We start from the raw sequence: 126,400 nt of genomic DNA on the forward strand, positions 1-126,400 counted from the left end.
TTTCACTGACACTGACCGATGCCTTGACAATCTTCGTTAACTGATAAACTGATTTTGTTGTCTTGCTTTCATCGCATGAAATATAATGATGTGTTTTGACAGTTCACTTCCATGCAAAAAGCGGGTTTATGGATGCTTTTTTCACCTTCACTCAAGAGTGCCAAAAAATATAATATATATATATATATATATATATATATATATATATATATATATATATATATATATATATATATATATATATATATATATATATATATATATATATATATATATATATATATATATATATATATATATATATATATATATATATATATATATATATATATATATATATATATATATATATATATATATATATATATATATATATATATATATATATATATATATATATATATATATATATATATATATATATATATATATATATATATATATATATATATATATATATATATATATATATATATATATATATATATATATATATAGATATATATATACACCCAACGCAAACGGGGAACATTTTATTACTTTAGGGCAATTTTTATTACTTATTGTGTCTTATGACTGCGCATTATACACAAATAGTAATAACCGAAAAGTAACAAGAATTATGACGGGCACACGCTTGTATGTGTTTCTGCAGGAGAACATACAGCCAAGCACCGCAGTGCATGTGTTAGCAAGATTTCACTCGCTGCATTTGTATTGATGCAACGATCAGATTCATTTTTGCTTCCCTTCATCCCCACATAATGAGAATCTCACCCGTCAACCTCAAATGTCTAATTAGAAACACTTTCGTTTCGTCCCCCAGTGTTTACATGAAATGAAAATATGTTATACTGTCTGAACAGAGTTGCCGAAGTTGCGAATATTGTTCTGGATGGGCACGAGTTTTGTATTTTCAAACAGGTGCAAATGAGTTTCCATGAACCAATGAGTATGTGTTTTGAATAGCTTGCAAAAAAGCGAATGTTTTTGTTTTTCTCTAACGCAGTTTACAGATCGTGATGTCATTTAAAGACGCATTTCAAGTCTTTGAAATCATCAACGTTTGCACTCTCTATGACGGGGAAAATGCTGCTTGGCAGCTTTTGTCATATTCTTCCTCTACTCCGTATGCATACAACGAGCGAACTAATACACGCTCACCGGATGAATTGGAGATTGAAGAAACTTGTAACATGTGCAACATATGCGACGGTGTGTAATTTTTTTTTAAACTTGAGATGGAAAGAGAGCAGTTTATGACAGAAAAAATCTTGCATGTGGTTGCACGACCATTATTAGATGGTCGTACTCCCGTAACACGTGCTAAATATATGACAGTATGTGTTGTTACTTGACTGGGGAAGAATTTTATTGCCTTTTTAGTAATAGGTTTGTTACCTTAAAGGCAATTTTGCGCTATTGCTTCTAAGGTAATAAGGAAAAGTTTTGCGTGTATATATAAATATGTATATATAAATATGCCGTTGTTTCGGTCAGGGGGCTCCTGTGGCTGTCAAACTCCATACATTTTCCATCTACCACTCATTGATTCTGGTACCAACGTTTCTGGTACCCACTTTTTGGTTGGTTTGCCCTAAAACAAATGTAATAGAGTAAACGTTCCATTTTGTCGGTAGACTTATTCTCGAGTAAATGTCGTTTTAGATGGAAAAAAAACAAGAGCTCAACATTTGTCTTCAGTACAATGTGCACTTTCAATGAATAAGATAAGTTTTGTAAGCATTTGAAATGAAATATTACCGCCGTGATCAATTTATGATTAGTAGGCAAAATGTTGACGTTTATAGGCCCCTGGTTTCGGTTGCTGACGATTTTTAGGGATGCACGAGCCGTTGATACGCACCGGCTCGCGAAAGCAAAGAACGGTTTTTTGAGCGCCTCCAAACTGATCGTTCGCCCGGAGCCGAAGTTTACCGAGATATTACGATTTTTGTGTATATGATACACATTCTGATTTTGATCTCTGTCAATGTATTACTTGTACAACTTTTGCGTTATGCGTATCACGCATTGGTTGTGCGAAGTCAGAGCAAATTCTGTGCGAATTGAAAGGACGTATTGGATGATTAAGGTGAAATGGGACGGAATCCAAGCATCTTTGCATCATTGTTGACACCACTACATCTTTACACTCATATGTGGTTGTATTGGTGCAACACGGTAAAACAGTACATGGTTGGATATGCACAGGAACGTTAATAGATGATGAGGTTTCACCTTCGTCGGAACTTGTAAGTTTTTGTTTTTTCGATTTATCTAACTGGTTGCTCCACGGATTTTCATATGTCCATGCCGAGGGATCAACAAGATTTCTCTTAATTTTTTTGCGTTCTCGCGAGCAACCGCTGCTCTTCTTAGTTTAGTCAAACGCGGCATGATGATCCAAAAACCACTAAAATCACACTTCAAAAATGAAAACACTACTACTTTACACAACTCATTTCAAACTATATGCTCTAAAGGCTCGCGCAGTGTGCTGACTTTGCTGCCAACACGGGCGCACAGTTTGACAGGTACAAAAGAGTTGAAAATAGAAAAAAGCAAAAACGGTAATTTCGCGACGTGCTACATTTTAAAGGCAAGTTTTAGCCCATTTCGGTCGAGTTTTTGTGAAAATTAGATACGATCTCGATGATCATAAGTGTAAAGAGAAAAGTATACGTAGCTTGAGTGATTACGCGACTCGTACGTGCCGGTATTCGTGGAAAACATTCTAGTGGCTACCGGCGTGAATATAAACAAAACCGGGAGAGAAAAAACAGCGGCGTGAATAAAAGCAAGATTAGAACGTTTTAAGGGTTTCACGCTAAAACCAAATGTGCAAATTTATTGAACTAGGTGCTCCGGTGCTGGGTTAGCATTTCGACAATAAACAATTGCAGGTTAGTCGTATAATTTATGATATTTATTGAGGCACTCTCGAAATGCATTAGTATGCAGGAGGGAGCCATCGCTCCTCCCATGCTTGGATTCGGTCCCGATTCACCTTAAAGCTTGAACTTTTGCGTGTATAATTATTAGACAAGCGAATGGTCACGAGTTAAAAATCTTGGTAGAATCAAACCGGTCGTTGCCAGAGAGATTTTTACGGATGCAACTGCGAAGTGTGCGTTCATCAAGCTCAAACTCAAGCATAATGATCGTCATTTGCGGGAAGTGTTTTTTCTTCAATACATTCGTTGAAAACGGCGACTGAAGCGCCTCGAGTGTTAAAAAAATACGGATTGCTGCCTTAAGTAAAAAATGGTTATTTCGATGTCAACAACTGTCCGCGTAAAGTTAGACCAATTATGTGAGGATCCACGCCAAACGCAAAAACAGCTTGCTGCGGTATAAGGAATTACACGCCAAGCCTTTTCCAAGCGATAGCATGGTTCGAGAATGATACTGTACAACATTTTTTTGCTTTGACTATTCATGTATTTCGATGCAGAAACCTATTTCCCTGAGTTTGGACTGATGTTGCCACAAGTACAGATTTATCAGGAAAGGTAGAGATTCTGCATGGTGAGCAGTAGAGATGGTCGGGTATGGGAAATTTGTTACCCGTTCTCGACCCGTACCCGACTTATCGAGAATTTTCAAACCCGTACCCGACCCGAATCCGAAGTCGGGTTTGTTTAAAATACCCGTACCCGACCCGAACCCGAAAATTTTTTTCCAACCACCCGTACCCGACCCGTACCCGAAAGAAAAAATACCCCGAAATTGCCGGTACCCGACCCGTACCCGACCCGTCCTGGATTTTTTTAATTTTAGTTTTTTAAAATACCTGGTTACCTCGCACATTTTATGCACTGATTGTCATATGTGGTTCATCGAGATGATGGCCGGAGTTAAGCTAGAACCGATTGTTCATGTAAACGAATGTTAGAGAACCCAGAGTTCCAGGCGACATATTGGTTCTCCTTGAATCCAGCGTAGCACCTTTCATTGAAAACGTCCGCTCGTCTGATGTTGAAAAATTTGACCATATCACGCAGCAAAATATCTATTCATAACTGTGTACGGAGAATTTGGGTTCCATTTTCCGTGTTAGTTGCCTCATATTAAAATTGATCAAGGAATTTTTTATTTTGTTTTCGAGAGATCAATGAAAATTCAATAGAATTTTTTTGAAAGATTCCTAGTAACTTTATAATGAATCAGATCGAAACAACTAGAAGATCAGGACAAATAACCTATAGTGGACCCCTTCATTTTATTAATTTGTGTTTGTCATGCAGACTGGCAGGACAAGATGTTTCCAGATGGAAGTTTTCTGAAAATCGCTCGTGTTTTCACATACAATGAATTAATCTGGCGGGTGGTCCACTATATATTAATTTACCCTACTAGAACAACACGGAGAATGATGAGAAATGCATGTCTGATAGAGTTTTAAATAAACGACGAGGTTTATGTGCACATCGTAGCAACCTGGAATCTAAAATTCGGTATAACAGAGATATTTCTGTACATGCGGCATCCCTGATCATAGTGCAAACCAATACCTGGGAGAAAGCAACGAATACTACACTAAAAATCGGTCGAAACAGATGAAACGGACATTTGTCGTTTTTTTATAGCGTGTAAGTATCTTCCTGCTGTAACCTAGAACTAAGTTTTTAGTAACATCAGGAATACTAAATGTGCAAATTTGTCTGTAAAACACAGATTTTTCTAGTCAGTTTCTTCAGAATTTTAAGTTTATATATATTCACGCAGACTTTTTTTTTTGTTCACACATTCATTTGACACGATTTCGCAGACTTGCGCAGAGTTGCAATAATTTTATAATTTTATACCTCACTATTTTGTGAAACGAAAATCAACATTCAACCGTGCTGAAGTGTATAGTTCGAAATTGTTACCAAACGTCAGTTTTTTTGATACCCGAGTAATAATTACGGAGGAGGTATTCCACATATTACACGTTTTAACCACAAAAATGCCTTAAAACATCGGCAAACTTTCAAAACTCGTAGCTTACCAAAGAACAGAAATATTATGTTTCAGAAAATATTATTAATTTTATTGCGTGTATTGATGTTATCATGATAAGTATTTTTCGAATAAGTCCACGGTCAAGAAAAATGCAATCATCCTTCCACAGTGATGACGTTGCCGGTGCAACTACAAAATTGTCGCTATATAAAACAGAAGTTGGTTAAGCAATTCCTCAAATTTCAAAAGAAAGCCGGCTTGCACAGTAAATCCAGAAAGCGCAAGTTTAATAATCGAAATACGCTGGCAGGATTATTACTGAAAGTTTATGAAATTTATTATTTTACGTAAAAATAAACCAAAATATTTCGGGTAACCACACTGAATACAAAAAATGCTTGCTTCAAGTTATTACAATACCTGCTACTAAAAGATGCTTTTTTCTCCTGGTTCAAATTGATAACTCATTCTGATTCATTTGACTTTCCCACAGCTTCGTATCCGTTTCTCCCTCCCAGACCAAGACTATGCTAAAACACCTAGGCTTGAAAAGTTAATAATTAAATTCTCATAATGCACGAAAATCGAATTACCCGTACCCGATCCGAACCCGACCAGTTGAGAATTTTTCAAACCAGTACCCGACCCGAACCCGGAGCCTTGGTTTTTAAATTACCCTAACCCGACCCGAACCCGAAAAATATTTTTTGGCGTTACCCGAAACCCGACCCGAACCCGTCGGGTACGGGTCGGGTACGGGTATCGGGTAAAAATACCCGTACCCGACCATCTCTAGTGAGCAGCTCCACAAAAAATGTCCAAATTTTCATATATTTTCAATTGTCATTTTTGATTTGGCTGAAACTTTGCATAGACGTTTCTATAGACAAGAGATGCTAATGGTTTAATTTTTTAGAACACGATTCATTTTTGAGAAGCTATTGAAAAATGTTATTTTGGGAAGGTGTTGATATTTGCAGAGCCAAAACAGTTCTTGATCGATGTGACGTCATCGGCAAAGTTGTAGTATTTTTTTTCCCAAAAAAATATACACTCTGAAAAAATTCATTATTTTTTGAAACAAAGTTAAAAATAAATTATCTGAAAAAGCTCATTTTTTAAAATGCTGATTTTTTTATGAAAACCACAAAAGACTACAATGGAAACGGTACAATCTTGGAGAAAATAAAGGAAAAAGGTATGATTTTTTGAAAAAAAAATTTAATTTCTCCTACACAGGGTACGTTTTTTGATGGAAGAACAAAATTATTGTCTATGACTTTGCCGAAGACACTATGACAAACAAACCAACCGTTTTGACTGTAAAAATATTTTTAAATCCCCATAGAGTCATAATTTCATTTTTTTTTAACCCTGATTCCTCCATGATCGGACCCGGTTTCATTGTTTAGGTAATCTTTTGTAGTTTTTATAAAAAAAAAACCTTAATTAATCCACCTAGCGGTCAGACCCATCCTTTCTCATTCAATTTTTTATTTGTAAAAATAGATTTACATGAACGCTTCATTCCAATAAATGTATATTCACTCTTTAGGTTCTAAAATATTGATGTTGTAATCTATACATATAAAAATGCAGTCAAGTCTGTCTGTCTGTCTGATCCATATAGGCCCGAAACCGAACCGAACCGATCGACGTGAAAATTTGTATGTAGGGGTTTTTGGTGCCGATAAAGGTTCCTATGATAGTTTGAGACCCCTCCCTCATCTGGAAGGGAGGGGTCCCATACAAATGAAACATAAATTTCTGCACAACTCAAGAGCAAACCGAGCAAATGAAACCGAATTTGGCATGTGGATGTTTTAAGGGGTAACTAATATGTCCATAATAGTTGGATGAAACACAAATTTGTGCACATCTCGAGAACTAATCAACCAAATGGAAATGGCAGGTAAATGTTTTTAGTGGTAACAAATATGTTCCATAATCGACCTCAGACAACATTTTGGATTGTAAGGTGGCAACTTCCGGTTTCTGGAAAACAGCCGAAAATGGCCGATTTCCACCCAATATAATAATATCCGGATCTAGAATAATACACAGGAGCTAAAATCAACCACAGATAGCATTTTAAATTCTAGGATGGCGACTTCCGGTTTCTGGAAACAGCAGAAAATGACCAAATACCACCCAATATGAGTTTTTCGACTTCAGACAACATTTTGAATTGTAAGATGGCAACTTTCGGTTTCTGGAAAACAGCCTGAAATGGACGATTCCCATTAAATATTAGTATTTCTGGAACCAGAAAGATGCACAGAAGCTAAAAATTGATCACAGACACAATCTTGAATTTTAAGATGGTGACTTCCGGTGTATGGCAAACAGCCGGAAATGACCATACATCATTCAATATGAATGTTTTCGGAACCAGAATTACGCCCAGATGACAGAAATTGATTTCACAGGCAATTTTAAAGTCCAAAATGACGACTTTCGGTTTCTGAAAAACAGTCCAAAGTGACCAAATATCACCCAATATGAGTTTTTCTTTAACCAGTATCCTAAATACCATTTTGAAATCCAAGATGGCGACTACCGGTTTGTGAAAAACAGCCTAAAATAAACAAATACTATCCAATATGAGTATCTCTGGAACCAGAATGATGCAATGAGCTAACAATTGACCTCAGGCACCATTTTGAATTGCTAGATGGCAAATTATAGGCAACAGTCGGAAATGACCGAATAATACTCAATATGGATATTTCCGTAAATGTGATGATGCATAGAAACCAAACATTGACCCTAGACACTATTTTGAGTTTGAAGACGACCACTTTTAGTTTCTGGAAAACAACCAAAAATACCTCCCAATATGGGTATTTCCGGTGTCAAATTGATGCCAGAAAGTCTGCTGATAATGACAGAATACCACCCAATATGAATATATTCAGAATTAAGGCGATGTACAGAAGCCAAAAGACGAGGATGTTGTCATTTCGATAAAACCAATCATTTCAAACGATTTGTTATTTGACTTTGATCATATCCTATGGCCGATTCGTCGTGCATTTGCAGACTTCAAACAAACCGCAAGGAATCAATGAATTTGGAACGTTCAAATAGTACGACACCACATTCAAATTATGTTGAGGCCACATATATCGATCAAAGCAGGTATAGTTTTAAATAGTCTTTGAATTTCTCTTCTTTCCATAACTTTTGAGCCACATATCAAATTGTAATGAAGTTTGTTATTTGTAAGTTTGAGAGATGACTCGTTCGTATGACACTAGTTATGTTCAAATAAGTCATGTAATCTTTGAGATAATTGACTTTCGTTGTTTTATTAACAATTTAATACATAACGGTTGCTTAAGTTCGATTATAATCAAATGAAATGGGAACGGGTAGGGCAGCCAAAGTTTGAATCCACGTGTTCAATCATAATTCATCAGTTAACCCTTAACTAGCCCGCTCATCTGATAATAATAATCAAATCGGTTGTGTAGTTTCTGAGATAATGAAGTTTCGTGATTTTCACAAGTCGGCACATTACAAATGAAGTTACAGTTCGATTACAGTTAAATTCAATAGGGTCTTCCGAGGCAGCTAGACCATTCATTTGACACTAATTTTGTGGAAATCGGGTCAGCCATCTCTGAGCAAAGTGAGTGAGTCCAAGTAGTCTTCGGAATATGTTCTTTTTCATAGCTGGATTTCACATTTTTAAACATAGCAGGCAAACTAATAGTCCGATTGCAAAACAAATCAATAGGGTCTTATGGGGCAATAAGACCTTCCATTTGACACTAATTTTATGAAAATCGGTACAGCCATCTCTGAGAAACATGAGTGAGATTAAACAGTCTTCAGAACACGTTTCTTTTCATAACTTTCGAACCACAAGTTCAATCTTTATGAAATTCAAAACTTAAGGGTTTTCAAGGTAGCCCGTTCTTTTGAGACCAATTTTGTTCAAATCGGTTGTGTAGTTTCTGAGATATTGATGTTTCATGATTTTCACATTTGTAAACATAACCTCTAAACTAAAAATCCGATTACAATAAAATTCAATTGGGTCTTATGGGTCAACAAGAGAAAAGTGAGTGAGAATAAAAATCTGCACAAACACACACACATACACACACACAAACACACACACACACACACATACAGAAAATGCTCAGCTCGTCGAGCTGAATCGAGTGATATATGCCATTCGGCCCTTTGGAGCACTTTTATACTCTCGGTTTTGCAAGTGATTGCTATACCTTTCTAGGAGAAATGCAAAACCTATATTAATCCACCTAGCGGTCAGACCCAGCCTTTCTCATTCAAACGTTTATTTGTTTTTTTGTCTGTCTGATCCATATAGGCTCGAAAACTACCGAACCGATCGACGTGAAAATTTGTATGTAGGGGTTTTTGGTGCCGATGAAGGTTCCTATGATAGTTTGAGACCCCTTCCTCTTCTGGAAGGGAGGGGTCCCATACAAATTAACATGTATTTCTGCACAACTCAAGAACAAAGCAAGCAAGTGAAACCGAATTTGGCATGTGGATGTTTTAAGGGGTAACAAATATATTCATAATAGTTGAACGCCCCTCCTTTTTCAGGAGGTGGAAATGAAACACAAATTTCTGCACACCTCGAGAGCTAACCAACTAAATGGAACCATTTTTTTTTCTATGTGGGCTCATCACTGCGACCAGAGATTAGATCTTTTGTGATATTGCCCAAGTGTTTTCTGTACTCCGCACTTCATATTATTGACAGTATCACTATTGAAATAAGTGATACGCTTATCATTCATATCCGTGCTTGTGTGTAAGTTTTACCTTTCCGTTTCAAGCTTACTACTCTACTATACCGAGCCTCTGTCCCTCCCAACAATATCGCCTAATTACAATTCCCTGGAGAGAACTTTCATTCGTTACTCACACCAGTTTTATCATAACAGGGATTTATTTTTGTTAGAAGGAGTGTCAGCAGAGGTACTGTAGAATTCAAATTGAAGGAAAGGTACTTGGTGGGAAGCCTGAGAATAAACCCATGCTAAAGTCTTTTGGCAACCAAATGGCCTGATTCTACTAAGATTCGAACCCTCGACCACCCGCTTATCAAGGCGGACGCTGTAACCTTGCGGCTACAGAGCTCAACGGAACCATTTTTGGCAGGTGAATGTTTTTAGTAAAAAACAAATTTGTTCCATCATTGACCTCAGGCAACATTTTGGATTGTAAGATGGCAACTTCCGGTTTCTGGAAAATAGCCAAAAATGGCATATTTCCACCCAATATAATAATATCCGGATCTAGAATGATACACAGTAGCTAAAATCAATTGAATTGTCTTCAAATGCCATTATGAAATCCAAAATGGCAACTTCCGGTTTCGGGAAAATAGCGGCAAACGACCAAATATCACTCAATATGGGTATTTGCGGAACCGTAATGATGGACTGGAGCCAAAAATCGACTTCAGACAACAATTGTAAGATGGCAACTTCCGGTTTCTGGAAAACGGCCTGAAATGGACGATTTCCATTAAATATGAGTATCTCCGGAACCAGAGAGATGGACAGAAGCTAAAAATTAATCACAGACACAATCTTGAATTTCAAGATGGTGACTTCCGGTGTCTGGCAAACAGCCGGAAATGACCAAATACCATTGAATATGAATGTTTTCGGAACCAGAATTACGCCCAGATGACAGAAATTGATTTCACAGGCAATTTTGAAGTCCAAAATGACAACTTTTGGTTTCTGAAAAACAGCCCAAAGTGACCCAAAACCACCCAATATGAGTATTTCCGGCGCCAGAATGTTACATGAAGCTAAAAATTGACCTCAGACAGCATTATGTATTGTAGGATGGCAACTTCTCGTTTGTGGAAAACAGTCAAAGATGGCCGATTCCCGTCTAACATGAGTATCTCCGGATCTAGAATGATACACAGCAGCTGAAATCGACCATAGACACCATTTTGGATTCTAGGTTGGCGACTTCCGGTTCCTGGGAAACAGCCGAAAATGATCGAATAACACCCTATATGGGTGTTTCTTCAACAAGAATGACGCTCAGAGGCCAGAAATTATCTTAAATACCATTTTGAAATCCAAGATGGTGACTTCCGGTTTGTGAAAAACAGCCTAAAATGACCTCTTGCACCATTTTAAATTGCTAAATGGCAACTTCTAGGAAACAGTCGAAAATGATCGAATGATACTCAATATGGATATTTCCGTAATCGAGATAATGCATAGAAACCAAACGTTGACCCTGGACACCGTTTTGAATGTTAAGACGACCACTTTTAGTTTCTGGAAAACAACAATATGGGTATTTCCGGTGTCAGATTGATGCCAGAAAATCTGCTGAAAATGACCGAATACCACCAAATATGAATATATTCAGAATTAAGGCGATGTACAGAAGCCAAAAGTCGAGGATGTTGTCATTTCGATAAAACCAATCATTTTAAACAATTTGTCATTTGACTTTGATCATATCCTATGGCCAATTCGTCGTGCATTTGCAGTTTTTAAACAAACCGCAAGGAATCAATGAACTTGGAACGTTCAAATAGTACGATACCACATTTAAATTATGTTGAGGCCACATATATCGATCAAAGAAGGTATAGTTTTCAATAGTCTTTGAATTTCCTTTCTTTCCATAACTGTTGAGCTACATACAACAATATCGCACGCAAGCCTGGGAGGCTTATGCGGTCTCGATCTACAAGGTTAGTTGAGAGAATTCGTTTTTTTTTTTTTTTTTTTATTCTCGCTTATTTTCCGTCGGTCTAGTTCCGCCACTGTTGTGGCCAATCACCGACGCCCAGGGAGGCGACTCCACACCCAGGACCCTAACTCACGACCCGTTTATTAACGGACCGGCGCCAACGGCTTCACTTCCTCATGCGATGGAAGGCGTGATCCCAGAGATTTTCCGCCTCATAAAATCTCCCGGTGTCGGCTAGGATTGAATCTAGACCAGTTGGGTTGGTTGTGAGTGGATCACGCCACCTCACAACCATCGACACCTATGTCGGCGGTGGGATTCGAACCCAGGCGTCGAGCGTGGTTGGCGGAAACGTTACCAACCACACTAGGCCCCCGCAGAGAGAATTCGTTATCGATATTGTTTTTGGCACATTTAGCATGTGTATGATAAGTACAACGATACACCGTGCCCCAGTGCTGAGTCGAGAATATTTCCAGCTCGAAAAGATCCTCGACCTGATCGGGAATCGAACCCGATATCACAACCGTGTGCGAGAGCTAGCCGACCGACATCGCTAACCACAGAACCACGGGGACCACGTTGAGCTACATATCAAATTGTTATGAAGTTTGTTATTTGTAAGTTTGAGAGATTATTCGTTCGTATGACACTCGTTATGTTCAAATAAGTCATGTAATCTTTGAGATTATAGACTATCGTTGTTTTATAAACAATTTTATACGTAACGGTTGCGATTATAATCAAATGAAATAAAAAGGTATAGGGCAGCCAAAATTTGAAACCACGTGTTCATTCATAATTCATCAGTTAACCCTTAACTAGCCCGCTCATCTGATAATAATATTGATCATATCGATTGTGTAATTTCTGAGATAATGAAGTTTCGTGCTTTTCACACTTCGGTACATTACAGACGAAGTTACAGTTCGATTACAGTAAAATTCAATAGGGTGTTATGAGGCAGCTAGACCTTTCATTTGACATTAATTTTGTAGAAATCGGGTCAGCCATCTCTGAGCAAAGTGAGTCCAAGTAGTCTTCGGAATATGTTCCTTTGCATAGCTGGATTTCACATTTTTAAACATAACAGGCAAAGTAATAGTTCGATTGCAAAACAAATCGATAGGGTGTCATGGGGCAACTAGACCTTTCATTTGACACTGATTTTATGAAAATCGGTACAGCCATCTCTGAGAAACATGAGTGAGATTAAACAGTCTTCAGAACACGTTTCTTTTCATAACTTTTGAACCACAAGTTCAATCTTCATCAAATTTAAAAGTTTAAGGTATTTCAGGTAGCCCGTTCATTTGAGACTAATTTTGTTCAAATCGGATATGTAGTTTTTGAGATAATGATGTTTCATGATTTTTACATTTTGATACATAACCTCCAAACTAAAAATCCGATTACAATGAAATTTAATAGGGTCTTATGGGTCAACAAGACCTTTCATTTGCAATTAATGAAAATCGGTTCAGCCATCTCTGAGAAAAGTGAGTGAGAATAAAAATCTGCACATACACATACACATACATACATCATATCATATCATACCGATCAAACAAACAATTTTGGCTCTAAAAATATTTGTAATCATCAATACCTTCCTAAAATAACGTTTTTCAATAGTTTCTCAAAAATGAGTCCTGTTCCAAAAAATTATACCAATAGCACAAAATGTTTTTTTTGCCCATACAAACATCTATGTAAAATTTCAGCAAAATCAAAAATGGTCGATTAAATTGGTTGCCCGTTTTTTTTTGTGGAATTGCTCTGGTACAGATTACAGATTTTCGTCAAAAGGTACAGCGGTGTCGAACACTGACACTGGCACCGGTGTTTCAATCGCCACCTTGCGTGTCGTCGTTTTAGCACTAACACTGAGAGGCACGCTTTGTTTAAAGAGGATGTTTATAAAAAAGTGAGTGTACCTAAAACCCAAAACCCAAACCTGAACCTGAAAACTCAAACCAGACCCGAACCCGAGATTTCATAGATTTCATGGTCGGGTTTGAGGTTTTCAATTCTAAACCCGACCTGAACCCGACATTTTCAAACCCGAACCCGATCCGTACCCGAAACTTTCAAAATTTTAAAACCCGAACCCGACCCGAACCCGTCATCAAAATATGATTTCCTATATCTAAGGTGTGTAAATAGTTTTATTACAATCGAGAGTAATCGAGAAAGATCCAGATGAGTCATCCTCCTGACTATCGCAGGCTGACATTTCTCAAACTTCAAAGTTTTTCTAAGCCATGGTTTATAAAAATCTTAAAAGCATGCTCTGGTTCAATGTAATTAAAATTCAAAACCTTCAACCTCAGTCGATTCATCTCTGCAAACTAAATTGTTACCCCGCGGTATGCTGTTTCATTAACTGTCCGGTACATTATGCTCCGATAGCCTGCAGTACAATGTAGTCAAAATGTTACCAAGGATTGCGAGGGGCTACAGAAATAATGTGTCACCACTGACACTTGAGCGATGCCAGCTCCCTTGATCGAAAGTTGGCGAAAAGTCTAGTTTTGCAAAGACAATTCTTGTCAAGTTTGTGTCCGATTGCACAAAGTTCGTATCGCCAGCCATCGCTGTCGTCACCATTATCTAGTCTCTGCTCCGGCTGCAAACCGTGCCCACTATACAATCCGTAACGAAATTGCGAACCGACAGTCAGTCGACAATACGGTCTACAGTCTGGATGTTGAATGGTAGCCAGCTCAGCAAGGGCTGCGATAACCGGAGGACGCAACAATTTTACAATTAAAGTTTTTCCTCAGCGTGGGAATATTTAGCTTCGGGCTGCTGGTGTACTCTTTTGCTCGATCCGAAACAGTATCATCTAATAACCCCGGGACAGGAATGAGACTCCTGCTGGCAAAGGAACGGTAAGGCTGATGTTTTACCATCACCGACTGCTTAGTGCAACTTCGTACCCGTGGTGGATAGCAGTCCAATGGACGTCTGTCTGCCTTGCAACAGATTCGCACCTTGAGCGACGATGGTCGAGTGTTGAGAATAGTTGTTAGCAAACTGTCTCATTCCTTGTTCGGTAAAAATGTTGCTGAATAAAATAGATTGAAGCACTGTGTACACTGTAGCCCTGTTTGTTTTTACCAGTGAAGCTTGATGATTACGATAATTAACAATGTAAATGAGACCGTCACACACAATCGGGAATGTTTGGGGTTTTATCTTGACGCTTTATCTTGAAAGTCGTTAAAAATGTTTCAGATAATGTGATACTGTCATCATGAACATCACGTCCATCCTATTGCGAAGCAAAAAACCGTATGTGACTTAAGTCCGACATTAGTATGTACTTGTTGCGTCGACAGCTTTACCATTTGCTTTTATTATTGAAACGAAACAACCAAAAATCCTCATCACTGCTCAAATGAGCCATAAACTAATAACACTATTGGCTTTTGTTTGCACTGCTTGGTGGCTGCCGTATCACGATAAACCCTCATTTTCCGAAAGGTTTCGATTATCGGCACATTCGCTGTTGCCTCCCGTTCTGGAAATCCAATTGCTCTAATCGCTCCCGGTGCTCCCGCAATGTGACTTCACATCAGGCCTTTCAGAAATCGGAACCTACTTTTGCTAAATATCTCCCGAATCTAAATGACCTTTCTGCTATTGCCCGAAAATTTTCCCATAAACGAGCCCGGCGATAGTGCGTAATGCTATTGGACCTTTTTCGAGCCGGATTCGTTCCCAGAAGTGACATAATGGAGGTTCATGGAGGCAAACAATTTTTCTGTCGCCTGCTACCCGGAATCTGAAAAGCTAGATAAAGTGTGTCTCAGTAGCGGGCACTGCCGCCGGGTGAAGTGTCAGATGGAACCCATCGGAGAGCTGTCCCGAATAAATAGAGCTCAGTAGCAGCAGCAGTTGGGAGTTCCGAGCGCAGCACCGCCCAGTAGCGTTAGAGCGCGCCAATTTTATGCTAATGTTCATATGTTTGCTGGTAACAATCGGTTTCGACTGCTGGAGGTTTGTGATAACGGCGTCTTAGGCTTGGATGAAATTGATAAAAAAAAACAACTCTAACATAATCCTCTTCGGTTCTTTTTATTTTTTTTCATGAAATATAGACGATCACCTGAACCTTTTCGCAAGAAACCGCAAATTGTAGTTCGACGATATTTTGAAATTCCAGCTGATAATTTTTGTTACTTGAAATAAGAGAATATCAATTATGAACCCTATTTTCGGTATCTAGATAACGTCAAGAGACCCAATATCGGTTTTTGAATCCAAGAGGACAACTCTCGTTTTCTAGAAAGCAGGGTAGTATGCTTTGAATAAATATGGTTTCAATTTATTAGTTAAAAACTAGCTGACCCAGCAAACTTCGTCTCGCCCATTTTTGTGTTTAATTTAATAATTTTAAATATTCCAAATTCATTGATTCCTTGCGATTTGTTTATAGTCTGCAAATGCACGACGAATCGGGTCATAAGTTATAATCAAAGTCAAAAGGCAAATCGTTTGAAATGATTGGTTTTATCGGAATGACAACATCCTCAACTTTTGGCTTTTGTACATCACCTCTATTTTGAAAATATCCATATTGAGTGGTATTCGATCATTTTCAGCTGTTTTTCTGATATCAATCTGATTCAGGAAATACCCATATTGGGTGGTATTCAGTAATTTTTAGTTTTCCAGAAACTGAAAGTGGTCATCTTTGAATTCAAAATTGTGTCCAGGGTCAATGCCTGGCTTCTATGCATCATCTCGATTACGAAAATATCCATATTAAGTAATATTCGGTCTTTTTCGGCGGTTTTTCCGAAACCGGTAGTCGCCATCTTGGATATCAAAATGGCATTTGGAGACAATTTTTAGCCCCAGAGTGTAGCTCCGGTTGAAGAAACACCCATATTGGGTGTTAATTGGTCATTCGGTCGGCTGATTTCCAGAAACCAAAAATCGCCATCTTACAATTCATAATGGTGTATGTGGTAAATTTTTAGCTTCTGATTCTGATTGGTATTTGGTCATTTTTGGCTGTTTTCCAGAAACCGGAAGTCACCATCTTGGATTTCAAAATGACATTTGAAGAAAGATTCTGGCCTCTGAAACTCTCATATTGGGTGGTATTTGGTCATTTTCGGCTGTTTTCCAGACACCGAAAGTCGCCATCTTAGAATTCAAAATGGTGTTTGTGGTCGATTTTTAGCTTCTGGCCACCATTATGGTTCCGGAAGTACTCATATTAGATAGAAATCGGCCATTTTCGGCTGTTTTCCAGAAACCGGAAGTTGCCATCTCACAATTCTAATGTTGTCTGAGGTCGACTTGTGGCTTCAGTGCACCATTACGATTCCGAAAATACCCGTATTAGAAACCGGAAGCTCCCATCTTAAATTTAAAAATGGTGTCTGGAGTCGAGTTTTGGCTCCTGTGCATCGACCCGATCATTGTAGGCTTCCAGAGTACGGAGGAGTATCAAACCACCATAAAAATTTATATTTGATTTGTGTAAAAGCTCTCCCATCCAGAAGTGGGAGGGGTGTTGAACCACAATTAAAATATTTTTTGCCCCCAAAAACCTGCACATGCTAAATTTGGTTCCATTTACTCGATTAGTTCTGGAGTTGTGAAAAAATTTTAGTTTCATTTGTAGGACATCCCACCCTCCCAGAAGCAGGAGGGGTGTCAAACTATTATGGACATATTTATTACCCCTAAAAATATTCACCTGTCAAATTTGGTTCCGTTTACTTAGTTAGTTCTCGAGTTGTGCGAAATTTGTGTTTTATTTGTATGGGACCCCTCCCTTAGAAAAGAGGGAGGGGTGTTGAAAGGAACGGGTCTCGAACTATCTTAGTCACCTTTCTCGGCCCCTTAAACCCCTATATAGAAAATTTCACGCCGATCGGTTCAGTGGTTTCCAAGCCTCTATGGATCAGACAGACAGACAGACAGAGCTGTATTTTTATATGTTTGGATAGTTCAATTGATTACCGTGACGGCAGCCACCAATCGAGTGTACTCCTATTTAGATTTAATTTTCGGTGGTAGCTTTTAAAGGATGATTTCAAAATAACTGTCGAGAGTCACCTGTTTTAAATTGCTGTCATATTGTTGTTCATTGCGCCTTCTGCGATCTCATTTCTTCGTTGTGTGGAAATTTTATTTTCGTGAATTTTTCCATTTTCCTTTGAATTTTCTTAGTTTTCTCGCCGTAACAATGTGCCTTTAACAAAGACGAACACAACAAAACAAAGCCAGCTCAAATCAGACGCTCCGTTGTAATGTTATGAGCGGTCGCACATATGTAACTTTATTTTATATATAAGAATAAATGGTCGAAAACTCGGAAAATGATCTAGATCACCTCGTTTTTGTCGTGAATTCATCCAGGAACTAAGAAAAAAAAATTCACAATCAACTCCTGTCTCGTAACACCGCGCTGCGTTTGCTGCCAAAAATCATCATGCCGAGCTCGGAACCTTGATATTTGTGGCTGTTTGACGAAAAGAACGTGGGGTCTGCAACGGTCGAGAAATGGGTTCGAAAACTATAAACCTTTTAGGAGATAGTATGCTGATGAGCTAAAATGGGCTGCTCCTCCTCGGCAGTCCTCTACCAGCAGCTCTGCTGGTATCGTCGTATAGTCTCGTACTCACATTTAACAGCGCTTCTTGACTTGGTGGTGCTAAAAGAAAATGGATAGAAAAACGACAACTCACATCACATACGTTGTGAAATGGGATTCTTGGAAAAGGATACTTCTGCCACGTCGTCCGTTTACCCGACTATTTCTCTGGTGGGACATTTTTGCTACTCTTTTTTTTCTTTGCGAGCGGTTCTGCAGTAGTTTCACGTTCGCTCGTGTGGCGTCCCGGTTCGGTTTTGCTCCGTGACCGAGCGGAAAATTATCCGCTTGCGCGTCTTTTCGATATCGAATTTATGAAAGTGTAATCAATTTGTTTCAAGTGGCTGTAGCTGGGAAACGGCGGATATGGCAGGATGTGAAAAATTGGTTGACTCTTAGTGGTATCAGTTACTGTCGCGTGTATCGTGTTTTCTATTATATATTTTCTCGATCCTTGCAGTAGAAACTTTTGCTGCCTCTAATTTATTGTTATTTCACCAAAACAATGTAAGATAGCAATGCATGCATTCTGTCTCGTTTTTTTTCTGTGTTTCTCTCGCTTCGCCACGATAATACTGCGGCATCTGATATGTTTGTTAAACTAGCTCCATCATTCACTTTTGCGCATTGTTGGCGGGATATGAAAAGGGATGCAGTGTGCTAAAATAAAAGAGTTCTCGAATCGTTTGTCGGCTTTCGGCGTTTGTGTTCCGACCATCATTAGTAATTTGCATATATGAATGAGAAGCGAAAAAGTTGGTCAACGTAGTTTTAATGAAAATGTCAACCACATTTACATGGTGCATTTTCAAATGAAACCGAGAACACGAATGCTGTACTGTGAGTGGAAAGAGGCGAAATTAGCTCGGCCGGGCTGTGTGTTGGTGAGTTCCGAGAGGTTCGACTAGCGTTACACGATTTTGTGTATTCATGGAAACCAATTTCTGATGGTGACATTCCGGTAATTGATTATGGTGGTCACTATTCGAACGAAAAAAAACTGAATCGATTTCTTAAGCGGTAAAAACGGTAGTGATTAGAATTTTGCGAAAAAAAGTAAAAATGATATGGCCACAGGTGGAAACGTAAAAGCACACAGGTTTCAGCAATGATATTGTAATGCTATCTCAGAATGTAATATTGATAATTATAATAAATATGAAGCAAGGTTTGGAAGTTATTATGAAAGATCGCAAAACGAATTCACAGAGGAATTCGTTTAGTGGTAAATATGGGAATGTATATTAAACTTGACCTTATACATTTTTGATTTTCCGAAACTCTCTTCCCAAGGTTGAAGTGATTACGATGGAGGTGCAGCAAGTCAACTGAAATTGTAAAACTAAAACAGATCCAATAATTCAGGGTTATGCCGAGTTCGACTCGAAAGAAATATTTTTTAATTAAAAAAATGTGTTTTTTTCTGCCAGCCAGGTATTAAGGTACGATGCTAATAGGCGTCAGTCACAAATTGTGTAACGCCAAAGTCTCGATTTCAGGCCGTATTCCAGCATATGAAACGATGAGTAACGTTTCTTCTAACTTCCCCTTCCCAAATTACGTAACCTTAGACAGCCAACCCTTCTTCGATTTTGGAACAATATCACAGTTACGTAACTGTCTCAAATACCTCTGTCCCCCATATGTGAAAATAAGTAACACAAACTCAACCCCCTTCCCCCCTTCAAGCGTTACGCAATTTGAGTTCGACGCCTAATAAATTGTCGTATGTCTGAACCCCGGCTCGGGAGAGGCTTTATGCGTTAGTAAGATCATACACGCAAAAGTTCAAGCCCTAATCAACCTATGTGTCTTCTCAAAACGCACAATAATTGCTCTGACTTCGCATAATAAGTGTGTGAAATGCATAGCGCATTAGTTGTACAATGAATACATTGACAGAGATCGAAATAGAGTATGTATCAGACACCTAAAAACCGAGATGTCTCGGTAAACAACGCAAAACAGCAATCAACCAGCAACTCGGCAGTAAACTACCGGGATACGGCAGAAAATTCTAAGTGTGTTGAATTTCAAAATGGTGTATCGAGCCGATCTCCGGACTCTGAGCATCATTACCTATATTGGATGGTATTTGTTAAAGTTATACTATTTTCCAGAAATTTAAGGTTGGAACCATGGATTCTCAAATTGCGTACATCGTCCATCCGAAATTGGCATCTGGGCTTCCGCTCAATTCCGGAAGTACTCATATAATAAATTTGGTGATACATATATGGTTGTTTTTCAGAAGCCGAAAGTCACCATCTTGGAACTGAAAATAAAGTATGGGGTTGCTTGCAGGCCTCTGAATATTATTCCATTCCTTGTTTTCTGCCTTGATTAATCGAAGTCTGCACACCAAACTAGGTTCTTTATTTTTCATCATCGAATCACAATTTTCCGGATTATGGTGGACGTGTAGCTGATTTTCCAATCGGTTGCTGCAAGAATGATGAACCTCCTTGGAAAACTGACTGATTTAAAAGTATTTTAAGGTAGACAATTTTTGTGAATCTCGATTTTCATTTTACATCCAAGTCAAAAGAGAATACGAAAAATTGAAAAAATCAGAAAAATTGAGAAATCAGAAACAAAACAATACAGACAGATTAAGAGTGAGACTGAGAGACTCTAAGTAAGGCAAAGAAAGAAAACGGTGACAGTAAGTTTCAAGCAAATTCGGCTCTCATTGTAATGCACAGCTATCCCTGCTCCCCGTACGTTCGGTACATACAAAATGAATAAGCAAGGCTGTTATGTCCGAACGAACAAAATAGCTTTTTCATGAGGCTGTTAGGGTAAAAAAAGAAAAATTTCGTCACTATAGTGTCATAGCACAGTCTTTTCCCGAAGCCTGAAGTAAAGTATCTGACAGATAGTGAGTGAATTAGTGGGAACAAAAAGTGTGTAAGTGCATGACAGTGGAAGAGGGATGCAATATGTAAGTCTAGGATGGAAGATGCAAAAGGAAAAGTAAGAGCAAAAAGTATCAGAGAAATCGAAAAAGAAGATATGAAATAACAGGAGAGATTAAGGAATAAAAAAGAAAATTCTCAAAGAGAGAGAAGCTGAAAGAAGAAAGCGAAATAGAGAGAGATAGAAAAATAGAAAAAGAAAAAGAACGAGAACGACATAGAGAAAGGAAAAGAAAAAGAAAAAGAACAAGAAAAAGTAAAAGAAAAAGAAAAAGGAAAAGAAAACAAAATGAAAAGAAAAAGGAAAAGAAAAACGAAAAAGAAAAAGAAAAAGAAAAAGAAAAAAAAAGAAAGAGAAAGAGGAAGGAAAAAGAAAAGAAAAAGGAAAAGAAAAAGAAAAAAAAAAGAAAAAGAGACAAAGACAAAGACAAAGACAAAGACAAACACAAAGACAAAGACAAAGACAAAGACAAAGACAAAGACAAAGACAAAGACAAAGACAAAGACAAAGACAAAGACAAAGACAAAGACAAAGACAAAGACAAAGACAAAGACAAAGACAAAGACAAAGACAAAGACAAAGACAAAGACAAAGACAAAGACAAAGACAAAGACAAAGACAAAGACAAAGACAAAGACAAAGACAAAGACAAAGACAAAGACAAAGACAAAGACAAAGACAAAGACAAAGACAAAGACAAAGACAAAGACAAAGACAAAGACAAAGACAAAGACAAAGACAAAGACAAAGACAAAGACAAAGACAAAGACAAAGACAAAGACAAAGACAAAGACAAAGACAAAGACAAAGACAAAGACAAAGACAAAGACAAAGACAAAGACAAAGACAAAGACAAAGACAAAGACAAAGACAAAGACAAAGACAAAGACAAAGACAAAGACAAAGACAAAGACAAAGACAAAGACAAAGACAAAGACAAAGACAAAGACAAAGACAAAGACAAAGACAAAGACAAAGACAAAGACAAAGACAAAGACAAAGACAAAGACAAAGACAAAGACAAAGACAAAGACAAAGACAAAGACAAAGACAAAGACAAAGACAAAGACAAAGACAAAGACAAAGACAAAGACAAAGACAAAGACAAAGACAAAGACAAAGACAAAGACAAAGACAAAGACAAAGACAAAGACAAAGACAAAGACAAAGACAAAGACAAAGACAAAGACAAAGACAAAGACAAAGACAAAGACAAAGACAAAGACAAAGACAAAGACAAAGACAAAGACAAAGACAAAGACAAAGACAAAGACAAAGACAAAGACAAAGACAAAGACAAAGACAAAGACAAAGACAAAGACAAAGACAAAGACAAAGACAAAGACAAAGACAAAGACAAAGACAAAGACAAAGACAAAGACAAAGACAAAGACAAAGACAAAGACAAAGACAAAGACAAAGACAAAGACAAAGACAAAGACAAAGACAAAGACAAAGACAAAGACAAAGACAAAGACAAAGACAAAGACAAAGACAAAGACAAAGACAAAGACAAAGACAAAGACAAAGACAAAGACAAAGACAAAGACAAAGACAAAGACAAAGACAAAGACAAAGACAAAGACAAAGACAAAGACAAAGACAAAGACAAAGACAAAGACAAAGACAAAGACAAAGACAAAGACAAAGACAAAGACAAAGACAAAGACAAAGACAAAGACAAAGACAAAGACAAAGACAAAGACAAAGACAAAGACAAAGACAAAGACAAAGACAAAGACAAAGACAAAGACAAAGACAAAGACAAAGACAAAGACAAAGACAAAGACAAAGACAAAGACAAAGACAAAGACAAAGACAAAGACAAAGACAAAGACAAAGACAAAGACAAAGACAAAGACAAAGACAAAGACAAAGACAAAGACAAAGACAAAGACAAAGACAAAGACAAAGACAAAGACAAAGACAAAGACAAAGACAAAGACAAAGACAAAGACAAAGACAAAGACAAAGACAAAGACAAAGACAAAGACAAAGACAAAGACAAAGACAAAGACAAAGACAAAGACAAAGACAAAGACAAAGACAAAGACAAAGACAAAGACAAAGACAAAGACAAAGACAAAGACAAAGACAAAGACAAAGACAAAGACAAAGACAAAGACAAAGACAAAGACAAAGACAAAGACAAAGACAAAGACAAAGACAAAGACAAAGACAAAGACAAAGACAAAGACAAAGACAAAGACAAAGACAAAGACAAAGACAAAGACAAAGACAAAGACAAAGACAAAGACAAAGACAAAGACAAAGACAAAGACAAAGACAAAGACAAAGACAAAGACAAAGACAAAGACAAAGACAAAGACAAAGACAAAGACAAAGACAAAGACAAAGACAAAGACAAAGACAAAGACAAAGACAAAGACAAAGACAAAGACAAAGACAAAGACAAAGACAAAGACAAAGACAAAGACAAAGACAAAGACAAAGACAAAGACAAAGACAAAGACAAAGACAAAGACAAAGACAAAGACAAAGACAAAGACAAAGACAAAGACAAAGACAAAGACAAAGACAAAGACAAAGACAAAGACAAAGACAAAGACAAAGACAAAGACAAAGACAAAGACAAAGACAAAGACAAAGACAAAGACAAAGACAAAGACAAAGACAAAGACAAAGACAAAGACAAAGACAAAGACAAAGACAAAGACAAAGACAAAGACAAAGACAAAGACAAAGACAAAGACAAAGACAAAGACAAAGACAAAGACAAAGACAAAGACAAAGACAAAGACAAAGACAAAGACAAAGACAAAGACAAAGACAAAGACAAAGACAAAGACAAAGACAAAGACAAAGACAAAGACAAAGACAAAGACAAAGACAAAGACAAAGACAAAGACAAAGACAAAGACAAAGACAAAGACAAAGACAAAGACAAAGACAAAGACAAAGACAAAGACAAAGACAAAGACAAAGACAAAGACAAAGACAAAGACAAAGACAAAGACAAAGACAAAGACAAAGACAAAGACAAAGACAAAGACAAAGACAAAGACAAAGACAAAGACAAAGACAAAGACAAAGACAAAGACAAAGACAAAGACAAAGACAAAGACAAAGACAAAGACAAAGACAAAGACAAAGACAAAGACAAAGACAAAGACAAAGACAAAGACAAAGACAAAGACAAAGACAAAGACAAAGACAAAGACAAAGACAAAGACAAAGACAAAGACAAAGACAAAGACAAAGACAAAGACAAAGACAAAGACAAAGACAAAGACAAAGACAAAGACAAAGACAAAGACAAAGACAAAGACAAAGACAAAGACAAAGACAAAGACAAAGACAAAGACAAAGACAAAGACAAAGACAAAGACAAAGACAAAGACAAAGACAAAGACAAAGACAAAGACAAAGACAAAGACAAAGACAAAGACAAAGACAAAGACAAAGACAAAGACAAAGACAAAGACAAAGACAAAGACAAAGACAAAGACAAAGACAAAGACAAAGACAAAGACAAAGACAAAGACAAAGACAAAGACAAAGACAAAGACAAAGACAAAGACAAAGACAAAGACAAAGACAAAGACAAAGACAAAGACAAAGACAAAGACAAAGACAAAGACAAAGACAAAGACAAAGACAAAGACAAAGACAAAGACAAAGACAAAGACAAAGACAAAGACAAAGACAAAGACAAAGACAAAGACAAAGACAAAGACAAAGACAAAGACAAAGACAAAGACAAAGACAAAGACAAAGACAAAGACAAAGACAAAGACAAAGACAAAGACAAAGACAAAGACAAAGACAAAGACAAAGACAAAGACAAAGACAAAGACAAAGACAAAGACAAAGACGAAGACGAAGACGAAGACGAAGACGAAGACAAAGACAAAGACAAAGACAAAGACAAAGACAAAGACAAAGACAAAGACAAAGACAAAGACAAAGACAAAGACAAAGACAAAGACAAAGACAAAGACAAAGACGAAGACAAAGACAAAGACAAAGACAAAGACAAAGACAAAGACAAAGACAAAGACAAAGACAAAGACAAAGACAAAGACAAAGACAAAGACAAAGACAAAGACAAAGACAAAGACAAAGACAAAGACAAAGACAAAGACAAAGACAAAGACAAAGACAAAGACAAAGACAAAGACAAAGACAAAGACAAAGACAAAGACAAAGACAAAGACAAAGACAAAACAAAGACAAAGATAAAGACAAAGACAAAGACAAAGACAAAGACAATGACAAAGACAAAGACAAAGACAAAGACAAAGACAAAGACAAAGACAAAGACAAGGACAAGGTCAAGGTCAAGGTCAAGGTCAAGGTCAAGGACAAGGACAAGGACAAGGACAAGGACAAGGACAAGGACAAGGACAAGGACAAGGACAAAGACAAAGACAAAGACAAAGACAAAGACAAAGACAAAGACAAAGACAAAGACAAAGACAAAGACAAAGACAAAGACAAAGACAAAGACAAAGACAAAGACAAAGACAAAGACAAAGACAAAGACAAAGACAAAGACAAAGACGAAGACGAAGACGAAGACGAAGACAAAGACAAAGACAAAGACAAAGACAAAGACAAAGACAAAGACAAAGACAAAGACAAAGACAAAGACAAAGACAAAGACAAAGACAAAGACGAAGACAAAGACAAAGACAAAGACAAAGACAAAGACAAAGACAAAGACAAAGACAAAGACAAAGACAAAGACAAAGACAAAGACAAAGACAAAGACAAAGACAAAGACAAAGACAAAGACAAAGACAAAGACAAAGACAAAGACAAAGACAAAGACAAGGACAAGGTCAAGGTCAAGGTCAAGGTCAAGGTCAAGGACAAGGACAAGGACAAGGACAAGGACAAGGACAAAGACAAAGACAAAGACAAAGACAAAGACAAAAACATAGACAAAGACCACGAGAAGGAGAAGGAGAAGGAGAAGGAGAAGGAGAAGGAGAAGGAGAAGGAGAAGGAGAAGGAGAAGGAGAAGGAGAAGGAGAAGGAGAAGGAGAAGGAGAAGGAGAAGGAGAAGGAGAAGGAGAAGGAGAAGGAGAAGGAGAAGGAGAAGGAGAAGGAGAAGGAGAAGGAGAAGGAGAAGGAGAAGGAGAAGGAGAAGGAGAAGGAGAAGGAGAAGGAGAAGGAGAAGGAGAAGGAGAAGGAGAAGGAGAAGGAGAAGGAGAAGGAGAAAGAGAAAGAGAAGGAGAAGGAAAAGGAGAAGGAGAAGGAGAAGGAGAAGGAGAAGGAGAAGGAGAAGGAGAAGGAGAAGGAGAAAGAGAAAGAGAAGGAGAAGGAGAAGGAGAAGGAGAAGGAGAAGGAGAAGGAGAAGGAGAAGGAGAAGGAGAAGGAGAAGGAGAAGGAGAAGGAGAAGGAGAAGGAGAAGGAGAAGGAGAAGGAGAAGGAGAAGGAGAAGGAGAAGGAGAAGGAGAAGGAGAAGGAGAAGGAGAAGGAGAAGGAGAAGGAGAAGGAGAAGGAGAAGGAGAAGGAGAAGGAGAAGGAGAAGGAGAAGGAGAAGGAGAAGGAGAAGGAGAAGGAGAAGGAGAAGGAGAAGGAGAAGGAGAAAGAGAAGGAGAAGGAGAAGGAGAAGGAGAAGGAGAAGGAGAAGGAGAAGGAGAAGGAGAAGGATAATGAGAATGAGAGGGAGAATGAGAAAGAGAGAAAGAGAAAGAGAAAGAGAAAGAGAAAAAGACAGAGAAAGATATTGGGAAAGAGATAGATAGAAAAAAGAGATAGAGATACAGATGGAGATGGAGATGGAGATGGAGATGGAGATGGAGATGGAGATGGAGATGGAGATGGAGATGGAGATGGAGATGGAGATGGAGATGGAGATGGAGATGGAGATGGAGATGGAGATGGAGATGGAGATAGAGATGGAGATGGAGATGGAGATGGAGATGGAGATGGAGATGGAGATGGAGATGGAGATGGAGATGGAGATGGAGATGGAGATGGAGATGGAGATGGAGATGGAGTTGGAGATGGAGATGGAGATGGAGATGGAGATGGAGATGGAAATGGAGATAGAGGTAGAGATAGAGATAGAGATAGAGATAGAGATAGAAATAGAGATAGAGATAGAGATAGAGATAGAGATAGAGATAGAGATAGAGATAGAAATTGAGATAAAGATAGAGATAGATATTGATATAGAGAATAACAATGGAATGGGAAAGAGACAAAAAGGAAAAGAAAGGGTAAAAGAAAGAGAAATAGATAGCGAAAGCAAAATGGAAAAGAAATTATGGATTAATATTGAAAATGATAGACAATCCAATTAGGATAGATATCGACAAAAAACGCAAATTGGATAGATATGTGCATACAAAGATCTATCACAATAGGGGAAAAGGTCAGGTATTCAACAACCGCACTAAACGAAAAAAAAAGATTAAGAAAGAGCGAAGAGAAGGAGCGATGAAAAGTGATAGCGACATAGAAAAAGTGAAGAGATAGGGATGACTAGGGAAGAAGGAAAACAAAAGAAAATAGAGATAGAAGAAAGAAGCGTGACGAAGAGCAGGACCATGGAAAGAATTCCGCACATCGGTAAGACTCAAAAGTTTCGTCTTCTTAAAAAGAATCTCCGTGCAAAATCTCAGTTCAATTGGACTTTGGGAACACGTGCCTCACACCAAAGTTCATGCCTTAATTAACCAATGCGACCTCTCAAAACATACATCGATTGCTTTGACTTTTCACAAATAATGTGTTTAATGCATAACGCAACCGTTGTACAATCAATACATTGAGGGCCATCCACATACCACGTGGACAGTCTTTTAACGATTTTAACCCCCCCCCCATATTTTAAAAATTTTGTATGGACCGTGGACATCACACAGACCCCCCCCCCAAAGCTGTCCACGTGGTATGTGGATGGCCCCTTGACAGAAATTAAAATCAGAATATGTATCAAAGCAAAGCAAAGGTGCTACATTCCGATTCGGAACTCGACCTTCTATTTATTAGAAACAGACTTCGCAGCCAACTGTGTACAGGACAATTGCGGGGCTAGCGCTACGATCCTACTGACACTAACAGTCTCTTTCGAGCCAAAAATCGAGCCTACGACGACTGGCTTGTTATGTCAGCATCGCACCTCGAGACCAGCTGGGATGTCAGAATAATGATACATATTACAAAATATTACTAATACACAAAAAAAAAATTGTGATGTTATGGTAGACTTGTGACATCTCGGACGGAAAGGTTGGAATTTCGCTCGAAACTGCTGCTCACTTTTTTGTCGTTTTAGTGGGTTTTGGATTTTGATTTCTTCCCGATCCTGTCTTCCTGGTCGACAAATGTTCTCCAAACATTTTTATTACGCTAGTGTTGGTTGATTTGACCACGTTCAACAATTTCACCAACTCGGTGTGCTAGTAATTCGAACTTTCGCGATACGGGAGAAAAATTTATAACATGATAGAGTTAACACGTGTTCGGTGGGAGATGGGTGGGTCTCGATCGCGCAGGCGATAGATATGTTAGTATATCACTTATATTCTCTGCGTGTGAGGAGCACACTCTCTCAGTCACAAAAAATAACTCTCACAAGGTTTATCGAGGCGTACTAACGGGACAGACGGGACGGGACAGAACAAAAGACGGTGGTTTGATATTGGTCTTAGGGGAAAGTACCTTCCAAGTTATCGAACTGAATCAAACTCGATGTCGATGATATCGACAATTCTGCACTTTCTTCTTTTAGGGGAATGTTTGTTCCTTTACAAAGAAGTGAAAAAAATGTATAAGATCGAGCCCACGATGCTTTCTTGAGGTACACCAGTTTCAACAAGCAGTATATCAGGTTAACTACATAGTATATAGTTAACCCGTACAGTAGAGTGTCAATAAAAATCGATTTTTCGAATATCGCTTAGTGGTAGGGCTTGAAAGTTTCGTCTTCTCGAATATAGTTCCCATGCCAAATTTCAGCTCGATCGAACATCGGAAACATGTGTCTCAAAGCGGTTAAAGTTTCACGAAAAAATAACGATGATAAAAAACACAGGTGTGATACATGAAATTGTCGATATCAATTTTTTTTTGGATGCCAAATGTCTTAAAAATGCATGAAACGTCGCAATTTGGTGTTAACTCGAAAAAAAAATTTTTTTTCAAAATCAACTTTCTGGGTATTAGAAAATTTTCGAGCTTGAGGCCAATGGCATATATATATTAAAGAAATCATCTTTTGAATTTCGTTCAGCGGAAGGGCTCAAAAGTTTCGCCTTTTCGAATAGAGTCCCCACGCCAAATTTCAACTCGATCGAACATCAGGAACACGTGCCTCAAAGCGCTCAAGTTTCAAATCTTCCAGCTTAAAGTCCCTGAAACTCAATTTTTTTGTAAAAATTTTTTTCGAGTTAACACCAGATCTCGACCTTCATGGATTTCCAAGACATTTGGCATCAGAAAAAAAAATTCGATATCGACAATTTCATGAACACCAGCGCTTTGTCTACATCGGTCAAAAAGTTGAAACTTTGACCACTTTGAGGCACGTGTTCCCGATGTCCGATCGAGCTGAAATTTGGCATAGGGACTCTATTCGGAAAGATGAAACTTTTGAGCCCTACCGCTGAACGAAATTTGAAAGTTGATTTTATATATATATGCCATTGGCCCCAAGCTCAAGAATTTTCTAAGACCCAGTAATTTGATATTTTAGAAAAAAACATTTTTCGAGTTAACACCAAATCTCGACGTTTCATGCATTTCTAAGACATACGGCATCAAAAAAAACTTGAGATCGACAATTTCATTTGGTGATTGTGCATAGTTGTTACACCCAATGGGTTGAAAGGAATCCGATTTAATAAAAAATACTACTATCAGTGTTTAATGTTAAATATTTTATTAAGGTGGTAATTTCAAAATTCTAGTTTTCACTAGTTCCACAACCAGTGCTAAACCAAAGACTATAAAATTTAAGACAGAAAGATCATCATCTTCCCAATATAAGTCGTACCCAACAAACATTTTTTTCTGCAAAAGTAGGTACATCTAAAAAAGAAGCTTCAGAATGACGGAAATTAAATCAACAACCCAGGCTATACTTTTCCTCAGTGACACGAATTTGGCACGATCGCCTAATAATAATCACTGACTTGAAAGCCGTTAACGTGGCCTGGTATCTAGTCCATAGCATGTGAATTTATTCTCAATCTGGCACTCCAGGAGCCTTTGTCCGCAGCACTGGCGCTCTGGCTCCTAGTGTTGCAATTGCCAAAAGATAGTTTTCATTAAAAATTCCGTTTCTGCTTCAGCTGCTGCCAACAATTCCACCTGCAAGGAAAACCTTTTATTACCGAGCGGAAGACTGCATCGGCATTTTTTTGCCCCATCTTTGTTATCATCATCTGTTTTCGGAGTTATATCGGAGGTACATGCCGAACGAAGCGAGATCATTAAACGCGAAAGCATATGTACTTTTGTGCGGCATGGAATTGCATTTTTTTTATTTCGTATAAAAGTTGACATGCGCGCCTGGGCAAATACCTTGCCAAATAAATGCACGATGAAGCATGCTTCACTAGCACAGGCTGTGAGGAAAGTTCGTACTGCAACGAAATATCAGCCTCGTAGAAATACTGATACGTAATGTGTTCTCCCCTTAAAACTATATTTCGAAATAGATTACTCTCTATCGTTGCGCGTGGGAGTTAATTTGTTTTTTTATTTTCTCATGACTTCAGCTCTGTAGTGAGATAAGAAACGTCGTCACGAACAGTCGGTAAATATTGCCGATCAGCAGCTATTGCAGTGAGCATCGTTTGCCGGCGCCTAGCAGACGAGCGATGAATCCTTTTCTTGCCGATTTTCATTTAACTTACGGCTTTTATCTTGAGGGGTTTTTTCAGGTTACGCATTGGATTGGCACTGCGGCAGCAATAAAGTATTATTTAGCTCACTACCACCCTCTGACCTCCCCAGTGGCAGGCGCAGTAGGGTTCCGCTTATCCCGTGGTGGCAAAGTTTATTGCTTTTGTGAAAATTTCAATCTTTTATTTTGCTCTTTGCTTTCTCCCATACCTACTACCCCGAGGCCCCGATTTTTTGTATCCATCGATGCAAGTCGGGTAAAATTCTTCGCCCCGAATGGCGGAAATGCAATCTTTCTGCTTGTCGTACTCTAACGGTTTGAAGTTTTTCTACCCTACTTCTATATCGTTCATTTCCGTTTAGCATCCGTGCGAATACTTTTGCATCGTACAAAAGTAAGTATTCGCTTACTTTTGGCAGGGTTTCCCCCTTTCCACTTCTGTGTAACAGTGGCATAACATAGCACCGAAAGTGTTGATTCACCGAGATATTTTTCTTCTCGTTCACAGAGAGCCCACGAAAAACTATGGAACCGCTGCCAACGCTGCCGATGTTGCCTGGACGAAGACGCCGAAGTACCGACAGCAGAAATCAGTTACCTATTGTGTCCATGGGAAACTGCCACAATCCTGCTGCGAACTACCGGATGACCTGAACATTAGGAAAATAGAATGTAAGTTGTTTTTCACTTCTCGATGCGTATTCGGGGGGCCGGAATGCGAATAGAAATATGCGCCAACTGGCATGCCAGAATTGGCATAACTGTGCCAGCGGTAAGGCAGTTGTTTTCCGAAGTCTGCCAGCAATGTTGTGAGGAACAAATTGAAAGGAAACATTCAATTTATTTTTGCGATTGTGTTTCTCAAATCTTTTAGAAGAGTTAAAAAAAATTGGTACTACTAGTAAAAACTAACCATGCGTTCCCTTTGCTTGGGAACTGTGGAGTGTTTGATACGCAATGTTTATTTTTGTGTCTATTTTGTCTGCTTTATTTTTTTCCTGATTTCTCCATGATCGGACCGGTTGCGTTGTTTGGGTCTTTTTATAGTTAGTTTTTATAGAAAAAATAGAGTTTTAAAAAATAAGCTTGTTTGGATAATTATTTTTAATTTTTCTTTTAACTTTTTTCAAAAAGAAAATGGTTTTTAGGGAGTCACACCGATCAAACACCGATCAAACAAACCATTATGGCCCCAAAAATATTTGTAATCATCAATATCTTCCCAAAAACCTAAATTAATCCACCTAGCAGCCAGACCCAGCCTTTCTCATTCAATTTATTATTTGTAAAAATAGATTTACATAACGCCTCAATCCCATAAATGTATATTCACTCTTTAGGTTCTAAAATATTGATGTTGTAATCTTTACATATAAAAATGCAGTCAAGTCTGTCTATCTGTCCGATTTATATAGGCCCGAAAACTACCGAACCGATCGATGTGAAAATTTGTATGTAGGGGTTTTTGGTGCCGGTAAAGGTTCCTACGATAGTTTGAGACCCCTCCTTCTTCTGGAAGGGAGGGGTCCCATACAAATGAAACATAAATTTCTGCAAAACTCAAGAACAAACCAAGCAAATGAAACCGAATTTGGCATGTGGATGTTTTAAGGGGTAACAAATATGTCCATAATAGTTGGACGCCCCTCCCTTTTCTGGAAGGGAGGGGTTTCATACAAATGAAACACAAATTTCTGCACATCTCGAGAACTAATCAACCAAATGGAACAAAATTTGGCAGGTGAATGTTTTTAGTGGTAACAAATATGTACATAATGGTTTGAAACCCGACTCCTTTTTCTATAAGGGAGGGATCCCATGAAAATCAAACACAAATTTCGCACAGCTCAAGAAGCAATCAAGAAAATACAACCAAATTTGGTATGTGAATGTTTTTAGCGCTAACAAATATGTCCATAATAGTTTGAGGCTCCTCCCCCTTCTGGTAATACATGTTTTTTCACAAATTTCTGCACATCTCGCGAACTAATCAACTAAATGGAACCATATTGGCAGGTGAATGTTTTTAGTGGTAACAAATATGTTTCATAATCGACCGCAGACAACATTTTGGATTGTGAGATGGCAACTTCCGGTTTCTGGAAAACAGCCGAAAATGGCCGATTTCCACCCAATATAATAATATCCGGATCTAGAATAATACACAGGAGCTAAAATCGACCACAGATAGCATTTTAAATTCTAAGATGGCGACTTCCGGTTTCTGGAAACAGCAGAAAATGACCAAATACCACCCAATATGAGTTTTTCTTTAACCAGTATGCCGTTTAAAATCCAGAAATTGTCTCCAAATGCCATTATGAAATCCAAAATGGCGACTTTCGGTGTAGGAAAAACAGCGTCAAATGACCAAATACCACACTATGGGTATTTCCGGAACCGTAATGATGGACTGGAGCCACATATCGACTTCAGACAACATTTTGAATTGTAAGATGGCAGCTTCCGGTTTCTGGAAAACAGCCTGAAATGGACGATTCCCATTAAATATTAGTATTTCTGGAACCAGAAAGATGCACAGAAGCTAAAAATTGATCACAGGCACAATTTTGAATTTTAAGATGGTGACTTCCGGTGTCTGGCAAACAGCCGGAAATGACCAAATATCATTCAATATGAATGTTTTCGGAACCAGAATTACGCCCAGATGACAGAAATTGATTTCACAGGCAATTTTAAAGTCCAAAATGACGACTTTCGGTTTCTGAAAAACAGTCCAAAGTGACCAAATATCACCCAATATGAGTTTTTCTTTACCCAGTATTCTAAATACCATTTTGAAATCCAAGATGGCGACTACCGGTTTGTGAAAAACAGCCTAAAATAAACAAATACTATCCAATATGAGTATCTCTGGAACCAGAATGATGCAATGAGCTAACAATTGACCTCAGGCACCATTTTGAATTGCTAGATGGCAACTTATAGGCAACAGTCGGAAATGACCGAATAATACTCAACATGGATATTTCCGTAAACGTGATGATGCATAGAAACCAAACATTGACCCTGGTCACTATTTTGAATTTGAAGACGACCACTTTTAGTTTCTGGAAAACAACTGAAAATACCTCCCAATATGGGTATTTCCGGTGTCAGATTGATGCCAGAAAGTCTGCTGATAATGACAGAATACCACCCAATATGAATATATTCAGAATTAAGGTGATGTACAGAAGCCAAAAGACGAGGATATTGTCATTTCGATAAAACCAATCATTTCAAACGATTTGTTATTTGACTTTGATCATATCCTATGGCCGATTCGTTGTGCATTTGCAGACTTCAAACAAACCGCAAGGAATCAATGAACTTGGAACGTTCAAATAGTACGACACCACATTTAAATTATGTTGAGGCCACCTATATCGATCAAAGCAGGTTTAGTTTTAAATAGTCTTTGAATTTCACTTCTTTCCATAACTTTTGAGCCACATATCAAATTGTTGTGAAGTTTGTTGTTTGTAAGTTTGAGAGATGACTCGTTCGTATGACACTAGTTATGTTCAAATAAGTCATGTAATCTTTGAGATAATAGACTTTCGTTGTTTTATTAACAATTTAATACATAACGGTTGCTAAAGTTCGATTATAATCAAATGAAATGGGAACGTGTAGGGCAGCCAAACTTTGAAACCACGTGTTCAATCATAATTCATCAGTCAACCCTTAACTAGCCCGCTCATCTGATAATAATAATCAAATCGGTTGTGTAGTTTCTGAGATAATGAAGTTTCGTGATTTCCACAAGTCGGCACATTACAAATGAAGTTACAGTTTGATTACAGTAAAATTCAATGGGGTCTTCTGAGGCAGCTAGACCATTCATTTGACACTAATTTTGTGGAAATCGGGTCAGCCATCTCTGAGAAAAGTGAGTGAGTCCAAGTAGTCTTCGGAATATGTTCCTTTGCATATCTGGATTTCACATTTTTAAACATAACAGGCAAAGTAATAGTCCGATTGCGAAACAAATCATTAGGGTCTTATGGGGCAATTAGACCTTCCATTTGACACTAATTTTATGAAAATCGGTACAGCCATCTCTGAGAAACATGAGTGAGATTAAACAGTCTTCAGAACACGTTTCTTTTCATAACTTTTGAACCACAAGTTCAATCTTTATGAAATTCAAAACTTAAGGGTTTTCTAGGTAGCCCGTTCTTTTGAGACCAATTTTGTTCAAATCGGTTGTGTAGTTTCTGAGATATTGATGTTTCATGATTTTCACATTTTAAACATAACCTCTAGACTAAAAATCCGATTACAATAAAATTCAATAGGGTCTTATAAGGCAACAAGACCTTTCATTTGCAATTATTTTATGAAAATCGGTCCAGCCATCTCTGAGAAAAGTGAGTGAGAATAAAAATCTGCACATACACACACACACACACATACACACACACACATACAGAAAATGCTCAGCTCGTCAAGCTGAGTCGAGTGATATATGCCATTCGGCCCTTTGGAGCACTTTTATACTTTCGGTTTTGCAAGTGATTGCTATACCTTTCTAGGAGAAAGGCAAAAACATATCTTCTTACAAATGAGTCGTGTTCCAAGTATTAAACCAATAGCCCAAAATGGCATTTTTTGTCTATAGAAACTTCTATGCAAAGTTCCAGCCAAATCAACAATGACAATTTGAAAAAAAACTATTAAAACTGGAACATTTTTTGTAGTACTGCTCATTTCGGTTGTTAGAGAGCCTTGGTGATCATTCCTCTTACATGGGTTTTCATCGTGGGTGTGCTCGATTTTTTCTCGTCTCTCGCGTTCCATCTTTGATAACTTTTCAACGCGTGTTCGAATCCTGACGAAATTTTCACCACTGAGCAAACAATCTTTCCTGATCAAAACTCTGTCATTAGTTTCTCGATACGACAACTAGAGGCGATGCAGTTAATAAAAGAAATCGGCCAAATACTGAATGGAACAAACCTTAGTGCACACACATACGAACATACACACACATACGAACATACACACACATACAAACATACACATACATGCATGCCTCCACGCAACATCGCATGCATTTTTTTGTGATTTTCAACACGTTTGGCTTCGTAACTTTCGAACCACATTTTTTTTAGTTCAAAGTTTTAAAGACAGCCCGTTCATATGACACAAATTTCATTCAAAGCGGTTATGTAATCTCTGACATAATTGAGATTCGTGATTTTCACTTTTTGATATGGATCATTCCATACGAAGTGTTCATACCACCTAGACGCGAATGAGTTAATAAAAGGTCGTTTGCCTTACTAAATAATAATCAATAAAAACACATCCTTACAAACCAACCTTACTTAGACACGACCATCACAGATTTTGCTCGAAGTTGGGAAAAACCCATTTTTGGTATCGATTGAAATATCTCTTGCTCTGAGGGACTCCCCTTTTTGTTGAAAATAATGCATTTTTTGGTCAAAACCTCTTTTTTCTCTTTTTTACATTTTATAGTCGTGAGACGTCTGAAAAATAGTAATAGGTGATTTTTGAAGAAAATAAACCAAAGAATCCACAAAAATATGAATTCTTATGTAAAAAATACAAACTTAGTTTTAAAAACAAAAATAATTCATCTGACAACATTTTCGGTAAAAAAATATTTTTTCTGCTTTCCTCGATTTATTTCCTTTAAAAATCCCCTAGGTGTTACGTTTATAAAATGTAAAAAAAAGAGAACAAAAAAGTTTTATACGTTATTACGTTATTTGGATACGTTATTTGGAACATACTTGGAAAACCCACGTATACAAACTGGTACGGTAAACAAGTTAGGTGTTAAGGAATTTACAAAAAATAAATCTTACCTCACTATTGATTCTACATATCGAATTTGATGCTGATCAACTCAGCAGTTTGAAAATCATTGAAGGTTGATTAAGCTAACCTCACATCCCTACTACGCCAAAGAGATAAGGAAAAATTTCAAATGACACAGTTACTTTAAATTTTTAACACAGTTACGTCACTAAAATATGCTTTATACTAAAAATCATCTGTATAAAAATTTGCACTGTTTTAAAGTCAATAAAATACAAATTACCCGCCTTGCCTACGCTTCCCCGTACTGGTGTACCCCTATGTACAAATGTTCACGATAATCGATTCAGTATTACAGACAGACAGACAGACAGACAGACAGACAGACAGACAGACAGACAGACAGACAGACAGACAGACAGACAGACAGACAGACAGACAGACAGACAGACAGACAGACAGACAGACAGACAGACAGACAGACAGACAGACAGACAGACAGACAGACAGACAGACAGACAGACAGACAGACAGACAGACAGACAGACAGACAGACAGACAGACAGACAGACAGACAGACAGACAGACAGACAGACAGACAGACAGACAGACAGACAGACAGACAGACAGACAGACAGACAGACAGACAGACAGACAGACAGACAGACAGACAGACAGACAGACAGACAGACAGACAGACAGACAGACAGACAGACAGACAGACAGACAGACAGACAGACAGACAGACAGACAGACAGACAGACAGACAGACAGACAGACAGACAGACAGACAGACAGACAGACAGACAGACAGACAGACAGACAGACAGACAGACAGACAGACAGACAGACAGACAGACAGACAGACAGACAGACAGACAGACAGACAGACAGACAGACAGACAGACAGACAGACAGACAGACAGACAGACAGACAGACAGACAGACAGACAGACAGACAGACAGACAGACAGACAGACAGACAGACAGACAGACAGACAGACAGACAGACAGACAGACAGACAGACAGACAGACAGACAGACAGACAGACAGACAGACAGACAGACAGACAGACAGACAGACAGACAGACAGACAGACAGACAGACAGACAGACAGACAGACAGACAGACAGACAGACAGACAGACAGACAGACAGACAGACAGACAGACAGACAGACAGACAGACAGACAGACAGACAGACAGACAGACAGACAGACAGACAGACAGACAGACAGACAGACAGACAGACAGACAGACAGACAGACAGACAGACAGACAGACAGACAGACAGACAGACAGACAGACAGACAGACAGACAGACAGACAGACAGACAGACAGACAGACAGACAGACAGACAGACAGACAGACAGACAGACAGACAGACAGACAGACAGACAGACAGACAGACAGACAGACAGACAGACAGACAGACAGACAGACAGACAGACAGACAGACAGACAGACAGACAGACAGACAGACAGACAGACAGACAGACAGACAGACAGACAGACAGACAGACAGACAGACAGACAGACAGACAGACAGACAGACAGACAGACAGACAGACAGACAGACAGACAGACAGACAGACAGACAGACAGACAGACAGACAGACAGACAGACAGACAGACAGACAGACAGACAGACAGACAGACAGACAGACAGACAGACAGACAGACAGACAGACAGACAGACAGACAGACAGACAGACAGACAGACAGACAGACAGACAGACAGACAGACAGACAGACAGACAGACAGACAGACAGACAGACAGACAGACAGACAGACAGACAGACAGACAGACAGACAGACAGACAGACAGACAGACAGACAGACAGACAGACAGACAGACAGACAGACAGACAGACAGACAGACAGACAGACAGACAGACAGACAGACAGACAGACAGACAGACAGACAGACAGACAGACAGACAGACAGACAGACAGACAGACAGACAGACAGACAGACAGACAGACAGACAGACAGACAGACAGACAGACAGACAGACAGACAGACAGACAGACAGACAGACAGACAGACAGACAGACAGACAGACAGACAGACAGACAGACAGACAGACAGACAGACAGACAGACAGACAGACAGACAGACAGACAGACAGACAGACAGACAGACAGACAGACAGACAGACAGACAGACAGACAGACAGACAGACAGACAGACAGACAGACAGACAGACAGACAGACAGACAGACAGACAGACAGACAGACAGACAGACAGACAGACAGACAGACAGACAGACAGACAGACAGACAGACAGACAGACAGACAGACAGACAGACAGACAGACAGACAGACAGACAGACAGACAGACAGACAGACAGACAGACAGACAGACAGACAGACAGACAGACAGACAGACAGACAGACAGACAGACAGACAGACAGACAGACAGACAGACAGACAGACAGACAGACAGACAGACAGACAGACAGACAGACAGACAGACAGACAGACAGACAGACAGACAGACAGACAGACAGACAGACAGACAGACAGACAGACAGACAGACAGACAGACAGACAGACAGACAGACAGACAGACAGACAGACAGACAGACAGACAGACAGACAGACAGACAGACAGACAGACAGACAGACAGACAGACAGACAGACAGACAGACAGACAGACAGACAGACAGACAGACAGACAGACAGACAGACAGACAGACAGACAGACAGACAGACAGACAGACAGACAGACAGACAGACAGACAGACAGACAGACAGACAGACAGACAGACAGACAGACAGACAGACAGACAGACAGACAGACAGACAGACAGACAGACAGACAGACAGACAGACAGACAGACAGACAGACAGACAGACAGACAGACAGACAGACAGACAGACAGACAGACAGACAGACAGACAGACAGACAGACAGACAGACAGACAGACAGACAGACAGACAGACAGACAGACAGACAGACAGACAGACAGACAGACAGACAGACAGACAGACAGACAGACAGACAGACAGACAGACAGACAGACAGACAGACAGACAGACAGACAGACAGACAGACAGACAGACAGACAGACAGACAGACAGACAGACAGACAGACAGACAGACAGACAGACAGACAGACAGACATGTTACATATAATAAAGCGGTTATCAAAAAATTATCAAAAATTGGGATGACCCAAATTTTCGATGAAATCAAGTATCCAACTATTTTATTTTTGTAGATAGAAGGAAAGTTGTTCTACAATATTATTGTTTCGTAAATTTTTTTTTTTTATTCTCGCTTATTTTCCGTCGGTCTAGTTCCGTCACTGTTGTGGTCAATCACCGACGCCCAGGGAGGCGACTCCACACCCAGGACCCTAACTCACGACCCGTTTATTAACGGACCGGCGCCAACGGCTTTACTTCCTCATGCGATGGAAGGCGTGATCCCAGAGATTTTTTGCCTCAGAAAATCTCCCGGTGTCGGCTAGGATTGAATCTAGACCAGTTTGGGTTGGTTGTGAGTGGATCACGCCACCTCACAACCATCGACACCTATGTCAGCGGTGGGATTCGAGCCCAGGCGTCGAGCGTGGTTGGCGGAGACGTTACCAACCACACTAGGCCTCCGCTTTCGTTAATATTAAGAAATTTTGTACACAAAAGTTATTCTCTATCTTTAAAAACAACTGTTTTATATTAAAAAAACACATTTTGCATTCTAACTTTTGACGTGGGACTACGTCTTTGTTTTCTATACTGGTATGCATTCTGTAAAATTGGAAATGAAACTGGAAAATGTTGCGTCAGATTTCAAACGATAATAACAGCATAACCACATGCTGGATAACAATAACCAATATGTTGTTGGATAGAAAAAATGTTGAACAATTTTATAATACGCTAGTTATCATTATTTTTTTTCATTGCAAAGCGGTAAAAATCGATAAAAAGTGTCAAGGACAAATTTTCGCGAACAATGACCCAATTACATGCGAGCACTTCTAACACAGATGACATGAATAGACACCAACCATTCCCATTCCCATTGTGATATTCTCTGTATGAATTTCAAAAAAAAAAAAAATGACAGAGTCTCCCCGTCCCAAAAGGTCAATTAATGTTTGCTTTCATGAATCTAGACTAATTTGATGTCTCGAAGGTAAAGGTTTTTCGAAGAGTTTGAAACAATCCCCATCCTTGAACAATTTCTAAACTTGCTTTCAGAACCTAATAAAAACTGATGTCTTGAAGGAAACATGCTGGTAAAAGCAACAGTACCGTAGAGTATATGTGGAGCAGAGCGCCGCTAGTTTCTCGTCGTCTATCATTGCAGCAGGCACGACTGCTGTTGAAAGTTTATATCATGAATATGATTACCATAAAAACCAAAAATTACTCAACAAGAATTGAACATGTTTGCAATGGTTATAAGTTATTTTTATTTATTTTTTATCTTCGATATTCACTAAATAGTCGTGACTGACATAATATCGAACGAGTAAGTTTCTAAAAATTCTAATTTATAGAAGAGTAAGAGCCGGCGAGTGCTTGTGAATTTTTTTTCAATTTACCAGGATCTATTTAAAATCTTTTTTCTAGCATTTCAACATTGTTGGATATTTTTTCATTTTTAACAAATAAAATAATATTCTTATATTAGCTGTCTCCGTAGTACAGTGAAACAAACTTGTGCAGCAAAAAACAAAAATGAATCTTTTTAAACTTTAACTTTGTTCTAATTGTTAAATTGTTTGCACAAAAAAACACTACAGGCACAACATAACCAAGTGAAAATGAAGTTCTTTCGAGTGTAATTAAATATAATTCTGAAAAAATTAAGGGAAGGCTGAGAATTAAAATACGTAAATCACTGAGCAAACGAATTTATTGTGTCTGTTATTACAGTAATTACAACGTTAGTCCCACGTCACCATTTCATACAACCCTAGGGCTGTATACCTTGTAGTATTTTATTTCCATTTTTACTTTGAAACTGTATTTAAACGACTTCTAGGGCTTTTTCAGAGAAACAGTTTGCAATACTGATATCGTAAATATCTCAATTTTACTCAAAGCTTTTGATGTTTTCAATCAAAAACTATACTTTTTCCATTTGTTTGTCATTCTTTTTAGGGCAAATATAAAAAATATCTCTTGGTCTCAATTGAAAGGGCACACATGACTCTATAAATGAAGAAATTTTCAAAAATATGTTGTCATGAAAATATTTTGGTCCATCTACTTCTATGGAAATCCTCCACATTGCTAAGTTAACTTTTTCGCCTAAGAAGGTATCGTTAGAATATTCTTTCAGAACACTATTGGGCTCCGTTAAGAAAACGATAACAAAACAGAGTATTTAGTGTTGTCAAATATAAGAAGAATAGAAGAAGCATATGCTATGTTCTGATCAAATTAGGTGAATCGGTCATGATAGAGGATTTGGGATGCGTTCGAAGGTTTATTCGAAAATAACATGTCGCCTTGAATAAAAAAAAGCAAAATGATGAATTTCAATCCTAAATCAGCATTTTATTTTACTGTACCACAGGGTAGTTTTGGAATTCGAATCATGGATGAAGTCATACATTGAACAAAATATGACAAATCATGGCATTTATTCAATCATCACCTTAGTTCAGAGGAACTAAATTTGGATTAAATATTCATTTTCTGTAGAATTACGGCGGCGCGTACTAATTACGATTGAATTCGTGGCCGGTTTCACCATAAATATTTCACGGCATGTGTTTTTACATATATCAGTTATATATATATATATCAGTTAAAATTTCAAAGCCATTCTATGACATTCAAATCGGCCTGTTGAAAACATCTGGTTCTGAGATGGAGTGCATATGAAGTTTTGATGACTGCAATAAACCTGGGCCAACTAGCCATGTCACATGTATATAGCTGTTGTTATTAGGTTGTTATAGCCGCGTGGTCGGCATTGAAGGTTTTATGTTTTGGTTGTAGCCAGCATTAAAAAATTAAGACATAATCTATTTAGTTAGTTGGGTTGTTATTCACCTCAATATTTGAAAAGAGAGAATACACAGAAGCATTCTGCGCACTGCTGAGATAATATAACAGAAACCATTTGAGTTTTCTCGTAGAAGAATGTGATGTGCAGTGGCACTGCTCTTTGCTTACCCTATGTTTGCGTTGAATTGATTTTAGAGTTGTATGACAATTGTGTATCTGTACATGAGCATTCTTTTTTTTGTACCAAAACTCTATTGAATATTTTTTCTATTTAATGAACAAATAAGAATTTATTAGGAGCTGCGAAAAATATTGGCGATTTGGAATTGTAACTATGAAAAATGGTTGCACAGTTACAAGTTAAATATTTAACTCGCTTTAAGATTCAATTGATGATTATGCCGATTTAGATCTAACAAGCTACTGTGGAAATATCATTTAAGAAATTTGAATTTTTTCAGAAATTAGTTTTTGTTAGCGCAAGCTGTATGAAAGTTGACCGTTCCTTCAGCGATCAATTGAAAAATCATCTATGCATGCTCTCTAATGCAGAAAATTATAATTTGATTATTCAAATATTACACTTTTGAAAATCTCGACTTCTGATTGGTCGCTTAATGCCTTTTTTCCCTAGCATAGTCGACAGAATTAAATACCTAGTAATTCGGGAAGATACCAGCAGCGTCAGTGGTAGGAGCAGCGGCATTACGGCAATTTAGTGGCGGCGGCTTTTGCACACAATACTTGTGAATTTTTTAAGTATTTTCATCATTTCTGCGTGTCTGCTTCGTTTGAGTTTTTCAAGTTTATTTCGGATGCTTGACGAATATCGAAGCAAATATTTCAAAGTTAAAACAATAAGTACTGATCATAAATAATTGCTTATCTCCTTTTCAATGAAGTAGTCCAAATAAACTTAACTTGAGGCATGCATTCTGATAGAGATTTTGATGGTACTTGAAAGGCTAATGATTGATACGAAATGTATTTGATACAAATTCACTGGTCGATAAAATGAAAAAAAGGCATTCCATACCAAAACACGTCAGCTTACGTGAGAGTGTGTATAAAAATTACTCGTTGCTTCAATGTTATGTTTACGAGGAAACTCATCTAAGTCTTCAAAAAAAAACGGTAATGGCTAGGGACAGCAAAATTCCCAGGAATGGTTGAATAGCTATAATCTTTCATTTTTTCCGGTTTAAGCGTTTGGAGTGTGTTGACCAGTGTTATGTACGATAAAGTAATTATTCAAAACCGTTATGTGATATTTACACATCCTTGTGAAACTAAAAACTAAAAATCCACTATTTCACACAGGTGAACACTTTCCTAACTCGCTCGATCAAAAGTTATGCATACTGCCACTGTCGACTTTACCAACATACCATAGGTTACCGGAAGCGTCAAACTCTGCACGGTTTGCTCGTTCGGTGGTGTTGCCAAACCACGGGCCATTGCGCTGTCCGTGCCGCGCGAAGGCGATTGTGATTAAACTGTTGTAAAGTTCGTCTTCATCACCATCAAAGTGCCGTCACCAACCGCATCATCAGTTCCGCGCAAACAGTTCGATGTACGAGTTTTGGGAAATGATTTATGAGCCACAACCGAAGCGACACAGTGGCAAAGTTTTCCAGCAGCTTCGGTGGCTTGCTTGGGTTGTTGCTGATGCAGTTGTTGACTTCATCTGAGCCAGGATGGCGGTCCAGCCAGACGTTGCAAAAGGGCCCGTAATCGCTTCCCAATTTTCTTCGGCGAGGCTTTGCACTGTCTGTTTGCCAGGGAGACGTAACTTTACCACAGTGATGATGGAAAAGCACCCTACTCTGGTGTTGAGTAGTTATGGGGTGTTATTCAGATTTTCCCGAACGGGTCGAGTAAGTTATGCTAGTTGGCAGTAGCCTTTTCTGACACCTCATTTATCATTGTCGTGGCGGTTAACTCAATTCGTTGAAATGGTATGCTGATGTTTTGACGTTCTATTTTGGGAAGGGCAAAGGGGGAAAATGCAGGCAATGCAAAATGAGTCAATTACGTTAATTAGATGTTGCATTCTAAGTGAATCAAAATTCACAACTGACAATTTCCATTTTCCAGTTTGCTTGAATGCTTGCGGTAAACCAACCAGAATGTGGTCCTAACGTCTGATAAAAGCAAAGGCAGAAATGGGGTTTCCTCTGCTAACAGCTCGGGTGGTAAGGATGCAGACTCCGAAAATTGTTGATAGCGAGAAAGTAATACTGCCAGAAACAGCTTTTACAATAGCATTAATTTTCTTTCGGAAATCTGTAAGTTTTCACTTTTCCACATTTAGAGACAACGGTTTACTGCGGGGTTCACCCACAATAAATGGGATACATGGGAACGGGTTTACATCCTGTGATGATTTGGAACAGATATTTTCCTTTCGCATTATTACGTACTTGCAATGGAAAACTTTGTTTAGATGCAAATTTTATTTGCGTGCTACAATATTGCGTCGCAAGTTTGGAACTAGCAAATCAAAAATTGTGTGTCAACTTGTAAATTTCTCAGCTCAAAATAGTAGTTATTTTAACAAGTACTTACAAGATCGAGGGTCGCTCCAAATGCTAGTATAACAAGTCGTGTGTAAATAATCCGTTTACTGGTACGGTTTTTCTACAGACCATAACAGTTGTGGGTGAATTCCCACAAGGGAGCAATGACGATAAAAAGCACGATTATGGTTTGCGATGGCCGTTTTCCTTCTGCTGCAGTTTATGATTATGTTCGGTTTCAAATGGCGCGTGTTTCGCACCACAATCGCGCGGTGTGCATTCTTTCCGGCTGTCCGTCCAGCAGTGCAGTGCGCTCTAGTTTTTTTTTATTGTGTACAACAGCAGCGTTTTGTTCCATTGCATAACATTTTCCCGCTTGAGGTCCCATTCTCACGGTAAACTGATTGTTTCCTTTCTTGCTCTTCTTTTTCTTTTTCGTTTCAGCACATTGTCATCGGCCTCGGCAAGGTGGAATTGATAAAGTCGCCAGGAAGAAATTAATTCTGGCTAGCGTGCTGTGCGTTGTTTTCATGATAGCCGAGATAATAGGTACACTAATTTCCCCGACAGTATCATGACATCCGGTTCTAATTGATGGTCCCGTTAGAGAATAATGCATTTCCCCGTTTGCGAAATTGCACCTCAGAACAAGTAATAGATTTATGTGAAATTCAACTCTGTATCAAGTTTTACTCAAGTTTTACCACGATATTTAAGCGCGTTTGAATAATTAGGAAAAATGTAAAGTTGTAGAAATTAGACCATAATTAGAAAAGGGTACAACTTTACCCTTACACCTTACACCACCGCAGTAAATGAACGATTCGGTTCGGCAAAAGCCATAATGAAATACGATTTGAATTGTAGATTTGTAACGTTTGTGTTCGCGCGAGTTTTTGAGTTATTTCAAACGCAATTAGGTAGAGGTACTAAGGAGTTTGCATCAGCACTGTAGTAGTTATAACAACCATCTGCGTTTCGTCATTATATTCATTTCATTGTAAAAAGTTCCACCTCGTTGCACTTTCCAGGAGGCATCTATTCCAACAGTCTGGCAATAGCAACGGACGCGGCGCATCTATTAGCCGACCTGGCTAGCTTCATGATTTCGCTGTTCGCGCTGTGGATCGCCGCGAGACCGTCCACCAAGAGGTAAGAGCAAAGATAAATGGCTCATCCACTTCCCAGCTTGTCATTCAGCTCGGCCTTATTGTTGCCGGTGGGTGAGTCACGTTCTCGTTATCACCCACCACGACGGCGGTGGCGGGTGGCCGCTAATGAAATCCTTTTCGAGCACGGCACGAAGGCGTATTTCTGCTGAAAAGCGCGGAAGTGGGATGAAATGATTGTTATTAAATTGTAATGGATTTGGTCTGAAGTGCTTAGTCGGTTCTTGTTGACTTTGTTGTGGAGGGAGCAAAAAAAAAGCGTTATGTCTACGGGTCCGCATAAAACCAGGCATTGAAGGACTTCATCGTGTTTATCTCATTATGGTTTCTTCGCAGCCGGCTATTTTCTTGAGTAGTAAAATGTACGTAGTTATGACTTTTTTATTACGAGTTTTTATGGAATATAATCGACATGATCTTGTTTGTACAGATAAGTATTCATGATGTGATGAATTTTTTGTACAGTTTTTATTTGTTTTACCGGAAAGTGCTTGAATATGTCATTAGTATGACTGGGTTTGGGATGATCTCAATTGGGAATTGGGAAGGTGAATTGGGATGATCTCAATTAAATTTAAATTTCTTTCTTTGAGCTTAGTATTTTTAAAACTTCAATGCTATTAATAATATTATGTTTTCGTTTGGTATTATTGATGAAAATAGCATACAAAAGCAAGCAGGTGTTTTAGCATTATATTATATATTGTCTTTTAAAAAAAGTCCCTATGCAAATTTCAGCTAGATCGGGCATCAGGGCCATGTGCCGTCAAAATTTTCTATTCTTTGACTTAGAGATATCTTAGAGATGCATAAAACGCCGAGATCTAATGTTATCTGAAATTGTATTTTACTTCTCACTATACTTAGTAGTAAACTTCTCCAAATTAAAATGAAAAATAGAATCGTTTATTCAGACGTTCATTTCTTTTAAAGTTGGCATTGATATTTAGCTCAAAGAGGTGGCGCTGGATGCTTGAAATTGGCCGAAATGAATTTATTTTCGTCTGTTTGAGGACCGGAATAGCGCAAAGGATTTTTGCGGACCGAACGCACCGATATTTCCTCGTACCATCATACATGGAATGCAACCGACAGAGTCAGACAATACACACGCTACAACTCTAAATTAACCGTGAATTCATCGATGAAGGTTTGTGATCAGACAACGCTTTCCCCAGCTAAATCAGATTTCCTCGGTACAATCGACTTGACGAATTCCACTGACGACCAACTTGTGTTTTTAGGATCCCGGGACGCACCGAATTGAGTAATATGGAAGCCCCTGACCCGGTCACCACAGTCGTGCCTCTGCAATCTGCGCTTATCATCCGTCCCGGTCCTGTGTTTGAGTATGGGGAAGGGGTCTTCCAGCTTGCTAGCATCGGCAAGTATTTTACTGATTTTAATGATACAACACCTGATATTCCCGCACCTCCTAGTCATCCATCGAGAAACCAACCCCTTATCGAGACTAATCCAGGGCTACGGATTTTTTACCAAAACGTCCGCGGTCTCCGGACAAAAAAAAAAACAACTTTTTCCTGGCCATTACTAAGTGTGAGTATAACGTCATTGTTTTGACTGAAACGTGGCTAGACGACAACATTCGCTCAGTGCAGCTTTTTGGCAACGTCTTCACCGATTATTGTTGCGATCATAATCGAAAAAATTGCATTGAGACGCGTGGTGGAGGAGTTTTGATTGCTGTCTCCAACCGCTCTTGTAGCTATATTGACCCTGCTCTCGTTTGTGATACACTCGAACAGCTGTGGATTATAGTCTAAATGCCGCTTCACAAAGTCAGTTTCGGTGTTACCTATTTGCCTCCTGACCGCAAAGCTGATGTTACGACCGTTGAAAATCATGTCCAATCCATTGGATCTGTTTTGTCTTCTTTAAATAATTACAGGCCAGTCATTGAATATATCCAATCGCAAATCTCAGCTTGGAGTTCTGCCTTGTTGGATAGATTCAGCCTACACCAAGTGGTGTATCGCAAATGAATTATGTGACTAATAGTAATGACCGTTTACTAGATTTGGCTCTGACTAATAATGATACTCTGTGTAAACTTTCTTTGGCAGATGAGCCGTTATTACCCCCAGACTCCAACCACCCTGCGCTGGCTATCACTGTCCAGCAAATGTTAGCCGTTCAATTCGAGGATTGTGCAACCAACCAAAGTTTAGATTTCCGTAGAGCCGACTTCGACACTTTGAGCACTTTGATCTCTCAAATTGATTGGCAGTTTTTGGAAAGCGGACCTTCCATCGATGATGCAATCAGTTATTTTAACGACACGGTCAAGAACACACTCGTTCACTGTGTCCCTCCGACAGCGGTCGTCGGCACTGCGAAAGTTTTGCAAAATGCGAACCCGTCAATGAAACAGGAATTCAATCTTGCTAGTAATTCTTATCGAATTTATAATCGCTACCTGTCGATATACTGTGCGCATGCAGAACAGTCTAAGACGAAATCCACGGCGTTTTTGGTCGTTCGTCAACAGCAAGAGAAAAGAAAAAGGCCTACCAAAAAATATGTTTTTGGGTGATTGTCAAGCTAACACGGCATCTGAGAAGTGCGTCTTATTTGTTCAACACTTTCAACAGATTTTTCGTAGCTCTACGGCTACAGCTGCAGAGATTGGCTCAGCTTTAGATGATATCCCCAAAGACGTCAATGACTTTGGCTGATTCATAATAACTAACCGCCAAGTGGAAGCTGCAATCGACAAACTGAATCTCTCTTACGTTCCTGGGCCTGATGGCATTCCATCTTACGTCCTGAAAAAATGTAAAACTGTGTTCGTACGTCCAATAAACTTGCTATTTAACTTGTCGCTTCGACGATGTGTTTTCCCTACCAGGTGGAAATTATCGATTATGTTCCCTGAGCACAAAAAAGGTGACAAACGCAATGCGCAGAACTACAGAGGTATAACTTCTCTCTGCGCTTGCTCAAAAGTATTTGAGATAATCATTTATGATGCACTTTTCGTTAGCTGCAAGCAATAAATCACGATAAATCAGCACGGTTGTTATCCAAAACGCTCTACTGCTATCAACCTCGTGCAATTCACTGCAATATGCTTACAAAATATGACCGAAGGCTCCCAAATCGATGCGGTTTATACTGATTTGAAAGCTGCATTTGACTGTGTTGACCATGGTATCCTGCTCGCTAAGATGAAGAAACTTGGATTTGGTTAATCGCACACTTTACATAAAGGTTGGATCACAGCATTCTTCTCATTTTTCGAATGTATCAGGCGTTCCGGAGGGCAGTAATTTAGGACCACTGCTCTTTGCATTGTGTATAAATGACGCATCACTGATATTGCCAGACAAATGCCGTATGTTTTTTGCAGATGATGTTAAGTTGTACAAGATAATACGAACAGTCTACAGTGTACTGTCTCGAACTCCAGCGACTAGTCGACCTTTTTCTCAAGTGGTTTTCCAAAAATCATTTGACGGTTAGTATTCAGAAATGTTGTGTGATTTCGTTCCATAGGAAAAATAATCCGAAAACGTTCTGCTATACAATGGTTGGCCAAACTCTGACAAGAGTTTACCAGATTCGAGATTTGGGGGTAACGTTGGATGCAGCTCTGTCCTTCAGGCCACACTACAATGAGATTATAGCTAAGGCGAATCGACAACTTGGTTTTATTTTCAAGATAGCTGCGGAATTTCATGATCCTCTGTGCCTTTGATTATTACACTATTCCTTGGTGCGATCTGTTCTGGAAACTAATTCCGTAGTGTGGTGTCCATATAACGCAAACTGAATTGCTAGAATTGAATCGGTGCAACGGAAATTTGTACGATACGCCCTTGTTTTCTTCCGTGGCGTGATCGGCAGCAGCTACCGGCATATTCTGTTCGCTGCCAGCTTTTAGGTATGGAAACACTGCAACAAAGACGTTTCGATTCACAGATTTTATTTGTGTTCAAAATTTTAACTGGTGTAACCGATGCCCCGAGAATTTTAGAGCAGTTACATCTGTATGCTCCGGATGGGCCATTACGACCATGAAACTTCCTTTCGCTACCGCATCGTTCTGCGTCATATGGGCAACACGATCCCATCCGTTCTATGTCAGCTAGCTTCAACGTTGTAGCAGATCTAGCCGACTTCAACATCTCGGTAGTAACGTTCAAGCAAATTCTCCGTAGACGACAAGCTTAAATGTTTCCGAAGTGTACTTTATTGTCTGTAAACATTAATTAGTAATAAGTAGTTGTGATGATGATGAAAGTGCCAAATTTTATGATTGTCCAATCCCCCCCAGCAGTTTCGGTTTTCTTTTACGATAGGATCGTAATCACTTTGGTCTGACTAATCAAATTTCCTAACCAGCTTGAAAAAATCTGCGCTAAAGTGTCACTTATAACGATCAACAGAGATGTTGTTTATATTCATAGATGCTCGCTAACTTTTTTTTTTTTTTTTAAGGGGGGATTTGTTAGTAGCTTAAGTATTTATGATAAATATTAGTAAATAATGAGTATGTGTGTCCAATCACAAATGGTGACTTCTCAACATTGTTAGAAATTTGTAATTTTAATTGTTAGGATTTGTTTGCTTTCGCAATTAGGACTTATCATTCGTAGAGATTTAAACCTACTTGTCAGAAAAGGGGAAGTAAACTTACAACTAACTTAATTGCTAACTTATTGGCTATAAAGAGAGCTTATCGTAGCAATTGAGGATTGCAATGATTTTTGTCAAAAATTGTTAATAATTTTATTTGACATAGCTTCTAATGGTTCAACACCAGTAAGTCTATGTAATTCGAGTGTACCAAACCAAGGAGGACGCTTCAAAATCATTTTCAGAATTTTATTCTGAATCCTTTGGAGCGTTTTCTTCCTTGTTGAACAGCAACTTGACCAGATCGGTACAGCATAAAGCATTGCTGGTCTAAAAATTTGTTTGTAAATCAAAAGTTTGTTCTTTAAACAAAGTTTAGAATTCCTGTTAATGAGAGGATATAAACATCTCGTATATTTGATGCACTTGGCTTGTATACTCTCAATGTGCTCTTTGAAAATAAGTTTTTTATCATAAATTAGTCCCAAGTACTTAACCTTGTCGGACCAACTTAAAATAACCCCATTCATCTTGACAACGTGATTATTGTTTGGCTTGAGGAAAGAAGCCCTAGGCTTATGCGGAAAAATTATCATTTGAGTTTTAGAAGCATTGGGAGAGATTTTCCACTTTTGCAAGTAGGAAGAAAAAATATCTAAACTTTTCTGCAATCGACTGCATATGACACGAAGACTTTTTCATTTCACGGAAATGCTTGTGTCATCGCAGAACAATGACTTTGTGCATCCTGGAGGCAAATCAGGAAGATCTGAAGTGAATATGTTGTACAGGACTGGACCCAAGACTGAACCTTGAGGTACACCTGCTCTGACAGGAAATCTATCAGATTTTGAATTCTGATAGACAACCTGCAGAGTTCGATCAGTAAGATAATTTTTTAAAATTTTGATTAGGAAAATTGGAAAATTAAAAGTTTGCAATTTCGCAATCAAACCTTTATGCCAAACACTCCAGAGCAGCTCCAGTGGAATAACCTTCAGATTTGTTAGCTCGTATCATATTAGTAACTCTGAGCAATTGATGAGTTGTGGAATGCCCATGGCGAAATCCAAACTGTTCATTTGCAAAAATTGAATTTTCGTTGATGTGTGACATCATTCTGTTAAGAATAATTCTCTCAAACAGTTTACTTATTGAAGAAAGCAAACTGATTGGTCGATAACTTAAAACTTCAGCTGGGTTCTTATCCGGTTTTAAAATGGGAGTAACTTTTGCATTTTTCCATAATTTGGGAAAATATGCAATTTTGAAGCAGCAATTGAAAATTTTCACTAAAAATTCCATTGTGCTCTCAGGGAGATGTTTGATTAGTCTATTAAAGATTCCATCGTCACCAGGTGCTTTCATATTTTTGAATTTTTTAATAATTGATTTAATCTCATTCAAGTTAGTTTCAATTATTTCTGCAGGTAAAAAATTCTGGGAAGAAATTAAATCAAATTGACGTGTGACTTCATTTTCAATTGGACTCACAAAATTCAAATTTGAGTTATGAACACTCTCAAACTGCTGAGCAAGTCTTTGAGCCTTTTGTTCTTTGGATACAAGAAAACGTTCACCATCTTTTAAAACTGGAATAGGCTTTGAAGGTTTTTTAAGAATCTTCGACAGCTTCCAAAATGGTTTTGAATATGGTTTCAATTTTTCAACTTTAGTCTCAAAATTTTGATTTCTCAGAAGAGTAAATCCATGCTTAATCTCTTTCTGTAAATCTTTATAAATAGTTTTAAAAACAGGGTCACGAGAACGTTGATATTGACGTCTGCGGACATTTTTCAAACGAATTAGAAGTTGAAGATTTTCGTCAATTATTGATGAATCAAATTTCACTTGAGCCTTTGGAACAGAATAATTCCTGGCATCAACAATTGCACATTTTAATGTTTCCAAAGCGGAATCAATATTCACTTCGTTTTGCAAATCAAGCTCATTATTGAAATTTCTCTCAATATGAGTTTTGTAACTTTCCCAATTAGCCTTGTTATAATTAAAAACAGAGCTCATAGGGTTTAAAACTGATTCATGGGATAAAGAAAAAGTTATTGGAAGATGGTCAGAATCAAAGTCAGCATGTGTGATCAAATCACTACATACATGACTTTGATCTGTAAGCACCAAATCAATTGTTGAAGGGTTTCTTACAGAAGAAAAGCATGTAGGACTATTCGGAGACAAAATAGAATAGTATCCTGAAGAACAATCATGGAATAAAATTTTGCCATTGGAATTACTTTGAGAATTATTCCATGAACGATGTTTAGCGTTAAAATCGCCGATTATGAAAAATTTCGAACGATTTCTGGTGAGTTTTTGTAAATCACCTTTAAAATAATTTTTGAGCTCGCGTGTGCATTGAAATGGTAAATATGCTGCGGCAATAAATAAAATCCCAAGTTCACTTTGAACTTCAATTCCCAAAGTTTCAATAACTTTCGTCTCAAGATGGGGAAGAGCACGATGCTTGATTCGGCGATGAATAACAATTGCAACTCCACCGCCGGAACCCTGAATCCTATCATATCTATGAACCACGTAATTGGGATCATATTTTAATTTTATGTTGGGTTTCAAAAATGTTTCAGTAATAATTGCAATATGCACATTATTTACTGTTAAAAAATTAAAAAGCTCATTCTCATTGGCCTTCAATGTGCGAGCATTCCAATTTAATATTTTAATTGTTTTATTTAAAATCATTGCTAAATTTTAAATTAGAAACAATTTTAATAGTAAAATTTGTGCCTATTTGAATGGCTTCAAACATTGATTTTGCCTGCAACATGGCGTTCATAAGATCGAACATTGCCTGTTGCAAAAAAGAAAGTTTACCTGCCGTAATAGGCCCCAGGCAGTTGACATTAGAAAAAATATTTTCGGCAGCAATATTAGCTGGAGTAACAGGTGTACAATTATTTTCTAGCGTGTTTTGCTTACCCATATTAACGGTCATTTTCGAACTACCAACACTAGGCGGTATAATGTTCGAACTACCTGTAACCTGTGCATAAGTTAAACGGGTATGCAAAGGAGTAGGTAAACTATGCGTCACTGGTACGCTTGGAGAATTTTGTTTTGAAGTTGGTTTTAATTGAGAAATTGAATTTTGTTTACCTTGCCTTGCCTTAACAATTGCTAAACGGACTGGGCATTGATGAAAATTTGACATATGGTTGCCGTTACAATTCGCACAGCGAAAATTTTTACTCTCTTTCACAGGACATGTGTCCTTTTTGTGAGAAGAGTCTCCACAATTAATACATTTTTGGTCCATGTTACAGAATTTGGAACCATGGCCATAACGTTGGCAAGTACGGCATTGGGTGATATGCTTTTCACCTCCGCCATACTTCCTATAAATTTCCCGCTTTACACGCACATTATACAAAGCATGTGCTTTTTCAAAAAATTTTAAGTTGTTAACCTCATTGCGGTTAAAATGAATTAAATAATTAACAAGGGAAATTCCAGTTCTCTGACTGTTTTCGCCTCGTGATTTTTGTTTCATTAGAATTACTTGGGTAGGGGCTATGCCAAGTAATTCTGTTAAAGTAAGTTTGATCTCATCAACGGTTTGATCGTTGGTGAGACCTTTCAAGACAACCTTGAACGGCTTGGCGTTCTTGGTGTCATATGTAAAAAATTTGTACATCTTGTCAGTTAAATACTGAACAAGACGATCACGACCCTTTACTGAGTCGGCTAATAAGCGGCATTCACCTCTACGGCCAATTTGATAGGTAACTTTAACGTCAGAAACAAACGTTGAAAGTTCCTTTTTGAATATATTAAATTCAGAAGAAATAGTTACCACAATTGGTGGAACTTTCTCCTTTTTTAAAGATTTTATATTTTGTATAGTTTCATTATTAATAACTTCCATTTCACCAGCTTCTTGCTCAGGCAAAATATCAAAAGGATTGTCACTACAGACACTCGAAGTGTCAGAAAGAGATGCCTCTCTTTTCCTCCCCGCAGCGATGCGAGGTTTCTTTTTCCGTCCAGCCATTTCAGGTGATACGAAAAAAGTTGAAACAAATGTTAAATTCAAAAGTAGGTAGTCTTGAGAAAGACTGATGGGAAATAACTTCCAGGTAATCTTTAAAAGACACACTGACATAACACAAACTTTGAAGCTATAGGCAGTCAAAGACCAGTCCACAAGCAACCAAAAAAACGTCTGATCTGTAGGACAGTTCAAGACGCACTGAGTAATAAGTAGTTTATTTCATCATTAAGATCACCAATATATCAGATAATTCAGGACCAACAATAAACAACAACAATAAACAGAGTGGCTGTTAAGTTTCCTTAGTTCAATTACCGAATATTCACAGTAGTGTTAGGACCATTGTGTACCCCGACGGTGTAAGCGCCGACGGCAAATTGCTCCGAGCCCTTCCAACTGGCAGCTGCTTGACAGCGAGAAGGGAGCATAGCCTTTGAAATAGTATAGAGATAGACTTTGGAATGGTAGAGTAATTAATACTAACAAGTGTACAGAACAAATAGGATTTGGCAACGGGGAAATATGAGTGACCGAAGAAATGTACCAATAGACTATAATCGTAGTTGCATGAAGGAAAAAGATGAGCATGAGCATGATTGACCGCCCGCGGTTGCTAATCCGTTATTGCCAGATCAGCTGTGATTACACAGAGAACCAACAGAAGATGTTTGGGATCAACATTCATCCTCAATGTGTAAAAACTGGTGACCTCAGTCTTTCTATTAGGCAATACCAGCGCCGGCCGCATCCGAATGCAGGTCAAAGAAGGAGTGTGTATTGGAATATGTTGACGTGATACTCGCTTTATTGGAAGCCGAGAACACCTCTGCACTTCCACGAGAAATCACTGGGATTTTGGAAATAGGGGCAGGGTTTGCAGCAGGGTTCGTTTTGGTAAACGATGCACTGAATTCGAGTGGCTTATGACTAATATCGCGCCTACGAGTTAATAATATTCACCGTGAAATTCATAACGCGGTCCGAGCTTATTCTGTTTGATGATGTAACACTGCAAAAATGAAGCGCACGCGAGTACATCGGACCTAAATTAAGACGGACGGACGGAAATCTCCTTATGAAGTCATTATTCAACTACCGAAACGTATCCTCCATTGATTTATATCAGTCAACTACACAATGTTATGAAAGCTACGAATCACAAAAGTTATATCCACGTTAACGCCTCACCATTCCTATTACTTCCTGGTGAAGTGACCCTTTACTCGACCGAAAACTATAACGCGTTGTTAATCTGACTGAAGAAACCTCATGGAAAGTATCGACGCGGAGTATCCAAATATTCGGTCACCAGGGCATCTGGCTTTAAGCCTAATAGATTAACTAAAGACGTTTCTGGTATACTGGTACTGGTCGTCTACTTTCAAAAAGCGATTTTTTGATTTGAGACCGGCTTAAGCAAGAAAGACGATGGACAAATGGTTTACATGAAAGACATACAAAAGAAGTTATGTTTTCGTTCATGGAACCGAATTAAACCAACAAGCAATAAATGTTTTGTTGGGGCCTCGCACCCGTGTGCGTGGTTTGTGTCACGAAATATACAATTTCCAGCGCTTGAACGAGCCCGTTGATACGATGAGTAACCTGTGACACCTATTGAATATAAAAACTGGCAGAGTTCCATGCATGCAAAGCTTCAACATTTAAAAAAAAAAAAATGCAAATAGGTATGCAAACATACATAATACATACAATGTTCATTTGAAAAAGGCCAATTCAGTCACAATCCAAGTATACATGAGCTTGTTCCATGTCCACCTACAAGATTTCAACATGATCAATTGAGAGAAATGTTCATTCGTAGCAATATTTACCCAAAAGCTAGAGAAATCATGAATTGCAAAACGGAAACGATCATATAGTCTTAATCTTGCCCAGGACAAACAAAGATTCTACTATATAGGGGGAATAGGGGCACCCTAACTTGGTTGCTGATTTAAGCATGGAAAACGACAAAAGTTTTAAGCTGTCTTCAGTGCAAAACTTGAATTAACTATCTATAATTAAAGGTACACTATTCACAAATTGAAAAGTAACTGATAATGGTGAAAAACACAAATTAGATTCATGCATCAAAAACTAGCAATCAGTCGATGTGTGGGGCACAATGAGCACCCCACTGGTGCATAATGAGCACCCACGGGGTATAATGAGCACTCTTATAGAACATATCTTGAGAATGTGTAGAGGTACAACTAATGGGCCAACGTTTGTCGCGGGATGCCGTGATGCTTGGCGGCTTGTTTCGTGAATGTCCCGCCGCGCCTTATGATGGCCAATTCTGCCTGCAGTCCCTTTTTCTGGCCGATTCGGTCCCAAAGATTTTCCAATCATATATTATATATATATTCGCACCATCACTGTAAACAAACACTGACTATGGAAACAGACAAGCTCACAAGTCTACTGAGATGATTTTCAGGTAGGTTAATGTGACAAGGTGTGCTCATTTCACCCCATCTAAAGGTGACCATTTCGCCCCTATCGAATTAGTTAAAGTTAACATGAGATTTTAATAATAATTATAGCTCAAAATCAAAACTTCAATGATGGAGAAATTTGGGGTACGACCCATATGTCATATTGATGTGTCTACATACTTGATTGAGCCATTTAAACGGCCGTAGAAGCTTATTTTGTAGTGCGCAATATAAATAATTTTTCCAACATCCGGGAACCAAGTTGATTTTTTTAATATATTTCCATATTTTTAACAGACAAACCACTTCTGTTCTACATAAAAAGATACTGTAGTAACTACGTAAGAGGTACACATACCATATTGTATTAAAAAATGCGTAGTTTCGCATAAAAGAGGGGTGCCCATTTCGCCCCGTGTGCTCATTATGCCCCTAATCCCCCTAGTTAGATAATCTATATATAAGCGAAACGGATTATTCAACTAACCGATTTTGACTTATTCATATACACTGCTTAGCGTGTTCAAAGATTTTTAGCACGCGCTTATTATGGGAAATAATACATTTCGGTAAGCCGAGTTCGAGTGATTGGCCATTCAATCGGAAACCAAAAAAAAAAAAACAAAACAAAAACTATCTTCATCTTTCATATATGAGGAATCCATACAGTTATGTAATAATGTTGGGTATGTACTGAGACATCGTTGCTCGAAAAGGCAGCGGTACATGAATTGTCATCGCATGTAACTATTTCCGGACGAAATGTAGTACGGTTGCAAAATAAAATATATTTAAATGCAGATCTTGTCGCATTGTATCTGTACTCTTCTATCGGGCGGCGGCAACCTACTATTCACACCAGAAAATCCGCTACCGCAAAAGTGTCACAGGCCGATGCAATACTGAAAATCAAGCTACGCGAAACGAACCTTTACTCACGGGAGTAAGAATATCAACAATGGCGGCAACATTATGAAAATCCTTCGCTTTGCCTTCGATATAGCATCGGCCAGTCGAACCTCGTTCTGTTTTCAAAGCCTACTTCATGCTAAGGATGGGCGAGTGGCTCAAGAGCCGATCATATGAACCGGTTCCTAGAAAAAGCAAACGAACGAACGGTTTAAGAAAATAAACCACGGTTCGCCCGAAACCAGAGTTTACCAAAACAACACGATCCGTCACACCTTACACGCAAATAATTGTTAACTTTAAGGCGCTCATATGAGACGGTAAGTGACCGGTTTAGAGCGGCTTTTCGAAAAGAGCCGTTTTGCCCACCCCTACTTCATACTGCATGTAAAAGAACACAAACACCAATACTTATCTTCCGATTCCCGTCCATCTCTGAATCATGGAGCTTGTGCGAGCAGCAGTGCCGGCAACCGTAACTCGCACGTCCACACTTAATACACACGATCCAGATATACACACTACTACCACGAAACCGCGAAACAAAAAGCCGCGAGGCAATCATAAAATCTCAACTCTTCTAACAATTTTGCCAATTCCCCCTCGCTAGAACAATCACACTTTCACCGATAAAACGCACTAAATTGTTTTCACTACACTGGACTCCAATCCCGTTAATTTCTACTCCCGAAAACTATATGATTTTTTCATTTTCTTTAGACGTACAATTTCCAGCTTTCTCAACTTTGACCCGAAACACTTACAACTCGTAGTTGCATGAAGGAAAAAGATACGGCTAAACTATTTATTGTGAGAAGGAAAAAATATATATTGGAAACAGCCTGATGTCAGGTCTCTAGAAATTTGCAAGATATTTAATGGTTTCGGTTTTGGTCCTGTTTTGGGGCGAAAATAAACAAAAATCTTCCCATTCGCTCCGTCTGGATAGAACCAAGGGCGAGGGGTGACTGAAACAGGAACAGAAGTAGATTGAGCAGGAGGGACATGGTTGAGAAGGTTGGGAGGGTTCTGAGACAGAGGATCGGTGGATAAGGGAACTACATTCATTGCGCTTAAGCTAGCACACAAGCTTCGACGAGAAACACGTCGATACGCCTTTTGTTTTTCGTTTTTAAGCGTAAGGCCTGTATTTGACAAAAATGCGCCATTTTTCTCCCTGTGTAATATTTTTGTTCATGGGTAAAAATTGATGAAAAGCTGGGTATAAATAGCTTGGAGTGTATTCACATATTTACATGTGCAAAATTTCATAACAATCAGTTCAGTGGTTTACTTTTTGGTTCAGTGGTTATTTAGATGTCATCGAAACAAGAAGAAAATCACCAGTGAGTCTCAGGTGGTATAACAGTTTAAGAAGTCCCAGACGACCAAGAAGCGTGCTGGAAGTGGAAGAAAATCGAAGACAGCTGATCCTGTGAAGGTCCGGAAGGTGTTGGATTATTTCAAGCGTAATCCAAACCTTTCGATTCGCGACGCGGCTGAGAAGACAAAGTGTTTCTGGTTCGTTCAGCAAACCAAGGAACGAGCTGGGCTTCGTGTATTCAAGATCCGGAAGGCAACGAACTGGCGTAATCAACAAGACACAGCGGCCAACTCCCGCACAAGGAAGCAATCCCACGGAGGCGAAACATTGTTTTGACCGGACCTGGCATCATGCCATTACGCGCTATCGACGTTGGACTGGTACAGAGACAATAACGTTATTTTTGTACCAAAACCGCCAACCCTCTAAATTCACCAGAGATTCGTCCGGCGGAAAGATTTTGGGCCATAATGAAGGCAAAAGTTCGAAAATTGTCCAAGGTGTTTAAGAACGAGTTGGAGTTAAAGAAAGAAGGGATGAAAGTGACCAAAGAGGTCGGCTCTACCATTATACAGAATGTAATGAGGGGTCTTAAGGGAACGGTATGGGCTTTCAGCGATGGAAAGGAAATTTAATAAGTTCATTATGCCGAAACATAATCCACATGTATTAGAAGCCATCCACATACCACGTGGACAGCTCTGGAGGGGGGGGGGGTGGCTAATGGCTTTTTTTTAGAATTTATATGAACAATTGTCCACGGAGTGGGAGGGGGGGTCAAAATCGTTAAAAATCTGTCCACGTGGTATGTGGATGGCCCCTTAGTTCATTCCCTGAAAGTTTCAAGAAAATCCGACTTGAAATAAATTTTTGGTGAACACTTCTGTCTGATGCGGTTCTTCGAGTACAGGCCTTACCCGCTACAATGCTCTAGTTGTCTTCGACAGCACGATCACCAGATGGCAGCAATACAGCTACACGGTAGCGAACCAACCTTGAGTGGCGATCAAATTTTTGCAACACAGCTGCACAATAGCCTAGGCCTCCAACGAGGATTATTTTTACACAGCACACCATTCGGATAGACCGTACCGTTATTTGTACTCACAGATCAAATTATAATGGAGCGACCATTTAACACGTCCGTTTCTGTCGAGTCTTCACAGCAAAATATGAAGACTACAGGTTAAATGAATGAGAGAGCGGTAGAGTTCCTGTCCGAGATGACAAGCCTGGATGACGAAATGGAGACATTGAAAGCTGTTGGGAAAAAAGTCAACCCGTTGCTTTCTGGTGGAATAAGGTACCGGCAAAAGGCTGAAGGCACAAGTTTCGGAAAAAGCAGGATACACTTCTGCGCAAACCGGAAATCCAACAGTTCTTAAAGGGGAACCAAGACAACCTGGACGTTGACGATAATGACGAGGACGACAACGAAAACGATAACATCCATTTCGAAAATGAAAAGATGCAAACAAATCCGAATCCGAAGAGAAAAATTGAACAGATGAAGCAATACGGGATGGGGCAGCACCGATCCGGTCCAACGAAGGGACTCAATTGGCGCCGAGAAGCGGAGTTACTAAGAAGTTACCCATTTTCTTGGGAAAACCGGAGGAGTAGCCACTGTTTGACAGTTCTCACCAAGCCAACCAAACCAACCATGGCGAAGATGCGAATGGAACTGATAAGGAAGAGTGGAAGAAGCGGAAACCGTGCAGGGTGTGGGATCGCATGGACTGCGATATTTCGAAAACTTCAGAAAGTTGGCGTATGCTGACCGGATGAAGATAGTTGATATAGTTTCAGACTGTGTTAAGTATGCCTCAATGAACACAGAACAGTCCCATGCAATACGGTGCGACGTCAGCGAATGCAGACAAGTTCATGGTCATCTCCTTCATCCGGTACAGGGAGTAGTCAGCTGACATTGCTTCGGATGATTACTGGGAAACTTCGCTGCGGCGAATGGTTTTATCGTTCCTAAACGAAGGACGTTAGTCGGTGACGTTATAGGAGAAAAGCTTAGTGGATCGGCTGAAAGTTGTTGGCGTCCCAGGAATACTTACAATAAAAATGACGGTCGATTGAATCTCTAGACATCGGAGACAGGAACGGATGAAAAGCTGAACGCAGAAGAGCTGTCAGACCAGTGTGACCCTATGCGCCATCATACAACGGCCGGCCTAGAATGCTGATCGGATTGGACAACATCCACACGTTCGCTCCAATTGAAGCGAAAACCGTGAGAATGCCGCGAGAGTCAGTTGAAGACGAAAGGGCACGAGCAATTTTCAAACAAACTTTGAAACGATGGCCTTGGAAATACGACAACAACTAAAAAAGAAGCTGACAAAGGACACAGCGTTTCATCAAAATGTCTACCGACGAATCGAGAAAACAAAATTTTACCTGGGTCAGAATTCGTGATACGGATCACTAAAAATCGCGATGTCTAATTTTTCAAATAAACACTGAAAACTTCAAGAGTTTCACTCGGGAAGTTGATTTTCCATTTTTTATTGAATTTGAGTAAGTTTTCAAGTTGTTATTGTCATTTGAAATTTAGGTCAATATTCTTTTCAAATTGATATATCTTTGAAAACATTGCATCGAATTTGATGGAATTTTCACAGCAGATGCATCCTAAGTTGTAGTTTATGTAGTAACTATTTTAAATTTGAAAACAAATCACAAGTATTTTTGACGAAGTTTCGGAACTGTCCTGAGATTTTCGGGTTGGTGTTATTTTTTGTTCAAAAGATATGGGCTTTCAAAGTTGGTGCCGCACATGTATTTCAAACCCCATATCTTGTGAACAAAAAATAACACCAACTCTAAATTTTCAGGACAGTTTCATAATTTTGTCAAAAATACTTGTGATTTTTTTTTTAATTTTTAGTGCCCCAGAACATACTTTTTCAACATATTGTTTAAAATAATTACTATTAAAAATGTTTTTTTCTCCAAAAAAATATTTTCATAAACTACAGCTTGGGATGCATCTGCTGTGAAAATTTCATCAAATTCGATGTTTTCTTTTTATTTATTTGAAAAAAATAGACGATTTTTAGTGACCCGTTTTACGAATTCTGACCCACTTCGCAATCGAAAAACAATTCTCCAATTGTATTAGTTGTACCGCCCATGTTTTTTACTTTTGTTCATGTAGAATTTGGCCGCATACTATTTCCGATTTCTCCATGAGGAAATAACGTACAAAATTATTAAAAGGGTTCAAGGAGAAAATACAAGAAAAATTATTTGTTTGCTGTTCTGAACTCTCGAAATTTTCGTCGAATACCTCTATCAATTTCTGCACAGCGGCAACATCAACCGTATCGGCTATTTTTGTACCATTTCAAGCATCTCGGGCGTAATGGCAGCTAGCCAGATCGGGCCGAAACTTCACTGAAGAAACTTTTTCTTATAAACTTGTCCATTCATGGTTGATCCAGTGATGAAAACTTATGTATTCTTTCCACATCTACAGATGGTTTGCCAAGCTTGCGGACGAACTTATCTGCGAAAACTAAATAAAACCTACCTGGAGCATTATGGTTAGCAAGATAAAATTTACGACCCGGGATTTGTCCAAAGTCCATTTTGACGTATGTTTCATCGTCCATCAAAATACAGCTGTTGTACTCTGTCAGAACTTGCTCGTATAGCATCCTTGCTCTGGTTTAGCAACCATGTTCTGTTTCACCGACCTGTTGGATTGTTTGCTGGTATGAAACGACCGTAATCCTCCACGCATACAGATTCGACGAGCTGTACTATGTGCTGCATTGAACCTTTTCGCCAAATCACGAAGGAAGACCCCAGGATTATTCCGGACTGCCCTGATGATCTTCGCTCGTAGTTTCCGGTTCTATGTTCCAATTCTACGTGTGGTTTGTTTAGCGCGATCCACCGTCGTCAAGTGTCCCGGTAACGTTTGAGCACGGTATTCACAGTCAATTTCGGTAGTTGGAGAGCCTTGGCGATCATTCCTTCTGACCATGCTGGGTTTTCAACGCAGGTGCGCAGAATTTTTTCTCGCGTCCCGCATTCTTCTCAATCTCAATTTTTCAACCCGTATACCAATCCAGACGAAATTTTCCCACTAAGTAAACAAACCTTTCAGATCAAAACGTTGTCATTAGTTTCTCGGTACGACAACTAGAGGCACTGCAGTAATTAAAAGAAAACGGCCTAATACTAAGTGGAACAAACCTTATTACTGAAACAGTAGTTAGATGTTACACTAGGACTTAAGTTAAATAATAAACTTTTGATTTACAAACGATTTCCAGACCAGCAATTCTTTATGCTGTACCTATCTGATCAAGTTGTTGTTTGGTACACTCAAATTACATAAACTTACTGGTGTTGAGACATTAGAAGCTATGTTAAATAAAATTATTACCAATTTTCGATAATTGCTACGATAAGTTATATTTTAGCGATAAGGTAGTTATAAGTTTTAACTAATATAACTAATAATAATGTTGGAAGAAAACTGTTTCAATCGTGTACTCTTTTTGTCTGCAATTGATCCCCGGGTAGATTAATTACACCTTCCCCGTCTGCGAAGTTGTGCTCCAAAGTACTAGCGCAAATGGATTGCAAACTTATGCCGCTTGATGTTTCATTTTACGCGAACAGCATCTTACCGGCAACAGAGATAAAAACAAACGGGGGAAAAACAAGAAGAAGATATTTCATAATATTATGGGAACGGGAATGAAGCCAGTGTAGCGAACACTCGACAAGCGAGCGAGAAGACTGTTGTTTTTGCTCTTGCATTTTCCGGATTTCTGAGTAGCTTCAAGCGAGTAGCTTAACAGCCAACTCTCGGTCGACCGATAAAAAGAAAAGCTCGATGAAAAATATCAGTTTTTTATCTAGGGCTTGTCTGTCTCCTGTACAATAGTTGTGGCGCACATGGGCGGTACGTGTGCATGATGGGGACGCCTTAATCCTTGAACCTTGCGATGAAAGCCAATTTGGCGTATAAAGGAAATAGGATTGCATTTGTATCCTGGAGGGCTCAGCCTTTTTCCCGGTCTTCACAAACACGGGCCGGCTTTCCCGTTTCCACACAGCGCGGTACAGTATTTAGATGTTCCGCTGGGACTGAAGCTTTGGAGCTTACTTTTCGTTTGCAATTTTTCCTGCATTTTACAGCTGAAACATCAACCCACCACTTCCCTCGAAGGTGAAGGAATCTGCTCCCATGTTCTCGTGAAAACAGTCTGATAACAAACGTTGTTCTAATCTCGTGTTCGGTTTTTTTTTACCCGATGTGTTCTTTTCTTTTTCCAATGCAGGTTATCATTCGGATGGTACCGGGCCGAGGTGATTGGTGCTTTATCGTCAGTTCTATTGATTTGGGTCGTGACAGCGATTTTGTTCTACATGGCCATCATGAGAACCATCGAGCGGAACTTCGAGCTGGATGGAGGTGTGATGCTGATTACTTCCGGGCTGGGAATCCTGGTGAATGTGATGTAAGTACAAAACGATATTGCAACAGTAGTGTTACGTGATGATTTCTTTGTTGTGTTGAAAGAATTGTTGTTACCTGAAGCAGGACATGGCGACTCATATCAAATATTACCAGACTTTTGTTTAAATGACAGCTCTCTCTGGTTGGTCATCTATTTTCTTTTTAACTTTTTCTTTTCAATGTAATGCAAAGCTTAGGTACTAATATTTCGCTGTCGAAACACGTATGGTGTTCGTAGCAATCATATTTGCAATCATAATGTTGGAGTTGTGAATTGAGTGATTCACATCCGATACAATTCATTATACCATCCAAGCTTGCGCTTGTGCATTCAGACACAGACTTTCCTATTTTTGTTTCAATTTATTGAACTTTATCAAACCTATTTTTGTGTTTTTTGTTCATTTTTCATTGTTCAGGTTTTTTGTTCAATATCAAGCCTAAGATATATCCAAAATATATATCCATTAGTTTGTGCAAACTGAAATTTCAGATAAGAACATTCTAATGAAGTTTGATACAAGCGTTTTTTTTTCTTTCGCCCCTGTGGGGCTGAATCTCTCCTTCGTGCGAACGGTTATGAAATTTGTAATCCTTTAACATCATACCCATCTCAAGTTACACCAAATGGTAAAACTTTCACTTGATACATGGAAACAGATTTAGTTCGACATGTGTAGCATCGCAACACAGCAGAAACAGTGATATCATGTATATTAAGCTTTTCAAATAGGAGATTATCTTTATGTAATCAACTTTCTAATGGCACTTAATCGTAGCTCTGTAAGCGGTGGGCGATTTTGTGTGGTTACTGACTGGTTGACTATAGTAATACTAAGTAATTAAATTCATCCATTTAGCAGAAGTAACATTTTCATACCTGAAAAAGATAGCGAGACATAAATCAAATAATATGATTTATTTATTTAGTGTTCATAATTTTGTCAGGCAGTGGATTATGAACTTTGACATTTGGTGGAAATAGGTGCTAAGCCAGGTCAATACACCATCCAGCCATCCATCCATCATATACACGTGACTATTTTTGATTGAAGCCTGCTTGATCTGGCACACATGCCACTCTTCCAGAAGAAATTGCTCAAGAACACAAGCACGTAACTGTTCGTTTACGGACGTTAAAATTAAGAACGTTCCAATCAATGTGAAGTGCCGCTATTTACTTCAAAGAAACTGTAATAGATATTGCGTTTCAATGAATCAAATATCAGGTGACGGTTCACCTAACCTGCACAACGTGCCACCTGCCGCATCCATCATCGTGAACATTTTCTAATTAATACGATTATGCCACGATTCGGTCCAATCCGGCAGCACTTGAGGGAGGCAAAAGCTGGTGAAAACCGAAAATCCAATTTTCCAACCGCGTGCACGATTTCGACAGCGCGAGCGGTGCGTTTGTTTGACGCGAAAGTTTTCGCCGGTGAAAATTTCTAGCGAACGAATAAAGCGATTTCACAGCAGAGTGTGTGGTAAGTAATCCAATTGACATGAAGCCTCAGTTTGAAGTTCTGTTGCGTGTGGGTGCGATTAAGTTTTCAGAGACGCGTTCTCGAATGAGTGATTCGCCTATTGGATTGGTGGGTTTACCTGTTTACGAACGTGAAAATCGATCCACTTGCTTCCTCACGTACCCTGAAGCTATGAAAGTAGCTTGAAACACAGGGTTTTTGAGCGATGCATTGTTTATCACAAAATTATTGTAACAGGGAAACTTAGCAGTTATATAGGTAGTTATCAAGACTGTCCCAGAAAATTAGAACAACCTCCAAAGGAGTAATTACTTTTTAAAATTGTTGGTAACACTGACAAATTACTTATTCTCATTTCATAAAAGTTATGAATCAGTCATGATTTGGTTCTTTACGCGCAAAACGTCCGGAACTTTTATTATTAAACATGCAAAATGTCAGCAAAAAAATACTCAGAACAACGAAAATTTGTACTAGCTCAAAAACACCCAAACCAGAAAAGCCACTAATAAAAAGAATTCCATCAAAATTCAGCCTAAACGGGCTGAGAAACGCAACAAAGGAAAAGCGGAAATAGATTCTAAATGATTTCAATTATTGCTGAAAATGTTTGCTATAAAAAGAGCTGAAATGTTGACTTCATATTGGTTGATGCTAAAAAAACCGAAGAAACTAAAAAAAACATAATCACAAGTTATGCTTCGAATGATTGAAAACACTTCCAAACAACACAATAGCACCAAAATCCACTCTAAAATGACTTCTAGTCAAACGAAATTGGAGGCCAAGCAGAAAATAGCCAATACTTAGTTCGAAATTCCTGGAACCAAAAAGGAATAAAATGATAAAAAAATTGATTTCTAATGACGTTGTAAACCGCTCGAAGAAATTGAATAAGAGACCAAAAACGGAAAGGTTCAATATAGCTGAAAACTTCTGTGGAAGCTGAAAGGATAATAATATTTTAACTAATTAGAAACAAACGAACGAAACTATTGTTTGTGACAAATGACCGGAAATTAAAGTCACTATAATCAAATAAATAAATAAATAAATAATAAAATAGAAACGATTGAAAAAATAAACACGAACAGACACTCTGAGAAGCAAATTGACTAAAATTATTTTAAAAAGAAGTGAAAAATATATTATTTCGATTTTGGATTAACAAGTTTTCAAAACAAAACAATCCAAAAAATTGAGCGTCAGGAAAAGGCCAAAAGCAACTATCAAATTATCTCAATTTGACCTCGAAAAAACTTTGAAACCTCACTTAAATGTATAAAGAAACCCTACAAAAATTTTTGCTGTAAATCATCCTTAAAATCCAGCAGTAGTCGAAAAAAAAATAATCTTGAATATAAATTCAAATGATTAAGGGGGAAAAAACTAAAATCCTCAAAACCAGTCGAAAAAATATTGCACATAGTAATTTTGTCTTGCTAATCAAAGTATACACCACAGGGAAAACATTTATCGGGTTATTGAACCCACTTTCTAAAAATTTGAATTTGTTTTATACGAAAAATGCCATAACTGGGTATTTTCCGTAAAAAAACTGAACATTGTTAGTTGTTAAAACTTGGAGAAATGAAAGTAAATTAATTAAAATTTTGCCGAAAAGAAATTTTTACGGTTTCATGGTTCCACATACATTCAATAATTAACCTTGCGATTTTGATTGGATACGTATAAACTCAAAGGGCGCATCCTCGCCCTTGAACTCGCCTTAAAGTGTCGTTGGTTGTAAAACATTAGTTTTAGATACTTTACGACCAACCTTATTCCATTCGTTAACAATTGTTTCGTAGAAAATTCTGTAGTTATTACAAAACGAAATCAAAAGTTTATTGGTTGTGGCGAAAAGCCACGACCCCAAAATTGACGTAGAGTTACATCATGCTGTTTATTATATTAACCCGTAAAGACCCGGGACGGAACTTGTTTTTTGAAAATGCTCGTTCTCAGCACTGGAACGGCCGATTAGGGAAAACTTGGAATTTTACTCAAAGGGAATAGTTGCTCTAAGTTTTGGTAAAGGTGCCGCCCCTCTGGACTCCTCCCCGTTTTCGTGAGATGCAAATGTGTCTGTGTTTTTTTTTCTAATTTTTCAAACCAATTGAGCTAACACTGGGAAATTTCATACGTATCAACTGCTCCATGTATCAAATCATGTCAGGTGGATGAAATATGGTATGTAAGAGTGAATTTTGGAGTTTCCAAATTATTTCAGTACAAAATCACAAAACTACGTATTTTTATAAAAATTCAAACAACAAAACCGTTCTTCAAATTTTAAGCTCGACATTTTTGAAGTAAGGTCTCCTGAATCCATACGTGATGAAATATTTATTTTAGCATGCAAATATTTTGAGAAAAAACGACTTTAAATTCACTAAAGTACGTATTTTCATGGGCACCTGATTTTCTCAGTCTCCCACAGTAGGTTTAAACTTAGCTCTTCAATTTTCAAGCTCTATATTTCTAGAGTAACGTCTTCTGAATCCAAAGATGCTGAAAGATTCCTTCTAGCATGCACAGATTTAGAGAAAAACGAGTTTGAACTCACTAGAGTACGAGTTCTTATGAAAACTTGAACTTTTGCCAAGATTATTCGTGCAGTCAACTCAAGGTATACTGTAAAACTAACACCGGAAGAATTCACAATATTTGCAGAGTTGTATCACCGACCACGCCTCCCAAAATCAAAGATATGAAAAAATGTAGAATCACTTAAAAGTGATTATAAATTTTTGTCACTCTAAATTTTGATAACATAAAAATAACCGCCTTATCATATGTAACAACTTTGTAGAAGAAAGCTTTTCTCAAGAATATTACTATCGAGCTCTGGATCCAAGTTTCCCCTTACGCTCGCTTCCTAGAACGATATACTTGGCGTCTCCATCGACTCAAAATTGAAAGAAGGCGCACGGGTGACGTTCGCGTTGGAGTGGGAAAGCGCTCTTGTCTCGTAACTGAAACGGCTAGCGGCCCCAAAATTCGCAAGAATGGTCAAATAGCTATAATCTTTCTACTATCCAGTGTAAGCTGTAGAGCAGCAACTTTTCTCTTCTGTCGACCAGTGTAATTAAAGACTATGTTGTATCATTATGTTCATACCAGAGACTTTTATCTAACAGTTATAAAATACTTTTAAGAAAGTAGTGTGGTGGCCCTGAAAAGTTTCAAAATGGTGTCTAGACCTTAGGGTCGATCTCGAAAAAAAAAAATTCCTGAAAATTTGGTTCAAATAAATGTTTCATTTGTATGGGACACCCCTCCATTTCAAAAAAGGAAGAGATGTCAAACCATCATAAAAATATTTTTATACTCTAATTCTATTTGTTCTATTGATTCTCGGGTAATGCAGATACTTGCGATATGTTTGTAAGGGAGTATCGAACCACCATAGAAGAATTTCTTGCTACTATAAATCTCCATGCGCTACATTCGGTTCCATTTGCTTGATTAGTTCTCGAACTATGCATAAATTTATGTCTCAATTATATTAGAATTCTCTATTTCAGGGAGGGAATGGTTTCTGAATCACCATGAGAACCTCAAAAATTTCCATGTCTATGAGAGTCAGAGTGACAGAGCTCTATTTTTTTAGGTTTGGATAAACAGATAACGAGTGTACGAAAATTATTGCAATACCTTATGGTCAACGATAATTCGTTTTGCCTTTCTCCTAGAAAGGTATAGCAATCACTGGTATAAAAGTGCTGCAAAGGGTCGAATCTCATATATCAATCGACTTAGTTTGACGAGCTGAACATTTTCTGTATGTGTGTGTGTATGTGTGTGTGTATGTAACGCTCTCCCAATCTCACTCTATTTTCTCAGAGATGGCTGGACCGATCTTCATGAAATTAATTGCAAATGAGAGGTCTGGTTGCCCCATAAGACCCTATTGAATTTCATTGCAATCGGATTTTTAGGTTAGAGGTTATGTTTAAAAATGTGAAAATCACGAAACATCATTATCTCAGAAACTACTCAACCGATTTTAACAAAATTGATTTTAAATGAACGAGCTACTTAAAAAACCTATAACTTTTAAGCTTCATGAAGATTGAAAATGTGGTTCAGAAGTTATTCAAAGAAACGTGTTCTGGAGAGTGTTTAATCTCACTCATGTTTCTCAGAGATGGCTGAGCCGATTTCCACAAAATTAGTGTCATTTGAAAGGTCAAATTGCCCCATAAGACCCTATTGATTTGTTTTGCAATCGGACTATTGCTTTGCCTGTTATGTTTAAAAATGCGAAATCCAGCTATGAAAAAAAAAACCAAATTCCGAAGAATACATAAACTCACTCACCTTTCTCAGAGATGGCTCAACCGATTTCCACGAAATTAGTGTCAAATGAAAGGTCTAGCTGCCTCATAACACCCTATTGAATTTCAATGTAATCGGTCTGTTACTTTGTCTGTAATGTATCAAAATATGAAAATCACGGAACTTCATTATCTCAGAATGTACATTATATTATATTTGAACAATATTGGTATCAAATGAACGGGCTAGTTGAAGGTTAATTGATGAATTTTATAGTGATTAAACACGTGGTTCAAAAATTGTGAAGAGAAACATGTTCCGGTGACATTTCGAATTCACTCGTTTTCCCAAAAATAGCTGGACTAAATTCAACAATCTTAGTGTCAAATGAAAAGTTTGGCTTTCCTATAGGTTCCCATTTTATTTGACTATAATCGTATTTTTATTCCAACCGGTATGTATAAAATTATAAAAACAAAGAAAGTCTATTATCTCAAAGATCACACGACTTATTTGAACATATCTAGTGTCATTTGAACGGGTTGTCTCTCAAACTCACAAGTAAGAAATTTCATAGCAATTTGATATGTGGTTCAAAAGTTATGAAAAGAAACGAAATTCAAAGACTATTTAAAACTGTAACTGCTTCGATCAAAACATATGGCCTCAACAAAATTTAAATTCGGTATTGTGCTATTCGTACGTTCCCGGTATTGCTCGTGATTGAAGTGTACGAATTTCAAAGTCATTTATTTTATTTCGCTATTTTTTCAGCACGAATATTTTACTCCTAATTAATAATTTTTTTAACTTTTTGCCTTTCTCCTAGAAAGGTATAGCAATCACTTGCAAAACCGAAGATATGAAAGTGCTCAAAAGGGCCGAATGGCATATATCACTTGACGCAGTTCGACGAACTGAGCATTTTCTGTATGTATGTATATGTGTGTGTGTGTGTGTGTGTGTGTGTGTGTGTGTGTGTGTGTCTGTGTGTGTGTGTGTATGTCAGGATTTTTATTTTCACTCACTTTTCTCAGAGATGGCTGGACCGATTTTAATGAAATTATATGCAAATGAAAGTTATAGTTGCCCCATAAGACCCTATTAAATTTCATTGTAATTGGATTTTTATTTTAGAGGTTATGTTTAAAAATGTAAAAATCACGAAACATCAATATCTCAGGAACCACACAACCGATTTCAATAAAATTGATGTCAAATGAACGGGCTATCTTAAAAACCCTAAACTTTTGAATTTTATATAGATTGAACATGTGGTTCAAAAGTTATGAAAAGAAACGTCTTCTGAAGACTGTTTAATTTCACTCATGTTTCTCAGAGATGGCTGGACCGATTTCCACAAAATCAGTGACATATGAAAGGTCTAGTTACCCCATAAGACCCTATTGATTTTATTGCAATCGGACTATTACTTTGCCTGTTATGTTTAAAAATGTGAAATCTAGCTATGAAAAGTAACATATTCCGAAGAATACATAAACTCACTCACTTTTCTCAGAGATGGCTGAACCGATTTTCACGAAATTAGTGTCAAATGAAAGGTCTAGCTGACTCATAACACCCTATTGAATTTTACTGTAATCGAACTGTAACTTCGTCTGTAATGTACCGAATTGTGAAAATCACGAAACTTCATTATCTCAGAAAGTACACAACCGATTTGATCAATAGTATTATCAGATGAACGGACTAGTTAAGGGTTAACTGATGAATTATGATTTAACACGTAGTTTCAAAGTTTGGCTGCCCTATACGTTCCCATTTCATTTGATTATAATCGAACTAAGCAACCGTTATGTATTAAATTGTTAATAAAACAACGAAAGTCTATTATCTCAAAGATTCCTCGACTTATTTGAACATGACTAGTGTCATATGAACGAGTCATCTCTCAAACTTACAAATAACAAACTTTATAACAATTTGATATGTGGTTCAAAAGTCATGGAAAGAAGAGAAATTCAAAGGCTATTTAAAACTATACCTACTTTGATCAATATATGTGGCCTCAATTTAATTTAATAGTGGTATTGTACCATTTGAATGTTCAGGTATCGCTCGTGATTGAATTGTTTTAAATTAAGAGTCATTTCTTTTATTTCGTTATTTCTTGAGCATTCACATTACGTCAAATTTCATATTTTATACTTCAATTACAACATCATTATTTTAGAACCCAAATAATGAATACACATTTATTGGATTGAAGCGTTCATGTAAATCTATCTTTACAAATAATAAGTTTGAATGAGAAAGGCTGAGTCTGACCGCTAGGTGGATTAATTTAGGTTTTTTTTTGATATAAACAAATGATATGCTAAAATAATGGTAGGTTTTATACAAATCAAATCGGTTGTCAAGATTTTTCTTTTAAAATCGGTTTCTGAATACGCGGCATTTTCAAAAGTTCTACATGGGTCAAGTCTTTGACCGGATACAGAGATAGAGTTGCGAATTAAAAACCTTTGCAGTTGTTCTATCGTACCAATCTTATATAGCATGCGGACATGTTATCACTTCATTCTCAGCATTGCCTTCTGTTCTAAAATATACTATTCAAGCGAAGTAATGGCTTAATAAGTGTTACGGAACATCAGAAAGGCGATCAGGTCGGAAAATATGGAATCGTGCTAAATGACCACAATAAAATTTTGAGCGTGCTAGTTAAGTTTAAAGAGAAAAACAAGAAATAATCACTGGTGGCTGAATCTGGCAAATACGAAGGGTGATGAACACAACTCTTTCGAACTATCAGTAAATTATCTTTTCTATCAGTAAATCATTTTTTCAATGCAATATGCGGCCGTTTTGCCTCAATGTTAACATCTAATTGATCCAATAAAAACAAACGACTTTCTTCTTTAAGATAACATTTCCGCAGGCTAAGATAAGAGTCGGTTGAGTAATTTTCGTGGCTCTACAACATTCGCTCAACATCTGCTCTCTTTCAATGATAGGGTAATGGCTTCTGTATTGATCCCAACACCTATATTCATCTCATCGCTCTTGTTTGTCATATTTACCGTCAAATTTTACTATTCTTAAACGCAAGACTAGTCTTACCTTTCCATTTGGTTGAGAAGCTGGAAGGTTTACTCAAAACGTAGTAAAGTTTGACCGTAAATTAAACAAATAAGAACGCTGAGATGAATATAGGTGTTGAGACGAATATAATATAATATAATATAATATAATATAATATAATATAATATAATATAATATAATATAATATAATATAATATAATATAATATAATATAATATAATATAATATAATATAATATAATATAATATAATATAATATAATATAATATAATATAATATAATATAATATAATATAATATAATATAATATAATATAATATAATATAATATAATATAATATAATATAATATAATATAATATAATATTATATTATATCATTGTAATATACGACTGTTGTGTAGAAATGCTTGGAAGCGCCTACTTACATATTTTTTTGTTTTTTGATTGCAAAAATGCCGTTCACTCGAAGCGAAAATTCTCAGAAATTTTTAAGACTTCAGGTGGAGAAAATGCACAAACAGTAAAACAACTTGCATTTAAAATAGCATTTTCTTAATGTTACGACGACATTCAACAGTGGTCCAGATCGTCGATTTAGCGGTATTCATTTTTTGTGCAAAAACAGCTGTTGTTAGGTTTGTAGTGTGTTTGCAAAATATTATGTGTTTGGAAAGGCGCTTCTTTTTAGAAAATAAAAATTAGGGTGGCTCCATTTTGAGCAAAAATAGCAAAACTAACTTGTTTGCTGATAATGATACGGTTCTTTTTAGTTCAGAGGAGTTGTAGACCCATCTATTCGAAACAACTTTGCCAAAAAAAGCTAGTTTCTATCTTGCATACTTTTCGCGGTATGATAAATTTAATATAGCAAGTTAGGGTGTCGCTGAAAAATCTAGTTTTTTCGATGTTACTTTTTTTTTGATTCTATCAAAACTTGGTCTTCAAACAGTTATTAGGTCTTTTTGAGGTGCATATTTTTTCTGGATACTTGAAAGCGCTATCTCATTCTTAAGGAAAGTTATTGGATTTTTCCCTTTCAAAATACGCCCTTTTCAAATGTTTTTATCTAGTTAAATAGCAAAAACAAACTAAAACTATTGATTGCGTTTGAAAGGTCGCACTTTTTTGTATATAATATCTTGAATTCGGAGGGTGGATATTTTTCTATCTCAAATAAATCCAATTTGAACTTTGCGTTTTTGGTTGGATTTCTCGATGTGTCACATGCATGCTACTATTTTTTATTTTTTCTTTGTATTTGATCGGTTTATATCACTAAACCCAAACGTACGATTATAAAAAATAAGGGTTTTTTCGAACAGTTTGATGATTCATGAAAGCCTTTTTCATCGAAAAACAGTCAACAGTATACTTTTATATTCTACATGTGTTTTAGCATGGAGTGCATTACCTCAACACTAAAAGTAATGCATTATATGCAAGCTTTAACTCTGCTACGTTTACCAAAAAAGGTTTTTTAAACACGAAACGCCCAAATGACAACCCAGGAAATTAGCAAAATCATCTCGAAAAATAAAAAACTTAAATTAATCCACCTAGTGGTGCAGAAACTTGTTATACTAACTATAATTGTATACTTATTAGGCTGTCTATAATCGCATATCAGTCCCATCTTCATTTTCATCAAGTTGAGAAAACATCACGTAAAGGTATTTTTCGTGCTTAAGTTATTTCAACTGTTGAGCGTGGTTTTTTCCATATTTCCGACATGATATAATGAGATAGACATTACTTACCATAACTTCTCTATAAGAACGACAAGAATGCACGTGGGTCTGGTATGCGATTATAGACAGTAGGCCAGTAAATCACAAATCGTATAGCAACGTAAATCCAATTTCAATTATGAAAATAAAATGAATTCAAAAGATAATTTTCAGAAGGTGAACCAAAGACGATCTTTGAACTATAGATTGACGTGGTTTCCGCAAATATTATGGATGTTATCACTGGAGTATATGAGTCTTATTTTTTCAATCGAGAACCAATTTTTAAATGCTGGATAGAAGCAACATATTTTTTTCAAATAAACAGAAACAGTAAAGAGTAAATAGTAATAGATAACAAAGATACTGATTTCATACTAGAACAGCAAATATGTATGTTAGTTCGAGGCAGTTCTATTTTTTTTAATTCACCATAATCCAGGTTTGAATACCACATTCGCATTATTTTCAGAAATCGCAGAACCTAGAATTATGAATCAGCATCAAGTCTTTTTTACGAATTGAAGCAAACTTCTACTAACCTCATATCAGCATTACAAAGAAAAAAATATAACCATTGACGAAAGTTGTCAATTCAATTCTATCTCAAATGCATAATCTGAAAATGAAGGTTTTCGCGACATTTGAGAGATTCGGATTTTCGGATTGTAGACGAGAACATTATTCTTTTCGAAGGCCTAGGCGGTACGATAAAATCCGAAATAAATATATTATAAAACTTCCTGCGATAACGAGAAATGGAATAACATATTTGCACTTTGTCTTTAATTAGAAACCAGCGTAGTAGTGTATCATATCATAGGAATAAGTGACTTTCCACCTGCGCACACTAGTAAACGTGTATAGCCATGTAAAGTTGCTTCAGTTTCATCCAAACTCATCTCGCATGTTCACAATTTTTCAAATTCTTGGTCACGAGTTAAAAGTATATTTAGATCCTAATATTAAACATCAAATAAAAGTTCAACTGAAAAATTTTCCAGCTGTTCAAAACGTTGCATTGCAAACAAAACAGCGATTATTTTATGTTTTCTGCATCTGCAATATCTGCATCGCTAATTGTGTTACATTTGCACACTCTGGGATCAGGTTTTGCTTCAATACTCCCCGAAAGCTGTAAAAGCTTCTTATTTTTCGCAAATCTGGGTTCAACGTACAATTGATTATATATTTTAAAGAAAGTGTGGACGGAAGCTTCGCAAGCAAGTTAAGAAGCTAAGAAGCATTGCAATTTGCTCTAAAATTAATTTATTTACACCAGTTAAGACGCACTACGAAAAGTGTAAAAATTATGTAAAGTTGTCGATGATTGTTGCTTTCCTTTGAGAAATAAATAGCGATGCGAAAAAAAAAGGAAAGAGAAGAAGGAAAAGTATGGAGAGAGAGATAAATTATCCAGAAAGTAAAATATCCCATGTCTAAAATATACTTTGGTCAAAACTCTACAGTTCAAGCAACCAATAAAAAATCGCACTCAGTATGATTTTCAAAGAGCTCCGTGGTTTTCATTTGAGCATGTGAACATCAAAATCGGAATATGCGTACTGTAAAAAGGGTTTTTTTTTTGTTTTTTTTTTTTGTTCGATTTTGATATACTACACATATAAACAACATATTTACACAGCTATACATACAGGCACACATTCACATACATACAGAAATTGTTTAGTCCGTCGATCTGAGTCGTTTGGTATACAACACATGGCCCTCCGTGCCATTCATTTTGCCTTAAAAGTTAAATGTCTTATATAAAAAACACTCTTTGATCAATAATTCAAAATCTAAGCCACTAATCGAAAATCCACTCGGTAGCATTCTGGGGGAGAACAGTAGCTTTCGTTTGCGTATAAGATCATCAAAATCGGATATTGCGTTCTGTAAGAAAGGTGCGTTAGTATTTTGCGGCACATACATACAGACAACATACATACACACACACACACACATACACACACATACACACACATACACACACATACACACACACATACACACGAATAGACGTTGCTCAGTTCGTCGAGGTGAGTCGAATGGTATATACGATTCGGCCCTCCGGATCTTGGATTTATTTTGCGTTTTTGGACCGATTTTATAACCTTTGTTTAGTATAACAAAGGTAAAACTTCATCCTACTTCTATCGACAGCATTTAAGTTACATCGAAAATGGCATCCTACATAAAGGAGACAAAAGTGGGGAATTATTTCACTAAAATAAATTCACAAGTTTTTTATACACGTCATCGTTAAGGAAGAACATTTAAAAGCGATCGTGACGTTGACGATCCTGAAAAATACAACTTTAGGATGTCACCCTCGCACGCCTACATGCGCTTCATGAATCTCTTGGCGAAAGTAAGCTATCGTTTAACTATGGCTAAACCGTTGTGGTGAGTACCGACAACCCGGTTTCTGACGCACGAGAAATCGCCATTCGGAATGCGTTGAAAGCGAATTAGTGAGCTTCTATATGATGGTGAGTATAACAGAATTTAGCTCGCAGATTTGTCAATATATATGAATTAGGATCAGAGATCACAAACCTCAATGAAGAAATATTTAAGAGTTTCTACGTAATCCTAACGTTAATCAACAATAAAAGTATGAAACATATACTGAGAAAATCGAACATACGCTATGATGATGAACATATTTTTTTCTAAGCCTCTGTGGAACTGTTAGATCTCGTTCTTTTTCACATTCTCGTAAAATAACATAGGTACGCTTTTATCAATTGAACTGTGCAACGACGAGGCACAGGAAGCACGAAACAAATTCAAATTCAAACCGAGAAATCAGAAAACACATTGTATTTAGTGCTGAAGTAATGCTCACCATGCTGAAAACACAATACAAACAGAACATAAAAATATACTGTTGAGTGTTGCAAACTTCTATAAAAATGGCTCTCATGAGTCATAGAACTATTAAAAAACTCCTTAATAATTATGATCTTACGTTTGGGTTTAGTGATATAGACCGATCAATACAAAAAAAATTAAAAACAAAAAATATAGTAGCATGCATGTGACATGTATCGCGAAATCCAACCAAAAACGCAAAGTTCAATTTGAATTTATTTGAGATAGAAAAATATCCACCCTCCAAATTTTAGATATTATATACAAAAAAATACGACCTTTCAAACGCAATCAATAGTTTTAGTTTGTGTTTGCTTTTTAAGTTTAGTAAAGCGGGCAATGTATGTAGTTTCGCGGGAATGCGAAGATGAACGGGAATAGAAGGTGTGACTAGAATTAGAAACGAGGGAAATTTTTTTCTAATTCTAGTCACATCTTCTATTCCCGTTCATCTTTGCATTCTCGCGAAACTACATACATTGCCCGCTTTACTAAACTTAAAATGTAAGTCAATATGACAAAAAATGAAATTAGTTCGTAAAGTTGTGTTTGCTATTCAACTAGATACAAACATTTGAAAAGGGGGTATTTTGAAAGGAAAAATCTAATAACTTTTATTGTGAATGAGATAGCGCTTTCAAGTATCCAGAAAAAATATGCACCTCAAAAAGACCTAAAAATTGTTTAGAGACCAAGTTTTGATAGAATAAAAAATAAAAAAGTTACATCGATTTTTCAGCGACACCCTAACTTGCTATTTTAAATTCATTGTACCGCGAAATGTTTGCAAGATAGAGACTAGCTTTCTTTGGTAAAGTTGTTTAGAATTAATGGATCTACAACTCCTCTGAACTAAAAAGAACCGTATCTTTATCAACAAAAAAGTTAATTTTGCTATTTTTAATAAAAATGGAGCCACCCTAATTTTTATTTTCTAAAAAGAAGCGCCTTTTTAAACACAAAATATCTTTCAGATATACTATTAACCTAACAACAGCTGTTTTTGCACAAAAAATTAAATACCACTAAATCGACGATCTTGACCACTGTGCATTCGTGACGCATATTAAAGGAGTCAGTTTAAGCTTTGTTTTATCGACATGAATATTTTAAATGTAGAGATAACAGAAAAAAATCTTCTTAACCCAAAACTGTGTGCTTGTACTAGTCTTCAGCATTTTATATTATTTCTCGTAGATGATTTTTTGTAATTTATACCTATAAGCGTTATGTATTAATTACTTTTGTATTTTTTACATTCTGATGTGTTTTATAATTTTCTGTCAGTTAGCTCTGTGATGATAAATAATACGTGGTCGGTATCTTTATCTTAAATCATTTGTATATTTGTTGTTGACTTGCAGTCAACACTGATCGCAGACATGTTTTATTCATGAGAGTTGATTTGGAAAATATCCGTATCTGAGAACTTACTTACTTCACTTTAATGGCGACAGATCATTAAGATCCTATGCCGAATCCAAAATAGGTCTCCACAAAACTCGGTCTTGGGCTGCCACTCTCCAGTCTCCCCTTGCTCTGGCATCCTCGTCGACAGCACACATCCAGCGCGTGCGCGGTCTGCCTCGAAGTCGTCGGCCTCTATCCGGTTCTCTACTAAATATTATCTTTGCCGGTCGCTCATCCGCCATTCGTGCTACATGGCCAGCCCACAGTAACCTACCGTGTTTCATCAGCTTGACAATATCAGCGTGTTTGTATACTTCATACAGCTCGTGATTCATGCGCCTGCGCCACACCCCGTTCTCTAGTTTGCCTCCGAGTATTGATCGCAGGATTCTACGCTCGAAGACCCCAAGCGCTCGTCGATAGGCCTCCTTCCACGTCCACGATTCATGTCCGTAGAGCGCCACCGGGAGGATCAGAGTCCTATAGAGCGCAAATTTCGTACGGATCTGTAGGCTACGGGACCTAAGCTGGCTACGCAATCCGTAATAAGCCCTATTCGCCGCCGCAATCCGCCTCTTCACCTCGCGGCTCACCTCGTTGTCACATGTCACGAGAGTACCAAGATAAATAAATTCGTCGACGACTTCGAAAGTATCCCCATCCATCTCCACCGCAGCACCAACACCCGTAGAACTACCACGCTCTCTGCCAGCCACCATGTACTTCGTTTTGGCAGTGTTTATGGTGAGTCAAATTCTCGCAGCTTCCCTTTTGAGAGCCATAAAGGCCTCCTCAACTGCTCTACGGTTAACACCAATTATATCAATGTCGTCCGCAAAGCCCAGAAGCATGTGAGACTTAGTGATGATGGTGCCGCTCCTCTGCACACCTGCCCTTCGTACCGCACCTTCAAAAGCTATGTTGAACAGCAAGTTCGAGAGCCCGTCACCTTGCTTCAGACCATCTAACGTCACCAACACGTCCGAAAATTCGCCCGCTGTCCTGACGCATGATGTGAAACCGTCGAGCGTCGCACGTATCAGTTTAATCAGTTTAGTTGGGAAACCATGTTCTAGCATTATTTGCCACAGCTCGTTGCGTTTCACTGTATCGTACGCCGCTCGAAAGTCTATAAACAGATGATGTGTCTGCAGGTTGTGTTCTCGAAACTTGTCGAGGATCTGTCTCAAGGTGAACATCTGGGCCGTTGTAGATCGCCCCACTCGAAAACCGCATTGGTATTCTCCAACAAAGTCTTTCTGCAACGGCCTCAGTCGCTGGAACAGGATACGGGAGAGAATTTTGTAAGCGGAATTGAGGAGGGTTATGCCTCGATAATTACTACACTCGAGTCTATGCCCCTTCTTGTAGATAGGGCATATGAGTCCTTCCAACCAGTCCGTAGGTAGTTGTTCCTCAGACCATACCCTTAGGATAATCTGCAATTCATTGCACTACACAGCCGCTCGCTCCCAACTTTGAAAAGTTCGGCCGGTAAGCCATCCTTCCCTGCGGCTTTGTTGTTTTTTAGCTCTTTGCAAGCATTCTTCACCTCGTCCAATGTTGGTGGGTCCACAGCTTGTCCGTCCTCCCCAATTTCTATCCTGTTCCCCTCGACGACTCTCCTCCCTTCCTCGCCGTTCAACCCCACTTCGAAATGTTGCTTCCAACGCCTGGCCACCTGCGATTTATCGGTAATCAGGTTCCCCTCCCTGTCATTGCACATGGCAGGTACTGGCACGGTCCGGTTCCTGATTCCGTTGATCGTTCTATAGAAGCTCCTCGTGTCGTGCCTGGTGAAGCAATTCTCCGCCTCCGCGAGGACGCGATCGTAGTGCTCACGCTTCTTATGGCGATGAAGCCTCTTTTCGGCAGCTCTTGCCTCCCGGTATTTCTCCCGCATCTGACGCGTTACACGATTAGCTGCTACTAACGTCTTGGCGTAGGCTCGATTCTTCTCCTCCGTCACCTCTAGGCACTCAGCATCGAACCACCCACTACGCGTGGTTCCCGTTGTCATGCCTATCACTTCTCGCGTATCTGAGAACACCAAACACAAAACTTGCAATTTTTTTTTTTTGTGTCCCCTAGATTGCGTTATTTATGGCGAAATTCTTGTTTGATATACGGACTTTTGAAACTTTGCATTTTGGCAATAGATTAAACCTTATATGCAAGACTGGGTGTTGGATATAAAATATTAGATTAAATAGTGGCTAAACTATACAGTTCACAACGCGTTCAGTTATTATAATATCAGTCGCGGTCTCAAGTATTTAGTAAAGATTCAAAGTGATTATACTGAAGCCCGTCTAAAGGCGAGCTTGGGCAATAGAGGGTTAAATGTTGGGTTCATGAAATAAATTAGAGAAAAACCTACTTGGGAAAAAATAAATAAATGTTTTACTTTAAGTAAATGGTAGGTTATTGGATTGATTTTGGTACTCCCGACCTTTCTAAGCTGGCAACTTCTGTGAGGTTCACTCGCTCTGTCTCTCTCTCTCTCTCTCAATAATCGATAGTCTCGAAAACCATTTAAATTCCGAACAGCCTTCAATGGCGACCATATCAAACAACCAGGCAATTGTGGTAGCAGTGAAAACCTTCACACCGACACACATCATTAAACCATGGTGACGCGGCTTCAAACTACCCTGTCTATGGCAGACAGCTTGATCGATCCGTGGAAAGAGGAAAAATTCCGAAATTTAACGCCCTCGTATCAGGAGAGCATTGACGGATGTGCGTAAACCAGCCGTCGTTGACTGACGGGGCACCATCTATTATTCATTGTTTCACGTCTAGCTTGCTGGGTCTTGCAGCGTAAAAGCAAAGCGGCCTGGAGAGTGCTCTGCGTAAATAACGTCACAACCATTGTGTCGGAAAGTTCGCCATAGTTCAAGAGCGGGCCACTCAGTGTAACCTTTTCCCGCTAGGCTGTCTCGACTGAAAGGATGGAATTTGTGATCTAAAAGAATGATGTTTTTTGATTGAGGAACTTGCAAAAGGGTAAAATTTATTTCGTTCTGAATGCTCTGGTGCTTCCATACTTTTACACAAAGGCACACGGAATTGCCTTGAGTTCATCAAACCCATTTTTTTACTCATTCTATGGTTTGACTTATTTTTTTACACATTTCCTAATTAAACTTAAGTTCAAATTAAAATCTAGGTTTATATATCCGTTTTCACGACCCCTATCATGCTGAACTCACCACGGTAGGTCCCCATGCATTTTGGGCTGATAGTGAGCAAGCACAAGCAGTCGGTCTGTAGAGCACTGGGAACAGCAGCAAAGGCCGAAGGGTTCCCATGGGCGTATAACAGCACGGTTCGCAGGATAATCTGTTGCTCTTCTGTCGGCGGGGACGATGATAACGTCGTGCCGCGTCGTTGGCTGGCCCGTGACTTGCCATATACTGTATACGGTTACGGTGTGACTTCCTGGTGGGACGGCCTCGTACACTTTGCGTTAGGGTTGGTTTTGTGCTCCAATCTGTTACTGCCATGCAGTAAGTTGGTTAGGCCGGCATGAACAACGGTGCGTCATCGTGCGTGTTTCACAATTAAATACAAAAAGTTTATAGGTTTTTCATTAATTTTCGTCAGTCGTCAGTTTTCGCACCAATCACAATCTCATTTATTTCGAAACTAAAGGCTGCGGAAAGTTAAACGGAGCTTTTAAATTCAATTGTGAAACGTTACCATGTGGAATGGATTTAGAAATTAAAATTTTGCTCATTCGTTTGAAATTTGATTACACAGAAATTAGTTCCCACTCTAATTTAAACTTAAAAAGCAGCTTATTTTATAGTTCGTAGCATTTCTAGTCTTTGATGTGATAGATTATTGACTGTGAATGGGAAGCCCATGAAATATCTACGCAAAGAGGACAGAAATACTAGAACTTACAGATATATCTTTAATCTAGGAATCCATTTCTATTCTTACATAGTGACAATAGAAGCAAACAACTGATCGATCAACAATTGTGCGTCTGCTGCCGACGACAGTCGGCCAATCTGTGGCACAAGTGCATGACTTACTCATTCCGTACGCCCTTTCACCGCAAAAACAGTATCGAATCGGAAAGCAATATCTATTCTGACAGGCGTCTTTCTTTGTTCTCTTGCAATCTCTCCCTCAATAGCATGGGTGCAGCGCTGCACGGCCACGGTCACAGCCATTCATCAACGTCATCCCTGAACGGGAGCCAACAGTCGGGCAGCCACAGCCACGGGGCGAACTCGGAGGAGAACATCAACGTGCGGGCGGCCTTCATCCACGTGCTGAGCGACTTCGTGCAGAGTCTCGGCGTGTTTATAGCGGCTCTTGTCATCTACTTCAAACCGGAGTGGAGCATTATCGATCCGATTTGTACGTTCCTGTTCTCGATCCTGGTCCTGATGACCACCATCGCGATTATGAAGGATGCCCTGCTGGTGAGTTACCTCGTCGTGCGTGTATTATTTGCATTGCAGGGTTTCGGCAATATTGCCGGCTGATGTGTGCATTCTGTTAGGAGTTTCGGTGGTAGCGAAATTTAATATCCGATATGATGCTCTGCTGTTGTATGCGCGACTTTGTATTCCTAGCGATATCGCACAGGCAGTTTTTGAAATATCGGTTGTTGATTGAAGGTTGCGGAACGATAACTGCGGTTTAAACCTTTGTGTGTTTAGTCACTGTTTTGATTTATTTTAGAATATGGTGCAACGGTTTGAGATGTTGCGTCAATATTCGACCAATATATTTACTGGACTTCAATTATCATTTTATTATTCACAGATTTGCTGAAAACTTTTTTTCAATTAGATGATTGAATGATACAAAACTAGAACTTGAACGCAGAAAGCATACGGTTTTCACCAAGATTTTCCACCATATTCAGTCATTATATCATTAAACTAGAATGAATTTTAGACTGCTAGATGCTAATTTCATTTGAAACTGCTAAATTGGAGCAAAGGATTTTCCAAACATTGTTCATATACTCAACGAAACCTTTCAATTGTAACAAAAAGTGGAAAAATAGGTTGGTCCTATATTGGAAAGATCGTGCTAGATGATTGATTGCCGCAAAAATAAAAAATAACTTGTTTACTAAACCTTTCAATCAAAACACTATTATATACAATCAGTGGTGCACTACTCTGCAAAATCTATATTATTTGTCACGCTTATTTGGACTTCGAAACGTTTAATGCTTATTTGCAAAATTTGCAGTGGAACGGCAAGAAAATTGTATATGGCAGTTGAAACTGCCGATGACGTGCGCAATTTTGCTTCAAATCATGAACATGCTTTACTGCGACAGTTGCTTTTAGAATTTATGTTTTATTAAAACACCGTCCAGTTGTCTCGGTGCTGTCTGGAATTTTCCTTCTTTTTTTTCTTTGTTTGAGCTCATCATAAAGCTAGAAACTTTCTGTACACCACACTTCATATTATTGACAGTACAGTGGAATTACGATTTTATAAAAAAAAAACACTTTCCGGTAAATCTAGCGAAACTTTGGATTCGAGGAAATGATCGATTTTAGTGTTTTTTGTTGTATAGCAGTGAAATCTAAAGAAAAATACTAAAATTTATCATTTCATCAAGTTCACAGCTTTGCTTACTTATTTTGTTAAGAAAAAGGAGTCTAGTTTAAACCTGATTCCCCGTACAAATGTCACCAATTACAATTCCCTGAAGAGGACTACGATACTTCCGGTCAGTTTTATTGAAATAAGGACTTATATTCTGTTTTTATATTTTTTTTTTGGGAACCTCGTTCCTTTTGCCAATATCGCGTAAAAACCACAATTACCTGAAATAAATCATTTAATGATTCTCTGGTAAGTTTGATAATAAAAAGAAATAGTTTGGTCAGGAAAATGCTATTGTAGAATTCAGTGTGGAATAAGGGATTGTGATGCAGAGAAAACTGGAGAATAAACCCATGTTAAAGTCCTTTGGGGGACAAACGACCCGATTCCACTAAGATGTACACTCAATTCAGGCACTTCGAACTCTCATCTTTAGCGAGAAGAATACTAAACTATGAAAAGGAGTTCATTTCTGTTGCATAATTTGTATCAATCTTCCGTATATCGAGGTTCTCGAGGTCAATTAAAATATCAAAAATCCCTTATCAAAAGCTTATTAAACTTATAAAACACAAATCTTGCCATCAAGAACACATTTCGATAATATGCTTCAATCATTGAATTTAATATGATATGCTGTGTGATGAACATCTACAAAACATGTACATCTTACGTTGTGAAGAAAAAAAAAATGTACATCTTACGTAAAAACCTAATTGATATTCCTTTGTTAAAAACAACAAAAACAGATTTTCAAAAAAACATTACCTCAAAGCCCGCTAAACGAAATAAGCTTTGAGGGATTCTCCCCATGAACCGCTTCAAAAAAGGTGGATTTTCTTAATTTTTTTTCGGGATCAAAAAAGTGACACATAGAAGGATTGGCAACACTGCTTTTATAAGTGCAGAGTCAATCTTCCATCCAAAACGATGCTACTAAAGATGAGTAGAGTCCACAGGCTGGAGGCAGTTTAAAAGTGATCTCTTTGTTCATTACAACATTTTACTTCATACCTACATTGGAAGTGATAATAAAAAGTAGCGTCATTCACTTCCCACATGAAGGCTTGCATGATAGCTTGTATGCATGTCCGAGTGGACAGACAGTGCTGCTATTTCCACCGTAAATGGAACAAACGCAATGCAAATAAATATCTTGTTTTTCTTTTTTTTCTGTTTTTTGATTAATTCTTATTACTTTTAGTTTAATTTTGTTAGTGTTGCATTCGCGGAGACCATCGATTAACACATTATTGATTTACTACAAGTTTGGCACTTTGTCAACAACTTTCAGGCTCTGTTTTGATACATATGTATGTTGTGAGATTTATTTAATTAGTTATTCTTTTAATTATCTTGCCACTCCTTTATTTAACAAACATAACATAATAATGCGGGTCAATTTACTTGATATCAATGTATCGAATCGAATTGAAAGTCTTTAAATCACAATAGAATCTTGAAGTTTCTACACCCAACGCAAACGGGGAACATTTTACTACTTTAGGGCAATTTTTTATTACTTATTGTGTCTTATGACTGCGCATTATACACAAATAGTAACAAACAAAAAGTAATAAAAATTATGACGGCCACACGCTTGTATGTGTTTCTGGAGGAGAACATACAGCCAAGCACCCACCGCAATGCATGTGTTAGCAAGACTTCACTCGTTGCATTTGTATTGATGCAACGATCAGATTCATTTTTGCTTCCCTTCATTCACACATAATGGGAATCTCACCCGTCAACCTCAAATGTCTAATTAGAAACACTTTCGTTTCGTCCCCCAGTGTTTACATGAAATGGAAATATGTAATACTGTCTGACCAGAGTTGCCGAAGTTGCGAATATTGTCTGGATAGGTACGAGTATTGTATTTTCAAACAGGTGCAAATGAGTTTCCATGAACCAATGAGTATGTGTTTTAGATATCTTGCAGGAAAGCGAATGTTTTTGTTTTTCTCTAACGCAGTTTACAGATCGTGATGTCATTTAAAGACGCATTTCAAGTCTTTGAAATCTTCAACGTTTGCATACTCTATGACGGGAAAATGCAGCTTGGCAGCTCTTGTCATATTTTTCTCTACTCCGTATGCGAACTAATACACGCACACCGGATGAATTGGAGATTGAAGAAACTTGTAACATGTGCAACATATGCGACGGTGTGTGATTTTTTTTTGCTTGAGATGGAAAGTAAGCTGTTTTCGACAGAAAAAATCTTGCATGTGGTTGAAACGACCATTATTAGATAGTCGTACTCCCGTAACACGTGCTAAATTTATGTCAGCATGTGTTGTTACTTGACTGGGGAAAAATTTTATTGCCTTTAAAGTTATAGGTTTGTTACCCAAAAGGCAATTTTGCGCTATTGCTTCTAAAGTAATAAGGAAAAGTTTTGCGTGTACTTTTATTTTAAGGCGGGGCGTACCGTATGAAAAATCACTCCGGAATGTACTGCAAGTACTCAGCTATTCTGTTATGGATCTTTGAATGGTCGGTAGAACTTACAGGTTCTGGATCACGAAACATAGAAACCCGAAATAAATGATAATGGCCACTGTCTTTTCTTGCATAATATTATTGCACACACACAAACACACACACACACACTCACTCACTCACTCACACACTTACACACACACTCACTCACTCACACACACACACACTCACTCACTCACTCACTCACTCACTCACTCACTCACTCACTCACTCACTCACACACCCACACACCCACACACACACACCCACACACACACACACACCCACACACACACACACATACACACACACACACACACACTCACACACTTACACACTCACTCACTCACACACACCCACACACCCACACACACACACACACACACTTACACACACACTCACTCACTCACACACACACTCACTCACTCACTCACTCACACACACACCCACACACACACCCACACACACACACCCACACACACACACACATACACACAAACACACAAAGTGACACAGAGAAATCATCTTTTGCATTAAAACGAAAGTAAGCTAGAACAAGGAAAGAGTTTTCTCGGTTACAAATAAAACAATATCACGGACTTATTAACGAATTCGCAAGGCGGCTCGTGACTAATAACTTCAACGGCGGGCATTTTTCCTTCCTTTTAACTTATCATTACTCATTAAAAATATGTTCAAATTTGGAAGAGTCTTTCGCTTATAATCATTCACTCTTGTCTTATAAAAAATAAATTATTATTAATTTATCGTATAATAATCAATAATGGCCTATTTACTGATATTAATTAATATGTTAATTATCTTTCACGGATAAAATAGCTGAGTACTGTTTTGGTTACCATGCATACCGTTTTAACACGAGCCTCCGTACGAGATTGATAGCAATTCTTTTTTTTAGCGTTTCTCCTAGAAAGGTATAGCAATCACTGAAAAAACTAAAGGTATAAAAGAGCTCCAAAGGGCCGAATGTCGTATATCACTCGACTCAGTTCGACGAGCTGAGCATTTTCTGTATGTGTTTGTGTGTGTGTGTGTGTGTGTATGTGTGATTGTGTGTGTGTGTGTGTGTGTGTGTGTGTGTAACGCTCTCCCAATCTCACTCGATTTTCTCAGAGATGGCTGGACCGATTTCAATGAAATTAATTGCAAATGAAAGGTTTATTTGCCCCATAAGACCCTATTCAATTTTATTGTAATCGGATTTTTAGTTTAGAGGTTATGTATCAAAATGTGAAAATCACGAAACATCAATATCTCAGAAACTACGCAACCGATTTGAACAAAATTAATTTCAAATGTACGGGCTACCCAAAAAAGGAATTATGGAAAGAAACGTGTTCTCGAGACTATTTAATCTCACTCATGTTTCTCAGAGATGGCTGGACCGATTTTCATAAAATTAAGGTCAAATGGAAGGTCTAGTTGCCCCATAAGACCCTATTGATTTTTTTTTGCAATCGGACTATTATTTTGCCTGTTATGTTTAAAAATGTGAAATCCAGCTATGAAAAGAAAAATATTCACAAGACTACCTAAACTCACTCACTTTTCTCAGAGATGGCTGAACCGATTTACACTAAATGAGTGTTAAATGAGGGGTCCAGCTGCCTCATAACCCCCTATTGAATTTTACTGCAATCGAACTGTAACTTCGTCTGTAATGTACCGAAATGTGAAAATCACGAAACTTCATTATCTCAGAAACTACACAACCGATTTGAACAATATTGATATCAGATGAACGGGCTAGTTAAGGGTTAACTGATGAATTTTGATTGTACAAGTGGTTTCATAATTCGGCTCCTCTATACGTTCCCATTTCATTTGATTATTGCAATTTGATACAGAGTCTGCAGACTGAATCAATGTGGTTGCTCAGCGACTGTACATATTTTTATTTCCAGCCTCCCCTGGAAATAAATTTTTGAAATATGTTCAACAACACTCGAAAGAACAACGTTTATATTTGGCGATATTATAACTGTAGCATTTTTTTTGAAGTAGAATACTTCTCTCAGTAAGTTCGGCTACATAGGGATGTGAAATGAGAATCTAAAACCGAAAAAAGTGAAAAATATGTCCAATTTCAAATGCTAATAAATCGGTTAGTATTCGATGGATTTCCTTGAGTCTTGCAGCAATAGATTAGAAAATTCTCTAAAATTCTTTACAAAAGAAGATAATTGTAATTTTATTATTCACACTATTCTACTATTGAAAATAGTCAAGCCTTCTCAAAACGAAAAATTCGACCTCTGATTGGTCGTTAACATGATTGCTTACCAAGCACGGTCGACAGAATCATATACCTTGAAATTTAAAACATGCTATTTGGCCTATATAAGAGCCTGTTGCAGCCGAATCCGCTCATGATAGTTCTAGACAGCGACAACAGCAGTCGCCCTCCCTTAGCAGCAGCACTAACAGTGCAGTGTATACCAGCGATGGCGGAAAACGGCCACAACTGTGGCATAGCAATGGATAGCGCACTAGTTGCAGCGGATCTCAGCATCGATAGCGGCTGATGCAGTGATGCACTTTAGTGAAATGCAGTCTCTGTGCGATAGTGGGCACAAGTAAATGCATTCAATGAAAGTTGACTCATTTTGACAACACGTAGCCATTAGGACAATTTATTTTATGTCTGTTGGTAATAGTAAATAAATAAATAAATAAATCTAATACACGTGAGCCGTCTAGTTTTGAGTGCTAAATCAGTTTTTCACTGTTTATTTTATCACAAGGAATACTTTGTTCGCACTGTCAGTGATAACGCAAAGATGTGATCGGCATCTTATCCGATACAGAAATGAACAACAAATTATCCTTTTCAGGATGAAATAAAAACTTGATTGAAGAGTTATTATTTTCTAATGAGGTAATTCAGATTTTTAAATTTGTAAAAGTTATAAATTTTACTTTATCTCCGTGTCTCAGAACGTAGTGAGTTATCTTTTCGTTCAGTCATGAACACGACAGCCGAAACTTTCATTATCTGCATAAAAATCAATTTTTCGCACAATCAAAATTTAAAAACAAGCCCCAATCATGACAAGCAACTCACTATATTATTGAAAATGGTCAATCCTTGTTGAAGCGCAAAATTCGATTGATCTGATTGGTCGTTAACATGATTGGTCGTTAACATGATTGCTTCCCAAGCACAGTCGACAGAAACATAGACCTTGCAATTTGAAATGTGCTCTTTGTCAGTATAAGGGTAAGGATGGGAAATATCGATCGATATGGCTATCGATAGTTATCGATGAATTCTTTCTCCTATCGATAACTATCGATAAGTTTTTCATCCCTATATAAGAGCCTGTTTCAGTCGAAGCCGCTCATCTTGCCCACATCAAAGATGAAAACAGTAATGTGAATCACTTATACTTGTAAAAAAAAACATGTATTATACCCTACAAAAGCATAAAAAATACAGATAAACTTAAACAAAAAAAAAAACAACAACGAAGCCGCTCATGAGAGTTCTAGACAGCGACAACAGCAGTCTTCCTCCCTTAGCAGCAGCACTAGCATTGCACTGGATACCAGCGATGGCGGAAAGTGGCGATTGATCTGATTAGTCAACGTTTATTTACTAGAAAAATGACTGACACGCAAGCAGCCGGGTTATCTTTCTTGTAAAAGTATTCTACTTCAACCTTGCGGTCGTGGCTTTGCACACAACCCTCTTGTTATTTTTGTGCAAACAACATGTATTTGACAAGGCACAAGCAAGCTTGTCATTCTCCTCAGTATGTGGAAAGAGCGGAGAAAAAATTCACCGCGCACTTCCATTTCAGTATGTGCCTGCGTGTAGCAAATGTTTTCACCGCACTGCTTTTTTCTCCACTCCAAAGTGTCTCAACCAACTTTCAGAGAGACAAACACAATTCCAGCTCATCTCACATCCGATGATGACAAGAGGGGTGAATCACAGAGAAAACGCAGAAGTACACCGCAGAGTCCACTGGCGAGTAGTCTGGAAAGTGAAAAACAAAACCTACCGGGCAAAAGTGTAGTCCTCGTGTGGCTACATCGCGCAAACGAATTCGACCAGAGTAAACTCAACCGGCACGAGCAACGCAGTCTATTTTTTTCTCCTAATCTATTTTCCTCTTTTGCCACGCTCAAGAAACAAACTGTAAAGCGCACCGCAGATAGCTCTGCTGTGTAACTATTGTGCGTGATGTCCATACGTGTGAGAAAGTATATCATAGTTCTTTGTCTCGCAAGAGAGAGAGATTCAAGATTTCACCGCGGTGCTTTCAGGAAGCTCCCCAGATAAAAATCGTCTGTCGTTCTCTTCTAGCATGTGCGTCAATTTTCTCTTTAGTGTGAGAGCAGTTGTTTTCGCAGTGCAAGATGTTCTCCTGCACTCTAGAGGTTATCTGAGGAGAAAAGACCAGCATGGGCACAAGCATATCGTGCTTGTTGAAGAAGCACCAAGAATTTCTCGTAATGCATCAAAGTCGGAGTTAACTATATATCCTCAAAAACCAAATCCAATAATACTTACGTTATCATAATGAATGGTTTTGTCTTATTTAACTCTGATTAAATCAAATCCTTAATATGGATCTTACTTTCAAAATAATATAGTAGCCCTTACAAAGGTTCATTAATTGGCAAACATAAGAAGATATGTTAAACAAAATTATTAACAAACTCCTGCAAAAAATCGTAGCAATCAACAATTCCATTTTTGTTTTTTGCTTGGCCTACAACTACATTCACTGTATTACGTAGACAGCTAATATACGTTTATTATGGTAAAGCTTAGAATAATAATATATCATCTAACAATTTTGAAATGTAAAAAAAGATTCTGAATGAATTTAAGAAAATAAACCAAAAACAAACAAGCATTCGCAAGCTCTTATTCTCATATGAATGTGTCTATTTGGGAATTTACTCTTTCGATACTATCCGGTCACGATTATTTAGTGAATACCGAAGATGAAATCAAATAAACATCCGTTGCAAAAATTTACAATTCTTGTTGAGTAATTTATGGTAATCATATTTATGAGATAAACTTCCAATACCATTAACAGCAGCATTGCAGTTTTTCCTCGATTGCACACGAATAGAAATGTACCAACGAAAATGTACCACTGCAATACGAATAGTACCGCTGCAGTACGAACAGAAGTGTACCGCTAAAATGTACGAATAGAAGTGTACCGCTGCAATCATAGACGATGAGAGACCTGCGGTTCTTTACTCCACTGGTACTGTTGCTTTTACCGGCATATTTTCTTTCAAGAAATCAGTTTTTATTAGGTTCTGAAAGCAGGTTTAGAAATTGTTCAAGAATGGGAATTGTTTCAAACTTTTTGGAAAACTTTTACTTTCGAGACATCATATTAGTCTGAGCTCATGGAAGCAAAAACAAGTTGACCCATTGGGACGGGAAGACTCTGTCAATTTTTATTTCGATATTGATACAGAGAATATCACAGGAAATGGATGGTGTCCATTTATGTCGTCTATGCTAGGAATGCTCGCATGTAATTGGTTCATTATTCGCGTAAATTTTTCATTGAAACTGATAACTAGCATATTACAGAATAACTAGCATATTACAGAATTGTTATACATTTTATGTATCCAACAACATATTGGTTATTGTTATCCATCATGTTATTATGCTGTTATTAACGTTTGAAATCTGACGCAACATTTGCCAGCTTCATTTCAAATTTTGCAGAATGCATCCCAGTAAAGTAAACAAAGACGTAGTCTCACGTCAAAACTAGTTTTAAGGTACAAAAATAGTTATATCTCTTCAGAGATGAAACCTAGAAATTCTGTGTCTTCGGCAAAGCTTCATAGAATCAATAGCTCTACAATTTTACCAAAGACAAAAAAAGTTGATTTTTCTAAGTGTAATACTAGATAAATAAGCAATTATATGAAAATGTCAGATACTTCTAATCAGTATACTGAACAACTCTTCCGAAGACAGCAAACCCCTAAAATGTAAGGAAAAGCGAGAAAAGATTTTTGACCGTCTTTTTTCGAAACGGCCCCGCTGTGCACTGCTGACAGGTGCCGACCGATCTTCTCGTACATCCAATCATATCGATACCAAATGCTGATTTGTAAAGGATATAGTAGAAAAATAGTTTCGTTGCAATCCAGTAGTACACAGTAACTTGTCACTACTTCAATAATATCTATTACAAATCATTTGAACTTCAACCTGTAAAGGCCTATTTTCTTATTTATAATCGTGTGCGTTGCGCAAAAAGAAGATGTTTTGAAGAAAAGTGCATTGTCTCAACGCTGTTAGTCCTAAAATGAATTATATAGGAAAATATCGTTTTGGATATAAATGTCGAAAGCTTAAAAATAAGAATAAAACGGAAAAAACTTATTTAATTTTTGGATTTTGACTAGAACATACTCTTAATGGACAACATTTGAATTTAATTCCAGTCACTTTTGGTGTCCTTCAAGGCACTCTTCCGGTGACTATTCGTTTCATGTTGTACATAAACGGCATTTCATATTCGCAAGACTAAGAGTGAAATGAAACTCCCTCTGGAAATTTAAAATAAACACAGTTTTTGCACGGGGCATTCTTGCCTTGCAAGAACTTGCATGACCCGCCTTCAAAAAAACATACTTTAAAAAGTTTTAAAAAGTGCCCGCTAAAAAGATTTCGGAAAAGGCTGAATAGCAAACTTATTCCATCTGCGATAAAATGGGTAGATAAAATCAGTAAACATTCGAGCATTTTATATATGAGATATACACTATCAGCTACATATGAAGGATAGATTGCTGTTCAAGCAGGACATATATTATTCTATATACCCTTTATAGACTAATGGATAGAGGCAGAGAAAAATTAAAATTGAAACAAAAAATAGAAAATATTATATATACATTTTGACTACCACAAGTTAAGTGTTAGTTTAAAGGGGATTAGCATGTTGAGACAAAACTAGCTCTTACCTAGCATTATGGCCACTCCAATGGATGATTGTAGACCCATTACCTTTGCGTATCTTATATTGAAAGGGATAATTAAAAAATATTGTTGCTCATAAATGCTTCAGCTTGCAGGCATAAATTACTTCCAAAATGAGTATATTTTTGTCAACAGTTAATTGTTAATTGTAGGGCTAGGTAAAAACTGAATTCAATAAAGGTTTATTATAAAAATATTCCCCGTGTCGAACTTATACTGCGTACCGGTATCAAATAACAACATACGCATTCACCGTATAACAGTGAATGCGTATGTTTTTATTGTACGACATTTAAGTAGCATTTAAGATAGGATCGCTAGAATTTGAATGATCTGCTATTTCGCTTTCGGGGAAAGTTATCGCCGCGTCGAGCCTGCTGCGGTGCCGATAATGTCTTTATCCGGCGGAGAAAAAAAATTGACGCACGCCTATGCCTAATGAATATTGTATTTCAATTCGACGAGCCCGTGATAATGGGTCCAGGGAATACCTCCGCTCCAATCGGGGGCCGGTTCGATTTCACTTTTTTGTTGTTGCCTGTGCTGCGATAAAAGAAACCTATTTCCCTCCGATAGGTTTCACTTTTTTACCATGGAGTGTTGAAATTTCCTCTAGTATGCGTCTCCATCTCTACATCTCTTGGTACGATTTTATTTTCATTGCCTCTGATCCGATTTAACATTTCTTTTCGCTTTTTTTCTCTTACTTTCTCCCGTCCTAGGTCCTGATGGAGGGTACCCCCAAGTATCTCGATTACACCGAAGTGATGCAAACTTTCCTCCAGATCGAAGGTGTCGTACGTGTACATAATTTAAGAATATGGGCGCTCAGCATCAACAAGATTGCTTTGTCGGCTCACTTGGCTGTCGGTAAGTATATTATTTTTTTAGCGTCCACGTTTTATAGAATGAAACCTCAGGAGATTTAATCGTTTAATGGTTATCGTTTGATTCGATGGTTTTTTTTCGCAATAAGCAACGATGCACTGTCTAAATGATTATATGACACTTAATACATCGAAAAATACTCAGCTAGAATAAATAAATTGAACCCCACGAGAACATTTTCTAGAGGGAGAGGATTTGCTAGTTTGCCATTCCAATGTAACAACTTACAGAAAACATTCCAGCCAATTTGACTGGCGAAGTGCATCCCATCTGAAGAGGTTTTAGAGTAGCACTTTCACCTTCGTTACTGCAACCCACTTTGCTCTCTAGCGTTGTTCTTGTGGTTCCTTCGCTAACTCACTCAACCATCGTTTTAGCGATGAGTTCTCGACTCCCTAATTTAATGTAAAATAATGTAATATTCTCATCGCAATCGCAATCGAACGTTTTGCTTTTCTTTCGCCCTTTCGCAGAGCCCAACACGGACACGGAAGCGGTGCTCCAGCAGGCAACACGTTCCGTTCATGCAAAATATGATTTTTTCGAAACCACACTGCAGATCGAGGAGTTCCAGGCAGACATGGAAGATTGCAATCAATGTACGAATCCAATTTGAGGGCTGCCACTGCATTGGAGTAGTTTGGGGGAGGCGTACTGTTTTCTTTCGGGTGGGTGGCCTGCTGAAAGGTTCGACTATGTGTGTATCAAAGAACGACTGCTGAATGTTCGTTGGAAGTGAAATCGACTGAATCTGTGTTTGTGTGCGTATGTGTAATTTATAGCAGATTTGAAATTGGAGGAGTAATACAATCACAGGATCAGAGCCGAGCGGCGGGTAGGTGAAAAATCATAAACTTATTTGTATTCAGATGATACGGGACCAGTAATGAAAGATGAAAAATCCGACAGAACGCCACAAATAAAAGCAGGCATCCGAAAGCCTAAACATGTGGAAATTCTGTAGAAGAAACAAGAAATGAAAGAAATTGTAACCTTTGAATATTTATGAGAGCGTGCTCTGTTAGCGAAAAGAGATACGGCGATGACTGCTGCGAAAGAAGTTTAGATATATTTCGTTTACTGTTCCAGTTTTTAAACATGAAAACATACCCATCGGTCTGTAATGTGGCTTTCTCTGGTGCGGATGGTTGATTTCCTTTGGCCTTAGCTTAGCTGACCGATCGGGGAGCATTGTTGCGAAGATAAGCTTGCTGCAATGGAGCATGTTCTCCCCAACGAGAAAACGTATGCGATGTGTTTCGGAGATAAACGAGAAGTGCTCAAATTGATTTAATAAAATTATTATGGATGCATGCGTCCAATAGAAGAAGATCAAAAGATTTTTTCCCTGCTCGTAGTTGACGATATGTAGAATGTTTAGGATTTTTTTTTATTGTGAATGGCGTTTCACTCTGCTGTTCTCATAACAACTAGTAAATATCTTCCGTCACTTGAGTGTTCTAGTTATCGTCATTTTGGTGCACAAACGAACGTCGACGGTCTTTGTGTTCGGGGTGCTAAAATGTTTTGTCCCGCCCACAAGTACACTTGCCACGGTTGATGCTTTTCAAATGAATCCAACCAAGGTCACAGAACAATGACACATTCTACCTGTGCGACAGTGTACTTCTGCTTGTCTCTGTTGTGTAATTCGAGCTCAGTCATCCTCAGTCACGGGCGTGACATCAGAAATGCACCTGACAGAGATGTAGTACCGCGACGTTGGCTCAGATGCTTCCTAGGTGCTATGCTATAACTGTGCATATTCCGAATTAAATATCTGGGAATGGAAACGCTAGAAATGATGACCTTGTTGCAAGTTTGTCAGTTTTCACTAACGGGAGCGATGCGATGGAACCGCATTTTCCCGCAAGCTAATGAGGTTTATTTAACGTAGAATAAATATTTAGTAGAATAATGAAGTGGTTCTAAAAATTTACCGCACTGCTGCTTGCTATTCGGGTAAACAATTCTCAACGGAACTTTATCAAAATGATAAGCCAACGATTTCCTGTTTTTTGACTGACATTATAAACACAGACATTTTTTCCGATAGATTTGCTAACACCGAGGTTAGTATGGAAAGTGCAAAAAAATCAGTTTAAATATTTACAAAGACTGTGAGCAGAAATGTTGCTAATTTTTCCAGTAATATGTCATGCAAATACCTGAAGTACAATATAGTACGACTTACTCAGCAATCAATAGATGGGAACAGACATTATTGAAAGGCTGAATTCCGTGACCCAAGAATTATGAAAAACGTTCGTCTGTATCTGGTGTACATGAAAGACCAACATCCATCTGTCTGTGCAGAAAAACATTTTCTTAGAAGTCCATTAGAAATATGGATTCATACCATCTGAAGCAGAAACCGACTTTCTATCGTATAGGAACTATTTGGCAAGTCATCAGCAACTATGCGAAAGTAATCAAAACTTACTTTCGCACACCAGGATTTTTTTTTGCATTCTATACATAATGCCAAATTTTAAATAAGAATGATATCTTCCAGTACAGAATAATAATCTATCATAAGGCAAAATATTATTCTATTTTTTTTTCGAATGAAGCGTCCGCAAGCGTCCGAAGCGAAGAAGTACCTTCCCAAAATAGCATTTTAAAACAATTTCTCAAAAAATGAGTCCTGTTCCATAAAATTAAACCAATAGCACAAAATGGCATCTTTTGCCAATTGTAATGTTTAAGCAGGGTTCCTTCTAAATCAAAAATGACAATTAAAAAAAACTTAAAAATAGGACATCTTTTGTGGATAGCACAAACTGTACACAAAATAAAAAAATCTAGCACCAATTTGCAACTTCACCTAGCCTTACTCAACTTAACCTTGCATAATGCATTGAAAGAAAATAACCATCGAGCCGAAAATGAAGTCAAATCATGCCTACCAAGAAAATGGTAACCACGTAAGTACGAAACTGAAAAGCATATAGTTATTTCCTGTCACGAATGCATTTTGGTGAAATGTAGGAGAAAACTTACAAAATACAAGTTTGTAATCTTTTTGAGAATTTTTTACAGGTAGTTTATAGTACATTTTCCGAAGAAGATCGCTATCGTGATCAAATCAAATTTTATTTGCATTTACCCCGAAATCTCAATCAATGTATTTGTTAATCAATTTTCCTAACGTATAAACTCAAAAACTTAAGAACTTTTAGAAATTACCTTCTCAATTTGTTTTGAAAAAATGTCAAGTTTCTCGAAACATGGAAATATTCTTAACTGGTGCCTATTTTCAAACAAGGTATGAAATCTGACATTCGCAACCATCGTAGAATTCTTGCATTTCAAAGTATTTTGAATCACTTGTAAATGAAAAATAAAACAAAACTGGTAGTTTCGAGATCAATGAAGAGAAAAACAGAGTGAAAGAGAGAGAGAGGGTATTCTAAATCATTGAGCATCATGCGGCAAAACGGGATTAGAAAAACGGCGGCATGGCATGCCCACGTCACTTACTATCAATACGGGCTGAGTTGTATATTTAAAACAGAAAATAGCTGATAATAACGTAAAAGATTAAATGTTTTCCTACTATGATTAGCGATTCCGCTTACCATACAATGCACGTGTTGTTTAAGTGAAATTTTGCGTGGTTTAGTCAAGGGTCAATTCGACATTCTAATTATTGTCTATACCTATGAAAATTGACATTTCCAATTTCGTCTAACGATAGGATTTTGTCTTCTCAAAAACCACATTCCTTCGCCAGAATTAAGTACTGATACTAGACACCTTGTTTCTTGTGACTCACGTGAGAGAAACAACGACGACCGCATGGCAGCGAAATGAGTAGGCAACAAAAGTAAACAAAGAGTATTTTCAAAGCTAGGAATCAAAAAAGTTGGAAATAAGATAAGGAAATTGTTTTTATCAGTTGTTTCAGTAGTTCAATATTCAGTAGAATTTGTTTTCTAAAATCAATCTAGTAATAGGCGTGAACCAAGGCGTTCGTAGTTTTTTTTGGCAAGGTTGGTAAACGGCTGGACAGAGCCTACCAGTAGTACAACCCGTACTAGTTGGCATAAAATAGACCCCAGTGTGGTCCAGAGCATACTGCCCAGCAACTCCTATCCCCACCTCCACGTGGTACCGACTGGGATACGACCAACCAAGGGAAGATCGGTGAACCGCTGGGAATTTGGTCATATGCTGACAAGTCAGGAGGAGCTGTTCTACTAGGAGGGCAGCTTGGCTGAGCGTCTGTTCTCTATGTTAGGGGTGGCTTAAACAGCGTCTGATCCGGAGCGGACGGCTGAATTATGAAATGCGGTGTCTCACCAGCCTAAGACGGCAGACCCATCGCGAGACTAGGCATCAGGGCTCTCTTAGAAACAAAACAATGAAACTGATATACTCACGCTGTCATTTCGATTCGAACAGTTTCATTTTCACTTGATTCCTTTCGGCTACTGTCAACGAATCACTTTTTTCTCTCTTTCCCGTCTGTTGTTCATCGGATCGTTACAAATGAAACTAATGACTATTCAAATCGGCGGAGAGAGTGACGGAGAGAGAGACTCTTTCCTTGATGGTAGTTTTCTGATACCGCAAGCCGTAGTTAGAACGGCAATGGCATCCAATAAATACGCTACGCAAATTCCGATCAATATTTCAATATCTCGTGAAGTACTGTATGGAAGCCTTCTGTATCCGACAGCGCTCATTGTCATTTTCAATTGAGAATCGTCATGTGAGAGTGATGGTGATAATCTCCGCTTTCAATTGAAAAGCGTTTGTATCAATTTCAAGCCATTCAGTTGTCAGAATCACAGCAAGAGCTATCGATTGGGTGTCATGTGACTCACGAAGTGCTCGAGAATGATACAAAAGCTTTTCAATTGAAAACGACGGGTCAAAGCGTCACTATATCCTGATAATTGTCAATTGAAAATGACTTTGTCAGGCTCTGCTAGGCATCGCAGCCCTAGTAAGGTAGCATGCCGAAACAATACTACTACGAACAATCGGTGTCGACTTAGGCGAAAGAAAAGGGACAATGATTGGAAACTCGGTATTTGGAACGTCAGAACTCTACTCGAACCGGCACGTGGGGGCATCCTAGCCAGAGAACTGCGAAAAGTTAAAGTGGAAGTCGCATCCAGAGGTTGTCAGCTGACGGAGTTGCTGCTGAGTACACTCGGAAGGTAGACGAGCGGATTGGTGAACCGGTTGGAGATCTAAACGAACAGTGGAAGCACATCCACGACACGGTCAACTATACAGCGCGAGAGATGTTGGACACGATTGCAGGAACCACACGCAACACGTGTTTTGATGCGGAATGCCAAAAGGTGACAGATGAAAAAAATCGAGCCCGTGCTCGCACGATGGTGGCAGCAAATCGTGTGACACGCCATATGCAACGACAGGGAAGGGAACCTGATAACCGATGAGACATTGGTGGCCATGCGTTGGAAGCAACACTTCAAGACGTTATTGAACAGCGAAGAAGATAGAGCAGTCGACAGCTAAGACGAGGTGAGGGAAGCTTGTAAAGAGCTAAAAAATCACAAAGCTGCTGGATTGGACGGCCTCCCAGCCGAAGTTTTCAAAACCTGAAGTGAGCAGCGTGCTATCCATCGGCTCATTTTAAAAGTTAGGACCGAAGACAAACTACCAGCGGACTGGTTGGACAGACTCATTTGCCCAGTCTACAAAAAGGGCCATCGACTCGACTGCAGTCACAATCGAGGTATAACACTCCTCGATTCTGCGTATAAGATTCTCTGCTGCATCCTGTTTCATAGACTGAGGTCGTTGCAGGAAGCCTTTGTTGGAGATTACCAGTGCGGTTTCTAGGTAGGGCGATCTACAACGCACAATGGTCCAGAAACCAAAATTATGGAGAAATTCGGGTCTAGAGCTCCATAGCAATATTTTAAAGAAAAACTTTCTTCTACAAAGTTGTTACATATGATAAAGCGCTCATTGAAAAATTATCAAAAATTAGGGTGACCAAAATTTCGATGCAGTCAAGTATCTAACTTTTTTATCTTTGTAAATAGAAGAAAAACTTGTTCTACAATGTTATAGCTCCAATAATTTTGAGTAACTTTGTAAAAAAGTTTTTCTCTATCTTTGAAAACAACCGATTTATAATGAAAAAACACATTTTGCGCTCTAACTGCTTTATTTCAAGTTTCATCTTAAAACTGTTTATGAACGACTTTTAAAGCTTTTTAAGAGAAACAATTTGCAATGCTGATATCGTAAATATCTCGATTCTACTCAAAGTTATAAATGATTCTCATAAAAAAATTGCTTGTCATTCTTTTTGGGGCAAACATAAAAATTATCTCTTGGTCTCATTTTTAAGGGCATACTTGACTCTATAAGTGGAGAAACTTTCAAAAATATGTTATTTTTCAAATTTGAGTAAATTCAATTTAAAAACATGACAAAGATTTCAATAATTTCATATATTATGCATATAAAAGCACGCAGATTTATCTTTTTGATATTTTTTTTTATAACTAGAAATAATTACCGGTAATTTGACCAAAAAGATTGATAATCGATCAACTGGTTCATAGCTTCGTCCTTTCAAAGAAATTATACACTGTAAATTCAAATTAAGGAAAAAAATTATAAAGAATATTATAAATCAATTTTTTTCTTAAATTAACTGCCTTGAATTAAATGCCTGCGAAATATGAGTAGCGGTGCCCAAAGAGATCCAGCATACACTGATCTTAAAGCAGCATTTGATTGAGTAGACCACAGAACACTTACTTTATTTTTTCGGCTACCGGACCGTTCACCGGTCTAGGGCCGAACGAATTAGGGATGTCCAGCTTCTCCAGTCTCCTCGTACACCAGCCGATCGTGCATCTTCTACTACGGAGTCGACGGCCTCTTCCTGGTTCTCTACTGAAGATAGTTTTGGCGGCTCTCTCGTTAGGCATTCTGGCTACATGTCCAGCCCACTGAAGCCTGCCCCGCTGTATGATCTTCACTATATCAGCATGTTTGTATACCTGGTACAACTCGTGATTCATGCATCGGCACCACACTCCATCTTTCAATTTACCGCCAAGTATCGATCGCAGAACTTTACGCTCAAAAACTCCGAGCACTCGTCGATCAGCTTGCTTCAGCGTCCAAGTTTCATGTCCGTAAAGCGCAACCGGGAGTATCAGCTTCCTATACAGACCACAGAATACATTTAGCCAAACTAGAACAATTGGGAGTGTCATATTGCCCCGTGCGATGGTTTGCATCGTATTTGATGAATCGAACGCTATGTGTGAAGATAGGAACTCAGTTTTCAGCACAGTTCACTAATTTTTCTGGAGTACCCCAAGGTAGAAATCTTGGACCGCCACTCTTTATGTTATTCCTCAACGATATTTTTTTATTTTTGGAGATAGTTGGCGTAAATTGTACGTTGATGACAGCATTCTTTTTAAACTTGTGAGTAATACTACTAGTGGATGTTTTCAGCTTATGGGGCTCTAGAAACCTTCTTTCTGTAAGCGTTCAAAAATGTAGCGGCATCTCTTTCTGTCGGACAAAAAAGCCAATCTTATTTGACAATGCGATCCATCTTGGAATTTTGCTTCGTTGTATGGTGTCCATTCTACAACTCCTGAATTACTAGAATTGAATTTCCGTGCATCGTGCAGCGGTAATTTGTTCGATACGCCCAGAGATTTCTTCCCTGGCGCGACCCCACACATCTGCCAGCCTACGTTGAACGCTGTTGGCTCTTAAGAATGCAAACCTTAGAACGAAGACGTTTTGAGGCTCATGATTTATTCATATGTAAAGTGCTTTTAGGTGAAGTCGATGCCCCGGAAATTCTCGATCAGCTGGATATGTATTCCCCCGAACGATCTCTCAGACTCAGGTCCTTGCAGAGCCTGCCCCAACACAATGTACAATATGGTCAGTTACGTTTTACCCAATACGCTTTATGTAGGACAGCTTCCATAGGTTGCCGATTTGTTTGACTTCAATGTTATTGGAACAACTTTTAAAAACAGAATACGTGTTCATAGACAGATTTTGTGATCGTTTATTCAATAAACAATTAATAAACTTTATTGACTGTATGTTAGTATTAAGTTATTCAATAAGGTGAATACCTTGTCAGATGAAATTTTAATAAATTATACAAATTATATAAATTAACCGCCTCTGGTTGTGTCCGTTTCTTTTCCTGCTGATTTTGCCTCTAGAAACCGATATACTCCCACGGATCCTGTTCTCAATTTTCGGAAAATCGACTTCGAGGCACTACTGGAATACTTGTTCAACTCTGATTGGACCACAATACTGTCTTCGAATGACGTGGATGATATGGCTGAAAGCTTTTGCAGGCATATTTCGGATTGGCTGTTACTTAACGTGCCTGTTCGTAGGCCCCCTCTGTCACCTGCTTGGAGTACAGCTGAGCTACGAAAGCTGAAACGAATGCGTAATACCAATCAACGACGACTCCGACGATACCGCTCATCTGAATCGAAAAATGCTTTTCGTTCTTCTTGCGATGCTTATCGGAAATTGAACAGGAGCTTGTACAAGTCGTATGTGTTGAAAGTTCAATCAAATTAAAAGCGTTATCCCAAGTTCTTCTGGAGTTTTGTTAACTCAAAAAGGAAATATTCTGCCATTCCACCGACAACATTTCTTGACGACGAAAGGTCGAATTCTGATGCTGATACATATGAACAGTTAGCTAAATTCTTCGCTTCTGTGTTTGCACCGAACATCGCTTCTGATCACGAGGTTGAACGAGCTGTAGTTGATGTTCCTGCTGATATTATTAATTTAGACACGTTCGAGATCACCCAATCGATGATAACTGCTGCAACCAATAAGCTCAAAATTTTTTTTTCTCCTGGACCTGATGGGATTCCAGCTGTTGTGTTTCGTCGATGTATTGCCGCATTAGTTTCCCTACTCTGCTCAATTTTTAATAGCTCATTCGAACAGCGGAAATATTCCCGGATATATGGAAACAGTCATTTCTGGTGCCAGTGTTCAAAAGTGGAGATAAAAGTAATATCCGTAACTACCGTGGAATTACAAATCTCTCGGCAGCATCGAAATTATTTGAAACTAGTTGAACGTTCCCGGCGATGCTCGGGATCGAAGGTTTTAAATTTTTTATTCATTTTTCATAATTCATTACTGCTTTAGCACAACTTACTTAAAAAATATTTCACATCTTATACGTTCATCATCACTTTAAATACTTCAATATTTTGAGAGCAGAACACAGATAAACTGGAAGTCGCCATATCGGATTTCCAAACGACGTATGGTGTTCCACTTTCGGAATTATTGAAATGGTTGGCCAAAAACCACTTTAGGTTATTTTTCTGAAGCCGGAAGCCGCCGTTTTGGAAAATGTTGTGTGGAGTATTCCCAGTTCCGAATATACCTATACTGGGTGATATTCGGGCTTTTTGACAATCGTTTACAGTAAAACCTCTTTTTAGGAAATTAAAGTAAGTAAGAAGAATTGAGCATGACCATTCATGCTTATTTCTCCTCTATGATGAAATCTGAAGAGATGATTGTGATTTTTTTCAAAACGAAAATGTTTGTTGGTGTCCAGGGAGCACGTCTGAGAAAAAGTGAAGGTTTTCTGATAACTAACAATTGTGCTTTAATCCACAAAACTATGAAGAAAATAAAAAATGACTTTCAATGCTTCAGTCGCCTCTTGATCTATGTTCAAACCAATGAAATGAGACCTTTCCTCCAGCTAAATGTTCCAAGATCTAGTTTGGGTAAAGCATAGCATAGCATAGCATAGCATAGCATATTTGATCGCCCGTGTGTTGCCCGCGATTGACCAGAATCAGCTGAAATTGCACAAAGAACCGTCAAAATGGTGCCTAGGAGTAGCAAGCCATTTTCAGTGTACAATTCCTGGTGATTTTTCTTTTCACTGGTCAATAACGTAGCTGGCCACGCCCAATGCAGATCAATAGAGGAAGGGATATCGGGAGTGTTAGTTTAATACTTGTTGCTACTAGAGACCGAGGAATCCTCTGCATCATCCACAAGTATCAAAGGAAGGAATTAGTGTTAGTGGAAAGGAATTGATCTGGATCCATCGAGGTTGATGGTGCGATCTTTTCTACACAAACGTTCCAAGATCTAGTTTGGGTAAAGGTAAAAAAGTAAATCGTATCCCGTAATGTGTTACTATTCACAAATCTACGAATACATCAGAAATGTAAATTTTTTATGCTCGACTCACACTGATTCAAAACATGGATTTTTCTGTAAAAAAATATTTGGAAATGTTAAAGAAACAACGAACATTTTATTGAAAGAAAAATCACATTTCATCGTTTTGAATTTTGATTCAGATGCGATTTGAGCTTATGCTTAAAAAGTCAAAGTTTTGCATGTATTATATGTTTTTCAAAAAAATCAAAGAGAGTATTTTAAGATGTTTTTGTATGCAGAAATTATCTTCAAAAATGCTTCGAACATACGTAGTTTTTTGAGTAATATGTCAATTTTTAGCAATAAGATACGTGTTATTTTTTCTCAAATGTCTTTCCTGAACATTAACCAACATTTTATTGGAAAACAATCACATATCATAACTTTAAATTTTGATTTGCAGACAAATTGAGCCTAAATGTTCTTGATTTTGCACGTTTTACTTAGTTTTGTGAATAATACCTACATTTTCAGTAATCAGATACCTATCATTTCTTCTCAAATGTCATTCTTGAATATGAAAGAACATTTCATTGAAAAAAAATCACATGTCATCGCTTTAAATTATGATTTAGAGACAAATTAAGCCTAAAAATCTTTGTTTTGCACTTCTCTTTCTTTTGTAATCAAATACCTGTTATTTTTACTCGAATGTCTTTCTTGAACATCAACGAACTTTTTAATGAAAAAAAATCACATGTCATCTCTTTGAGTTTTGATTTGGAGACGAATTGAGTATAAAAAGTCATAATTTTGCATGTCTAACGTAGTTTTGTGAATAATGTTTCAAGTTTTAGTAATTAGCTATTAATTATTTTTCCTCGAATGTCTTTCCTGAACATGAACAAACATTTTAATGGAAAAAGGATCTCATGTCATCGCTTTGAATTTTGGTTTAGAGGTAAATTTAGCACAAAAAGTCACAATTTTGCATGTTTTGCGTAGTTTTGTGAATAATATCTCAAGTTTTAGTAATCAGATACTAATTTTTTTTCTCTCGAATGTCTTTTCTTCACATTACAAACATTTTAATGAATGAAGAATCACATGTCATTGCTTTGAATTTTGGATTTAGACGCAAATTCAGCTTAAAAAGTCATAATTTTGCTTTTTTCACGTAGTTTTGTGAAGAATATCTCAAATTTTAGTTATCAGCTATTAATTATTCTTCCTCAAATGTCTTTCCTGAACATTAAGAAACATTTTAATGAAAAAAGAATCTCATGTCATCGCTTCGAATCTTGATTTAGGGGTAAATTCAGTATAACAAGTCACAATTTTGCATGTTTTACTTAGTTTTGTGAATAGTAATCAGACACTAATTATTTTTACTCGAATGTATTTCCCGAACGAAACAAGCATTTTAATGAATAAAGAATCACATGTCATCGCTTTGAATTTTGATTTAAGACAAATTCAGCTTGAAAAGTCCTAATTTTGCATGTTTTACGAAGTTTCGTGAATAATATCTCAAATTGTAGTAATCAGATACTAACTATTTTTCCTCAAATGTCTTTCTTGAACATTAACAAAGATTTTAATGAAAAATGAATCACATGTCATTGCTTTGAATTTTGATTTAGAGGCAAATTCAGCATGAAAAGTCATAATTTTGCATGTTTTACCTAGTTTTGTGAATAATATCTCGAATTGTAGAAATCCCTAGTAACAAAATTGGTTATATCAAAGTTTTATAGCCCTTTTTTGGCTGTGAAAAGTACTATAAAACTTTAATAAAACCAATATTGTTACTTGGGATCAGATACTTATTATTTTTCTCCAAATGTCTTTCCTGAACATCAGCGAACATTTTCCGGTTAAAAAACCTTTATGCCACCGCTTATTTTTCTGATTTAGAACGATTTTAAATGATGATGATTGCTGTACGCCACAGAGACGGAGAAAATAATATCAATAAGATCAAGCGTTACAGAATTCCATTTTTATATAGTAGATTATTGTCAATCGAAGTCTTCTAGCTGGAATGAAGTGCTATATCTCTACAGACCAGCATGGTTTTATGCCTGGACGATCGGTTACCACGAATTTATTGGAATTTACGCATACTTGTTTTACACAACTGGAAGCAAAATGCCAAGTGGACGTGGTTTATACGGATTTGAAACCTGCATTTGACAGAATTGACCATCGTATACTATTGCGCAAAATTAACCTGCTTGGTGCCTCTGACAGCTTTGTTGCATGGCTTAGTTCATACCTGTGTGATCGATCACTTCGGGTGAAATTGGGAGCGTGCAGCTCAACTCCGTTCGTCAACTTGAGTGGTGTACCTCAAGGAAGTAACTTGGGACCGCTGCTTTTTACAATATTTTTAAACGCTGTTAGTATTTTGCTTGGTGACGGATGTAAGCTTATATATGCGGATGACCTAAAACTATATTTCGCCGTGAAGTGTATAGAAGATTGTCACCGTTTGCAGCAGTTACTGGATATGTTTGTAGAATGGTGCCATCGTAATAAGCTGATTGTCAGCATCTCTAAATGCTCTGTAATGACATTTCATCGGAACTCGCAGCCTATAAGTTTCAACTACCACATCGATGGAGTCGTGCTCAACAGGGTTGAAGAGATGAATGACTTGAGTGTGACAATGGATAAGAAACTCTCCTTTGCTAGTCATCGATCGGCCGTCATTGCTAAGGCTAATCGTCAGCTGGGGTTTATAACCAAAATAGCCAAAGATTTTAATGATCCGTATTGCTTGAAAGCTCTGTATTGCTCTTTAGTGCGACCTATCTTAGAGAATGCTTCACTAGTTTGGCTTCCACATCAACTGACCTAGAGTTTACGAATTTAAAGAGTGCAATAGAGATTTGTCCGATTTGCATTGAGAAATCTGCCTTGGCGTGACCCACAGAACTTGCCTCTAAACTGTGATCGCTGCAAGCTAATCAATCTTGACACCCTAGCTCGACGAAGGAAGATTCAGCAGGCAACATTTGTCGCCAAGCTTCTGAACAATGAAGTAGATTGTCCCAAACTACTATCTTTACTTGGTTTTCGTGTTCCATCGCGTGCTTTAAGGTCTCATACTCTTCTCCAAACATGGTTTCATCGCACAGCGTTTGGATTTAATGCCCCTATGTCTTCGATGATACGTACATTTACTTCTGCTGAAGATTAATTCGAATTTGGTGAGCGTTCCAGTTGTTTCTCCAGTCGAGTAGCAAGATCTGATTGTTTTACATTATGACATTGACGATAGTGATATATTCGTATTCATTAAGACTTTATGTTAGATGGATAAATAAACTAATAGATAAATAAATACATAAATAACTACATTGGTGGTTTTCAAAAATTAGTCAAGAGCAGCATCCATGCAAAGTTGCAACCGAATCAAAAAGGGTCGATCGAAATCGTTTACCAATTGTTATTACTCTTCAAAAGAATCTTAGAAAAACCAGTATTATTATTATTTTAAAAACTGCACTTAAACCCCTGCAGCAATTTTAATGTATTGGATTTCGAAAAGTTGACTAATTACACTGATAACTTCATTACAATATTTTCTCTGCACCTAAAACGACCACTCAAAGCGAGAAAAGTTGTTATCTGATAAGCAGAGCACTTGAAATCAGTTCATTGCATTACGGCGAGTTTATAATTTTTAGCTACGTATAGATATTGATCACCGGATCGATTAGTGTGCAAAACTTTGCGGTCCACGACTATCCTCTCGCATGTGTATCTTCCGCCCATAATGACTGTCTAGGGAAAAGTTTTTACACTACTTCAGCGCGAACCGTGCCATTCTAACCTTAGGGTGCGAACCCTCAATTGCAGGCTAGACCGTTCTTGCCACTTCCTCCCACCGTGATCGGTGAAATTCTAATTGGGTTAAACATTTATTGCAATTTCCCACTCAACACACTTCCGGTACTCAGAACTAATATAGAGCTAACGTTAGCGGACGGACGTTCCGACGCACGTGCGGTTAAGGTGAAAGGGAAGAGGGGAAATGATGTTGGGGCCTGATTTTGTTGCGCCGATATTGGCCGGATTCGTGTGGCCTGACGGGTACTGTTGAACTGTTCTCTCTTTCGTGACTCTAGCAGGTAAGTAAAACTTTTTGATTGCAAATCTCCTTCCCTGCAGCACTGAGGTGTCACGGTGAAATAGAAGGAAATAATCTAAATTGACTTGTGTTTTACGGGGTTCTGTGGTGCTACAAGTTTTCAATCAAGGAAAAAATAACAGATTGTTTTTACGGTTGTGGATTAAATATGAAGCAACCAAAGCAGAGCACACCTTTGGGCAGAGAAGTTGTGTTTCGGAGATGCTTATCAATTATCGACGGATGGTTTGTTTTTGTCACTGGACGCTCTCGTAATATTGTTTTACAAGAAAGATTGAACTAAATTTGATTTAATCACAAAAAGAAAATGAGCTTCGGAGAAACTAAAAGCCTTTATTTATCCATATGTGGCCTACTAACCGGCAGTTGTTTAGTACGTAGAAAATAGAGAAAAGGCTATCCTAACTGCAGTTGATTCTAAATAGTGCAACGTGTTTTACACAATCTTCCAACTCTGGGTCTAGTTCTAAACCCCACAGGTGTAGATGTGCTTTGGCAGTAAATAACTGGCGAACGGACTGTGAGCACTTAGACAACCCGAAAGCAATAGAATAAAGCGCCTGATCTGAGTGCAGAATAAAAAGAGAACCTTGAGAGGCAGAATGCAGGCAGGCACCAACACCTACTAGTGTAATACCCATCGAATGTTGAACATTCTGGCTGGCACATGCCATCTCGTCTCGTGGCAAATGGTACGTGTTGCAGAACCAGGAAACGAGTTTGGTGAACATAATTTTCCAATCTCTTTTCAGTCGAGCGTCATGAATCAGCGAAGGCCGATTTTCGCTTCACTTGTGCGCTAGAAACAAAACTTCCGTGTGTCTGGAAGCGGGACGAGGAGGGATCTGCACTGGTGAATGAAGAAAAACTTCACCCGAGACCGGAGATGTGTGGAATTGAGTGTGTTGTGTTCGTGGTGGAGTGTGTATATGAGTGTAGGAGCGGAAAGGAACCTCATCGCCTTGACTCCGGATCTCATTCTGCTAACCCCTACCGAGTTTGATCCCTGCTGGCGTTTAACCTCAACGTGATTTTTATGAAGTCAAAGAACATATTTCCTGTGTCAGGATGTTTTACGTCGCTTTTGGCGAGCAGGAGCAGGCAGCCACGCATTAGGATGCGGAACGAGACCGGCGTTAGTACGGAAGCCTCGCAGAAGTGATGCCTGAACGTGAGCTTCGTACAAGGCGCGAGCATGTTGCGGGGTGTGGCAGAGGGTCGAAGTGCATGGCTCACACATACACAAAAAGGTAGCAAACAGGAAGCATTGATAGTTGAAGTGTATCCGCATTCTCGTTACTGCGGCGAGTAGCACGCGGCGGTCTTGCTTCATAACCACTTGGGAATACGTGCTGCCACTCACTAGTGGCGCTGGATCCGGGAGTAAGGGATCGCTCGATTAAGGATGCTTACAATATTTAGCTGATTTCTGAAACGGGCAGTGCGGTGAAGCGGAGAGCTTCATGCTTGCCAGAGGCGTTCTATCAGCATAAGTGCTTTTTATTGCTTCTCCGGGGTAAAACTGGCTGAGAATAGTTTGTATTTTTTTAACAATTTTAGCAAACAAATCAGTTACATAAAGTTACTTCTACTATGTATTTCGGTTTCCCAGTGATTTTTTTTAGATATAAAGAATAAGAATGTGCATGATTAAACACCCTCATTATGAGAATTTCATAGTTTTTTTTGGCACGAAGACCCGGGTGACCATATTGTTTACACTTTTTTATTCCTCAACCCATTTTGAAAACAATATGAAATTTAGACGGTGATATATCTTTTCACTTTGGAGATAGATTTTTTTTAATCTATGGGATACTAGATGCGTCTCCATCAAGCATTACAATAACCAAGCACCTCTATTGAAGAATTGCAGTATCCAAAAAAATCAAACAGGACTTTTTTCATGGATTTGCTGAATAAATATATTAAATACACAAACAATTTCTCTGTTTGTCATAAACCACTATGAAAATAGAAAAAGAACAGTGGATTTCCCATGGGATTCCTTTTGCTGGTTTGTAAGTAGCCCAAAACCATTGATTCAAAGAAATGCTTAAACTTCAATTACTCAATTATTACTTCAAACGAATAGGAAACTGTTGTTAATTAATTATTAATAATTAATAATTGGTGTATTGAATTTCAGTCGAGTTTTTAAAGAGCGAGAATAATTTGAAGTCATTGCTGAATTTTATTTTCCTAAAAATTTCAGTTGTAATCTTCATACCTACTCTAACAGCTTTGTATATCGAGTTACAGTTCAACAAGGCAGATATTATCTGCAGCATGGTTGCATTAAAAATCCATGTTCTCAAGAGTGGTACTACCTAAATCACAACGCAAATGTCCACGCTTGTCCACGGTTGAAGGGAAAGGGGTAATGGTAATGTCCACGCGGATATGATATTTTTTTTGTTTTCAAAATAATGGAAATCTGGCAAAATTAAATACATTGGTAAATTGCAGATATTCCGGTTTTAAAGTCAGCAATCAGTTTGTTACCAATCTCTTCCGTCTATGAAACAACTTTTAGCTGAACTTAGTATCAATTGCTACAACGAATTTGGAATCAATTGTGTTGGCCTTTTCTTTCATTTATAAACGCAAATTTGAATCATTTTTTTTGTCCTTTTCACTTTTTAAAATTACTTCATTAATTTGAACCAAGTTTATGATCATTTTCATCTGAAAAGGTTTGAACCGGTTTGAAAAAAAAAAAATTATATTACCTTCCTTATTAATTATTTTTTACTTTCAATGCATTTTATATGATTTTCGTTTTTCCTCTTGTATTCTCAAGTTATATTCAAGATTATTTTGTTTTAGAAATCTTCTAGGTTTGAGGGATGTTTTTCAGCTTAAGGTCTATCATCTCTATCTATTTTTTTATCGATATAACTTTTTTTTAAACAGCGCCAATCTACACTACGCGAACTGGAATTTATAAAAGATACTCACGTGTGAAGAGCTCACAAACAACAATCTTTTTTGCTATCAGAAGTTGAATAACGAAACACGCAGCTTGTTCAGGGGGTGCACTTTGGTGATATCGATCTTGACTGAAAACAGTTTGACCAGATCCCTCGAAAATAATATTGTGATAAATGTCGCATTTAGGGCCGAAAAAAAGCAACCCAAGGACCCGTATTACCCTCCGAATACTGCCTCACACGATGGAACGATTTTTATTCATCAAAATTTTTTTTTGACATTTTTTTCTTTTTGTAGATATAACGGCCTAATCAGTCCGTATATAGAAGCAAAAACGATTTTTTGTTTCCTAATCCGACAGTTACGGTGAACCTGTCAGATTAAAAAAAAATCGGTTTTACTTCTATACACGGACTGATTAGGCCGATAAATCTAAAAAATTAACCGCTACAGTTGATAAACAACAAGATCAGGACAATTTTATCCTTAGAAACTAGTTCAGAAGCATGAAAAGTAAGCAATTTATAGTAACATTTTTGTGTTTTAAGAAAGAAAATCTCACGGTGTATATTTTTTCTGGGACGACATAAGTAGTCTTCAACTTTGCAACTTCGCTGGAAGTGGTGAAATTCGAAATTTTTTTTTTTCGTTGCCAAATGTCTTAAAAATGCATAAAACGTCGAGATCTGGTGTTATCTTGAAAAAGAAATTTTGACCGAAAATCGACCTTCTGGGACTTTTTTTAAGCTGTTTTTTAAGCAACCAAAGGCTTAAAATGGAATATTTTAAAACGGGTTTCTAAAATGATTCACAGCTCGTTCCAAACCAGACGTAAAGTATTTTAATATTAATTGGTATCTCAAACTTGATTTTCGTTAGGGTGGTTCATTTATTTTTTTACTAGGGTGGTTCCAGATCTCGACGTTTTATACATTTTGAAGACATTTGGCATCGATTTTTTTTTTTTGATTTTCCCAATCCCAAAAGGTTTGTGTAGAACATGGGACTACTATGATTGGAACGGCAGTATACTCCCCCCTTGGTAGTTTTTTGAAGGTCTAAAAATCACAACTTTGAGCGCGTTGAGGCAGCCCTAAATCATGTCCGATTGAGCTGAAATTTTGCACAGAACATTTTTTGGGCCAATGAACAAAATGTACATGGTCGGTTTTAGAAATTTGACATGACCCTTTTGCTGCCACCCTAATATAAATATATATATATATATATATATATATATATATATATATATATATATATATATATATATATATATATATATATATATATATTTATATATATATATATATATATATATATATATATATATATATATATATATATATATATATATATATATTTATATATATATATTATTTGTTTTGAGGAAAAAAAGTTTTTTTCTGGAGAATATTTGTTTTAGAAAGACAAAATTATTATCTACAACTTTGCCGAACACGTTACCTTAATCATACAAATCGTTTTGACTTTAAAAATATTTGTTATCACCAATACTTTTTCTGCATTGCATATTCACATAGCTTCTCAAAAACGAGTCATGAATTAAAAAAAAAATAGCACAAACTGGTATCTTTTGCCCATAGGAACATCTATGCAAAATTTGAGTCAAAACAGAAATGATATTTGAAAGAATATAATAAAACTGGTACATTTATTGTGGAATTGCTCTGCTCTGAGTGAGCGCGTATAAAGCCACGAAGAATGATATTCTCAAGCATAAAATCCCAAACTGTGTATAGTAAGTAAAGTTAAGGAATCACTGTTATACAGCGTTTTTCTTTTATTTCAAGATCAATCGAAATCCAGGATGAACAATAAGTATTCTGGCATGATTTATTACAACAGTTTCTGAAAATAATTTAGAGTACTATTTTTGAAATTGAGTCATCTCCCTCTTAGTATACATGGATGGCCCATAATACTAGGAAAAGCGAACTTCGTGTGCTGCTTTATGAGCCCATGTTAAGCAGCTTAAAACAATGGTAAAAGTGCGAAATTCAGTCTGAATATTTCGGTATTCGATAAATACATACCAATTCTTCAAAGTTTAAAGTTTTCTGCGAACGACTTTCTGCGACTGCGGTAGAATAGTAAGAAATTATGAGCTGATGGGAGTCAACCGACTTAAACTGGAAAATTTAAGAGTTATACTCATTAGTGCTTTAACTTTCGCACAAAACTCTGCGCAGAACGTGAGTTTACTTTCTCTAAACTGCAGTTTGATTATTAAAAGTCATTATGGTGATACTGGATGGTGGCATTATACCATGCAATTTTGAGGTTAGGTTTCTTTTCACATGACGGTTTTGAGCGTAGAAATGCTACCATTCAATAAATAGCGCTTGAATTCGATCAATGTTTCACACACGTAATTTTAATTGTTTTCGAAAAAATGATCTTGCCAAACTCGAGCATGGACTTTTATTTTAGCATACGTTGGAAATCAATACAAAGTATAGGCCCATAATATGGTGGTTGGGTAAGAATTTATCTTAAACTACAATTGGGTCAAAATGAATATGAAACATATTTTCATGGCATGTTGAGTACCCTTCATGGTTTCATATTCCATTTAATGTATTTTTTCTGTTAAACTAATTTTTAAACAGTAACAATGACATCCGAAATGAAACTATTATTTTTCAAACAAGAACTGGTGTCAATCTACACTACGCAAACTAGAATGTACACTAGCAGGAATCTAGTTTCGAGGTTAGACACCAGGACGTTACACCAGGCGTGCTTTGGTAATATTGATCACAACTGAAATTCGTTTGACCAGACTCTTCGAAATTCACATGGTGTTCAACGTCGTCAATGTGGGCCGGAAAAACACAACCCAATGCCCCGTTGCACTCTGCTTTATACTAGCATTAATAGTTTATCACTAACGATCGAGACAACGATCATTTTGGACATGTTTTTCAATTGGGATAGCGTTTGGGTGGAGTTGGAGTGAATCTACAAATGCAATTAATAACCACAACTCGAAAAAAAAAACAGAGAGAATGAGTAAGTTGCTTCGATTTGAGTAAAGGGCAATAAACAACTGCAACTGTTAATGTTAATGGAATTTCCAATGCGACTAAGATTGATTCAGTAAGAACATTTTCTTTGCTGTCATAGAACTAATTATGGTATATTTACCGTTCTGCTGCTGCTAGAGAACCAAAAATAACTCATTGAAAAGTGTTTCAGTGAAAACTCAAAAATTTCCAAAATTAAGTTTTTAACATCTCAAGAACAGATGCATTTATAAATTTTACTACCAAGAGCCTCATGATTTCAAATTACTATTAAAATAATATTGCATCATTGGAATTTTTTTTCTTCATATCCTTGAAATTTGTAAAATTGTATTAAACTTAAGTGAAAATTTGTTTTCTATTTTTCCATCCAGGTCTTTTTATCAAACATTTCATAAGAGCGATAGGTAGCCAGCCGTGTGTAGACGCTTTATTTATTGCGTCTGTAATAATCGCGTTGAATTGTAGTGCATTGTGCAAGAAATTGTGCAACTCGTGTGACAGTTGTAGTCGAGGGAATTCCTGGTTGATTCCAGTACATTTGGAGTTAATTACTAGTGAGGAGATTCAGGAATTTTAATTTTATCACTGATTTTCATGTACAGTGTATCGCTTTGCAAATGGCTGCTTTGAAGGCGCCGAGCTGTGTTGGTGACCTTTCTTAACGTTCGGGAGAGTGTATTGTGTTTGAAGTTAATCGCATGATACCTCTTCTTCTGTGTTGCGATGCTCGTCGTCGATGGCAGATGGCACCATCTGCTGCGAGGCAGAAATAAAGAGAGCGGCAACTGAATTCATGGAAACGATTTGTTCATGCTCGTTCGCTTGCGAGCGGCGGCAAGCTTGACTCACTGAATGCTGCTTCGGTGTCTAAGATAAGTGCATACATTTACAGACATTTTTACAGTCATACCTTGATATAAGCCTTTTTTTCGTTACGTTATATCGAAGCACGAAAATAATTTCTTTTTTCAATGATGCAAAACTCTTGGTGATTACTCAAGGTTGCGTGGAGGCTTATTTCCCTTCATCTGGCAGTATGTGTAGACCTGTCTTGTGCCCTTTTAGGGGCCGTTCAATAATTACGTAAGTATATTTTTCCTTTTTTTTTCATTTTTTCTCATTGTTGATATTATTATCTCTTTCCCTTGAAAAGACGCAAATCGCGTCGCTTCGTGTTCAGCATAGCATCAGCGTTAGCGATTAATTTCAACGTCGAACTCGTCACTAAAGTGTACTTGAAAAGTGTTGTTTCGATATGCATTGTTTTTGTTTTGGTATTCATGACTTCTCTAGCTTTTGAATAATTATTTTTGCTCCAAGCCAAATTTTTGATAATTATGCTAAAGAAGTAACACACCTAATTTAGGACCTTTTTGGCTTATGTGTGTGCCTGGATTTTTTGTAATTTAGTTTAGTTTAGTCTAGTTTAAATTTAGCTTTGAGTGTGTGAAACCACTTTTGTAAGTATTTTTGCGTTGACGATTGATATTTACTGCGAATATTCATATAGTTAAAAACAAGAGTAGGCTCGATGCGGCCATACCCGCGTTCGGAAATAGTTTACATTCTTACAACTCACGTTCGAATATAAATCACATGTCACATGTGATGAAGATAACAACCGGATATCGTATAGTGGCGAAACATAATTATTGTTCAGAGTATTGTTTTGTAGTTTCAAATATATCAACTTCATCAATTCTAAAATAAGAAAAAGACAGGTAGGTTTTGTTTTTAGTACAATGACCAATCGTTTGAGTTCGGTTTAATGACCAATCGTTTGAGTTTGGTTTGAGTTCGGTACAATGACCAATCGTTTGAGTTCGTTTTGAAATATTTGATCGTATTGCCTGCCACGGCGAATCCTGATCTTACCTACCTCATCATACTAACACAAATTCCCTTCATGTGACATTCGTAGAGATGCAGAGGTGAACTCTGTCTCATAACAACGTTTGTCGAACTAACAATCCTCTTTCTATTTTCTCCCAAAGACCGCAAGGACGTGGCCGGCGCCGTTATTGATCTTCCTGTAGTGAGAGTTACTGAATTGTTGTACATTGAAGATGGTATAACATCCCAAAAACTATCTATGTGGTTCTCTGTGCAACTTCACTAGCTCAGGTCAATTACGGAGGTGCAACTACGATATGTGCGGTCGTCAATGCTCATGCTCCAGGTCTTTTCATGAAACGTTTTGGAATAATGTTGAATTTTAGGAAAAAAAATAAAATTGAAGAGAAAACTAAACCCTTATAAATTTGATGTTTATTTTCCACTTTCTTCAAATTAAAACTAAAATGACTTGAAAACAAATGAATTTACGAAGTAAATGAACTTTTTGATGCAGAATAATTTTTTTTATCGTTTAACATCGGTAGAATATAATTATTTACAAAAATGACAAAATTGATAATGTTTTCTAAAACTTCAATTTCAATTCCCTATCCTGAATTTTATACAAAACGCATTTGTTATAACTTCAGGTTTCTTTTAAAAAATAAGAAGAAATTTAACTCTTTTATTTTTAAATCAAAAACTGCTGTTCGATTAAAGATCTCTGTACTGAAATATTTTTTCAGCTTGCCTATTTTTTAGATCTTGAAAACATTTTTCAATCAAATGATAATCTATGCCAAAATACATTCGCCTTTTTATAAAATTAGTCTTGCCTCTAAATTTTTCACCTGCGACAAATACGCAGTTTGCCAAGCCAAAATGGTGTGCACAGTTTCATTTAAATCAAAAATAGTCGTTGTTCGCGGTGTACTCCCGCGTAAAGAGCTTACTAGCAGGAAGCAAGTTTGCTGGCTTGAAGCAAGGCACCAGGCGTACTCTGGTTTGCCGGTGTCTTACCTTGAGCTTCGGTTGCAGCTGATGTCCGGTTGACGAAACCATTGTAAATTCGCGTGGTATTCGATGCCGTCATTTTGAGCCGGAAAAACATAACCCAAGGACCTGTTGTTCCATCCGGATACAGCTTCATACGATGGGTTTCTACATACTATAAATCATGGTTGATCATTCAAGATCATGCAAACGATAATTTGGACATGTTTTTTAATTCGGAGAGCGTTTGGATAAAGCTGGACTGAATTTAAAATATTATCAATAACCTCAACACAAGAACGGAGACAAGAAGTAAACTAAACTACACGAGTGAGAAATGAAAGGATTACTATTTGCAATGTCTATGCTCCTTGGATCAAGCAAAAGAGCGGAAAAGGGTTTTTTTTATCTGATAATGTTTCATTATAAATACGCATTTTTTTGTGATTTCAATTAAACTGTATTAGGAATTCAAGTGCTCTAGTGAGCGGTATGCACACTTTAGTACGGTTTAAAAGTCATCAACACAGAACTTGAGCATGTAAGATTCATGAAATATTGTTTACTCGTTCAGAACTTAATTTTTCTTCATTAGAGTTGTAGTTGGATCTAGAATTATATATATTAATTATTCGCTTTTGACTAATCCAGCTAAAATTTCTGAGGTTGATCGGATAAAGAGTATTGTAAAAGTTAAAGTTAAAGTCGTGAAGTGATAAAGTAAAAAAGTAAAAAATTTAACCAAACGGTTATAAAAAGTATATAATTAACGGACGAAAATCAACAAATCATATATAAATTGTTGACCATCTAATAGATTATTATACGCATGTTTTCTTCTCGAAAAAAAAAAAATTAGAAAATAATAATTCTGTTCCTATTTCAACTGTACCTGATAACTGTCACGAAAATGACGTAATGATGGATGAAGTCTAGGAAGATCTTGTTCATACATTGATAGAAACCAGACACTCAAGATTGTCATCAGGAACTTCACAGCTTTTTATCTGAATATGCGAGAGATAATTAAAACACAGTTTACTGAAGTTATATATGAAGTAATTGTAGCCAATGTTCTTAAAATTTCTTTCGATGGCGTAATAATGTGGATGATAGAGAAGAATAACTCTGATACCATTTTGAAGTTGAGCCTAGTAGCATTGCTTAATGTTGACTCCAATTCAATTCGAGAGCTTTGAAAATTTGTTTAAACGGGTTAGTGGTACTGCAATTTCTTCGAATCAAAAAAGTGTAAATAGGCAGCATGATATATTTGAAACAACGTATGCATTGCGTAATAAAGTTGTTAAGTTAAGGACAAAAAAAATGAAGGGTTTTAAGGTATCATTCGATTTAGTTCGTGCATCGGTTTCAACCACTCCCCACGACATTCTAGCATTACCATTAAAATATATTTTATGCTATGATGTTTAAAAAATTGTTGACCCTCGAAACCTTGTATCCAGGTTGCATTTCCGAATTCAGTCGAACACCAAATCACATGTGTTAGCGGGCAGCTACGATCGGTCGCAGAGGCGCGGATCAGTTTCACTCTGCGCAGCACAAAATAAAGATCCGAGTAACCAATGCCTGTACTGATAGTCTTTCATTTTAATAGCTCAAAGTTTCGATCCAATTTCTGAACATTCTCTCATTTCATCTGCCTGTTCATTATTTACCTGATTCATTCATCTCATCTCGAGTCGCCTACAACTGACATTGCTTTGTAGCCCTTTTCGAAAGGATGTAGTAGTTTATTGAAATATTACAGTGCTGTTCCCTACACACTCCCCTTTCCGAAAGAATAGTATGCAAAGATTTGCATTTTTTCCAGTATTTGAAATATTTTACACTAATAGACTTATTTGATCGATTAAAAAAAATTAACTCATCTGGGAATAATTTGGGCAACAGAGAATCAAAATAAATTCCCATGAGCAAGACTAGTTTCATTTCGTGTGGTCTCCAAACTCCTAAGCCACAACTGTTTGCAACTTCCGGCACATTTCCATTGCAATCGCATAGCTAAAAACACTCATCTTCAACCCGTAGGCCAGATGTGGGAGAAATGTCAAACCTCGACGGTTGCACCTCACCGGTTCGGGGTGAGAAGCTATCGGCATATTGATGCCACATGGACCAATGAATCTGCACGGCTGTCTGACCAATGCCAAACAGGACGAGTGAGTAACCTCCACTCCACTGCTTGCGGCGGAAAACTGATTAGATTGAGCTAGTCAGAAGACACTCGGATCTGGTTTTTGTGGGTGAAGTTGTGTGCGCACCGTTATATGTTAGACCAGGTTAGTGGTGTGGTTGATAGCCTACAGATAGCGCCACTTCGAGTACTCTGGTGGCACGAACTGCCCCAGTTGTCTGTAGTTTTATTCAGCAACAGGATACTCTCATATTTTGCAAAATTTTCAACGGTGACAAATAAATTCACTATTTTGAGCAAAAAATTGTCAAATATTTCTTTGATAGTTTCTAAAAATATTGACACAATTCAAGAGAAAATGTTACTAAAAGTTGAAAAATCAAAACGATGTGGTTCATACATCCGTTTCTCTATGATCGCTATATATCAATTCCTGCCACTTGCCAACAGCGTGCGATTTTCGATGCAGGATGTGATGCTGGGAATCGGAACAGTTTCCGCGGCGTATTGAGGAGCTGAATTGAATTTCATCAATTCCGCAGGGAAATTTAACTCGTGGTTAGTAGAGATAGATGTGTATAGAAAGATTTGGCAAACCTAGCGAGACAGTGGGACCTAGAAGGACCAATAAGGAGGCTATCAGAATCTCGTCAACAGGGGTGATTCAGGTGAAGCCACAGCAAACGATTTCAAAATTCCGACCAAGATTATGGCTTCGGTAATGCATACTAAATGAGCATTATGACATGACTTAGCATTCATCGAGCAGAACGTTGGTGCTCCGATAGAAGCGACCGAAACACATCTACTAAATTATTCCGACTGTAATGGATGTTGAAACACTATAATTTATTTCTCAGCACCGGTAATCATTTCTGAAATCCCGGCTAGTCACACCTTCAAGCTTGATAAGCTTATGAAAGGCATTTGTTTTTGAGATTTTCCAACACCAGCTACTCTCAAACTCAACAAGTCGGCTAAGGTCTCTCTTGGAACGTAGATTAATTATAATAATTTTACCTAGATTTTACCATCTCTGACAACTACATTGAAAAGCCTTCCCGGCTGCCCATACCAGGCAAAAGTTGCCTTAATACAATAGAACCAACAACAGCAAAGCTGTTTATTGTTTAAGCCCCATTTTTGCAGCTCCACCTGGCAAAGGCTACGTGCGACGACCTCACATTGCATGTTTGGTGCTCATTATTGCGCCATAAGCAGAGACTTTTCAATTAAAAAATGCCTTGTAGCTGCAATCGACAAGGGAAATCAATTTTCCCGTTGAATTACTTACGCTGCATTTGCACTTGCCCCGATTGTGTAGGCCTAGCACGAGGGTTAGTTTTTTTTTGTTTGCTATCGTATTGTTAGTTGCGTGGATAGCTCGGTAAAATGTGCTAAGGTTATGTGAGTTGTAAAATCTCTGCTACCGTCTCGATGGGATTTAGGAATCAGGACTATGGATCTAGCTCGGAGTGAATCTTGTTTTCACAATTCCCGTTAGCGTTCCGTGCTTTTTTTTTCAATTATTTCTAGAACTAATTTAGGATGTTTCTTTGATACATGCTTTTATTATTTCTTTTTTAAAATTTTCATGTCATTAAAGACTAGCCATTAGTCTGCATAATTTTCAATTTTTCACATATTTCTTATTAACACAGTTTCACTTTTTTCCTTCGGATTATTTTATGAAATATTTTTGTTTCTTTTCTATTTATATATCCATTGCTTCTTCCTCAATAAAATCTCACTTGTTTTGTATTTTTATTTACTCGTTCTATTTTTCATGATGTTCTTCTTCATGTTAATTTGCATTCAATTTCCACTTCTTTCCTTAACTTCACTTCCAATTTTCAATCGTGTGCTCTTTCTTACCTATTTTGTATCTTACTTTACAGACATTTTATTAATTTTAGCAATACTATTATTTTATATTTAATTAGCTCAATGCCTTTAACATTTTAGTTCAATCACATTAATTTTTTGAGTTTTTTCATAAGATTAATTTAATTTTTTTGAGTATTTTCATAACATAATGCGCAGTTGACGTTAGCTTTTATCTGTTTTTTTTTTATTATTTTTGTTTTGATTAAAGCTCTCACAGAATTGCAAATTATATCATCGTTTGTAATATTTCTCTTGCTTCTCTATTATTTCTCTAGTTGTTATTTTCAAAACTATCTATTCATCTTATTTGATTATACCTGTTTTTGATACTTTCTTCCCTGTATTATTTTCTTTCTACTATTTCGATCAATTGTCTGTTTTATCTTTCATATGTTTCCGATTTTTTTTTTGTTTTGTTCAAATAATTAATGTTTATTATTTCCCAAGAGGAGTGCTCGAAACGGAGAAGTATTGATAACAGATCGTATAAAAATATACAAAAAAAAAAGAATTAATTTACCTATCCTTTTTTTTCAGTTAATTTATTTCACTGTCTCTCTTTTCATAAATATTTAATTACTTTTATACATCCCTTGTAAGAGCTTATGACCACTGCTACCTTTTGTTCGATATATTGTGGTATAACTTTTATACATACTTGTCTTTCCCTCTTTTAAGCCCTTAGCAATTTGACTCTGAGTTTTACGTCTTTCTTACCGACATGTCATTTCTTTCATGCGAAATAATTTACTTCATTTCTACATTCTATGCTGATTTTCGTTTCACTTTCGCTTTTATTGCTTATGCACTGTTTGTTTTCACTCTAATGTGTTTCACCTAGATGAATTTCTTTTTTGTATCTTGATTTTTAATTTCATTTATTTGAATATTTCCGGTTTGTAGTTTACCTAGCCTATCATCTATTTCAAAATATATTTCTCAATTTGCTATTCAAATTTAATTATCTCATTTAAATATTTTATTTATATTCTCCTTTCTTTTTTTTTAAATCTTTTCTTTCCATATCCGCTTTTATATCTTATGTATTTTCATATATCCATACTTTATTTTCCAGTCAGATTTTATTGAATAACCCGTAATGTCTCTTACAAGTCTTGTTTGCATTTATATTCGACATATGTTTCTTATCTTCGTCTTATAACTTTTTCAGTAAACTTCAATTGGTTTTTTCCTTTTCTTGTATGTAGTAAAATTCTGAACCGGAACATAACGGGATGTTATTTCTATTTCTGTATTTTATTTATTCATTTTCGGGTTTCGCTTCTCTAATGTAGATATTTCTTTCCTTCACTTACTTAACTCTACCAAAAAATTTCACTTTTTTTTATTTTTCAAAATATTTTACCGGCTCTCCTTTTGATAATTTTTAAACTTATATCAGTCCAGTTTTTCAATCAATTTTTACGTTTACTTCAAACTTATTTTTCGATTTCCTAAATCTAATTCCTTCAACATGTTCGTACATATATTCTTGTTTTAAATATTTGCTTTGTTTTTTCCAGTTGTTGTCATTATTTCAATTTGTTCCTTTTATTTGAGTAACTTTTTTCTTTGTTTTATTTATTTTATTTTTGTTGTATTTAGTTATTTTTTCACTTATTTCCTGATCCTGTTTAAATTATTTTCTTTATCGATAATCTGCGCTATCCTGCCCTTTGAATTTTTCTATTTGGGTTATTTATATTTATCGCACATTTTTACTGCATCTTGTTCTTTTGATTCTTATCGGTTTTCTTCCTTTCCGCTCTTACATGTTTTTTATTTCTCTGTCTACTGCGTTCGTTTTTAATATTTATTTTTAGTACATATCTATTCCTCATATATGAATTTATATTCTTTTATTTTGCTCATTGTCGTTTTATTTTCTGGCCGGGGGAAACGGAAAGAGTTTCGGGTTTTATCTTGCTCAGAATAGTTCTTCCATTTGTTTACTCGCTTCTCTTTTGTATTTCTCATTCGGGTTCCTCACGTTTTGATGTTGCTTAGCCGCTTTGCTTTCAATTAAGTTGTTTATTTTTAATATTTGTTCAAGTTTACGAACCCTCGTTTGAATTTCATTTTCCCAAATTAAATTTTTTTTCATGTACAAAATTTAATTTTTATTTTCATATAATTGAAAGAAACTTTTCATTATTATTTTTAATTTTTCTACTTGATTTTCAAGTATTAATTGGTTAATCTACTCTATAATTTTTTTCTTCTATTTTTGAAGTAGAATACTTCTCTCAGGAAGTTCGGCTACATAGGGATGTGAAATGAAAATCTAAAACCGAAAAAAGTGGAAAATATGTCCAATTTCAAATGCTAATAAATCGGTTAGTATTCGATGGATTTCCTTCGTTCTTGCAGCAATAAATTGGAAAATCTTCTAAGATTCTTCCCAAAAGAAGATAATTGTAATTTTATTATTCACACTATTGTACTATTTAAAATAGTCAAGCCTTGTCAAAACGAAAAATTCGATTGGTCGTTATATGATTGCTTCCCAAGCACGGTCGACAGAATCATATACCTTGCAATTTAAAACATGCCTATATTAGAGCCTGTTTCAGTTCATAAAAGTTCTGGACAGCGACAACAGCAGTCGTCCTCCCTTACCAGCGATGGCGGAAAGCGGCCACAGCTGTGGCGTAGCTGATGCAGGGACAGTGGATATCAATGGCAGCGTATAGCGGCCACAACTGTGGCATGGCTATAGATAGCGCACTAGTTGCAGCGGATCTCAGCATCGATAGCGGCTGATGCAGTGAGGCACTTTAGTGAAATGCAGTTTCTGTGCGATAGTGGGCACTAGTAAATGCATTCAATGAAAAGTTGACCCATTTTGACAACACGTGAGCCGTCTAGTTTTGAGTGTTAAATCAGCTTTTCACTGTTTACTTTATCACAAGGAATATTTTATTCACATGGTCAGTGATAACGCAAAGATGTGATCGGCATCTTATCCGATACTAAAATAAACTACAAATTGTCCTTTACAGGATGAAATAAAAACTTGATTGAAGAGTTAATATTTTCTAATGAGTTCATTTACATATTTAAATTTGTAAAAGTTAAAAATTTACTTTATCTCCGTGTCTCAGAACGT

General features: G+C 37.6%; 1 protein-coding gene across 1 annotated transcript; it reads left to right on the plus strand.

Annotated features, from left to right (window-relative positions):
* The first annotated feature begins 27,364 nt into the window (after positions 1-27,364).
* On the plus strand, positions 27,365-111,436 carry LOC129728339 (proton-coupled zinc antiporter SLC30A2-like). The gene is made up of 9 exons (XM_055686776.1): positions 27,365-27,399; positions 31,543-31,706; positions 45,780-45,884; positions 46,367-46,487; positions 65,120-65,299; positions 84,303-84,594; positions 95,954-96,101; positions 96,593-96,718; positions 111,186-111,436. Exons 1-9 carry the CDS (start codon positions 27,365-27,367, stop codon positions 111,434-111,436), a joined length of 1,422 nt encoding a protein of 473 aa, XP_055542751.1.
* Positions 111,437-126,400: the final 14,964 nt, after the last annotated feature.

The sequence above is a fragment of the Wyeomyia smithii genome, chromosome 3 (genome assembly GCF_029784165.1).
Source record: "Wyeomyia smithii strain HCP4-BCI-WySm-NY-G18 chromosome 3, ASM2978416v1, whole genome shotgun sequence".
In the NCBI taxonomy this organism is placed as follows: Eukaryota; Metazoa; Arthropoda; class Insecta; order Diptera; family Culicidae; genus Wyeomyia; species Wyeomyia smithii.

Coding starts and splice junctions, on each gene's coding strand:
- LOC129728339 (XM_055686776.1), top strand. CDS start 27,365: ATGGAATGGGAAAGAGACAAAAAGGAAAAGAAAGG. Junction 46,488..65,119: donor GCGAGACCGTCCACCAAGAG/GTAAGAGCAAAG, acceptor TTTCCAATGCAG/GTTATCATTCGGATGGTACC. Junction 65,300..84,302: donor GGAATCCTGGTGAATGTGAT/GTAAGTACAAAA, acceptor CTCCCTCAATAG/CATGGGTGCAGCGCTGCACG.